The sequence below is a fragment of the Anabrus simplex genome, chromosome 1 (assembly GCF_040414725.1).
Source record: "Anabrus simplex isolate iqAnaSimp1 chromosome 1, ASM4041472v1, whole genome shotgun sequence".
Taxonomy (NCBI): Eukaryota; Metazoa; Arthropoda; class Insecta; order Orthoptera; family Tettigoniidae; genus Anabrus; species Anabrus simplex.
This window is the reverse complement of record NC_090265.1, coordinates 519,586,165-519,718,231: the sequence shown is the minus strand read 5'-3', so window position 1 is coordinate 519,718,231 and position 132,067 is coordinate 519,586,165. Positions and strand designations below refer to the sequence as shown.

Below are 132,067 nucleotides of genomic sequence, written 5' to 3'. Positions count from 1 at the left end.
CGGAGAAATTAAATAATAATAATAATAATAATAATAATAATAATAATAATAATAATAATAATAATAATAATAATAATAATAATAATAATAATAACCGGTGTGAGACGCTCTGACAGTTGTGACCCACAACGCGCCTTGGAATCGAACCTGGGAACCCTTGAACCATTGCCCACAACGCTGTCCATACATCATGGAGTCACCCAATAATAATAATAATAATAGTCGGGCGGTGTGTTACAGTCCCCCGGCACTTTGCATGACGAACTTTGTCCCTGGTATGTAAACGCGGTTAAACACAACTGTCTAGTATATAGAAGAACATCTGGAGGGCGGATGAGTTCCCTCACCTCGTCTTCTCCGAAAAAACGTCAAATGTAAGTGTATTGTGTAACAAAAAGCCATTAACACAGAATAATACAAATATATTGAAGATGTTGTTATGTGAGAAATATAATATTCTCTATATTTTTATCACATTTATCTGCTTTATTTTTTAAATATGTAATTGCATTATACAAAATCACAAATAGTGACCATATTTCATCAATTAGGTTTTTCTATTTTCATTCACATACTGAATATGTCACAATATGTTCTGCTTTATTTTTTTAAATATTGGTTATGTATGTAAAACATATTCAAAAAATGCAGCGTAGAGACACTTGCTACACTTTGGTCAGACGGGGCTACAACACTCGCAGTTGTGTTAATGGCAGTTTTTAAACCTCCTAACGTCCTGATTAGCTTACAAAACTTGAAAACTGATTGTCCATAATATTATACCATTTAAAAACTACGTTATACATAATAGATGCTTGTTTCTCTAAAACTTAATCTACATTGTGCGGTGCCCTTTACGTATGTGAGCTTCGGTCGGTCGATGTTGGAAACCTCTCCCACAGAGGGGCGTAGGGAAACTTGCTACACTTCGGTCAGACAGGGCTAAAACCCTCGCGGTGGTGTTAATGGCAGTGTTTCTACCTTCTAACGTTCTGATCGGCTTACAAACATATACCTTTAAAATGTTACTGTTACGATATAACAAATTAGAACTCATGTCAAATCACATTTTACGCAAAACTCGAGGAGCTTTACTCTGCTTGACGCCCCCACCATCTCGGAAATAAAGTGTCCTACAAGAGTTGGGCCAAGGGAGGAGAGATAGTCAACAGCTTAGCATAAATAGTGTGTCAGATGAGGAGGAGAGAAGGGTATACGACCGTAAAACTGGGGCAGACCAGAGTGGGAGGACGAGGGATGGGCATCTTTCCATACAACTTAGCCAAATGAGGAGGAGGGAAGGGCATATATCCGTAAAACTGGGCCAGACGATAAGGAGGAGGAGGGAAGGCATCTATCCGCAAAACTGGGACAGACGATGCGGATGCGGAGGAGGAGGAGGTAGAAGAAGAGGAGAGAAGGGTATCTATCCGTAAAACTGGGCCAGCTGATGATGATGATGATGATGATGAGGAGGAGGAGGAGGAGGAGGAGGAGGAGGGAAGGCAACTATCAGTAAAACTGAACAGACGATGAGGAGGAGGGAAGGGCATCTATCAGTAAAACTGGTGCCAGACTGTGAGGACATGAGCATCTATCGGTCGGATGGAGACGTAAAGCCTTGAGCAGACCTCCCGAGGACAAAGGTGCACAAGTAAGTACAAATGCATTTTACAGAGGGAAGTGGAGGAGTGTTCACAGTTATTTGTCCGTCGGATGGCGACATAAATCCTCCAAGATAGTGTCGTGAAGGGCATATGGCAAGATCTCACCGTAAAACTAGACTCATCTAAGATGGCGTCGGAAAGGGCGTCCTATAATATGGCGCCGAGAAGAGCATCTGGCCATAGAACTATGCGCTGTGATGTTAGGCCCCACAAAGATGGTGTCGGGAAGGCCATTTGGCAATATGGCGTCGGAAAGAGCATCAGGGAGTAAAACTATGCCCTTTGAGGTTAGGCCCCTCCAGGATGGCTTCGGGAAGGGCATCTGGCCGTTAAACTACACCCTTGGTGTCGCGAAGGTCATATGGCCATAAAAGTGAGGTTAGGCCCCTCAAACATGACAACTGTTGGCGTCAGGAAGGGCATCTGGCCGTAGAACTAAGCCCTGTAAAGACATGCCCCTCCAAGATGGCGTCGGGAAGGACATCTGGTCATAAAAGTTAGGTTCGGCCACTCCGAAATGGCGTCTGTGAGTTTCGGCTTGCTCTCTTATACAAAATCCCCATTCAACTACTACTATACTGGGGATCAATGACCTCGGGGTCAGAATCCCCATAGCTATACTACTAGGAGTCAATGACCTCGTGTGCTGACTCAGCATAAAGAATGCTGACGCAGTGATATAGAACACACATTGGCCTAATACTCGCGATTAATTCTCTAGGCCGCTATTTTTTTTTCAACGCCTGGGCTGCTCTTTCACCGTCAGATAGCTCCTCAAATGTTCTCATGTAGACTGAGTGCATCTCCAACGAACCTTCATATCCAGGTGACATGGCCGAGAATCGTATCAATGACCACCCAGTAAGAAGCATGTTTGCTACACCTAGACCAAAGGGCCACCATTTATAGGGTTAAATAATTTAAACGTATTTTGTTTCATTGTTGTCCACAATGGTAAATACCAAAGAAAATGAACCCCATGGAATTAACCACGTCTAGAATAAGACCAAACCAAACCGGCCAGAAGGCCTACAGGTCATGAGGTGTCGTGTGGTCAGCAAGACGAATCCTCTCGACCGTTATTCTTGGCTTTCTAGACCGGGGCCGCCATCTCACCGTCAGATAATCTCCTCAATCGTAATCACTCAGGCTTAGTGGATCTCGAACCAGCCCGCAGATCCTGGTAAAAATCCCTGACGTAGGCGGGAATCGTACCCTGGTAAGAGGCAGGTACCCTACACCTACACCGCGGGAACGGAACTAGAATATGACCACCTGCCTAAATTAATCAAACTTTTAAAAGGAAATGGGCTATTCTCAGTTCTGTATACATAATTTATTCTGTAAGTTGTCCACCTGTGTATCTCTTATCTACACAGAGGTTTGGTAGTTCATGAAGAAGTACACTCCGTCCCGGAAGAAGCGCTGGAAAACATAACGAGAGAACACAGCGATTTCTTTTTCACTTCTCGATGAAATTTAGTTATAATGTGTACATTGAGGAGAAAGTCCCTTGAAATAGCTTGTTTCGGAGCTCCTTCGATCTCAGGTAACTGAAAGGAAAACTTTCCCGTAATTAGGCAATATGAAAGGGCCTGTCATTAAAATATAAAACAGAAATCTTTTAGACGATATCTCAATTCATACTTTTACCGGAGCATGCATCCTGTTTGTACAAAATTAAAATATAATTATATCGGGAGGTACACCCGCACCGTTCATTCAAATGGAGCGCCTTGCGGAATGCCATCTGATATACGAATTTTGCAACAACATATGCAAGAAGTTTGGACTTATTTTCACAGATGTCTCTACCAAAAAAAGAACTCATAATATGCCCTCTGGCGTAAAGAGGAACTATTAAAATGGTTAAGTAATTTTATATTCTTAGGTTTCTTGAACTGAGTTGATTATTCTTTGTTTTTGGTGTATTACAGTTTGCTACACTTCGGTCTCTTCCCGTCAACTTGAAATGTTGGCCAATAGAAAATTTTGTGTATTTAATTTTCAACCAATGATCGTTTCCTTGTACATATTTAATTATGCAATGAAATTTGGAGGTGTGTTGGGCCTTAGCCCAGAGCTCTCTAGAACCCTCCTCTCGGGTTGCACTTTTTCGAGCCACCTAGTCTTCTTGATCGTGCAGTCTACTGAGTGTGTGTTAATAGAGGAGGCGGGGGCGTCTCGCCAATCATCGAGTACTCCATCAGTTTAAGGTAATGGCAGCCATTATATAACTATGTGACAGCGTATGAAAGCTAGCTCGAAGGGAATGTTTCCAATCCTTAATGATGTAACTTTAAATTTCCGAAAATGTAAATTCCTACTTCTAATGTAAATTTCAAGCAAGTCAATAGAACTTACTTGAAATCCGGGAATAGTGAGTGTGTTACCCTCTCGCGTTCCCTATCAACTTGATTTTGAGGTGACTATGGTTTCGTAACCTGTTTCAATTTGAAATCGTTGTAATTTAAATTTTCTCTCTAGCTAGTCGCCTGGGTATTTCAGGCTTAGATTCTGTAACTTCGGGCCATAAAGCCAAATAGGGTTTTAATCTTTGAATTGCAAATTTCAAGGACTGCAAATGTCCGCTTCCATCTCATTTTTAACTTTTTTTGCCATTTGCTTTACGTCACACCGATACAGATAGGTCTTATGGCGACGATGGGATAGGAATGGCCTAGGAATGGGAAGGAAGCGACCGTAGCCTTAAGTAAGGTACAACCCCAGCACTTGCCGGGTGTGAAAATGGGAAACCACGGAAAACCGTCTTCAGGGCTGACGACAGTGGGGCTCGAACCCACTATCTCCCGGATGCAAACTCACAGCTGCACGCCCCTAACAACACGGCCAACTCGCCCGGTGTATTTTTTTAAATTTTTGGGCCAGTAACTTTAAACTGTAGTTTTTCCACAAAGGCCCGGTAGAATGGGTACTCGATATCCCTAGAATACAGCTGATACGGTCTTGTTAAATGTAGGTTATTCCTGGAGAGGCTTGAAAGTGTAAATTTAATTGAGCAAAGATGCTCTGGTTATAAACGTAAAAGTTGAAGGTTACGTTGAGAAGGCTGTAAGGGTATAATTTTTGGAACGCAGTCTCCTTTATGAATTCGCAGAGCATAGTTGCTCTTTCTATTCATGTAGATGTGTTAGTGGAAATATTGAATGGTGCCTTTTGGAAGGCGGTAACGTTGTGGTTTCCTGGATAATTTTGTGGAGCAAAACGTGCACTTGGATGATTTTACATTGTGAAAACTCTGTAAATGAAATTGGTAGATCTGTCTCCTTGACTACTGAGTGGATGGAGCGATCCTGCTAAAGTAACATTCGTAAAATTGGGACCTTTAAGCTCAGATTGTTAATTGGCAATTTTGTTGATTTTTCTTATTTCTCCAACTTTATACCTAAGCTAACGAGCTAGTTCTCTACCTGAAATATTGTTCTGTCGCTGGGCGACTTATTTTGTTAAAATTTAGCATTGAACAAAACAAAAAAAAGTATAGTTCTGATTTCAATTTCCAGGTTGCCTCATATAGACCCATTCATGCCCGCACCTTCCTTCACCCCTGTCTTCCATGATATCCCCTTAAGAAGTGGTAGCAGAGCGTGGTTGAATGGATCTAGATAAAGCCACTTTTGACGGCTACTAATAGAAATCAACTCTAAAAGTTTTCTTGGTTGCTGGAAATGTTAAAAATCCGTTAGATTTTCTATCACTATATCTGGTCCTCGCGAAGTCCTCCAACCTAGGTACTTTCACAAGGAAGATTTGATTTATGAACTTCTAATTAGGAAGGTCCAATCTGGCGGCACGGTTGTGGCAGATATTGCCAAACTTAAGGAATCCTTGGAACTTCCTATTTGTATCCCGGTATTTGGGGAGAAGTACATCGAAGAGGCTTTGTCCACCGGGCGAGTTGGCCGTGCGCGTAGAGGCGCGCGGCTGTGAGCTTGCATCCGGGAGATAGTAGGTTCGAATCCCACTATCGGCAGCCCTGAAAATGGTTTTCCGTGGTTTCCCATTTTCACACCAGGCAAATGCTGGGGCTGTACCTTAATTAAGGCCACGGCCGCTTCCTTCCAACTCCTAGGCCTTTCCTATCCCATCGTCACCATAAGACCTATCTGTGTCGGTGCGACGTAAAGCCCCTAACAAAAAAAAAAGAGGCTTTGTCCACGATCACTGATAATACTACCAAGCTGACTTCTGTAGTTAGTTTGTTTCAAGTAAGTGACCCTTCTGCTAATCAACTTAAAAGAGTTCAGGCTAGAATATTTCATTTCTACATTAGGGCTAGGGACCTATTGTCTCTAAAAGTGAAGGATGATCATGCTAAGGAAGCGAGTAATCTATTGGAATACCTGTCTGAAATGTCGAATAGAGTTAGTCAATTGTTATCGGGGGCCGCTAGTGCTAAAGTTGAGCCTCTTCAAACTGTAAACTTAGCTGACGAAGAGGAGTCCAGAGCTACTGCTCTCATCTGTTTGTCATATTCATACCCTGGTCTACACCTTCCGTTCTGACCGCCTACAGTTCCCTCAAATACTAACTGAATAAGTCCACAGTGTCTTAAGGTGTGTCCTATCATTCTATCTCTCCCATAATTTGCTTTACGTCGCACCAACACAGTGGGGTAGGAGAGTGCTAGGAATGGTAAGGAAGCGACCGTGGCCTTAATTAAGGTACAGCCCCAGCATTTGCCTGGTGTGAAAATGTGAAACCACGGTAAACCACATTCAAGGGTGACAACAGGGGGGTTCGAACCCAATATCTCCAGAATGCAAGTTCACAACTGCGCGACCCTAACCACACGGCGAACTCAATCGGTTATTTTATCTCTTCTGGTCAAATTTCGCCAAATCCTTCTCCACCCATCAAGTCAGTTAAGTATCTCTTCATTCGTGATTCTATCTACCCATTTGACCTTCGGCACTCTTCTATATCCCACATATCAAAAGCTCCTGTTCTTTCTGATCTGGTTATTGTCCGTGTTTAACTTCCATACATTGCCACGCTACAGATGAAAATCTTCAAAAATATATCTAATTCTGATATCAAGGTTCAAAGTTGTGACGTACCCACTTTGCTCACAAATGTGTGACAAAACTGTGACGTGGCGGGACACCTCAATTTTAATATAAATAAATAATATCTCATTGTTTATCCATAAACAATATCCCATGGGTGCCAGCCTTCAAGCTTATGGCTTGAAAACGATAGTTGGTAATTAATAATGATAATAAAAATACGTAATAGGACTCTAAACACTCCCAGGTGTGGGGTGACGGAACACTAACCATTAAGTACACTAACTTGGAAGTTACGGATCATTAATAATAATTTCAGAAAATACAAATTAAAACAGCTATTTATTATGATGAAAAACGTGACGTAACGGCGTATTAATGGAATCTGAAATTACGGATGCAAAATAAAAATTAAATTAAATAAACTCTAAGAAAATGAACTGTTACGCGAAGACTTGCAGTAATTTATGCCATTAGCTCACCATTTGTAGACTCTGTTATCTGGATACAATCTATGTAGCAGCTGATGTTTGATGTACCTCTCGTACAGGCGGCGTCATCTCTTGTTGCGGATTCCAGTCCTACTTCTGCTTTGAGCATAGTACACTAGCTGTACTACGACACTCTTTCCTGTAACACTTCCTCCTGTACTCCTTACCTAAAGTCGTAATGAGTCCTAATTTTAATAGCAAAACCACCATGGGTTACATTCATGGAGAGAATACACTTGTATTCTTCCATATTACGGAACAGTAGCGTAACTAAATTCATAACAAAATCTCTCCTGCCTTATACCAGTCAAAACCGGTCTCCCGTTGACTTTAACTCTCGTCATTGAGATAACAGGTCTCAATGAGAATAAATTTTGAGTAGTACACTACTCAGATGCGAAAGGAACTTAGTTAAGACCTTCTCCGATGTCAAGACGCACAGCCCTACTCCAATGATAAATTAGAATCGTCCTTCTAAGTAGTTGTAAGTAAGAGTGTCCTTCCAAGTAAGAGTGTCCACTTAAGAGCCTGTCGTCGAAGTATATAGGTTCCAAAGTCTCCCTCCATCAACCATATCACGTGGTCCAGTAAGATCTCGTGTATTATGCCTTCTCCTGTCCATTGCTATGAATCCATCACGTTGCTTCATTACGTCCATTCAAATAGGTTGAACATTTCCGCGGAAACAAAGCGTCAGGTTGCGAACTTCGAAAAGTAGGCATTAACAAAGTTTAAACTGTCTCTTCAGAGTGTGGAGAGGGTAAGATCTCTCGTAAGCTTGATGACGTACATTTCCTGGTAACGCTGACTCCGGTCCCCTGACTTCAGCTATTGGGAAATTTACTGCAAGCTATTAATACGAATGATGTTGAAATATTTTCTCAAGAAGTCGTTCGTTCAGAATACGTTATAGCCGCGATACAAAGTAATCAAAATATGATGTGGAATGGATGATTAAACCCTATATATACATAATAATTTAAAATTGACCTGCCAGTGATTAAATCTATATATTCTATATATGTTTCGTGGTGGTAATTTTCCCAATACCTCAAAAAGTACTTATAAACCATGCCAATTATGTTAGTTTCATAACTTGGTGTCTTCAGTACCACACGAGAAGTACTTAGATCTGAACCAAGACGGTTTCTAACAGTTGATTTCACAACGTTCATTGTAGAAAACAGCTGCTCGCGTATGATGGCCCAAACAAAGTAACTAGCGCTATCGCAAGTTTCTTCATGGCCGAAAACATTATTGTGACATGCTGGCCCACTGTTGAAGAATTAAGTTCTGGAGAAAGTATTCAACGTCAACAGCACATTCCATTTTTACCAATGCTTCATCAAGTTGTACGAATTTGTTCACTCATGTACTGCTTTCTTGAAATCCAGTCAACTCCATTTGTAAACTGTCAATATCTAACCATTCAAAGAAAATTAACCATAATATCACTCATTTGTGCAATATGAGGTTTTGAAATAAAGTGCGGTAGTTTCTCCGAATCTCGAAATTGCGATAATCTCTTGGCAACTATTTGACTTACAGAATTCGAAGCAATAAGTAGTTACTCACTAAGAATGATTACGTAATGCTGACAACCACACACAAGCCGAAATTTACTAATTTATCTCACTTGAGTTCCGGACCTATCAGTGTTGCCATAATGCACATCCGAATGGAACTAGAATTTAGATTTTCGGTATATATTTCATAAACCTGGAACACTATGACTACACGAAGCACGAGACATGTATAGTCTATAGTAAAAGACGTACTTATAAACGTTAATATGTGCATGTGCTGTGCCACCGAAATCATGGCATTGGCTCGTAATCCTTTCCCCAGCAGTTTCTCCAGATGTTCTGCAGACTGAGACAAAATAACAACATTGTCGCCAACTTCATTTTTTTAATTTCCTTCCCTTGGATTGTGATTCACTTTCCAAATACGGCTTTGATTTCTTTGCCGCCTGTTAGATATAAACATATGGACAATAAATGTTCTAAAAACTGAAAATGCATTACGGGGAATTTATTTCTCCCTTTCTCTTATTTTCTCATTTTCCTTTACATTTCGTTTGTCATTTTAATTATCCCTCAGATCAATGATCACGTACTTTTGCGCAGTATAAAACAATCACTACAATAATTATTATCGCCAGTTAACTTTTCACCATGACGATTGAACAACACCTCTGTGTCAGTGATGTTGGGCGTTGATGAAATTATCACTAAAAGCCCAAATTCATCAAGATCTCTTCTATTGTTCGCTAGTGGTTTAACGTCGCACTAAGACATCGAAGGTTATTGGCGACGAAGGGGTGGGAAAGGGCTACGATCTTAATTAAGTTACAGCCCCGGTATTTGCCTGGAGTGACATTGAGAAACCACGGAAAACACTCTTCAGGACTGCCGACGGTAGGTCGCGTAGCTGTCAGCTTACATTCGGGAGATAGTGGGCTCGAACCCTTAATTAAGGCCACGGCCGCTTCCTTCCCATTCCCACGCCTTTTCTGCCCCATCGTCGCCATAAGCACTATCTGTGTCGGTGCGATGTAAAAGCAAATAGGAAAAATGTCTGAAATATAAATAATAAGAAATTGTAGTTACAGTAACTTCCGTTATTTACAGTTTTCAGACAGAACATATATTTCCTGAGATATCTGGACATTTCTGAAAAATGTAATAATATTGTAATTATCTCGCGTTATTAGGCTATACCTCGTAAGGTGAAAATGTATGAAACATAAAAGATCGGAAATAATATATTTTATAATTTGCTGGGTGTAAAGGTTACTAATACAGCTAATATTAACGGAGAAATCTCACACTTCCTGGTTTGTTCCCTTAATATTGCTACGCTACTGTACGCTAACCAAATAATATGTAGCCTAGTGCACATTCCAGCTCTTCCTGAATTTAATACCGAATTCTGTCGAGTAGTTTTCTCGTGATGTCGCCACAAACAAACAAACAAACAAACAAACAAACAAACAAACAAACAAACAAACAAACAAACAAACAAACAGACAGACAGACAGACAAACAATCAATCAATCAAATAAACAAACAAACGAACAGACAAACAAACAAACAAACAAACAAACATGAATTGAACTGTACTTACTTTTAAATTTTGTATTGTGTTGTTTTTTTATCTGAAATAATTTCAACGGTTTTTCTTCAAAAAATGTAAGTTTTGAGTTTGTCCTTTCTATTCGCAACGCCTTATATGTAAACGTGAGTACTGATTCGAACACAAACGTCAGTTTTCAGCCCATGGATTTTATCAGGCGTGGCTATAATCCTAGAACTATGCGGGAATCGAAACCGGTACATCTGAACAGACCGAGCAAGTTGTCCGTGCAGTTAGCGGCGTGCATTTGTAAGCTTGCATTCGGGGGACAGTGGGTTCGAACCCTTCTGTCGGCATCCCTGAATATGGTCTTCCGGAGTTTCCCATTTTCACACCAGGAAAATGCGAGGACTGTACATGAATTAAGGCTATGGTCGCTTCATTTTCACTCCTACCTTTTTCCTATTTCATCGTCAACAAATCATAGAAAGAGATCTGAACAAAAGGCCATGTTGTTGACCTTTCACACAAGGAGGTAGACAAATGGCTTTTTAAGACTGTCCTTGAACATATCACCATCTTGATTAAGCATTCCTTTCAAACTGTTTCTTACCTGCCTCTCTGACGTTAAGCAGGAGAACATTTCATCAGTTGTGTCTACGACGTTTTATCTCAAGAGATAGTCCAGTAACGCATTTTACCAATTGCTCTTGTCTCGTCGTATCTCCCCACTCCAATCTACAGTAGTTACATAAGTCTGGACGTCGCGCTACACACACTGTCAGAAGAACAGCATCAGTGTACAAGGTAAGCTGTGTTTATACCTATGAGTAGTAATTCAGGGCAGACTAATCATTGTCTTCTCCATTTCAAGACTCGTATGAGCAATGTTTAATTAATTTTATCTATTACTTTAATTAGATGCAAGCGGGGTTCAAATTATGATTTAAGATTGAAATTCTCAACCATCAGATGGAATTTCTCTTTCTGATGTTATTGAAGAAAGATGCCTTTGCTGGCGAGATGTATTGTTTATAGTGCACTATATCTTATGGTATGGGCTAGAATAAATTTGTTACTTTCATTGACCTGTCTCAGTCTCATCCTTGGCTTTGACAATATGAACGTGACTGAGGTATGAGCGATGCTAGTAATACCACTCTTATGCAGCCAGACCCTGTTATGAATGGTGTGAAAATATCGCTCATAGGGTCAGTTGATGCATGCATTTCAGTGGGCTTGGCAGACTGATATGTAATAGCAACTTCTGGCTCGGTGTGGAAAGCAACGGGAAACTACCTCACGCCTCATTTCCCTAGTATGCCTCTTCATTGACGCCTACGCTGTTTATGGCAGCTGTTGGCGGAGCTGTGGAGGATCAAATCAGCCTTCGGGCTGAATACCCAACATACAACACATTGAAAAAAGAAAATCCCACACATGGCATTTCAGGTCAGGAATACAAAGGGTCTAGCGATGATGATGTGCAGAATATTCTTTTTATTATAAGAAAGTGCAACGTCTCCCTAGGAATAGTCCCTCTAGCACCAGTCGCATGCTCAATGATTTCCCACGTTCTAATCCTATACTTCTTCCTGAGGTCGTCAGGGCACGGTTCATATAAAGAATTCTTCTGATCGCACACTAATAGAGGTCGCTGTCCATTTTCCTCAAATCTTATACTGGGAACAATCACCAGTCAATTACAACAACATCAGCTCGCCTTGTGGATCCATTTGAGGAAAGGCCATCTAACTTAGACCTCCAAGTTTTGCTGTTTAGGGAGGCTTCCAGCAATCGGTTAGCGAATTGTATTGTGCTGATTGTTTCACCTCATTTCTCCCTTACGACGGAATCGTAATACGTGAGGAGGGTATTGAACTCGTCTCACATTCTTCAGCAGGATATTCCTTAGCTCCATAGTCAGTTACCAAAATATTAATTAATCAGTTCATTCATATTTAACTTATAAACAGTATTTAAAGACTTAGGTGACGTCAATTCAAACCGGTTCCTACCTTTGTAGGTTTTTGATGTTACGCAGAAAAACATTGTATCAGATGCGTGTGCTAATTTCATAACATGGCGGCAGATCACGGGAACTGGCACAAATTACGTGCTTCACCAATTGAGCGTGTCTCCATTTTTCTCCCCACCATGTACGTGACGGTGAAGGTCGGGTCGCGCTGCAAGCTATTTACAAGAACAGCATCAGTCTACAAGGTTAGCAATGTTTGTATCTCTTATTGACAATCTCTGACTTAATGCTAGAATAGAACAGGTAGGTTATCTCAAGTATTCTGGAGGTGTATTCTCGTGAAATACAATATTACAATAAGAGCAAAGCATGTAGCCTACAGTTGCCATTAACGACATTCGGTATGAAATAAGTGAGCTCTCGGATGATAATCAATCAATGAGAATCAATCGGCACAATACAGACTTTGCTATACTTGAGTGACGTTCACAGTGGCGGCCGGACCATTAGGTCACACGGTCCCGTGCCCTCTCAATATTAATTAATATTTTACATTTTTACATCTCAATACATTATACACAGGACACAAGTTTTACACTCATAAGGACGGTGACTACTAATTCTAAACTGATAAATCTGGCTTGAGAATAGAGAGCAAAATCTTTTATATCAGCTCCAGGTCGCAAATCCCATATGACCGTAGCAAAGTACATGGTCTCTAAATGTTGTCGTTGGCTATGTTGAGTGGAGAAGAGGCCTGCTGTAATGAAGGAGCTTCGGTCACAAGCAAACTGTGACCGAGAAGGATAGCAGTTATTTCCCTGGAAGAAAGAAAGTTACACAGTTCACTGACTTATATTTTCCAGTGTGCGATGGTTGAAAATAACACTATAACCATACGACTGTTGTGGGCTCCGGTAAAGAAGTAGGGGACTGGAAATAATAATAATATTGCATTGAAAATTACTCACTTGTGTTCAGGACTCCATTTTGAATATTATTAGGTCCCGAAATGTGGCATTCTTAGTGATTTTGTCGGTAATATTGGTAATAATTGCACATACTAAGTATAAAGATGTGTTCATGATAGCCATCTTTGTTTGTTTCCAGAGATGTTATGGAATAGACTGGTTACTTTGACAATGGAAAGCATGGTAGCATGGTAGTTACAATGCAAAGCATGGATGTTACAATAGAAAGCATGGATGTTGCAACATAAAGCATGGAAGTTACAATGCAAATATGTTATTGTCATGACAGAGCTTGGCCTGGATTTTGCAAAGATAGGTTAGAGCCACTAAATTATACTTTTGTCTTGCCGTGCGGGCAGTATGCGCCGCGGCGATAGTTTAGAGCCTCTCGAAGGGAGTGTGGCCCCCGAAGGGGGCCACTGTTCTTCTGACAGAGCTTGGCCTGGATTTTGCAAAGATATGTTACAGCTACTAAATTATATTTTTTCTTGCCGTGCGGGCAGTATGCGCCGCGGCGATAGTCTAGAGCCTCTCGAAGGGAGTGTGGCCCCCGAAGGGGGCCACTGTTCTCATGACAGAGCTTGGCCTGGATTTTGCAAAGATATGTTAGAGCCACTAAATTATACTTTTGTCTTGACGTGCGGGCAGTATGCGCCGCGGCGATAGTTAAGAGCCTCTCGAAGGGAGTGTGGGGCCCACTGTTCTCATGACAGAGGTTGGCCTGAATTTGCAAAGATAAATTACAGCTATTAAATTAGAGGAGTTGTAACATCCATGCTTTATGTTGTAACATATATGGTTTGCATTGTAACTTCCATGCTTCTCCTCACCTATCTGAAATTATTTGCTTTGTTGTAAAGTCAAAGTAACCAGTCTATACTATAACATCTTTGGAAACAAAGATGGCTATCATAAATATATCCTCCTACTTCTTGTGTGCAATTATTACCAATATTACGCAGAAAATCACTAATAATGCTGCATTTCGGGACATAATAATATTCAAAATGGAGTCCTAAACACATGTGAGTAATTTTCAATGCAATATCATTATTATTTCCAGTCCCCTACTTCTTTACCGCTGCCCTGTTGTGGAAAGAGAAAGGTAGGAAGACATTCTTAAGAAGTCCAACGGCAACTGAGAAGTAAAAATGCGCTGGCTATGACAGAGATTTGCTACAGCTAAAGGAGGAAGTGTGGATCTCACATAAACAGTAATGATAAAGTAAGCTCAGGTGTGTTTTGACGTATTGTATTTTAATGTTTATAGTTGCATGTGTAAATATATAGTTGTGTGTTTTAAACTTGCATTATCCGAGTCTGAATTTATCAATCAATCAATCAATCAATCAATCAATCAATCAATCAATCAATCAATCAATCAATCAATCAATCAATCAATCAATCAATCAATCAAACAATACTGATCTGCATTTAGGGCAGTCGTCCAGGTGGCAGATTCCCTATCTGTTGCTTTCCTAGCCTTTTCCTAAATGATTTCAAAGAAATTGGAAATTTATTGAACATCTCCCTTGGTAAGTTATTCCAATCCCTAACTCCCCTTCCTTTAAATGAATATTTGCCCCAGTTTGTCCTCTTGAATTCCAACTTTATCTTCATATTGTAATCTTTACTACTTTTATAAACGCCATTCAAACTTATTCGTCTACTAATGTCATTCCACGCCATCTCTCCGCTGACAGCTCGGAACATACCACTTAGTCGAGCAGCTCGTCTTCTTTCTCTCAATTCTTCCCAACCCAAACATTGCAACATTTTTGTAACGCTACTCTTAGGTCGGAAATCATCCAGAACAAATCGAGCTGCTTTTCTTTGGACTTTTTCCAGTTCTTGAATCAGATAATCCTGGTGAGGGTCCCATACACTGGAACCATACTCTAGTTGGGGTCTTACAGGGACTTATATGTCCTCTCCTTTACATCCTTACTACAACCCCTAAACACCCTCATAACCATGTACAGAGATCTGTACCCTTTATTTACAATCCCATTTATGTGATTACTCCAGTGAAGATCTTTCCTTATATTAACACCTAGATACTTACAATGATCCCCAAAAGGAACTTTCACCCCATCAACGCAGTAATTCAAACTGAGAGGACTTTTTCTATTTGTGAAACTCACAACCTGACTTTTAACCCCGTTTATCAACATACCATTGCCTGCTGTCCATCTCACAACATTTTCGAGGTCACGTTGCAGTTGCTTACAATCTTGTAACTTATTTATCACTTTATAGAGAATAACATCATCCGCAAAAAGCCCTACCTCCGATTCCACTCCTTTACTCATATCGTTTATATATATAAGAAAACGTAAAGGTCCGATAATACTGCCTTGAGGAATTCCCCTCTTAATTATTACAGGGTCAGATAAAGCTTCACCTACTCTAATTCTCTGAGATCTATTTTCTAGAAATATAGCAACCCATACAGTCACTCTTTTGTCTAGTCCAATTGCACTCATTTTTTCCAGTAGTCTCCCATGATCCACCCTATCAAATGCTGTTGTGGAAAGAGAAAGGTAGAAACGTTTTCTCATATTAAACTTCACGAGCCGATACTGGACGTTCGGTAGACTTTGAATATCTTAAAGACATAGAAGTTGAAAGAATGAGTGGTAGGACAAACAGGAGGGAAAAATATGACGAGGGCACTCGCAATAAGGCTAAGTTAGAAATTAACTCGATTGTAGAAGCTGTGGGTAAAAGCCGGCTTCGGTAGTGGGGTCACATTATAGGAACCAAGCAATATTTCAATAACATGATGTATCTGAGAGCCAAGCAGTTTTACTGTAAGTTTCTGGATTGAACGTGTGAATATAATTTTGTTTTCTTTTTTTCTTAAATTTAAATATTAAATTTTCATTAATCGAACGTGTTGTAAAAGGCTTCTCAGAGACTCATTCTTTTTCAATCCGTTTACACTCCAGGGTTGGATTTTCCCTCGGACTCAACGAAGGATTTCACCTATACCGCCTCAAGGAGCGTGAGACATTTAGTCGCGGATACAACTGGGAAGGAGGAGTAGTACTCTATCCATGTCCCCGGCGAAATTCCTGTGTTGCTATTGATTTCACCTCTCTCCTTGTTTTGTTGACCCCAGATATCTCCCTGTCTATGGTTCTCTGTGCTATTCCTCGTGTTCGATGATTTATGTATTAACAATGGATGAGTCGAAAATAGGCTGCCTCTGTGGTGTAGTGGTTAGTCTGATTTGCTGCCACTTCCGGAGGCCCGGGTGGTTCGATTCCCGGCTCTGCCACGAAATTTGAAAAGTGGTACGAGGACTCCAACGGGGTCCACTCAGCCTGAGTCAACTGAGTTTGATTCCCATCACAGACATCCTTGAAGTAGTTTTTCGTGTTTTCCCACTTCTCCTCCCGACAAATGCCGGGATGGAACCTAACTTAAGGCCACGGTCGCTTCCATCCCCTCCATAAGGCCCCTGTTCGGCATACCAGGTGAGGCCGCCTGGGCGGTGGAATACACACGATCGTAGACCCTATTAACCACAGAACTGTGGTGTTCCTCACATAAAGGGACTACTCACTGGTAACGTAGATTCATGGTGTTCCTCACATGGTGGTACTAAATGCAAGTAACGTCCACCCATGTTGTTTCTCATGTAATGGTACTAAGCACAAATAGCGTCATGGTTCTAATGTCATCATCCCTTGGTCGCCCCTTTTAGTCGCCTCTTACGACAGGCAGGGGATATCGCGGTTGTATTCTTCGTCTGCGTGCCCCACCCACAGGGGTAATATTAAAAGTGATGAGAACTGAAAACATACGGGTAGTAGGCCTAATAAATTATAAATCTGACTCTAATATTTCGTAAATTGACGGACGATACCGTGCCCAGTCACGGCCATCTTGATATATAGAGGCCTGCTACCAATAGTTGTGATGATACGATACTTTTTCTCACAATGTGGCAAGGGAAATGCAATAATAAGCCTATAAACACATAACATCGAAAAAACACTATCAAAAGAATACATACGACAAATATATGCACTCAAGGTAGTATAGGGTCTGTTACATATCGTAAAATGTTCGACTGAAGGGTCCTCACCTGGACTGTACGCTAATGGTGACTAGGTGAATTATTTTCACTCAAAACTTTTATACTTGTTTGAGCACATGATTTTGTTAATTATTTATGAATAACTGTTAAAGAAAATATTTCCCAAAATATCACAGATCTTGGTCACAACACTCATTAACTCAGCAGCACATACCCACACTTGTCACAGGTTTTTCAACTTTCATTATCAAAACATTGAAAGAAATATCCCTACGATTTCCACTAAAAATGCACCTTTGAATCAGATATCAAGGTCTGAGTTAATGTGTAGATTTCCACAATTTGAAAAGTAGTATGACGGTCACTTGGCAAACTGTTGCTGTCTGTAAAATGTAATTATAGTACACTTATTTGAGCACATAGTGGTATAATTATTTATGAATAACTGTTAGAAAAAATATCTGCAGTGATATGATAGATATTGGCCACAGCACTTATTAACTCTACTGCACACACCCACACTTGTCACAGAAATGACCAGGTTCTTCAACTTTCATTATTAAAATATTGAAAGAAACATCCCTACGATTTCTACTGTTTAAAAATGCATCATTGAATCAGGTGCCTAGGTCTCAGTTAACGTGTAGCTCTCCACAACAAATTAAAAATAGTATAATGGTCACTAGACAAACTGTTGCTGTCTAAAATGACATTATATTACACTTATTTGAGCACATAGTCTTGAAGGTCATTTTGCAAATTACCCTCTCTCCTTTCTTCTGGCGGTTTTCATTTCGCAGATGTCGGTTGAGAAATGTAATGACGGTTACCCAGGAAATATAGCTGTCACAGCATCGTCAGTTAATTTTGGCTTTACCCTAGGCACAGTTAAAACTGAACAGTCTGATCTTTTTGCAGTGTCAACACGAATAATCTGATTTTTGGAAAAATGTTTGATACAGACACAGGCATATACTGGGATCAAAATTAGCTCGGTGTATAGCATGAATCCGTTTAGCTCGCTTCTCCTTATCCCCAGGAAACGAAAATGTTGAGGTAGCCACCTCCTTGTTTGAACGGTAATTGGATGTACATCCAGGCACACTACGCCTTCGTCCCGTTTTGCAAAAAGGAGTATACACTACACTAACACATAATAATAATAATAATAATAATAATAATAATAATAATAATAATAATAATAATAATAATAATAATAATAATAATAATAATAATAATAATTAAATAATAAGCGTTAGAGTACTTAAAATTCATAATAGCTCAGTGAATTCACCTATCCTATCACATAACCTAGGAATACTTCCTAACACTAGGCTGCTGAAATTATTAAGCTATAGTATTTAACACATACCATTGCTGAAAATACGTCTTTTACTGATGCGTTTTCATACAGTTGGCACATGGAAACACCTCTAATAACGTTGAAATAACAACAACGTGCTACCAAACCACCACGAGAACAAGACTCGTACCTCCATACAATGCACTAAAAGGTTGACGTCATCACTATGGAACTGTCATGTGCAGCAGGCCGGAATTTCGAGTTGGCCATGGCCCAGTACGTACCCATATTTGTCAACGTACCTGAAGAGAAATACAGCAACTGAAAGACAAGATCCAGAATCATGGAGTCAGAGTAATATCTGAAGAGGAAAGAGAGTACTGGATCTTCAGACACAAGATTTTATAAGAGATTTTGATACCTGTCTGCATAAGTTCTCTGAAAATTTTCTATTGACAGTACAAAATGAGTGATACATCAAACAGCAAGGAAAGAAAACTTCAGACGCTCTTATTTGTTATTACCTAATATGAGTATTTGTCTGTTATGTATTAACTGATGCATATATAGGGGAAGGGGGGGCAAGATGGGGACGCTAAGGAAAAAGTAGTTCAGGTGCGTTATATATGTTGATAATATGTTCATAAATAGTTCCATTTTGTTGCGTCACTACCTGTTTCTCATAGTGCACTAAAATAGTTTTTGAAAAGTTAAACACAAAAACTCCACACGCAAAAAATCGTGCATACTACCAATGCAGGTTTCTTTGTCTCCATGGTGCTGCCACTGGCCTGGAAACTTGCATTTTTCAGTAAAAATTATACTAAAATTTGAATCTATTCCCATAACATTGAATTGCTAATATCAACGTAAAGTATTACACCATAATAAACCATCATAAGGCTCGTAGATGGCATAATGAGCAAGAATATAATTTAAATTCATTTTTATGGTAAAAATGTATGGATTTTTAAATGACCGATTTTTTCGTGTGACCTCCTGAGAGGCCGTGTGCAGGTCTTTAAAATCGACTCCCGAGGGTGACCTGCACGTCGGAATGAGAGATGGAATGGATGAAGATGAATGAAACTGGGCAAGGGTGTCGAAGGAAGTGGCTGTGGACTGTCAGAAGGTACCGTCCCAGCATTTGACTGGTGTTGAAAATGGGAAAACATGGAAAACCATTTCAAGGACACCCGACGGTGAGAACCCACGCGTCTACCGAGTCAGCAGAGAGCTTGGCCCCATGACCTATCGCTGCGCTTTAGCCAGTCGGGCGAGGGGCTGGAAATTGTGTCATTTCACAACATTCGCAAGAAGAAAGTCCATCCAGAAAAGAAATATATTTCTAACACTCATACAACACCCGTCCGATGTAATCTTGACGTGAAAGATCAGAAGCTCTGATTTCGACAGCCCCTGTACATTTTCTTTTATTTATTTGATGAATAAAGTCTAGAAGGATCGTGTGTGTGTTAGCCATTGGCTTGCAGCAAGCCTACCAGTTAACAGGTGGGCAATATTACCACACGTAAGAGCACGGCTTGAGTTATGGTGGAAGTTAATTTAATGCATTTGCCGATAAAATGATTATTTTTGTTTTTAATAATGTTAGATCACAATACTAGATAGTCTGTATAAACTAACAGCCAAATTTGTTCCAGATTAAACTATGGACCTGCTGAGTCTAAGTCTCACAGAGTGGGCGCTGGGAGGTACCCTTCTCCTCTTCGTGCTCTACAAGTACGGGACATGGAGTTATAACCATTTCAAAAGCAAAGGCATCAAAAACCATAAACCTTTGCCCTTCTTGGGATCAATGGCAGCCATGGTGTTCAAATACAAGTCCATCGTCTACGTGATAGAGGATATCTGCAAAGAGTTTGAAGAGGAACCTTTTGTAGGAGTCTTTCAGTTCCGAGAGCCCATTGTGATGGTTAAGGATCCAGAACTAATCAAACGGATCGCTGTCAAAGACTTTGAGTTCTTCACTGACCATCAACAAACATTCAACGAAAAGGCCGACTCCTTATTTACCAAGAATTTGTTTGCCCTGAGAGGTAAGTGAACGTCAGTGAGATATTCAATTATTATTCTATCGATTTCCAAGATATATGTTATTTTAACGACCTGAAGAGGCTTATCCAAAGCGATACAATATGACTAAACAGGAAATATTAGAGTTCGTACCATTACAAGTTTAGTATATAACAGGTTGCCCAGAACAGGGGTTTTTGCGTTCGGAGGGCTTTGGCTACGTTCGGTTATGACGTCACCCAGTTACCCACCGCCAATGTTAGTAACCTTGACCGCCAGTCTCGCTAAAAGTCTGAGCAATAATACTGTATGTGAGTACTGTGTGAGTTTCTTTAATATGTGCACGTGAGTTGCAGTTTTAATTTTATAGTTTCGTGGTGCTTTCTATGACTGGTCCTTGTGGTTAATAGCTGCTTTTTATGCCAGTATTATGTTTGAACTGAACTGATTTGTCTCGGGTTGCATATGAACATGCCTGGTATGGAGTGTACGGTTGCTGTGTTCATTGACAGCTGGGTGAAAACCAGGGAAGACCCCTCCAAATATACCTATATAAATCAGTTTCCTTAAAAATGAGGAACTAATGAAGAAGTGTATCCAAAGATCTAGGCCTGATTGAAAGTGGAACGCAGATTCACGCCCGGTGTGATCCGAACATTTTTATGATAGCGATTTTTAAAGTGATCTAAAGGGCACATTGTTATGGCTTCCTCCGAAACGTGTGCTTAACGAAGATGCTGTTCCCTCTAGAAATTTGGGTATTTAGCGTAGCATAGAACAAGTGTCTCATGATAGATTAGGAAGGAAGCAAAGGAGGGTCATTAGGAAAATGGCTGACGAATTATTAAAAGATTCAGAACATAACACGACTATTGCAAGTTCACTATCTCCTCCAGCCACTCCACCTACCCAGGTCTGTGATAACACTATGGCCCTGATTGAAGGAATAGAAAGATAAAAACAGATGACGAAAGGAAAAATAACGACGTCCTTAAACTGGAATTAGAGACAGCGGAAAGCAAATTACATCAAAGCTGCGTATTTATAAGTAATTTGCGTAAGGATTTTATTAATTTAGGAGGTTAAACAATTCTGTTGCCATGTTTATCCGTGGTCCTGGAAGATTCCTTAAGTTATGGACATGAGTGTACTTACACGAAAATCACATATATTTCAGACGCAACTTTATTTCCAGTGGCTTAACATTCATGAGATAGGAATATAATAAGGAAATAAACCATAATAGAGGCCAGAAGAGGGGTTCGATTAAAAAATGTGCCGTGTATGACCCTTGAGCCTTGCGGCAAGCTGCGGCGTAGCTGGGCAGTCCGTCACAGACACCAATGTCGTGAAGATAGCAACACGTCACGAGTCAACCGGCTTTGAACGTGGAATGATCATGGCGCACGGCACATGGGTCATAGCATTGCGGAGATTACATGCGAATACGGGTTTTAGTGGTCAACAGTGTCGAGGGTGGATCTTCAGTAACTTATGGCAGAGAGAAAGTTACCACCCGCGTAAACCGCCGGACGGGAAGACCACAGGTGTTTAACGAACGGATATCACGTCACCTCCGCAGAACCATACTGGACGCTCGATAGGCTGCTGTGAGTCAGATCACCACCCAGTTGAATGTTGGGAGTCAGGAACCCATTTCTACCAGGACTTCAAGAAGGCAACTGCACGGCATGTCGTGGCCCTTTGCTGACACCTCGACACAGAGCTCAATGACGTGCATGGGCCCGCGAACATCAGCAATGGGCCATGGAGCAGTGGCGGCGTGTGATATAGTTCGATAAATCCCGGTTCCAGTTGTATCGAGTGATGGGCGCGTGAGAGTGTGGGATATGTCCCATGACGCTGTGGATCCTGCGTATTAACAGGGTTGTGTCCGGGTGGGAGGTGGCTCGGTTCTGGTCTGGGCGGTTTTCCCATGCTCGCAGTTAGGACCCAATGTCCGGCTACAGGGAGAGCTGACAGGTGCACCTTATGTGGACGTTCTTTTAGACCATCTGCATCGCTTTCTGGCCCTAGAGAACCCTGATGGAGATGCCGTATTTTAACAGGACAATGCGCCATTTCACCGCTCTCTGGTAGAACGCAGGTGGTTGGAGGAGCACTCCAGTAAAGTTAAGACCATGGATTGGTCCTCCAGAATGCTGGTGTACGCTCCATGAACCCCGCACGAACTACACAAGAGCAATTGTGGGTACCAGAGCAAGATGGGTGGATCCAGATCCCTCCAGCGCGATTCCAACACCTTGTAGAGTCGATGACTCATCGCATTACCGCCGTTTTTAGGTCTCGTGGAGGAGCAACTCGTTATCAACATCACATTCCATGTCTTTCCATGAATTTTGGCCACTCATTGTACATTTAAGAGAGTTGCTTAGCTTTTAGGTGTGCTGATAGGCCGTATCCTAATATTTATGCAGATTTCACTGCGGAACGAGTGTGTGGGGTGGAAGACATATGCTACCAACAAAGATAAGTTTACACTCTAACGCTTTACTGCTTAAAAATCCAGGCTCTAAACAAGATCCGCACGGATCTCCAGAGAGCTACAAATCCGCATCAAAACTGAACCACTGTCGTGATGTCTTAACGAAATCACCAGATTTTATTATATATTTATGGGCATCCGTTGTTCGGAAATGACTCTGTTATTATTGTTATTATTTAAATAGATTATATCTAATGTTGTATGACTGTCTTATGCTTCTGACTTGTACTGTACGGTATCAGAGTACGGTACGTCTCATTTTCGTCCAGTATAAATCACGTTTTTCTTCTAGGAGAAAAATGGCGAGACATGAGGGCAACACTAAGTCCAGCCTTCACATCCAGCAAAATGAAGAACATGTTTCACTTAATGAACCAGTGTGGGCAGCAGCTGGGAGATTACCTTCACAGGGAGATTAGCAAACAGGAACCAGGTAAGAAAATCTAATTTGTAACTTTATCCATCATCGTACTTGTTTGTCATCCAGTTATTCTGGTGGGTGATTTAAGGAACTCAACGTCAGGTCATACAACTGAATAAAGAAGAAAATTCAAATCCTCTCCTTGAGCTATTAAAAATAGTTTTGTGTGACTTCCCCACTTCATCTATAGAAGAATGCTTGCATGATATCTAAAATGATCATGGCCCATCTGTCCACCTGTGTTGAATTGGGACGTATGTAACTCGTCCATAGATAAGCGTTAGCTAGTTGTAAAAGAAGAGGGTTGACGTGCGGTGCGGGGACTGTGTTGAGTACATGCCTGTCTGAAAACACCGACCAGCACTACACAAATTATCGAACGTAGGCTGCTTGTAACATCTAGACCAGGGCCTCTCGAACGCCCAAAATCTCACGCGTGCAAATCGAGGCGCAAGAGCTCCGTGCACTGTGCATCGGTCCCGCTCGGCTGGCTCGGACCAATGCTTCGTCTCTGGGCTACTCGGCTAAGCTAGGCTAAGCTCGGCTCTACTCGGCTCAACTCAGCGCTACGGAGCAAGTGGTGAAGAGGGAGACAGGGGAGCGAGCGAGACAGGCGTGAGGAAAGAGAGAGTAAGCGCTATTGCTCCAAATCGAGGAATGGGGGGTCTGTACTCTGGTCAACCAAGCGAAGTCGTCTTTTGCACCGTGCACAGTGCATGCACCCTGAGAGGCTCTGATCTAGACGATAGCGAACCTATGACACGCGTACCACTAGACGACACGAGAACACCACTACTGTGGCACGTCAAACAACATACCAACATATTGTAATGTTTTAACATGTAAGAAATACGCCGTCCGCCTCTGTGGTCTAGTGGTTAGTGTGATTAGTCGCTAACCCCGGAGACCCGGGTTCGATTCCCGTCTCTACCACGAAATTTGAAAAGTGTTACGAGGGATAGAAGGGGGTCCACTCAGCCTCGGGAGGTCAACTGAGGAGAGATGGGTCCGATTCCCACCTCAGCCATCCTGGAAGTGGTTTTCCGTGGTTTCGCACTTCTCCTCCACGGCCGCTTCCTCCCCTCTTCCTTGTCTATCGCTTCCAATCTTCCCATCACCCCGCAATGCTCCTGTTCAGCATAGAAGGTGAGGCCGCCTGGGCGAGGTACTCGTCAACTTTCCCAGTTGTATCCCCCGACCTAGAGTCTGAAGCTCCAGGACAGTACCCTTGAGGTGGTAGAGGTGGGATCCCTCGCTGAGTCCGAGGGAAAAACCAACCGCGGAGGTTAAAGAGATAAAGAAGAAGAAGAAGAAGAAGAAGAATAAATACGCCGAAAATCTAGGATAATAGCGTGTTTTAACATTACAGTTTAATAAAGAAGTATGTCTTAATTAACTGTATGGCCGAATTTTTTTAAAAATTTTATTAGATTATAGAAAAAATATACCTTGTTCTTAAAAAGTACCTGTTTTTTAAAAATATTTTCAGTGATGTTTGCAAAATAAAATTTTGAAACATTCAGTCGAATGGATTAATAAGTAATGCAATATTTCTTTCTTTCTTTCTTTCTTTCTTTCTTAATCCGTTTATCCTCCAGGATTTTTTTTCTCTGACTCAGCGAGGGATCCTACCTCTACAGCCTCAAGGGCAGTGTCCTGGAGCATGAGACTTTTGGGTCGGGGGATACAAATGAGAAGGAGGACCATTACCTCCCCAGGGGCCTTCTGAGGGGAGGAGGGATGAGAAGATCGGAAGGGATGGATAAGGAAGAGGGAAGGAAGCAGCCGTGGCCGTAAGTTAGATGCCATCCCGGCATTTACCTGAAGGAGAAGTGGGAAACCACGGAAAACCACTTCGAGGATGGCTGAGGTGGGAATCGACACACCCTCTACTCAGCTGACCTCCCGGGGCTGAGTGGACTCGGTTCCAGTATTAAAATTTTGTGGCAGAGTCTGGAATCTTACCCGGGTTATCAGCAGTGGCATCTAATCACTCTACACCACAGAGACGGGCATTAATGTCTGTCTAATACCTAAACGAAGTCAAGTGAGGGGTTTGATGATGATTGTAAAGGAAAATAAACGATGACACAGTAGATAGTAAAAAGTGATAAACAAGATCTTAACTTACAACCTAGTCGATAAAAGTGGTAAACAAGACCTTAACTTACAACCTAGTTGGTAAAAGTGATAAACAAGATCTTAACTTACAACCTAGTCGGTAAATGTAATAAACAAGCAACCTAGTCGGTAAAAGTGATAAACAAGATCTTAACTTACAACCTAGTCGGTAAAAGTTTGCTATCCCTGGTCTAGAGGGCACATCCTCATTCCATAACATTACACCTTCGTTAGCTTATACATTTTAAATCAATACGGGAATCTTACATTCAGCGATCGTCTACCTCATCTTATCTTATTTGGCCAGTACTGTTCCTTAATCTATATATATAAAACTAGCTGATGTACCCGTGCTTCGCTACGGAATTCTACATTGTATACAGAATTCTAGGCTAGACAGTGTATACGTTATGAGCAAGATTGTATTAAATTGCATAACTCCTAACGTTACCTTAGAAACGCGACGGGGAAGTCACCAAACGTCTTTTCTCATATGAAGACTGTGTTAGGGAATTTTCATTGTAATGATAGGCCCGCTTGCCTACCATCAGTCATCACCAGGTTGGGGAGTTCTCATTATAATGGCAGACACTCACTCCCCACCAGCCATTTTACATCCTCAGAAATACTGTCTTAGTGGTTTTCCCAACTGAAATGAACATAGGTCATTGCAATGACGTCAGTAGGAATGGCGCGATTAAAAGCAATGCTTTCATATGAAATACTCCATCAAATGAAAGACCACACACTTTCTCACTTTTAAGGAACAGTACTATGCTGGAATTCCAGAGCTGGAATGACCAAGCCGCAGATAGCTGTGATCCGTGAACACTCTTCGTCTTTTTTCGGCGGTGCGGAGGGGTGGGGGGAGGCGAATAGTGGGGAGTCCCAGGGCAAAAACTATACCCTTTCACTAATCTGTTTCCTAGGAGCACCCGATAAGTCGGAAAATCTCAATTCACTACACTGGCAACGGAAAAATCTGACTTGGAGGCAATTTTTTCCTCTAAGCCGGAGGAGAAACCCCCTCTTCACTGGTAATTTGGAATTAAATGAATGTAGAATTTAATAAAACTGAAGAGGAAGAAGCTTTTCTTAAGAAACGGCTGTTTTCAGGGTTGACTTTTGAGTTATATAGTGAACTGTGGTGCTATAATTTGAAATAGACTTAAATTGTAATTCTAGACCAGGTCATACTGCTGCTACTACTACCACTACTACTACTAAGTGAGCCTCTACCGTAAGTGTGCACACAGCTCATTCAAAAGAGTGCGTCAGAGTAGGGATCGAATAGCTGGAATACTATGATGAACCAGTGTTTTACGTACCTGCAGTATCAGAAAATGTACGGAGCAGAGGAATGGCATGCTAAAGAAGAAAGTTTTCCAACTCCACAGCTATTTCCCGCCAATGTTCAGACGGGCTGTTATACTCGGTACGCAGAAGTAATCCCATCTATCGCAGTTGAGCGGCACCATAAGAAACGAAGAAATCACAACAAACAATGGTCAATGTAAAGTTATTGTTGATCAGTAACAAATAATGGTCAATGTAAAGTTATTGTTGATCAGTGTTATGTGCTTTCGATATTGTAGGCCTTCTGAAATACCACTCTTATCATGGTCAGTACAGTAAAACAGAATGAAACATAACTGATCGGAAATTGTGTTGTCTATAACATTTGTTATGTAGTACTTTTCGATAGCACCAATAATATAGGTACCGGTATTTAAAAATTAAATTTTAGGCGCCTTCTCCTAAACTACCATTTCATCTCGGGCGAATAAAATTATTTACAGCCTAGACTGTAGTTTGTTATTCCTTGACTCTATATAGCGGTTTTCATTAAATTCTGTTAACGCATTTTCTTGTAGCTCGGCGCTGATATGGACTTAGCAACAAAAATGCAAATTCATTAATATCTGTGTTATCAGAGCCGGTACGGTAAAAATGTATAAGACATAATTGATTGGAAATTTAATTCTATATAACTTTAGTTATACAGTATTTATCGATAGGACCGCTAATAATATAAATATTCGATAATAAAATTTAGGCCTTGCCCTAAATTACCATTTCACTCAGCGTGAATAAAATGATTTATAGCCTAGATTGTAGCGGCTCATCCCCCGACTTTACATACCGATTTTCATTAAATTCTCTTCAGCCGTTTTCTAGTGATGCGTGTACATACATACATACATACATACAGAAAGAAATTACGGAAAAGTAAAAAGTACATTTTCTTGTTACTATGGACATGACCGATTCAGAAATATAATGCTTTTCAAATTCTGAGCAATGTACAGACAAAACTCTTATTTTATATATATAAATGAACATAGGTCATTGCAATGACGTCAGTAGGAATGGCGCGATTAAAAGCAATGCTTTCATATGAAATACTCCATCAAATGAAAGACCACACACTTTCTCACTTTTAAGGAACAGTACTATGCTGGAATTCCAGAGCTGGAATGACCAAGCCGCAGATAGCTGTGATCCGTGAACACTCTTCGTCTTTTTTCGGCGGTGCGGAGGGGTGGGGGGAGGCGAATAGTGGGGAGTCCCAGGGCAAAAACTATACCCTTTCACTAATCTGTTTCCTATAAATAAATAAGAGTTTTGTCTGTACATTGCTCAGAATTTGAAAAAAAAAGTCATTTCTGTATCGGTTATGTCCACAGTAACAAGGAAATGCTCTTTTTACTTTACCGTAATTTCTGTCTGTCTGTCTGTCTGTCTGTCTGTCTGTCTGTCTGTCTGTCTGTCTGTCTGTCTGTCTGTCTGTCTGTCTGTCTGTCTGTCTGTCTGTCTGTCTGTCTGTCTGTCTGTCTGTCTGTATGTATGTACACGCATCACTAGAAAACGGCTAAAGAGAATTTAATGAAAATCGGTATGCAAAGTCGAGGAATACGTCGCTACAATCTAGGCTCTAAATAATTTTATTCATGCTGATAGAAATGGTAGTTTAGGGGAAGACCTAAACTTTAATTTTCAAATATTTATGTTATTAGTGGTCCTATCTCATTGAAAATTGGTATTCAAAGTCGGAGGGTGAGCCTCTACAATCTGGGCTATAAATAATTTCATTCACGCTGAGCGAAATGGTAGTTTAGTGGAAGGCCTAAAATTTAATTCTCAAATATTAATATTATTAGTGGTCGTATCGATAAATACTACATAACTAAAGTTATAGAGAATTAATTTATATAGAATTAAATTTCCGACATTTATGTCTTATACATTTTTACCGTAGCGGGTATGATAACACAGATACTCATAAATTTGTATTTTTGTTACTAAGTCCATATCAACTCCGAGCCACGAAAAAATGTGTCAACAGAATTTAATGAAAATCGGCATATAGAGTCGGGGAATAATATACTATAGTTTAAGATATAAACAATTTTATTCATCCTGGATAAAACTGTAGTTTAGGGGAAGGTGCCTAAAATGTAATTTTTAAATACCTATGTTATTGGTCCTATCGAAAAGTTATAGAGAATACAATTTCCGATCATTTATCTTTTATACAGTTTCGATTATGATGATGATGCTTGATGTTTTAAGGGGCCTAACATCGAAGGTCCCTTATGATACAGTTTTACCGTACCGACTGTGATAAGAGTGGTATTTCAGAGTCGGAAGAAAACTAAATGTGAAGGCCTACAGTATCGAAAGCGCATGACATTGATCAACATACATTCACCATTGGTTGTTGTCATGTTCTTTGTCTCTTACGCTGCATCTCAACTCCGATAGATGGGATTACTGCTGCGTACCGAGTATAATAGCCTGACTGAATATTGGCGGGAAATGGCTGGGGAGTTAAAAAACTTTCTTTTCTACCATGTCATTCCTCTGGTTCATACATTTTCTGATGCAGCTGGTTCGTAACACACGGGTTCATTATAGTATTCCAGCTATTCGATCTCTACTCTGATGCGCTGTTTTGAATGAGCAGTGTGCATACTTAAGGGAGAGGCTCACTTAGTAGTAGTATTAGTAGTAGTAGTAGTAATATGGTCTGGTCTAGATAGTAGGTTCGAATCCCACTATCGGCAGCCCTAAAGATGGTTTTTCGTGTTTTCCCATTTTCACACCAGGCAAATGCTGGGGCTATACCTTAATTAACGCCACGGCCGCTTCCTTCCAACTCCTAGGCTTTTCCCATCCCATCGTCGCCTTAAGACCTATCTGTGTCGGTGCGACGTAAAGCCCCTAGCATATACAAATCATACAGGCTGTAGTAAGCTCGTATTCAGTTCATATCCAGCTCAGGTCGATTATGTAATGCAATGATTGGATGTAATTGTGTTTGAGTATCCATCCGATACCAGATCATGAAAGGTCAGTTGAGACTATATGTATTTTTATGCTAATTTAGATAACAGTAATATAGCACGGAGCAGTAAACTCCCAAACTGAGGTGCGTTCTCAGAAAATTTCTGTCATTTATTGGAAGAGTTTCGATTCATACATTTCAGTGTAACTTTTATCATATGATTTTAATTTGGATAACCTTCAATCTAATAATAAAGATAAGTTTAACACTGCTCAGAGTTATCTTATGTAACGATTACTGTATTTGACATTTTAAAATGAAATATAACTAACGTTACGTCAATCATTTAATCTACATTGCACACCTTTGGTGTTACCAAATAATTTCAAATGAGTTAATCGTTTTAATTGATGGTGATCTGGTAAGAGTATTTAGTTAAGAGATATACGGAGAAGTGTTGATTATGGCGTAATCTAACTATTGGTTGTTGTTCTACAATTTGAGTAAATTTAATGATTTTGATGTCCACTTAAACTTTTGGGAATATAAATTAATTTCACCTTTATAATAAATGAATTAGAAATTTAATCTGGCCCATTCTCATTTAGTATCAATAGTACCCGTAGTATATTTTTTCTTCCCTTATGTATGAACTTACGAAGAAAAATCCCGGACTGATCGCGTCCCAAGCAGATGAGAGTCTCCGAGCGGTAAGTATATTTTATTACAGAGCGCCGCGGCAGAACCCTAGAACAGATTACCGCCGCTTCAACGTTTGCAAGGGTACTATATTTCATTTCACAAATTTTATTTCCATTTTAATTTATACCTAGACGTTATTTAAAGGGGTTTATGAAGAGCGATATCAATGGTATTTCCTGAAGCTATTAGTGCAACATATTTTGCATATTATCAGAGAAAACACCGCAAGCTTGAGGGAGAAAGCAAAGCCCCGCTCTCTGACTACGGTGTTCAATGAGACATGTTTTTTCTAGTAGTATGTGAGGTGAGTTCAATGGGTATTTGAACAACTAGTTGCACAATGCTCACAATATATCTGGTACCAATTTCTCACCCATTATCCACGCCATTTTCAAGTCACGTTTCTTATGCTTCCTTCATATGCAAAGAAGGTGAGTGTAATTTTTATCCCATTACGTTTGTCTTCTCCTGTTCCAGGTAAACCATACGTTCTGGAGATGAAGGACCTCTTCACGCGCTTCACCAATGATGTCATCGCTACGTCAGCTTTTGGAGTACAAGTGGACTCTTTGAAAGAGAAAAATAACCACTTCTATACCATGGGCAAGACGCTTACCAATTTTTCTGGAACAAAATTTTTCAAATTTATTGGACTTATGATGTTCCCCAAACTGATGGAGGTAAGAATTCATACACAAGGACTCCATGCTAGTTAAATGTCAATTTCTAAGGCGCGTTAACACTAGGCTAGTTCTGGGGAAATTACTACCATTCTAGTGATAAAAAGTAGCTGCTATTGTATGTAAAGCGTGGGACAACACTGGCTGCAATGCTAGCTCTTATGTTTGAGAACGGAAAGCAGATCTGAAGGCGGGCTATTTACTATCCCACTCAGCAATCCTCACCCCCAAACTTTTGCTGTGCTTCGCATAGTCTTGCGTACTATCTCAAAGGAAACATGAGGTAGAAAGCTAGTAGTACAGATAGGGAAGCTGCACTGCCTTGCTTTTCCTTGAGTGTTCAGTCTGTGTTTAGTTAGGAGTCTAGTTCATGGATGACAAGTTTCATTCCTCTCCTCGTTATGTCTCCTCTCGTATAAAGTAAATAAATGTAATGATGCTACTAATATTACAAGATATTCACAATAGCACATATTAATAATGATAATACTAATTAATTTTAGTATCTGAATGTGTTCTTGAAGGTTTGTTTGTCCATCCCTTCTCCCGTTTCTCTACGGGATCGAGTATGAGTTGAGATGAATCTGTCGTGGCGGGTTTTGATGACCGGATGCTTTTCCTGACGTCAATCTCATCAGAGGAGGCAATGAGATGAAATGAATATCGTGATATATGATAGTAGGGGAGGGTGAAATCCGGTCTTCTTCTTATCCGCACTTTCTCTCCTTTTAAATTATTCGCATTCCTTATCACAATGTTAGGAGCACGTACAAACTCCATGTGTTTCCTAGTGGTACCGTGACGAGAGCTGTCTGTAGGGATGTACGAGGAGCCGTTCCTTGTGCATCCTCTATTGCCATGCGATGCGTGCGAAGTCATCGCACACCTTATTAACGTTCGGTATGCCACCGTCGGAGGAACACCACACACGGCCAGTGCCACCCATTCTCCATGTTTGGTTTTCCTATATGCCTTGTATATATATTTGCTAGTTGCTTTACGTCGCACCGACACAGATAGGTCTTATGGCGACGATAGGACAGGGAAGGGCTAGGAGTGGGAAGGAAGCGGCCGTGGCCTTAATTAAGGTATAGGGTCAGCATTTGCCTGGTGTGAAAATGGGAAACCACCTTCAGGGCTGCCGAAAATGGGATTCGAACCTACTATCTCCCGAATACTGAATACTGACCGCACTTAAGCGACCGCAGCTATCGAGCTCGGTATGCCTTTTATCAGAAACACTGGGGTCACGAGTCAAATTGTTGCCAGGCCATGTTTTAGTGCACGTGTTATCACCGTGCCCCTTTTGTGTGGATCTGGAGGATCCCTTAACTTATGGACATTAGTGTACATTATGAAACTATGCGCTTGAACTGATTCCTCTGTGGAGTATTGTGTAAGCCGAATGGCGCAGGATGGGCCACCTAATAGAATAATGGACTCAGTTACGGAGTGTAAAAGAAGCAGTAGACCTAAGTGACACTCAGTTTTGACGGTAGAGTGCTGCCTTTCTGGGCTCAAGTAGGTGAGTTCGATTTGGTTTAATCTGGAGATAGTTGAAGGTGTTGAACTACACAAGCCTCGTGTCAATAGATTTACTGGCACGTAAACGTCTCTAAAGTCCTAAAATTAGTTAGTGGGACGTATTATTATTATTATTATTATTATTATTATTATTATTATTATTATTATTAGTTAATTTGAGATAATTTAGAGAGAAGAGGCGTATGAGAAGAATTCACTGTGGCAGTTGCAATTGAAGGATGGCCGAAGCACTTAGTTCAAACACTGAGAACTGCTGACCGAATACTGAGATATATAAAAGTCTTATTAAGAATATTTTTCGATGGTTTAACTATTCGGCGACTATTGGTACTGAGAAGGAAGGAAGGAAGGAAGGAAGGAAGGAAGGAAGGAAGGAAGGAAGGAAGGAAGGTACCGCCTGGTGTGAAGATTTAAAGCCACAGAAAATCAAAGAGGGGGTTCTAACCCACCTCCCGAATGCAAGCTCATAGCTACACAGCCTGTACGGCAAACTGAGTTGGTATAATGAAACTATACGTTTGTTTTTCCAGGATATTTGTATTAAATAAGGAAATACCAAGCCATTGATTTCATTTCAAAATGAACCTGTACTGTATCTCGCTTTTGTCACCCACTTTCGCTATCATATCTGTTAGACTTTCAGCTTAAAAGACAACAATGCACTCATTTCAAACTTTTAGAATCTTCTTCTTTTTCTGAAATATGTCAGAATTATATTTTAAAGAGAAGACGTTAACGCCTACACATTTGTCTCTGTCAATATTTCAGTTTTTCAGAATAGGCTTCTTCCAAAAGGAGGAGAAACAATTCTTCAGTGACCTGGTCCACCAGACGATCAGCACTCGAGAGAGGGAAGGTATTGTCCGCCCCGACATGATCCACTTGTTGATGCAGGCACGTAAGGGGGAGCTGAAGGCCGAACACGAAGAGAGTGATGTCTTCGTCAATGGAAGCGGCAAGGCCAAGAAAATAGGTAAGTAAATTCATGACGTACATTGGTAGAGTTTTAATATTTATACTGACATGCCAAAAGTCATACTATAACAGTGTTTAAAGGTAACAATCGGTGGTGACACCATACCGTGACGTCTTAGAAATGCCCAGACCGTTACCAGGTGTGATCTGACAGTGAGTGTGAACACCGCTTCTGCCGTTGCAAGGCGACTTCAATTATCGTCTTTCGAGCGGGGCATGGCAACTGGGTCCAGATGAACGGAACGCTCCATTGTTGTGTGGACGTCTTTAACATTCCTACATCGACGATGCCACGTGTGTATCTGAAATACCTCATGAAAGGCATTTACATCCCACAATAACAGCGCAGTGGCTGACCACGGATGCTTAGTGGTCACGATTTGCGGGGTCTGCTTAGATTTGTCCGTGGCAACAGACAAGCCATATTGGCTCAAATCATATCCACGAAATCAGGATGTCCCAGGCGCATATCCAGCTGGCCAGTGCACCGTTCTTTAACGTCAGTAGAATATGGGAACTTATGACCTACAAGAGTTCCCTTGTTAACACTACAACACCGTAAATACCGCCTCACCTGGGCGCGTGACGTTGCTGATTGGGTCCTGGAAGACTAGTAGCGTGTAGCTTGTCCGTTGAGTCACTGTTATGGTTATTTCGAGCTGATGATAGGACCAGGACCCCAGTTGTCAACAAGGCACCATACAAGCTGGTAGTATTGGTACGTTCGTATAGCATGGACTGGACCCGTTGATCCACCTGAACAGGTCATTGACCAGTGATTGCTGCAGTGAACTGCGTGGCGACCACTTTCAGCCCTCCTTGGACCTCACGTACCCCTATGACGATGAAATATTCCTGCGGGAAAATCCACCGTGTCATCGGGCCCAAATTCCCCAGTCTTCGTACGAAGCGCTTTTCGGAGAGTTTCAAACTGCTGAAGCCACCTCGTTTGCCTGATATGAACTCTGTCGTTCATTTATGTGACGTGGTGGTGAGACCCATTCACACCGAGACTCTGCACCTACAAATAACAGGATGCTGTGGGTTGCTATCGAAACGGCATGGGTCCGAATCTCTACACAGGGGTTTCTTCCACTTATAGAGTAGATGCCACGACGAGTTGCTTTACTTTGCGTAGCTAGAGAAGGACCTACACAATACTAGATTCCTGGTTTGATATTTCATTGGATTTCGTCCAATGGATTTAATATATAAAATATTTGAAGATTTCAAGATAATTTGTCTTTTTCTATAAACATAAAGTAATAATTTCGTATATTACTTCAAACCTTCGTCGCTGACAGGTTAATTTTTCATACAACTGCAGCAATGATGCCATCTACTGGACATGAGTGGCAGCCAAAGAGAGAGAGAGAGAGCTTCGCAAAGCTAAAAACCGTCAGTGTAATGTTATTGTTGATCACTATTATGGCGTTAGGTCACTGAAGGCTACCACATTTAGTTTTCTGCCAACACGGCGAGTTTAGGGCACCGGAGATGTAGAGGAGTCTTTCATTTCCACAGCCTTCATGACACCCTTTTCTCGTACTATTGTTCTCCGCGCTTTTCTTTCTCATTTCGAAGGTTATCTTAACTACCTTCCTGATCAATGTTGGCTCGTTACCTGATAATAACGCGGTTTTTTACCTTATATTTGCACGTCAGTGATGTTCGGTTTTGATTAAATTCGCACTATAAATCTATATTCTTTGTTAACATTGGCCGTGCGGTAATCATATATGAGACATAAATGATGAGAAATTGTAGTTTTTGTAGCTCTTGTTGTATACAGGTTTAAGATGGAACAAATATTTCTGAAGATCGTTTCGACTTTTATGAAACACGTAATAATCGTGACTATCTTCGTTTTGCTATTCGCAAATTGAAAGTGCATGAGGCATATAATATCGAAAATTACATACTTAACAACTTGTATAATGAATCACTTTCGATACAGCTAATTCTAAAGGAGGAATTTCAGATTTACTGTTTTGGTTCCCTTTGATCCGGTACTATGTACTAATCAAATATTACTCGGATCATTAAAAAATTTTCAAACTTTCGTGTTCACCGTAAGCATTTACTGAGCAAACGAATTACAGGCCTTTCCTGCCAATGTCTATGCACTTTTGCCATCGTTCTGGTAGACTCCGTATATGCGTAGCAAACGATTCTTTGGAGTTACTTCATTGGTGAAGAACTTCTTACCCCGCATGACCTCTTTCATTGCGTCAAAAAGGCGTAGTCTAGGAGACAGATCGGGAGAATATGGAGGATGTGGCAGCACTCACCTTCATCTTCGAATCCTCGCGGATGATGGAGCGGAGTGTTTCCCGTGATAGACCTGTTGCCTTCTCTAGTTCATCAAACGTGATTCGCTTGTGCCCAATTATCAAGTCATTGACACGCTGGACATTGTTCGGTTTGCGTGCAGTTGCTGGGCACCCAGTGTTTTTGCGTTTATAAGCACAGTCCCTTCCATTTCTGAAATCCGATACCCAACGAAACACGGATCTGCGGTTTAGTGCTGTTTCCCCACATGTGGCAACTAAACTATTGTGGATGTCTGAAGCAATCACTCCTTCCGTCCAGAGAAACCATACTGTCCACCGTTTCACATGCTTGTCTGCTTCCATGTTGTCTTATCGATGCCCATCAGCGTACTCGCAAGCCGAAACAAGTGCTGCTGCTATGTACCACTTACGGGAAGCAGCAACACCATTTGGTGGCGGTAGACAGTACTCTAGTCTATGTTCACGCATACATTGCCACCCGTTTCAAACTGCTTCTTTGCAGGAGTTATAGGGTGAGTTCCAATCAATATTGAAATTTCACAGCCTGTTTCCAGTCATTCGACCGGGTCAGGAATGGAATGAATGAAGCCCCCATCTAGTGGCGAGGATAGGTATTGTGCCGGCTGCCGAATTCTGTCGTACTCCTCTGGGGCAATGATAAATGACTGACAGATGAAATGTTAATGGAGAGTGTTGCTGGCATGAAGGATGACAGGGAAACCCAGAGTACCCGGAGAAAAAAAATGTCCTGCCTCCACTTTCTCCAGCACAAACCTCACATGGAGTGACCGGGATTTGAAACACGGTATCCAGCTGTGAGAGGCCGGCGCGCTGCCGCTTGAGCCACGGAGGCTCCAACCAATGTTGAACGTATTAAATATAAAAGCTTGGGTACTCTCCAGATATCCCTAACTTAAATACTGAGTTCCACGATATTCTGTGCAGCAGTTTTCTCGTGATTACCACACAAACAAACAAACAAACAAACAAACAAACAAAATGAACAGCACCCTCTTTTGTACACTGATGTCCATAAGTTAAGGGATGTTCGATATCCACGAGAAATCATTGCGTTATGGCGATGGTGTGCAGACTGAACTGTGGCTCTACAACAGGCAAATACATAACAAACCTCGCTGCTCAGTACGAGACCAAGTAGTGTCCCTAATACAGCCTGCATGGGCAGAGGTTTTGGTACAGGTGTTCTAATTACATGTCGTGTGCGTTTGACACATCGCATTCAAGTCGTAGGAAAGCATGATGACACAAAGAACACATCTGGCTACGCGTGGTCGGATCGTCGGCAGATCAGAGGTCGGCCACAGTCAGCGCCAGGTGAGCCGTAGTGGAATTTCACGGGTGTTGAAAATATTCCAAGAGGGAAGAAACGTTGAACGGCACTACGTGCTACAACCCAGCGTCAGGATAATTATTTTGCCTCAAATGCCCGAGGACGTCCAACTAGCACAGCACCTGCACTGACTAGAGACCTTCCCGTCAGACTGTCTATCGTCGGCTTCGAGAGGTTCTTCTGTATACTCGGCGATCTACCAGATTCATTCTTCTCACATAAAGGCACACGTGTCTGTCCGGCTCCATAGCTAAATGGATAGCGCGCTGGCATTTGGTCGCAGGGGTTCCGGGTTCGATTCCTGTCAGGGTCGGGAATTTTAACCATAATTGGTTAATTTCACTGGCACGGAGGCTGGGTGTAAGTGTCGTCTTCATCATCATTTCATCCTCATCACGACGCACAGGTCGCCTACGGGAGTCAAATCAAAAGCCCTGCATCTGCCGAGCCGAACTTGTCCTCGGACACTCCCGGCACTAAACGCCATACGCCATTTCGTTTCATTACCACGTATCTGGTCCAATATGGTGCCTTCCTCATAGTGATTGGTTCCAAGCTATGGGGTAGTGTCCTGTTCACGCATCAGTCGTGGTTCAGCCTGGAGTATGACTCTCGCCGTCTGTTGATTTGGCGCGCCCCTCGGACACGTTATGGCCCTATCAATATTGAGGAAACGGACCGATATAACGGCGTCAGTGTTCTCGTTTCGATTTACACCATTTTAGGAGCACGTACCCTATTGCATGTGTTTCCTAGTAGTACCCCTACGGATGCTCTCTACAGGGATGACCTACTGCCACTGTAGGTGCAGCTTCTCCGTGGTGCATATGGACCTGGGTTCCAATGATGGGTGATAATGCCCGTCCACACAGGGCTGTCCTCGTGGATGAGTACCTGCAACATGAGGTCACGACACGCCTAGAGTAACCGGCTCGCTCCCCGCTCCGATTGAACATGCATAGGCAGTTCTACGGCGAAGGACTGAAGCCCTAACACCGTCACCACGGACCATTTTTGACCACCAAAGGGCACTTGTCCAATAATGGGACGCATTACCTCCAGTGGAGGGACACCTGAGGTGGTCATTGACACCCACTATCCATGTACGGTTTTCCTCTGTACCTTGCATCAGTCTTAATGTCACGAGTCACATTGTAGGCAGGGCACACTATCGCCGTGCCCTATGTCTTTCCGCTGATATCGAATATCCCTTAACTTTTGGACATGATGGTATATTGTGCACCTTCTCTGAGAGAAAAGCCAAGTATGAGGCAACAATTTGATGTGTACCGTACAGACAAAACTGTAATTTTGTGAATATAGTCGAAAGTAAATTCAGTTCAGTTTTTGTTTGTCTGTTTGTTTACCTATCTGTCTGTTTGCGTTGCGTATTTATTGCGACATCACGAGAGGAAGTCTGAAGAGAATTTCTCGAAATTCTGTATTTAAATTCAGGGAAAATCTGGATGTACAATATGCTATATATTGATTATCTGATATATACATTTGCGTAGCAATATTAAGCAGAAACGGCCCAAGGTTCGTGAGAGTCTAGGGACTGCAAGGGGTGGGGAGGGGGGAGCGGAAAGATATCCTTCTCTCATTTAAATTAGACAATAAAGTTGGCACTATCTGGAAAATATATTCTGAGGGGTGAGACTCACCTAGCACCCCTACGCGTAGGTATGGGGAGAGGACTGACTCGTGAGAATAGTCAAAAATACCTCAACCAAAGTTGGCACACAAAAGACTTACTATCGGGAAAGAATACTGTGGGTCAAGACACCACTAGCACCCCTTGGGAACGGGTGACATGTAAAAATAATCGAAAACCACCAACACAAGTACAGTGTCGAATCCATAGTTTCCGGGGTCACTGAGACATACTGTATAGTTACACTCTGGATGCCGTTTAAGTTCAGGGGGATTGGTAAAAATATGTCCAAAATAACCGAGTAGTATTGAGTCAACAGTTTTGGAGTGGTTAAGTGGATTGGAGACATAGTCAGTGACAGTTGGAATTGTCTATATCATATCTGTAGCGCGAAGCGTAAATAAAACTATACCTCTTACCTTTACTATTTATTTGAAATGATCAACTACTTCCCAGGCAATGTAGGCTATCAAAAGGAGAAAGTTTAACATAAAACCAAATAATCTGAAACTTAAATTTCGACACAATAAAATGACTATAAAACTATGAAAGTCGTAAAATCTCAATCAACATCACAATAAAGAAATCTACGAATATTTACTCACATATATCACAGGTAATATGAATCGTAAAATTAAACATTTAAAGAATGTGAAGTTCTGTGATCACACTAAGAGTTTATTTATGGTTGATGGTTTACTATCGGTTCTTTCCGAAAATGTTCAATCTCTCAAAGAAAAAATAAGAAAACCGTAATGCAAACATGTTTCAACATAATGATTACTAGCAGAAGTACCCGTTCTTCGTACGGCTTATCAGAAACTGGCTTTAGTTACTCATACTATCGGTGTGACACTGACTTCATTAGATATTTATATCACTGGTGTATTTACTTAAGTACGTAGAAATTATTTGTCATGTTTGGAATTATAGTGTATCTTCTTCTTCATTTATACATGGGGGCCTCTAAATATTAGTTCCTAATTAGCGTCGACCTCTAAGATATTTTGCTACCATGTTTTTTCTTCACTTCCTCCTAGATATACCTGCTCCCTTCACAAAGCTGCAGGTTTAGTGTAAGTACACTTCCGCTAGATAGTACAACAAATATAAATATTATTGAATGTATTTGTTTGATCCGACATTTCGTAACTATTACAAATGATCAAGGAAATACGCGATGCATAAAAGAAACTACTATAATTATCGACAATTATAATTCACAGGGCTTGTAACCCATGTTACACATCATATAATGAATCTGAGTACAAATGCTGAGAAATTTTTCAAGTCATTTTCAAATCTTGACAATTTTGTATAGTATATAAGTTGTTTTCATGGTTACAATGATCGTAAAAGTGGATCAAAGTATCGGCACTAATAACATCAGTGATCCTACTACTCCATCATCTGATAGAAAATAGTTTAAACTATAGGTAACAGACTCCGCAAAATGATGAAACCTAAGCCAGTACGTAAAAACGGAGGCCCTTCGGCAACCGCTGGTCGCTGTACTACGGAGATCTCCGGGGATATTATTTTTATACTTCACTCCCTTTCCATCCCCGCCCAAAGGAGTGTTATGAGTGTCTTACACAACAGTTTATTTTTTCCAGACGGTAAGTCATAGGCCTATGTGTATCAATTTTGGTTTTCAGCTATGCCCAAACGTACATGTATAATCTAGAATCTAGAATAATGTAGAATCCTATAGCTGACGTTGACATGGTTACGGCCGTTCGTTTCTTTATCCGATTCCTAGAGCAAGGGTAGTGTGGTTCCAATATCTCCATAACGGTTGGTTTTAGGGCCTTAAAGCATGGTTTTCGGGCCCGAAGGGTTTACGGAGTTTTGCTCTTTGCGTCAACGGGCTTAAAATGAGCTTTGTCTCGTCCTTGTACGACAAATTCGATATTTTGCCTATATTACCCTATTATTTTTATATATTCCCCCCAGTGCCCCCACCTCGAACTGTTTTGAAAATAAAATACAGCCCATGTTACTCACTGGCAATGTAGCTTTCTATAGGTAAAGTAATTTTTAAAATCGGTTCAGTAGTTTTTGAGTCTTTTCGTTACAAACAAACATACACATTTTTCCTCTTTATAATATTAGTATAGATAGATATAGATGTATAGATTATATCCCTACACATACGGTTGTCGTCAGAAAGGGCATTCAGCCGTAAAACAGGGTCAAATCCACATGTGCTACACAATTCGCACCCGCAACCCCACAGCTGTGGATAAAGTGATAGAAGAAGATACCCATTTTAAAAATTCACCCGCTTTTTAAATTCTTTTCACCCCCTTAAGTGGATTTTCAAAAAAGAGTGTGCTCATGTTTTAAGGAGATTCCAAGTACCAATTTTAAAGTATGTAACATATTCATTTTTTGAGATATATGTATCCTCATATTTCACTCAGCCTACACCAAAGATTAGTACCAGGTTAATTCCTGGGGGCAAAGGCGGCCAGGCGTAGAGCTAACCACTCTACCCCATGACGTGCCGAGGTTAACAATGGTGGAAGCCTTTACCTTCCACTCCTCCAAGAGCCTTCATGGCCTGTACGGAGGTGACTTTGCTTTGTATCCTCATATAAAAATTTCAACTCCTTCCTCACTCCTTTTCTATTCGTTTTCTGAAACCGAATATTTGTGCTATTTTGTTTTTAAAGGAGATTCCAAATATCAATTGTCATGTCTGTAACATGTTAGGTTTTTGTGATATATTGTAAATAATTTCGCTGCTGTAGAATCCTGGAGCTGACGTTGCCATGGTTACGGCAGTTCATTACTTTATCCGATTCCTAGAGCAGTGGTAGTGTGGTGCCAATATCTCCGTAACGGTTGGTTTTAGGGTCTTAAAACATGGTTTTCGGGCCCATAGGGCTTACCGAGTTTTGTTCTTTGCGTCAAGGGGATTGAATTGAGCTTTGTATCGTCCTTATACGATAAATTCGATATTTTGCCTGTATTAGCCTATTATTTTTATATCTCCCCCGCCTGTGCCCCCACCTCGAATTGTTTTGAAAATAAAATATAGCCCATGTTACTCACTGGAAATGTAGCTGTCTATAGGTGAAGTAATTTTTAAAATCGGTTCAGTAGTTTTTGAGTCTATTCGTTACAAACATACACATTTTTCCTCTTTATAATATTAGTATAGAAGAAAAAACAATCAGCCCATTTTGATACAGTTTCTAGTGTTGATCATTTCTGTAAACCTCCACAGGACTTTTTCCACGCACGCAAAACAGCGACCGAAATCGAGTCTTCATGTAAAAGTTGTTTTCAAAGACGTCACAGACTGTCTTTCAACACTAACGAATATATTGTGTACAAAAGGTGTATGATATCCGAAATGAATATTCTACAACAAAATAGAATATAATTCTTTCACACAACAATTGTGAACGGCTTACTCTGTACATGTTGAAACGTGTTTTCAAGATGTTCTTCATTTGCTAATTCCTAACAGATAGCAGAACCAAAAAAGTCCAGTAATACATAGCAGTCTTTCAAAGTAACTTTGTGAGAGGTCGGACGAAAGTAACCGAGTAATAGGTGAGAATAATACATTATTATTATTATTATTATTATTATTATTATTATTATTATTATTATTATTATTATTATTATTTTTAATTTCTAACAGATATGACTGACGAGGACATCGAAGCCCAGGTCATGATATTCTTCTTTGCCGGCTTTGACACTGCCTCTACTCTTCTCTCATTCGCTTCAATCCTGCTCGCCACACACGAAGACGTACAGAGGAAGCTTCAACAAGAGGTGGACGAGATGCTGGGGGACGACCATCAACTGACGTATGAGAAAGTACAGAAAATGAAGTACCTGGACATGGTCATATCAGGTAAGCACTTGGTTCATCGAGCGAGTTTTAGCTGTGCGCTTAGGGGCGCGCAGCTGTGAGCTTGTATTGGGGGGATAGTGGGTTCGAATACCACTGTCGGCAGTCCTGTAGACGGTTGTCCGTGATTTCGCATATTCACACCGGACAAATGCTGGGGCTGCACCTTAATTAAAGTCGCGGCCGCTTTTCTCCCACTCCTAGCCCTTTCCTTTATCATCGCCATCATAAGACCTACCTGTGTCGGTGCGACGTAAAGCTAATTGGAAAAAAAAAAATTGGTTCGTCGTTACAAGTAGAGTCGAGAGAACGGAAGTGCTCCACTACATGTATTTTCCAAATGCATCTTCTAAACATCTGTTGGCCATTCCAACTCCCAGACGAACCAGTCGCTTATTCTTTTAATTTAAATTCCCATACACAACATTCATTTATGAATATAGGTCCGTTCTAGGTGAGAATTTAAAGAAGAGGGATAAAGATCCACAGTGGCTGGAAGGTACTGTTTTGTAAATTGTGTCTACGGCAGACCTGTGGAAGGGTACACCGAAGGCGTGAAAATGGATGCCTCCGAGTAGCTCGGAGACACACACCAGCAAGGTTGACAGTAACAGTGGCAAGTTCTATAGCCAAATTAAATACGTATATTATCTTTATGAAGGCTTTAATCATGATGATTTATTATGTTAGTTCTACTACCATCTCTTCCACAACAAACCGTTCTAACAAAGAGTCATAACTGCAATATAACTAAATTTAATTAAAATCATTTTTCCTGTATTTACAACCATAAAGGTATACAACTAGGTTGAAAATTATGTTAAATTTTATACTTTAATATTTGAGCGAATTCATCCCAATGAAGAGCGGACAATGTAATTTGAACTAATGGAACTGATTGTTATGTTTGCTTTCAACTCCGTTTCCACAAACCACTGGAGATATAATTAAATGAAGATATATAATTAATTCTGATTACTGGTTCAGGTTTCAGCCCATCAAATTATTATAAGTTGATCGCTTGAACTCGTCAGACTCCACCAACCAAGAGTAAAGAGCAGGCTGCCAATCAACACAAGGGAATTGACAGATCAAGAGGCGTGGTGGAATACTGCTCCCAACACGATCCCCTGTTTCTAAATTGGCAAGATTGCGTTTCCACGACTGCACCTAACATTAAAATATACAACAGGTGTGGTTAACTCGTCTCCATAATTCTCGGGTACTCGGGTATTTCACAGCTATTTTCTTGGAACTTGCATCTCATGAATTTCAGAATATTTCTCCCGTATTCAGCGCTCCTCGTGGACAGGAAAGTTTTCAGTTTTAATTAAGGGATAGTCATTTATGTGACGAGTGTTACAGTGTCAAAGAAATCCTGAATTCTATGGTACATCTTGCTAGTAACGGTTCTGTGCAATGAGTAGTTGTGTTCTGTGATTGCAGGAGCAACATTTTTGATATAAAAAATTGAAACAATTACTTTTTATTTACTATTCCAGGATCCAGCGGCTTTACAGAGACAGTATTTTCAATTAAAAACTAGAAGTAGTCTTATATAAGGAACAGAAGTGATAATGACCTGATTAAGCTGGTTTTTTCCTTTGTGCAGGTAGACGCAATTTAGTTTTCAATTTCGACTGATTTAGTATATAACTTTGCATTTTCTAGTTTGTTGAAGCTAATGTAGATTAACAAAACATAAAATGACCTGAAATGGGAAATATTTAATCGATAAAATAATGACAGTTTCGTTTTTTAAATAACACATTAAGGTACTACATATATAATCACACTTAATCACATGCTACATTAGTGTCGAAACCAAATGATAAATATCAACAAGGTAACTGAAATTAATTTTTCATTGAGTATTATTTCTGAAAATCGCCTTTCTTTTTTTAATTATTATTGTTATTATTATTATGATTCCGGAAATATCGTGGATTAAAGAGGTGTGAGAAGGTGCTGGGGTGAATGGGTGGACAAGGAACTGACCAAAGCATAAGTTAATGCACTCAATTTTGAAATCTTATCTCTTTCCCTTTTTTGACTTTAAGATTTGATAAATAGAAGATCTGAATAAACTATCACAATACAATAATGAGCTCGCTCCAATAACAATGGCTTAAAGTCCAACAATCAGGTACAAAAATAGAGAGAATTATCAACATGATAATATTCGAACGGATGAGCGTTATAGCTCTGAAACAGGTACATTATTTTATAAGAGCATGTTTCCTCCCTTTACTTACTTAGCCTAGGAGTCTGAGCTCCAAAATTAATAGTTCAGGCTCTCAAAAGTATCAATTTTTATAGCGTACCAGTTTATTCCTCACATTCTTCAAATAAGATGTTTACAGTCACTTAGCCCCCTTTTGGGCTTATCTTCTGCTCAACAGTTTTTCACTTTCTCTCACAGGAACATAAATAGGGGCAATAAGTACCGTACTTATAATAAATGGCCTTAATGTGAAAAGAAAAATGTGGAACATAATTGGCCATGAACAAAAGGGTAGCAGGCGATACACTTGCACTCCTTCTAGAAGTTATTAAAACCCTAAGTGGGCTTACGGCCCAAAGACAGGGAGGCTAAGCCGGGGTGTCTAAATGAAAAACATAAAATTCCAAGAGAGTGTTAAGAGTTTTAGAGGATTAGAAACATCAGTCACCCCATACCAACTTGAAGGAGAATCAGCAGAAGTTGATCACTCTTTGTTCGCTTTCATTAAATGTTTCCAAGCAGGGATTCGAACATAGTCCTCAGACTTGCCGAAAATCTACCTTTAAACCATGAAATTATAACTGTCCATGAATAAAATATTTTGAAACCTTACCCTAAAACTATCTGCCGGATCCATCACATCTTAAGAAAATGCTACCATTACCTTGAGTTCCTGGGCCTTCCAGACGCCGACCTGCAGTCCCTGCACGCTTAGTAAACGCCGCACACAATAATCTGGAGCGATGACAATGACATTACGGCCTTAAAGCGCCCAGCTTTTATCTTGTCTCGAGGGGAAGTTTCCAGAACTCTTTACAGATAGGCTGGATGCCCGTGCACACCACCAATTTTAATTGGCTAGAGAAAATATTCACAAAAATTCTAATTGGTTGATAGATACGGGAGATTGAGGGGGGTGGCGGAGAAGTGTTGACAAGCTTGACAGAAGAACAAAAAATCTTCAAAACTAAGGTTAGCCACCTCTGAAAATTAACTTACCCTCAAGAATTAATTGTTCTTAATCCCGGAGAGGGGTAACTTTGGTAGATGGTAGAGACATCTAATAGTTGGAAATCCAAGTATCATGCATAACATTAGTTCAAGTTCAATTACATAGATGGCCTTATAAAAGGCGCGCAGTTTAACTGGACGGAAAACCCCAGGTACAGATCTCCACCCCCTAAGGTTTTATCACGGTATGAACAGCTTTGAAATCTTGAATCTTGCCATACATTATTTTTCAGAAAACATATACTGTATAAGTTGGAGTATCATTTGATAGAGAGTCCTTTCTGGTTTATTTATTGAAGTAAAGTACTTTAGACAGTGTATGCGAAGTAGTAGAAGTTCAGGCTGTTGCGTCCAGATTTGACAGCAAGAGCGGCCACCGCTGCCGATGGCAGGGCGGGGTCGCCCGGACCCCCAAGGTACCCTGAAATACCATCCTCCCGTATATTGTAGGGAGGAGCCGAGACCGGAGTCTCGGCCGAAACGAGGCGGGCCATGCTCCGCGCCGGCATCTCTCGCTGGTTGACACAACGTGGCCTCAGGTGAAAGTGGAGCACTGTAACACTGAATTTTGGACAACGGCAACTGATTCACGGACAGTGTTACATGTGGTGCAGGTAAGGTTGGAGGCCTTGGAGGATGTGTGCACGGATTTTCTGGCTCAGGTTTGAAGGCAGGGACCGTAATGGCAGAATGGTAATGAAATTATTGAAGGAAAGGTTTTCACAAAAGGATTTAAACCAAAAATCAATGTTAACTTAGGATATAACTTAAATATAAGTACAACCTCTGACAACCAATCAGGGAAGAATGCCTCCTTATTCTCTCTTTGCTTACATAAAACTTAAACTAATAAGATGCTAAGGAAAGAAATGTAATTAATTCAGCAACATCATCACTTGATGGCATATAACATAAGAAGCAAAGGTATTCACACAGGTTTTACTTGAGACATGTGAACACAAAAAATACTTTCGTTTTCCGGGTTACTCGCCAAAAGGGTGACAGGAGTAAGGAAATCAAGTATGATGCAAGGTCCATGAAATCTGGAGACACATTTTTAAGCATAACCTGATCTCCAACTTTTAAATTGGTGGGTCTTCGTCCACGGTCATACCTCATTTTTACTCTCTGATATGAGGCCTTAAGTGCCCAACGAGAATGATCTTCGTGGTGGAAAGCAATAAGGGCAGATCGCAGATTACGATAAACCCGCTCCGCTCAGCTAGAGATGGCTGTGGGTAGCACGTGGACGTCGTGACATGTGAGATAGAAACATCGAAACAGAACTTAGAGGTGAACGCCTTAGCGTTATTAGAAACAATATATTTACAGCGTCCAAAAAGTGCAAAACTAGTATTGAGACAAGAAATAGTGGACTGAACTGTGACAAGCCCAGTCGGAAACAGCCATGAGAACCGTGCGAAACCAAACACACACACACAAGAATGAATTTATTCCCCTTCCCTTTAGATTGAAGGAAGTGCCCGACGTAATCGATGTGCGATCGCTCCATAGGGCGAGATGCCTGGTGTGAAAGCAATAGTCCTACCCAGTGTTGCCAACTTATATTTTCAAGAACCGCTAAATACTACTAAAAATCAGCTAAAATTCCGCCAAGAAATCCAATCTCAAATTATAGACAGTAATAATAATAATAACAATAATAATCTGAGGAAAATTCTCGGCCCCCGAAAAACAGAAGATGGATATAGACTGAGGTCACGCAAAGTGACAGAAGAACTTTCCAACATTGCAGCAGACATCCGCAAAAGACATCTGAAATTTTATGGGCACGTCCGCAGACTGCCGGCAAGCTTGACACAAGAACAAAAAATCTTCAAAACTAAGGTTAGCCACCTCTGAAAATTAACTTTTCCTCAAGAATTAATTGTTCATAATCCCGGAGAGGGGGCACTTAGGTAGATGGTAGAGACATCTAATAGTTAAAAATCCAAGTATCTTGCATCACACAAGATTCTCACCTACATAGAACATCTAAAAAATATCCCATGGGTACTGGCAGTGAAGAAAGATCTGGATAAAGCCCAGATGAACTCAAATGACACCGCCGACAGAAACCTCTATAGGAAAAAAAAATAATGGGTGGAAAGTGCAACCAGAGAACGAAGTGAAAAAGAAGACTGGAGCAAAGTGGACAGAAGAACGAAAAAGGATCCACGGAGAAAGGATGAGAGCTATTTGGCAACTCAGAAAACAGAACCGTTAGAGCTTTGCGTGATCCATTGGGTCCATACGCACATAATAATAATAATAATAATAATAATAATAATAATAATAATAATAATAATAATAATAAATGTCTGTACTCACCTGATCTGTGAGTTCCACTGGGATTAACCCCCTGCCTGCGAGACGGCGAGCTAAAATTTGTATGCGTTTTACTGCCGGGTGCAAGCTAGGTGAATCCCCTACCTCAAGGGCCACACACAGAACAGACCAGTTCATTAAACGGTCTTCCTTCATAGCATAAATATAAATGGTAGTCTCTCACAGTTTCATTATCTGTCGTCAACGTCAACTAAGAGAAGTACCCTTTCCCCACGCAATACAAATTTATGATACCACGATCTCATATAACATCAGATCAAAATAACATGTTTTCCTAATGTGACTGCTAGCTCCTGAAAAGGAATACGGAATAAAATGAATAAAACGCTAAATTCCGCTATAATAAATCTAGAATTCCGCCAAGAAATCCGCTGTCTGCTAAATGGTATATTTCTCCGCCGACAGTCTTCTAATTCCGCCAAATTTAGCGGAAAATCCGCTAAGTTGGCAACACTGGTCCTACCTTGGTATACAACATGGGCTTGCTAATCACACAACTCTTACATGGTTTAACCAGTTCCCTAATCTCGCCGTCCATAATCTTCCAGATATACGTCTTCCTTATCTTCTCTCTGGTATTGAAGATGCCCAGATGTCCCCCTAGTGGCGTCTCGAGGTAATACTTGAAAATCATAGGCACTGGGACAGCTGGAACCACAATTTTCATCTTCTGGTCGTGCTTCGAAGGGCAACATAGAACTCCTTCCCTCAAAACATAAGGGACAACATGTTCCCCAGAAGAAAGGGTCTCCATAACAGGAGCCAGCACTGGATCTCCACGTTGGTATTCGCTATATCATGAAATAACAGAGGGACATCAGTTAAAATAGCACTTTTAGTGGGAGGTGTGGAAATAGAAGGCAAGGGGATTTCCTTCGAGTCAAGATAAACAGAATCACCAGAAAACATTCGGCTTAATCCATTGGCGACAACATTCTCAGATCCCCGACTGTGTCACACGTCAAACTGAAACGCCGAAATCCGAATCGCCCAAAGGGCGATCCGCCCGATACGCCGGGGCCTGGCTGAAACCCAGCTCAGAGCCTGATTGTCGGTCTCTAATTCAAATTTAGCATGCTCAAGGTAAAGACGGAATTTTTAAGGCAAATATGACGGCCAGTCCTTCTCACTCGTATACAGAGTACTCGGCTTCTTGAAGTGACAATGTTCTAGACGCATAGGCAATTGGCCGCCTTCTGAGTTCAGATTCCTAAAGAAGAACCGCAATGACCGCAGACGAAGAGGCGTCTGCCTTTACAATGAACTTCTTGGAAAAAGACCGGAGCGTTATACAGAGCTAATTTCAGATCCTCAAACGCTGCTTGCTGCGATGGCCCCCATTCAAATTTCACATATTTCCTGCGGAGATGTTTCAGGGGTGCTGCCATATTAGCGAAGTTGGGAATGAATTTCCTAAAGAAATTCACCATGCCGATGAGTCTAGCAACGCCTTTTTTTTGCTATGGGCTTTACGTCGCACCGACACAGATAGGTCTTATGGCGACGATGGGATAGGAAAGGCCTAGGAGTTGGAAGGAAGCGGCCGTGGCCTTAATTAAGGTACAGCCCCAGCATTTGCCTGGTGTGAAAATGGGAAACCACGGAAAACCATTTTCAGGGCTGCCGATAGTGGGATTCGAACCTACTATCTCCCGGATGCAAGCTCACAGCCGCGCGCCTCTACGCGCACAGCAACGCCTTTAACATCCTTGGGAGGCTTGAATTTACGGACTGTATGCGTTCTGGAATTATCGAATGAAACTCCAACAGGTGACAAAATATGCCCCAAGAAGGACATAGGTGGTTTAGCAAAAGATGCCTTTGACAACTTGACCGTCAAACCTGCGTTACGAAGGTGTTTTAGAGCTACCTCTAGCCGACCCAAATGTTCTTCAGAGTTCTCTGCGAAAATGACATCATCTAGATAATGGTACAAATATTCAAATAAAATTTCGTAGAAGACCCCAACAAGCAGTCTAGTAGGAAACAGCCGCGCCCGTGGAGAGCACGAAAGGCACGCAGTTACGTTAAAACAGATGCCAGTCGGTAGCGAAAGTAATCAGATGTTTCGATTCTTCCACCATAGGTATCTGATCATAGCCTTGGTTAAGATTTAAGATGGTGAAGAACTTATCCTCACGAAACCAAGAGAAACATGAATGCAAGTTGGGAAGGGGTACTGATCATAGAACAATCTTACGATTTAACGCCCTGTAATCAATAACTGGCCTGAAGCCGCCTTGAGGTTTCGGCGCCAGAAAAATGGTTGAAGAATACGCCGACTTGGAATGTCGAATCGTACCATCCCTCAACACTTGGTCTATGATTTCCTTGAGGATCTTCTTTTCAGGCAGAGGTAACCTGTAAGGAGGAAATCTTACGGGGATCGAATCCGTAACCTCAATCTTGTATTCAATTACGTCAGTCACACCTAGATTTTCCGAAAACACGTCGGAGAATGACTGACATAATTTGCGAATTCAACTAGCCTGGTCGTCAGGAAGTGCTTAAGGTCTAACGACATCTCACTCTGGGGCGGCGAAATAATTAGAAGGTGGCACAGAATTACATTTCAAAAGAGGTATGTGGAAATTACTCCTAAATTTGAATGTGAAGGATTTAATTTGAAGATCGAGTACGATCCCGGAATGTGACATGAAATCTGCTCGTAATATTACAGAGATGACATATTTTTAGCAACAACTTACATTTCTACGTAAATTTTGTAATACGAATTTTGGCATGGATAAATCCTAAAATTTCTATGGGAGAAGAATTAGCCGAAACGCATTTTAAAAAAGAAGAAGATTATTCAGGAAATTTAAAACAGTACTTCAGCATGGAATACAATTCTACCGGAATTATGGACGCAATATTTCCGGAATCTAAAAGGGCCGTAACCGGTTCGTTATTTATCTCAATTTTTAAGAATTGGATCAAAACCTGGAGTATCGGAGGCAACATTAAGGCACTCTTTAGGACCTTCAAAGATGGTCTTAGACAGTCTTCCTTTCTGATTATGTGACACAGTACCCGCTGGTTTAATATGGGATGAGGCTGGATACACAGCTAGGGGAGAGGACTCGGCCGGGCACTTTAGTCAAATTGAGTTGCTGTTGGAACTAGAGGTAGAACACGAAGGATTACTACTCTGCACTTTACAGTTCTTAGCCAGGTACGTACATGTTCCACATTAGAAACATCCTTGAGAAGACGACGCTCCATTTTTAGATCCGTTGGTTTTTATTAGAGGAAACTTATTTCTCAGATGGTACCACGACCCACGTACATAACATTTGCGGGGAGAGGAAGTTCGGTGAGAAATATTAAAAGAAGGTGGTGGTTCTCGAGCGACTCGGAGGATATCTGCATATCTTACTCCTTCCTCGGACACAGAAATAGCCCCAAGTTACGTAAACGTTTTCGGACGGGAAGCAAAATATAAATATGATCTATAAGACGATGAAATCGCTTCAATGATGGTTTGTACAATTTTAAGTTCGGAATAACGCAAGGCAAAAACTCTGGTGTAAAACGTAATGTCTTTTATTAAGTCCGCTAGATTTTCATCCAGCCTTTGGACTCGGAAGTAATATATCTGAACCAGAGATTATAGAGCTCTCGCGGGAATAAAAGTTGCCAACAAATGAGCATGAAATGTTTCAGTTGAACTCCTTTCGAAATGTTTCATTTGAACTCCTTTCCGATATGGCCTTAACGATCCTATTTGAGAGGACGCCAACAGTGTAAGGATAGATTATTTGCAAGGTTTGGGAGTCCGACAGAGCGAACACCAAAGCATGGTCCTGGAATTCTACGAGAGATATGAGGAAGGTGATGACGTCATTTGTGGAATGTGCGGAAAATTTCGAAATCAAATTATGCAACATGGCTAATGGCTGTAATAAGCTGCTACAGCCCGGTGATATAACCGGAGAGGGCGCCGGAAGTTGAGAGGGATAGAAAGCGGCATTACTAATGAAAAATGGTGGAAGGTGTTGTGGATTGCCAACAGAATTAACGATACGTCCCGATGGGGCAGAAGCTTATTGTTGCTCGACTGATTCCCCACTATCTCACGACTTGTTCGGTTCTTCTTCCGTACTGACATTCAATGGAACAGCATAAGTCACTCTTCCCACTCGCAGACCCAGACAACAATTGATTAACTTTATTAGGTAGCTCAGAGATGTGTTCAGCAAGAGAGTTAGCCATTCTAGAATGTTCATCACTGATTTTAAGAGACAATAGATCCCTTACGCGATTATAAAAATGAAAGAGTCAAGCCTGAACACATTTAAGCTGGTTACCAGAGGGCTCACCTCCTTCAAAGAAAATAAAAACAGAAACAATGTTAGTGGTGGTCGTGGATAAAGCGTCACTAACTTCCTTCTCTCCATACACACGTATAATAATAAGTAAATCCAAAGAATCTTTGAGTCTCGATGCATCTGTCGTAACCGTGCCACTAGACTGAAGCTTTCTAATAGCTAGTTCGTAAATACGTTCTTCCTTGCGAAGGTACCAAGGAGCAAGAACCTCTCTAGGACCAGACATAATGAACAAAATATCACAAAATTTTGTAAAATCGGAAAACCGAAACATTTCTAGTTTTCAGTTTCATATTTTAAGGAAAGCCGTCAAAAAGGGCTTTGTCCAGGCCTATTCAACCACGCTTTGCTACCACTTGCTTCGGAAATATCGTGGATTTCAGTGGTGTAAGGAGGTGCTGGGGGAAATGGGCGAACAAGGAATTGACCAAAGCAAAAATTCATGCACTAAGTTTTCAAACTTTATTTCTTTCATTTTTTCTGACTTTAAAATTTGATAAATAGAAGATCCGAATGAACAAAAATAAATAATGAGCTCGTCTGCTCCAACAACAATGACCTAAAGTACAGGTAAAAAACTAGAGATAATTATCGACATGATAATATAAGGACGGATGAGCATTTTAACTCTTGAACCAGTACATTATTTTATAAGAGCATATTCGCTCCCATTATCTACATAGCCTAGGAGTCTTAGCTCAAACATTTACACAGTCCAGCCTCTCAGATACATACATTTCTTGTAGCTTACAAGGTTATACCTGACAATCTTCAAATAAGATATTTAAAGTCACTTAGCCCTGTTCTGGGTTTATCTACTGCTCAACAGTTTTTCACTTTCTTTGACAGGCAATAAGTGCCCATACTAAATGGCCTTAATGTAAAAAGAAAAAAGTTGAACATGATTGGCCATGAACAAAAGAGTAGGAGGCGATACCCTTGAGCTCCTTCTAGAAGTTTATAAAACCCTAAGTGGGCTTCTGACCCGAGGACAGAGAGGCTAAGCCTATTCTACGCCGGGGTGACTAAATGAAAAACATTAAATTTCAAGAGAGTGTAAAGAGTTCTAGAGGATTAGAAACATTAGCCACCCCATACCAAGTTGAATGTAAATCGACAGAACTTAATCACTCTTTGTTCCCTTACATTACAAGTTTCCCAGCAGGGATTTGAACAGAGCCTTCAGGCTTCCCGAAAATATATATTTTAACCATGAAATTAGAACTTTCCATGAATAAAATACGTTTGAAACCTTCCCCTCAAGCTATCTGCCGAAGCTATCACGTGTTTAGAAAATTCTGTCATTAGCTTGAGTTGCTGGGCCTTCCGAACACCAACCTGCGGCCCTTGCCCACTTATATACGCCGCACACAATAAATTGGAGCGATGACAATGATAATACGGCCATAAAGCGCCCAGATTTTACAGTGTCTCGAGAAGAAGTTTCCAGAACTCTTTACAGATAGGCTGGATGCCCGTACACACCACCAATTTTAATTGGCTAGAGAAAATATTCACAAAATATCTAATTGGTTGATAGATACAAGAGATTGGTTGGGGGCAGAAGTGTTAACAAGATTGTCACAAGAACAAAACAATCTTCAAAACTAAGATTAGCCACGTCTGAAAATTAAGTTTCCCTCAAGAATTGTCCTTAATCCCGCCAGAGGGGGCACTTAGGCCGTTGGTAGAGACATCTAATAGTTGAAAATTCAAGTATCTTGCAATAGTTCAAGTTCAATTAGATGCCCTTATAGAAGCCGCGCAGTTTAATTTGACGGAGATTATGTACCCCCAGTACAATTATTATTATTATTATTATTATTATTATTATTATTATTATTATTATTATTATTATTATTATTATTATTATTACACTTATTTTCATCATCATTACTACTACCATTAAAATTGCTAGGGGTTAAACGTCGCAAGAACTCAGAATGGTTTTCGACTTCATTGGAATATGAAAGGACGTGGACTAGGACGCAAACAGCCGTGACCTGAATTAACGTATGCACGTGGGAAACACGGGAAATCATCTTCAGAGCTGCTGATGACGGGATTCAAACCACCATCGCTTGGTATCATTATGATCAACATCATACCTTCCAAGCCATCCTAATTGCAACTCACACTTACTCATTGAAACTTTTCAGAATCACTGAGGCTTTTTCCTCCGGTGCCGTTCCTGGATCGTCTATGTGTTAAGAACTTCACTATACCAGCCACTGAAAAGCAGCCAGGATACACCATCAAAAAGGGAGAAGTAACATGGATACCAGCTTATGCCATTCATCATAACCCGAAGTACTATGCAGACCCGGAGAGGTTCGATCCCGAACGGTTCAGCGACGAGAACAAAAACAATATTCAGCCATACACGTATCTCCCGTTTGGAATGGGACCTCGACTATGTATTGGTAAGTACTTATTTTTAGAGAAAAACCTCTCTTTCACTTTTTTACATACTGCATTTGCACTTGATGGGACCAGATGACATGTCACTTGCAGTTGGAGAGTTATTGCCATGTTTAGCGATGTTGGCCAGTTCCAAAGCCTCGAATAAAGACTTGCCAACCAGAGCCCTTATCCGACCGACCCATCTTGCAGCTTCGCGCCCCTGATTTCTCCACCCTGGTACATTCCCTTTTAACACCATCTTTTCTATGGCTTCTTTCCTCCTTGAAACATGGCCAAAGTATCTCAAGAATGCTCAGTTGATCTTCTCCATGAGCCTCTCACTGACTCCGATCTCCTCAAGAACCGAAGCGTTGGTTCGGTGTTCCGTCACAAACATTCGCTGGACTCGCGGGTAGACCCAAATTTCCTGCGCTTCTATCCACTTCCTGCCAGATATTTTAACTGCCCTTGTCTCAGTGGCGAACGTGGCGATCAGAAATATCAGTACATTTACCAGCTTCAGTTTCGTATTCTTGGGAATGGCTCTCTCCCTCCACATCTTGCTGAGTTTGGCAGTCGCCACGCGATTCAGGGAAATGCGTCTTTTATATTATCCGAGGAGCCTGCGTTGTACGAGACGAGAGTTCCCAGGTAGATGAATCTCCTCCACCACCCCAAATCCAACTAATATATTCATGTGTAGCAGGTTGTTCCTTGCCCCGTCCACGATCATAATTTTCGTCTTGCTCTTGTTGATCTGAAGGCCATATTCCCTGTTCGTTATTATTATTCGATCCACGAGTACCTCCAGCTCCCCGCCACTTGTTATGGCGAGAGTGCCATCTGCGTACATCAAGGTGCTGACCGTTTTGCTCCCCCACTCTGAAGTCGCCTACCCATCCATCCAGGATGGTCCGGACACTTACTCATTATGTATTCATAGTGGATGTTGTTGATAAGCTTAACCATAATATGTGTTTATGGTGTGATCCTCTATGGACTTGCTTAAACCTATTTAAGAAACTATTTAAAATAGCTTATGTTGGGTCCACCTTGTAAATACACTTTTAATGATTGAAAATTATTTACTTTTTCGTACATGGTTTTGGGATAATGTGCATTCTCTTCATCAGTGAAGTCAAATCAAGGAATAAAAACAATGTATGTGTGTGTTGACAAGGTGAACCCAACATAAACTATTTTAAATAGATTCTTTAATATAAATAGTGATGCTGTACAGTATAGGTTACAAAATACATTCTTGCCTTACTCCTGGTCTTGAAAGTGCTGTAGAACGTTCCGTTGATCAATACTCTGGGTCTGTTGTTAATGTGAAGTGCGTTAATCAGACGTGTCGGATGATCTGTAACTCCCATGTTCTGAAGTATGTCCCACAAATGCTCCCAGAACGGAGTCAAACGCCTTCCTGTAGTCAACAAAGCACAAGATTGTTGGAATGTTGTACTCTCGCTTCTTCTCCACCATTTAACTAGCATTCAACATCTGTTACCTTGCCTGGCGTGAACTCACTCTGCTCTTCAGCTATTTGTATTATAAGAAAGGCTTTCACTCTCTCGTTAATGATATGTAGAAGAACCTTCCTAGCGTGAGGGATCAGTCCCACCCTACTACAATTGTTGCAATCTGTGGAGCATCTTCCTTGTAAATGGAGATGAATATCAACTCACACCACTCCTCTAGATATTTCCCTGGTTCCGATATCTTCTTACAAAGATTTAGCAATACAGCTAACATTTCTTTACCCATGGCTTTTATAATTTCAGCAGTGATTCCATCCACACCAGGGGATATATTTTTCCCCAGGTGTCTAATTGCCTTCTCAGTTTCTGATCTCAGGATTGAAGGTTCCTTGTATTCCAGTAGCTATTGTGCTTTCCTTTGTTCCTTGCTGGGTATCACTTGAACAGGGTTTCACAGAATCACTTCCACATTTCGATGATGCTTTCGGGATCAGTTTTCTTGTTCCAATTATGGTCACAGGTGATTTGCTGTTTAACTCTGAATTCTGTGATTAGAAATTCAATTTACTAAAGAGTTCACCAGATTCTTGATGATCTGTAAACTGTTACAATTCCTGGCAGAAGTCTTCGATTTGTATATGCTTGTCCTTTGTGCACGCAGTTTTGATCTTCCTGTTCAGCTCCCTCAGCCTCTCCTCAACGCCTTCATACCCCTCACATTCTCTCCAAAGAGCTTTCCTCTCCTAAACTATGATAGATGTGGTCTAGTAATCCAGTTTTGCTTCTTCACAATAAATATACAGCACTACAATATATTCTTATATTGATGTAACAGCATTCCCTAAAAGGCAGAGTTAGAAAAATGGAATCAAGATTCAGCGATGATGTGCATTGCATAGCTTCAAATAGGGCGCTCTAGATTCCAGCAATAACCTGAACAAGAATTCTATGGTGACCCAGAGAGGGGAACTACCTTACAGCACGTTTAAACTTGGATGTTAGGGTTCACAGTTAAATTTAGAAGGACGTTATGAAATGGAATCAAATGTTCAGCACGCATTTAAAACACGTCAGAAAATAGTTCGATAATATACAAGGTAAGAACCTCCGTAGCTCAGACGGCAGCGCGTCGGCCTCTCACCGCTGGATACCGTGGTTCAAATCCCGGTCACTCCATGTGAGATTTGTGCTGGATAAAGCGGAGGCGGGACAGGTTTTTCTCGGGATACTCCGAGTTTCCCTGTCATCTTTTATTTCAGAAACTCTCCATATCATTTCATATCATTTATCAGTCATTCATAAATCACCTTGGGAGTGGCAACCCCATATATGGTTCATTAATTACATCCCTGACCCGCTCAAAGACTGGAAAACACGTTGTAGGTTTTCATTCATTATACCAGGTAGCTTTTGAGAATGCTCTTAATGAGTTTCCTGTTTTTGTTTTTTGTATGGTCTTCCCTAAAGAAATTGAATCTTATTAATATGGATTTAGATGTCAACTACTCTATGAGTGAAAACTCAGCGAACATTTTGAAATGAACACCGGTATAGGAGAAGGCTGTTTGTATATCTAAATACTGTCAATTATCGTAAGAATAATGAGAAACCCCACTAGCAGAAAGAAGAGTGGAATCCCATTTGACATGTGGAAAAGACTTGAAGATCTAGGGTTTGTTGACGTTTGGCCTTTCGTCTCGAATATACACCGATAGAAACTTGAAATTGTTACAGGAAGGGGCAGACGTAATTGGGTTAATTAATGTTAATGTTGAGAAAACTAAGGATGTGAAAATACATGTGAATATTGTAGAAGAGTTAAACTTCATTGGAAACAAATTAGAAGAAGTGGACTCGTTCACGAACTTAGAGAAATTGGTGAACAGAAATAGTGGTTTAGATGATGAAATTAAAGTTCAGATTAAAAAGTTAAACAGAACCTTTGTTCCACTGCACCCTGATGGATGGATCAGATAAAATCTCAAGAAAACAATAAATATTTAACACTAGTTTAAAAACAATCGTATACTATGAAAGTTGCAAACTAAATTAGTAAATGAATTTAAGTCTTGGTGAACCGCTGCTTTTAGCTTTCTCTTAATGACCTGAAACCTCATTTTCCAAAGTCCGAGCTTGGTCTTATGGCCTCTCTTTTTGAGATCTTCAAAATCACTTTCCTTAAGTGCCAAAACAACTATTCTACCCGAGTTTTCAGGTGTTGTCACTTTCAACATCCTCCACTATTTCGCCAGAAGTTTGGAGTCGTGTTGATGCATTCTGACAAGTAAATCCTCTATTTTCATCTTGTCAAATGGAGGCTGAACTTTGTGATGATTTTCGCTGTGTTCAACACATTCTTCCCTTCGTCAACCTCCAAGTTTTCTACTTTCAAGGGTTACAATTTGCCACTGTGTGTTCCAGCCAACTTTTATTTTCTGGATTTGTACAGATCAGCAACATTGCACGAATTTCCACCCTTGAAGACTCGAGGAAGCCTGGAAGACACCCGTCTGAGACGGCTTCATTTGCGCAATCAGAACAGATGATAGTTCTGCGACATCCTCCTCCATTTTTCTTCCATGTGGATATGTCTCAGGTATGATAGCTAACTTCGACGAAGTTGTCTTTCCGAACAGAAGCTGACAGGTTATTCTTTCTGTCTCTTGTTTGACAGCCTAAGTGGATGGCCTGCTATTCTTCCGTCTTGGCTTTTAGGGCGTTATCAGAGGAATAGTCTCTTACCGATCCCTGTATTTTTTTTGCTTCTTCTCCGTCCATGTCTCAGCAGCTAACTTTACTCCTTTCTTCGCTCTTTTCCACTCCTTATACAATGCAGTTTTGCAAGGTGGTCTGTCTATGTGCATGCTGTTGATTTTTGGTCCAGAAATTTTCAGGTTTTTCTCTAAGGACTTTCCTGTTTTTCTTGATCCAGCAGCCTGCTCCTCTGGAGATTCTGTGGCTCTTTCCTCTCTGGTATTGGAGACAGCCTGTCCAACTGGGACTTCTGTTTCCATTTGCTAATCTTTGGATTGCTATCGGATCTGCTCTTCTGGAGCTACCGTAGCGTCCCATGATATTGTTGAACATGGTTCTTATGGTTTCCGTATTTCATTTGAATCAGGATTTTTCCCCTTCTAGGGTCCTGAACAACGTTCTCCCCATTTGTGTTGATAAGGTGCCAGCCAGACGCCAGTTCTCCTGCAACTCAGACTCTCCGTAGCAAGAACCACGCCCCTCAGGCACCCATCCAACAGTCCACCCCTGGCCCGAACCTAGCCTGGTTTGTTAAACATTTGACATTTTCATGCCTGTGTTCACAACCATGAGGTTCACCTTAGGTTTGGATCGCCCTGTTCCCAACCCACGGTTCTTCTAGGCTACGTAGGGCGAAGTGTTGTGCTGGTTCCGGCACCCCGCTGAGAGCTTTCATCTCACTTTACCTGAACCATCGTATCACCCATATGCCTCTCTAGCTTGTATGGGCGAGGCTTCCACTTCCAAGCCTTGGCCTCGGCTAGTAAAAAATAGTCAAACTATAGTCTGGAATATCCCATGTTATCTTTACGTAACTTTTTATTTTTTATTTTTTTTTTTTTTTTTGCTAGGGGCTTTACGTCGCACCGACACAGATAGGTCTTATGGCGACGATGGGATAGGAAAGGCCTAGGAGTTGGAAGGAAGCGGCCGTGGCCTTAATTAAGGTACAGCCCCAGCATTTGCCTGGTGTGAAAATGGGAAACCACGGAAAACCATCTTCAGGGCTGCCGATAGTGGGATTCGAACCTACTATCTCCCGGATGCAAGCTCACAGCCGCGCGCCTCTACGCGCACGGCCAACTCGCCCGGTCTTTACGTAACTGGGTACTGCGTAGTCATCTGTTGTGACTCGAAATCACACCTTTCAATTTTACAAAAGCTCAAATTACTTGTGTTACTATGTAATTGACAATGGGACAATGAAAACTAGTTTGACAAGGACAAGCAAACTAGGTCCCAACGTGAGTGACTGAAAACCTACCCGTTAGCCGAACGTTGAACAGCAAACAAAAACAGAAAATATGGTGTTCGGTACTGTTCACCAAGAAGCAACAATAAAAACATTAAAGGAGGCTGCTAATAATTTTTGTTCATCCCTTAAAACAACAGCTACCATTATACCAGACCACATTCCATCTGCAGCATTGATTGTAAAAATTGACTGTTTTGACAAAAAAATGTCCTTCTATAGAAAGAAAAATGTCAGGTGGTTCTCGGAAAATACTTTAATTTTTAACTCTCTATCTGTTCTAGGTCAACGTTTCGCACTGCTGGAAGCCAAAGTGGCATTGGTTCACATCTTGTCGCACTTCAACCTGACAGTGGTGGAGAAGACACCGTTGCCTCTACGGCTGACTCGCGATAGTTTTATAATGGGTATCGAAGGAGGATTCTGGATGGGAGCCACCCCCAGAAAACAAGCAGCAACGTAAAATCGTAGGAAACTTTATTTTTAATATATTAATTCAGCTGAACTCTACTCTCCGCTAAGGGTTCACAAGAAATAGATCGACAAAAATTGTTGCTGTCAATGAAAGTTTTGACTGATCTTTGCATTTCGACTCAAGAAATTTCCTTATTCATGAAGTAAATCCAAGTCATTGTTTATCAGAAAAGGATATTACTTTTGATCGTTTACTTTAGGTTGCTGATGACAACAAGGGAGGGAAACAAAGCAAGTACACTAATGACAGCAATAAAAAATATCAAAATAAAGACTGATGGTGTCAAAATTGATGTAAAACAGTTTTGCTATCTTGGGCGTATTAGCTGACAACTGGAGCATGGCGGAAGTGAAAAAGAGAGTTACTGTTTTGAAACGAAGGCAAAAGGAAAAGAAATTTAGTACTTTTATTATAACTTTAGCTGGTAAGTGTATCAGTATATATATAGGAATAGTTTTCATAACTGTTTCATAGGACTACAGTCTCCTATGTGAGTGAAACCTTGACATGGAAAAACTATAAAGTGCGTGTCGTGAAGCCAGGAGAACTGTAGACATAGTGGAGAATGGAAGGAACGAAATGGACATAAGTGAAGAGGGATTTGTTTCAGAGAGAGAGATTCCCCTTAGTATTGCTGCCATAATACTAGAGAAGCCGCAAGAGTTCAGCCTAATGATTATTCCGCAAAAACAATAAGGAAATACATTTAATTTATCTTCATTGGAATCTTTAAAATTTCCCAATATTTATTGCATTATACTTATTCAAATAACTTTTAAGTTTTGCCGAAATAAAACGTTTAAATTCACAGGACACAGAACACATATCATCTTCCTAAAGCCAAAGTATCATGAAAGAAATATAGAGGTCGATTTAGGAAGAACTACTTGGAATATAAAGAGAATTTGTCTTGAATGTTTCATAATAATGAGACGAACAACACAAAATATAGAAGAACGGGTGGGAGGACCAGGTAAGGAAATTGTTTAATAATCCAGTACACGTCCATTTTCATTGCATTTCTTTAACATTTACATAGGTACAGTTAGCAGCAACCATTGCAATTCTTAGATATATTTTTTTTTGTTAATATGAAATACTAACACTTTCTTAAAGAGAAGACATATATCTGGGCAAGATTAGTTTTCACTTTTATAAACAATATTTCACCTGAAATGATAGTTTCTAACAAAGATTCATTGTTCAATAAAACACAAAAAAGGTAGAACTACTGTGTATGATGAACGGCGCTAAAATAGTGTCAAGTACGCCGGTGAGCACCTAAATGTGTCATGAAAAATTGCTAGATACAGAATAAAATTCGGTCACCCCTCCTACACCCCTTTACCCTTCCACGCTAGTTCGTTTATTACATCCAGAGCGCGCATTGAATTCTTATTTCTCCTAACATTTCTTCACTGTTTCCTGACATTCTGTCAAATTTCCTCAAGTGTACAAAATTAGTAGAATTATGTTCTCTTGCCTCGTGGGACATACAATTAGTAACACCAGCAGAGAGATATGCTGATTTATTTTTAGGAATCCTGTTAAATAATGTGGTACCTGTAGCATTATTACCTCACTGTAATTGTATGTGTTGGATATCTAGTTTAACTCCAAATGACGTGACACTGATCCTCAAGATGTGAGATTATGAACATGTACGGTAAACTGTTAATATTAGTTTTCTCAGAGCTGCTATTGTGTTCGAAATTAAACAGTTCACGAGACCTATTGTTCACTGACTGTGTTCCTCTCGGTAAACTTACTGGATACAAAAGAGTTTATAATTTAAATTTCAAAGCCGTACATAGATATGAAATTCTACCTTAAACGTATACCTTTCAACTTATAAAAATTCTATTAACTTCTATACTAATAATGTTTACTTTAGCCCTGCGTGTAAACTCGGTGGCTGGCACGACTTTGGCCGGCCACATATCATATTACTAATTTTTTTGTAAATTGCGTGCTTTCCTCTCCCTTCAATAAAATGCCTGTTTTCCTCATTCTGTTTATATTGAATGCCATATACTACTAAACTGTTAGAAAAAGAAAAGTTCTTATAGAAATATGTGAGATATAGTATCAGGTCAGTCAGTTTAATATTTAAGACTTCATCTTTTCACAACCAATGCAACACGTTACACATTGGTGCACGTTTCAACGCATAAAATCCAGGTGCACATCGAGTGTAATGAACATAATGCCCAGCCCACATTAACATAGACTGCAATATAGCAAATGTACGTGTAGAGTACATAGATGCAATAATGTTCATATGTGTTAGAAATTAAATGAGAGCTGGTGGTTTATTGTTTGCATTGCAGTTGAAAAAATGGTTTACGTTGAATGTTTTTGGATTAGAAGAATAAAAATGTGTGATACACCTTTTTATAATTGTGTGCTTTTCTTTTCCTAGTATGTAATGTCCTTTTTCCTAAATCATTGATGTTAAACAAAGAAACTATCATTTGAATTATATGCACAATGAGATCAGGAATAGCAACCTGAGCGACAACTCTTAATTCAGGTGAGTGATGATTGTTTGATTGATCGATTAACATACTATTAAACAGTTAAGGAAAGAACAATGACTAAACCCCATGGCAATACAGCCTTAATGGGCCTTGGCCTACAAAACAAGCGCTGCTCAGCCTGAAGGTTTTCAGATTACGGGATGACACGTGGTCAGCGCAATGAAACCTCTAGGCCGTTATTTTTGTCTTTCCAGACCTGGGCTGCTATCTCACAGTCAGATAAGTTAGCTCCTCAAGTGTTTTCATATAGACTGAGTGGACCTCGAACGAACCTTCACATCCAGGTGACTTGGCCGAGAATCGAATCAATAGCCTCCCAGTAAGAAGCACGTTTGCTACACCAGAACACAAAGCCAACTTTTATAATGTTAAATAATCTAAACATATTTTGTTTCATTGTTGCCCAGAGTGGTCAATATGAAGCACAACTAACCCTGTGAAATTAACCACGTCTAGAATATGACAAAACCAAACCGGCCAGAAGGACTACAGATTATGAGGTGTCGTTTGGTCAGCAAGACGAATCCTCTCAGCTGTTAGTCTTGGCTTCCTAGACCGGGGCCGCCATCTCACCGTCAGATATCTCCTCAATCGTAATCACGTAGGCTTAGTGGATCTCGAACTAGCCCTCAGATCCTGGTAAAAATCCCTGACCTGGGCGGGAATAGAACCCGGGTAAGAGGCAGGCACCCTACTCCTACACCGCCAGACCGGCTCTAGAAAAAGACCACCTGTAAAATGAATCACCTTTTTATAAGGATAATTTACTCTGTAATTTGTCCAACCGACTAATTTGTCCCGAATGCAAGCTTACAGCTGCACGGCCCTAACCACACGGCCAACTCGCTTGGTAAATAAAAATAACTTACAACTATTAACTTAATGGGATACCAGTACAGGTAATGATATTAATGATGATGATGATGAGGAGGAGGAGTAGGAGGAGGAGGAGGAGGAGGAGGAGGAGGATGGTGATAACCGCAAAGCAGTAAAAATCTACAAAAAATTGACGTATACATTGAATCCTTACTACCTAGTAGCTACAAATAAACAAATAACTTTTTAGAATCACTACGGCTAACAATTTACAAGGAAGATCAGCTGTTATTGAGGATCTATCGCTGGCACTGTTTTCTGAATCTAACAGTAGTGACTGCTCTGATAGAAATAGATAGCTTATTCCAGTCGTGATGTAGAAACAACAAAAGAGTTCGTGTATCGCGTTATACGATGGGAACGTAGAGCATAGATACGTACGTACCTGGTTTTGATCGCCTTCCAGAATTGTGGTCGGAATACTACTAGTTAAATTGAGAACGAATGTAAGGTGGAGAGGATTATAGAGAGAATAGAGAGAGTAGGTGTGGGTGTAGTAAATCATCAACCCATAGAAAATATTTGAAAGTGGTCATATAAAACGCTAGTACTGGCGCTTCCACGTGGTAGGTCAGCACCACTAAAACTGAGGTCTCAGAACAACACTTGTGATAGAATTGAATGTTCACAACACTTGTGGTGCTAGAGTTATCTTAGGTACGGGGTAAGGCGTGCAAACTCCGGCGCAGAGTTCCTGTACACAGTGCATCGGTCCCACTCGGCTCGGCTCGGACCAACCCTTCGTCTCTGGGCTACTTGGCTAAGCTCGGCTCAACTCGGCTCCGATTTGGAGCGCTACGGAGCAAGTGTGGAAGAGGTAGACAGGCGGAGCGAGCGAGACAGGCGTGAGGAAAGAGAGAGACAGCGCTGTTGCTCCAAATCGAGGAGTGGGGGTCTGCAGTCTGGTCAATCAAGCGAAGTCGTCTTTTGCACCGTGCGCAGTGCATGCACTCTGAGAGGCCCTGCTCTAAAGTCTTGGTGAAGTAACCAACGGGAAAGACAAACCTGGCAGTTAGTGCGAATGCGGTTGTATTTGGTACTTTCTTACATACTGCCATCGTGTAGAATCCAAAACCATTCGAATTTAAGAGTCTCTCCTACAGTGGTACTATTCACAGGTAACATAGGCTCATATGGTACTAATCACAGGTAATGGAAACCCATGGTATGTCACCACTCGCAGGTAGCAAAGTGCCCATGGCGTTTTGCACATAAGGGTACCACCCACAAGCAACGCAGACCCATGGTGCTCCTCACCTACAGCTCATTCCACAGTATTGCTCTTATCGATCTACAAGGAGTGAACACACCCCCTCTGTGACATCCATAATTTGTCGTGATTAAGGGATATTATATTGTACTTTGTAATATAGGCTATTGTGAAAGATAAATAAAAAGAATGATTCATTTTGCCCGTGAGTTATTAAAATCAATCAATCAATCAATCAATCAATCAATCAATCAATCAATCAATCACTACTGATCTGCATTTAGGACAGTCGCCCAGGTGGCGGATTCCCTATCTGTTGTTTCCTTAGCCTTTTCTTAAATGATCGCAAAGAAATTGGAAATTTATTGAACATCTCCCTTGGCAAGTTATTCCAATCCCTAACTCCCCTTCCTATAAACGAATATTTGCCCCAATTTGTCCTCTTGAATTCCAACTTGATCTTCATATTGTGATCTTTCCTACTTTTAAAGACACCACCCAAACTTATTCGTCTACTGATGTCCTCCCACGCCATCTCTCCACTGTCAGCTCGGAACATACCACTTAATCGAGCCACTCGTGTCCTTTCTCCCAAGCCTTCCCAGCCCAAACTTTGCAACATTTTTGTAACGCTACTCTTTTGTCAGAAATCACCCAGAACAAATCGAGCAGCTTTTCTTTGGATTTTTTCCAGTTCTTGAATCAAGTAATCCTGGTGAGTGTCCCGTACACTGGAACCATACTCTAGTTGGGGTCTTACCAGAGACTTATATGCCCTCTCCTTTACATCCTTACTACAACCCCTAAATACCCTCATAACCATGTGCAGAGATCTGTACCCTTTACTAAATCATATTTATGTGATTACCCCAATGAAGGTTTTTTCTTATATTAACACCTACAGTAGGTACTTACAATGATCCCCAAAAGGAACTTTCACCCCATCAACACAGTAATTAAAACTGAGAGAACTTTTCCTATTTATGAAACTCACAACCTGACTTTTAACCCCGTTTATCATCATACCATTGCCCACCGTCCATCTCACAACACTATCGAAGTCACCCTGCAGCCGCTTACAATGTTGTTACTTATTTATTACTCTGTACAAATAACATCATCTGCAAACAGCCTTATCTCTGATTCCACTTCTTTACACATATCATTGATATATATAAGAAAACATAAAGGTCCAATAATACTGCCTTGAGGAATTCCCCTCTTAATTATTACAGGGTCAGATAAAGCTTTGCCTACTCTAATTCTCTGAGTTCTATTTTCTAGAAATATAGCCACCCATTCAGTCACTCTTTTGTCTAGTCCAATTGCACTCATTTTTGCCAGTAGTCTCCCATGATCCACCCTATCAAATGCTTTAGACAGGTCAATCGCAATACAGTCCATTTGGCCTCCTGAATCCAGGATATCTGCTATATCTTGCTGAAATCGTACAAGCTGAGCTTCAGTGGAATAACATTTCCTAAACCCAAACTGCCTTCTGTCAAACCAGTTATTAATTTCGCAAACATGTCTAATATAATCAGAAAGAATGCTTTCCCAAAGCTTACATAAAATGCATGTCAAACTGACTGGCCTGTAATTTTCAGCTTTATGTCTATCACCCTTTCTTTTATACACAGGGTTACTATAGCAACTCTCCATTCATTTGGTATAGCTCCTTCAACCAAACAATAATCAAATAAGTACTTCAGATATGGTACTATATCCCAACCCATTGCCTTTAGTATATCCCCAGAAATCTTTTCAATTACAGCTACTTTTCTAGTTTTCAACTTTTGTATCTTACTATAAATGTCATTTTTTTGTTTCTTTTTCATAAATAGGCTATATTCGTAGCGTGGAAGCTCAATAGCGGTAACATCCATCGCTTGGTTGCCTTCCTTCATTTCCCTTGTTCTGTGTTGCTCTGGCACAAGCCTCGTGTAGTCCCTCACTCGGAACCGCCGGCAGTTCACTTCTGTAGTGAAGTCATCTACAGTATTTATTTGTTGCGTGTGTGCTTTTAGGCTTTAAATCGGTGCGTAATTGTCTTGTGTTGAGTGAGAGTTATGCGATAAGCCTACGTGTGATTTCTTTCTTTAACATTAATACTGTGATCTTTTGTAGAGTCATTCACAATATTTATTTGTTGCATCGGCTTTCTAGCCTTTATAGCCTGGAGAAATTTATGAAATGCAATTAAATGTACCCCTGACTTGTCGAGCCCATAAAAATTATTTGTCTGTTTTCTCCCCAATTTGCTTACACTACAATGCTGAGGTCTTTTATGTACAGTAGTTTATCTCTGATTCTGTACAAAAAATAGCCCCTGTAAACACCCTTCCCCTTTAGTTCGTAAAAATGATCTGTAGCTTACTTTCTTTCGATTTTGGTCTTGAACTTAAGTACTGAATTTCACAAATGTATGTGCTGCCATTTTTCCCAGATGGTGTTGAACAGAGCCGTTCGGTATGGCAATCCTATTGTCATAAAATCAATACTGTTTTTTTAAACATGGAATAAGCTATAGGCCTAGGTGTACTAATCACGGGCGCCGGTATTCCGTGGTGTTCCTCACTTGGTGCAACCAATCACAGGTCACGTATACTCGTGGGGTCGCTCACATTGTGGTACTAATCATTATTCTTTTGCTCAAATGACGTATAAAACTTATATTAACAACATTCTTCAATCGAGCGGAGTGGCCTCGCTTTTTAACAAGCTACGGCTTTGGAGTTGAGCTCTGAATTCGGGATACGAGTGGTTTAAAATCGCAGTGTCGACGACTACCCTGAGAATGGTTTTCTATACCTTCTCATTCTTACGTCAATGCAAATTCAGGGACAGTTGCAATATATATGACACAGCCTATTCTTCCACCTCATTACTAATTTCATCTTCATTCTTCAATTAAGGTTGAGCGTATAAAGCATGACATAATTTCATCTCACTTCATTCCCGACCCCGTATCAATAAAAGGGACTAAGAGGGAGACATGAATTAACAACATACTTCAGAATAAATAACATCCTTCAGAGAACATTTTTGACGTGAAATGTCGAGTAAGTCGGTATGGTTTAATTTAGTCCCGCAGTTCTTTTACGTGCCAGTAAATCTACCGTCACGAGGCTGACGTATCTGACCACCTGCAAATACCACCGGACTGAGCCAGGGTCGATCCTGCAAAGTTGCGGTCAGAAGGCCAGCGCCTCAATCGTCTGAGCCACTCAGCCCGGCTCAGTAGGGTTTGTGGATACCTATCGCTAATGGCGATGAAAAAAAAAATGTGTATACCAACCATTTATTTACAGCTCGGAGAGTGTAAGGATTGTCCGAACGGGCCATGTGCTATTCGAAAGAGGAAGGTTGAAATAAGCGGTGTTCTAGGAATTGACGGCGTCACTATAAGAGTAAGATGACAGCCATATTTGGGTCTAAGCTCACATGTCCACCCCGGCGTACAAAGAGTGCAGCTTGATGTAATGTCGTAGAAGGCGTTCAAGAGTGGGTACATTTTAAAACGTTTGGAACGTTCTAACTGATCAAAACGGGAAACAAACTCAATGCGTAAAGATAAAAAAAATGGAGACATTTAAATTTTGAAATACGGAAAAGAAATGTGCATCCCAAATAGCAATGTGAATGCCTCCAGTACGAGGTTACAGGATTTTAAAAAAAGCACCGAAGTATGAACTTAAGGTGCTAAGAATGTCTTCCTGAAATATATCAGAAAAATTGGGAAGCAGCATGAACTCAAAGCAACGGCTAAGTCAGCGACTACTACACGTGTGCAAGCAATTTAAGTTGATAGAAATGGTGACCTCGCCTCTAACACTGAAGTACACACACCACAACATTTGCAAATGAACAATAAATATATTCATTTCGTTTTTTAACATCGTTACGGTCTCATTGGACCACGCTTATTTACTTTTCCAATCATGTTTACGTATCCCTGTCCACATGTCCTTAATTATCTCAATATGAGCATCTCTTCTGTCCTCTGACAGGGAATTCGTTTCGCTGGCTTGACCTTATCATCAGGTAACCTCCAATCCTGGATTTATTTTGTTTAAAGATGTGTCTATCTAGGACATCTTGCACCGTTATCCCGCTCAGCCTCAAATCATTAGCCACTGCTTGGTGCCATCTATCTTTGCCTTTGAGATTCCAAACTTGTGATAGGATCTGTTTCACCAGCTTGCTGTCAGACATACGGAACACGTGACCGAGGAAATTCAGCCTAATTTTCCTGCAGACGTCTGTTACTTTGCCCACCTTGATATGAACTTCTTTGTTTTCATGTTCCTCCATTTTTAATAGGTCCTGAGATCTGTCTCCCTACTCTTCGTTCTAGTTTCCTCATTTCTCGTTCTTAGGTTTTATCTCTCAAGCTCTGTGTTTCTGATGCACATAAACTCTCAGGTCTTACAACTGTTCATTTCTTTTATTTGAAAGAAGGCCGTGTTGATATACTGTAAATAATACAGTACAATACCATACAGAGCTGCCTCTGTGGATAAGTGGTAGAGTGTCGGTCTGCGAATCCCAAGATAGCGGGTTCAAACCCGGCAGAGGTAGTCGGATTTCTGATTGGCGGAAAAAGTTCATTCGACTCTCCATATCGTACGATGTCGGCATGTAAAAGATCTCTAGTGACACATTTGGTGTTTACCCGACAAAATTCATTAAATCTCAGCCATAGACGCCCAAGAGAGTTTCGATTTACTTGGTCTGCCATCTAATGGGCCTAGAGTAAAACGGAACGTCGAAATTGATGAACAGAGAGCCAGATGGCGTCAAATAGAAATGTCTGCATACGGTAGCTGAGGCCATAGGAGTATTATTATTATTATTATTATTATTATTACTATTATTGTTGTTATTATTATTATTACCATACAAAATGTCACGCGAATATCTCAAAAAATATTCTAAACACTTTCGCTGCGTTAGTGGACTTTTGTCGACTTAGTACTTTCGTTCTATAGTTTCCGTTTGCTTCTTTAATAAAGGCGCATTTAATAATACAAACATCGATAGTCATGTATCTATGTACTAAGCATTGTTTGAAAACCTTGCCTCCAATACTGGACCTATGTTTATTTGTTATCTTTCACCCGCCCGCCAGCCAACATTCCTGTCAGCTGTCTGGCCGATATCAGACTTCACTCAGCAGCTATGAGCTCGCGGAACAACATAATGACAGTGAAGAAATCTTCAATCTTTCAGTGGCCGATTCTGATTCAGACTGTTCAGTAAATTTGGACAATGAAACAAGTGATGATGTGCACAGTGATTGTTCAGAAGAAAGTGCCAACGAGGAAGATCTTCATATTGTATCGGACTGGCGGGATATTCGTGATGACATAAGAATTACAAAAATGAAATTATGTGACGGGGCTAATTTTGATATATAACAGTGAAAAGTTTCGAATTTTGATGACCTATAGAAAGCATTTCTTCAATTTATGCCGCGTTCAGTGTTTGAGCATACAGTAATGGAAGCAAATAGATATGCTGAGCAGTGTTTAGATAAAACATTTGTTTTTCCTCCGCGTTCGAAGTATAATGGAGAGACTGAATGCACAATAGAAGATATTCAGGCAATGTTGGCTATTGATATTGGGATGGGATTGTTAGTTGCAAATTACAATCATGAAATGAACGGGGATGTAAATTTCATTAACTGAAAACTAACTATGGATTTGTACACAAGAAACTCAAGTGGCATCAGGTCTTGTGGTGTTTTCTCATTGAAACTGCACTAATAAATGGAAGAATATTGTACTATAAGCTTCAGAAAAGAGCAATTAGTGCTCCTGACTTCAGCAATTCTGTCTTAATGGGATTTCTACGGGAGTATCAGCGCAGTCCGCCGGCGAAACTAGGAAGACCTCCCGATTACATACCCCAAGCACTCCTGACGGAGAGGCACTTTGTTGGGGAGCAGCAGGACAAGAGTCACAAACCTAATTGTGCTGTTTGTTCCATATTACCAGCAAAATGTTCAAATAAAGGAAAGGGAATGTGCAAGAGAAAAAGACAATATTTGTTTGTTTGTATGAATTGCCCAGGACAGCCTGCAACGTGTCCAGCTCCATATTATGAGATGTATCATAGTAATGTGTGTTTCAAGGTCAAATGTCACTGCTAGTTTTCCAAAGTTGAGTTAAAAATGGTGCAATGGCGTTGAATGTCACTAACCTTAAAAAACAAAATTTCAGTTCATTTGGAAAATACGAAAAAAAATACATTTTTCTGTAAGTGTTCTGTTTAAAAATAGCGCAACGAAAGAGTTAATAGAAACCATGTGTAAAAATGAAACATTTCAAATGTGATCACCAAACATGACAGAGATGGACGTAGTAAGTGACATATATGGATATTTACAAACATTTGTATGGAAGTACTGGAGATAATTCTTAACGTGCCGGGCTGAGTGGCTCTGACGGTTAAGGCGCTGGCCTTCTAACACCAACTTGGCAGGTTCGATCCTGGCTCAGTCCGGTAGTATTTGAAGGTGCTCAAATACGACAGCCCCGTGTCGGTAGATTTACTGGCACGTTAAAGAACTCCTGCGGGACTAAAATTCCGGCACCTCGGGGTCTCCGAAGACCTTAAAAAGTAGTTAGTGGCACGTAAAGCAAATAACATTATTTTATTAAAATTCTTAACGTACCGAGCAACTTAGCCGTGCGGTTAGGGACGCGCAGATCTGAACTTGCATTCGGGAGATAGTGAGTTCGAACCCCACTGTTGGCAGTCCTAAAGATGGTTTCCCGTTTTTCACACCTGGCAAATGCTGGGGCTGTACTTTTAATTAAGGCCACTTCCTTCCCCTGCTAGCATTTTCCTATCCCATAGTCGCCATAAGACCTATCTGTATCGGTGCGACGTAAAGCAAGTTATTAAAAAAAGGTAATCCTAACGTAGGCCTACATTCACAGTTTCAAAACTATACTAGGGCCTGCGAGTGTTACAAAACCACAGAAGTTTTAAATTCAAAATAAATTATAAACAATTCGTGCGGCGACATTGTAAGGAGGAAGGACCAATGTATCTAGCGTCAAATCAGACCACGGTGTGACATTATCGGATGATCTTGAGGTAGTTAAAACACCATGCCACGCAGTTAACAATTTGTGCACCTCTGGACTCCGTGGAGTCATTTGGTTCTTCTCAGTGGGTTCTATACGGAGGGGAAACGTGTAAGTGTAAATGGACGTGATTGACATTTCTCCCCCACTGACCCCGGGAAAAAAGAAGATAACAGCTTCAATGATTAAATCTTCATTTCTTGATATTTTTAAACTCCATTGAAATTTAAACTGTATTCCGGATCCAAATGTTCACCCTCATTGGAGGACGGACGATTTATTTCTTTAATAAATCTCTCTCTCTATACCGGTACGGCGAACACTAAATCAAACAGTGCATATTTCAGAATACTGTTGTGTAAAGAAGTTCGAAACGTTTTCTTCTTTCTTTCTTTCTTTCTTTCTTTCTTTCTTTCTTTCTTTCTTTCTTTCTTTCTTAATCTGCTTACCCTCCAGGGTTGGCTTTTCCCTCGGACCCAGCGAGGGATCCCACCTCTACCCCATCAAGGGCAGTATCCTGAAGTTTCAGACTCTGGGTCGGGGGATACACCTGGGGAGGATGACCAGTATCTCGCCCAGGCGGCCTCACCTGCTATGCGGGGGGATGGGAAGATTTGAAGGGATAGACAAGGAAGAGGGAAGGAAGCGGCCGTGGCCTTATGATAGGTACCATCCCGAAATTTTTCTGGAGGAGAAGTGGGAAACCACGGAAAACCACTTCCAGGATGGCTGAGGTGGGAATCGAACCCACCTCTACTCATTTGACCTCCCGAGGCTGAATGGACCCCGTTCCAGCCCTCGTACCACTTTTCAAATTTCATGGCAGAGCCGGGAATCGAACCCGGACCTCCAGGGGTGGCAGCTAATCATACTAACCACTACACCACAGAGGCGGACTCGAAACGTTTTCTACCTTCTGAAAATGTCATAACTTGATGTTGTTGTTTGGATCATAAGTCTATAGACTGGATTGATGCAGCTCTCCATGCCACTCCATTTTGTGCTAAACATTTCATTACCGAGCTGGATAGCTGCAGTCGCTTAAGTGCGGCCAGTATGCGGTATTCGGGAGATAGTAGGTTCGAACCCCACCATCGGCAGCCCTGAAAATGGTTTTCCGTGGTTTCCCATTTTCACACCAGGCAAATGCTGGGGCTGTACCTTAATTAAGGCCACGGCCGATTCCTTCCCACTCCCAGCCCTTCCTTGTCCCATCGTCGCCATAAGACCTATCTGTTTCGGTGCGACGTAAAGCAAATAGCAAAAAAAAAAAAGAAAAGAAAACTTTTCATTTCTACGTAACTTCTACAGCCTACATATATTCTAATTTGGACTACGCCAGCCGTTCTTCCCACCTACACTTCCCTCAAAAACTTACTCAATATGTCTAGAGTGTCTTAAGATGTGTCCTATCATTCTATCTCGCTCACAGATTGCCTTGCGTCGCACCGACACAGATTGGTTTTATGGTGACGACTGCATTAAAGAAAAGGGGCTAGGAGTGGGAAAAAATCGGCTTTAATGAAGGTAGTCTATAGGCACAGCACTTGCCTGGTGTGAAAATGGGAAACTACGGAAAACCATCTTCAGGGCTGCCGACAGTGGGATTCGAATCCAACATCTCCCGAATGCAAGCTCACTGCTACGCGACCCTAACCGCACGGCCGACTCGCTCGATCGTCAATATCTCTGTTATCATAGCCCGTACAGTAAAAATGTCTGAAATATAAATAATCAGAAATTGTAGTTTAAGTAACTTCGGTTATTTACACGTTTCAGACAGAACAAATATTTCCGGAGATATCCGGACATTTCTGAAAAATGTCATCATCATCTTCATTTCCCGTTTCCACATTCCCGGTTCGGATTGTGAATCAAGGACCTCCATCGCTGCCCGTTTCTCCACCACTCTTCTCCTTTTTTAAGTACATCTTATGGTTTTCCACCCCCCTTTCTCTATGCACTCCCACACTGAATCTGTCCACCACTTTCGGGGTCTTCCTCGTGGTCTCTTTCCTGCTAACTTCTCTGAAAAATCTTTTATGGCACTCTCTCTCTCTTCTCCCATTCTCACCATATGCCCATACCATTTTAGCTTTGTTGTTTTTGTCTTGTCTTGAAGTTTCAAGATTCCTGTTCTTTTCCTTATCTCTTCATTTCTAATTCTATCCTTTCTTGTCTTGCCCTCGATACCTCTTAGGAATTTCATATCCGCTGCCTGTCTTCTGCTCTCCTCTCGTTTTGTTGTAGTCCACGATCCAGCTGCATGTGTTCATAATAGGTTGAATATAATACTTTCTTACATTTCTTCGGGACATCTTGGTTCCACAAAATATCCCTTACACTCTTGTAAAAGCTGTTTGCTTGTTGTATTCTTTTCCCAATTTCCTCGGTTATCTTTCCATCTTCTGTAATCATACTTGAAACTTTTAACCACTTCCAGTTTTATCTTTCCGCTTCCTTCCTTCGCCTTGTCATCACTATTGTTTTACTTTTGTCTGTGCTTACTTTCATCCCAAATTTTTCTCTCTCCTGATTCCATACATCTACTTGCTCTTTCACTTCCGTTTCATCCTCACCCCATATCACTATATCATCTGCAAACAACATGACTTTTGTTGCCTGTCTTCCCAATCTCTGTTTAATGTTCTTATGAATTTCATCCATGACTATGATAAATAGTATGAGGGATAGTACACTTCCCTCTCGGAGACCAGTTTCAACTTTAAACCATTTTGTTTTTCCTATAATAGTCTTCACGCCACTAACACATTTTTTGTACATAGCTTTTATCATTTGCACTTCCACTCTGTTAACTTGTTTTTCCTTAATGTGTTCCATACCAACTGTCTGGACACCCTGCCATAATATTTCTCAATGTGTGATAAATGTCATCAATATGTCTTTTCCAAACTCCCTCTATACTTATTACATTCTTATCACCTTTTTAAAATATCGTGGTAATTAAACCATTTCCCCACTCTTCTAGGATCTCTTTCTTCCTCCAGATCATTCTAAATAATCTATAGAGCCACTGTAGCCCTATTGGTCCTGACGCTTTTATCATTGCCGTAGTTACTTCATCCACTCCTGCTGCTTTATCACTCTTCATCTTTTGTATGGCCTCCTCTATTTCTAACATCGATATCTCCTTTTCTTGTCCTTCTTCTTTCTCCATTGTTTCTTCTTGCTCCTTCTCATCTGCCAGTTCATTGTATTTAATATTTAGCAATTCTGAGAAGTATTCTTCCCATCCTTTTAGTATGGCATCTCTTTGCGTCAATATCTGTCCTGTTTCAGTTTTTACAAATTTTTTATCTTCCCTATTTCGTAAACTATTCTTCACCAAACTATATGTAACAAAAATGTAATAATTGTAATTATCTCCTGTTATTAATCCTCGTAAGGTGAAAACGCACGAAACGTAAAGGATCGGAACTTGCATGATGTAAAGGTTATCAATACAGCTAATATTAAGGGAGAAATCTGACATTTCCTGGTTTTGTTCCCTTAATATTGCTACGCCACTGTATGCTAACCAAACAGTATGTAGCCTAGTGCACATTCCAGCCTTCCTGAACTTAAATACCGAATTCTGTCGAGGAGTTTTCTCATGATGTCGCCACAAAAAAAGAAAAGAGAAAGGCAGACAAGAATTGAACTGAACTTACTTTCGAATTTTGTATAGTATTATACTGTTTAATCTGGAATAATTTCAACTGCTTTTTCTACAATACATGTCAGTCTTGAGTTTGTCCTTTGTATTCGCAAGGTCTTATCTGCAAACTTGAGTATTCATTGGAACACAAACATTAATCCGCGAGCCTGTGAATTTTATCAGGTTCGATGATAGTCTCAGAATGATGTGAAAATCGAAACAGGTACATCTGAACAGACCGAGCGATTTGGCCGTGCGTTTAGCGGCGCGCAACTGTAAGCTTGTATTCTGGAGATAGTGGGCTCGATCCCCACAGGCGGCAGCCCTGAAGATGGTTTTCCGCGGTTTTCCGTTTTCACACCAGGCAAATGCCTGGGACTGTAACCTTAATTAAGGCCACGGCCGTTTCCTTCCCACTCCTAGTCCTTTCCTATACCATCGTCGCCATAAGTCATACCTGTGTTGTTGCGACGTAAAGCAACTTGTAAAACAAATCCATCTGAACAGAAGGCCATGACCCTGACTTTTCACACAAGGAGGTAGACCAATGGCTTTCTGTGATTGTCCTTGAATATATCACTTTCTTGATTAAGCAATCCTTTTAAACTGTTTCTTACCTGCCTTTTTGACGTTATGCAGAAGAATATTTCATCAGATACGTTTGTTATCTTCAAAACAATGTGTCTATGACATTTTATCTGAAGAGATGGCCCAGTGACGTAGTTTACCTGTTGCTCTCGTCTCGTCGTATCTCCCCACTCCAACCCACAGTAGTTGCATAAGTCTGAAGGTTGCGCTACACACACTGTCAGAAGAACAGCATCAGTGTACAAGGTAAGCTGTGTTTATACCTATGAGTAGTAATTCAGGGCAGACTAATCATTGTCGTCTCACTTCCAAGAAGTCTTATGAGCAATATTCATTTACCTTTATCTATTACCGTACTTTAATTAGATGCAAACGGGGTTTGAATTATGATTTAAAATTGAAATTCTCAACCATCAGATGGAATTCCTCTTTCTGATTTTATTCAGGTCAGGGAGTATAAATAGTATCCCAGCGATGATGATGTCCGGAATATTCTTTTTACTATAAGAAAATCCAGCGTCTCCTTAGGAATAGTCCCTCTAGCGCCAGTCGCATGCTCAATGAATTCCCACGTTCTAATCCCGTACTTCTTCCTGAGGTCGTCAGGGCACGGTTCATTCTCCTCGTACACTAATCGAGGTCGCTGTTCATTTTCTTTAAATCTTATTCTGGGATAAGTTACCAGTCAATTACAACAATATCAGCTCGCCTTGTGGATCTATTTGAGGAAAGACTATCTAAGACCTCTAAGTTTTGTTGTTTACGGAGGCTTCCAGCAATCAGTGAGGGAACTGTGTAGTGCCGATTAATTCTCATCCTTTTCCTCTTACGACACGACCGTAATACATGAGGAAGGTATTGAACTCGTCCCAATTTCTGCAGCTGGATATTCCAGTTTTCTTAGCTCCATAGTCAGTTACCAGAATATTAATTAATCAATTCATTCATATTTAATGTATAAACGGTATTTCGAAGACTTAGGTGATGTCATTTCAAACCGGTTCATACCATTGTAGGTTTTTGATGTTACGCAGAAAAACGTTGTATCAGATGCGTGTCCTAATTTCATAACATGGCGGTAGATCCCGAGAACTGGCGCAAATGACGTGCTTCACCAATTGAGCGTGTCTTCATTTGTGTCCACACCCTGTTCCACAATAATAATAATAATAATAATAATAATAATAATAATAATAATAATAATAATAATAATAATAATAATAATAATAATAATAATAATAATAATAATAATAATAATCGTATGGCCTCAGCTACCGTGTGCAGACATTTCAATTTGACGCCATCTGGCTGTCTGCTCGTCAATTTCGACGTTCCGTTTTACTCTAGGCCCCCACTAGATGGCAGACCGAGTAAACGGAAACTCTCTTGGGCGTCTATGGTTGAGATTTAATGAATTTTGTCGGGTAAACACCAAATGTGTCACCAGAGATCTTTTACATGCCGACATCGTACGACATGGAGTGTCGAATGGACTTTTTTTTCCGCCCTTCAAAATTCCGACTACCTCTGCCGGGTTTGAACCCGCTATCTTGGGATCCGGAGGCCGACACTCTACCGCTGATCCACAATAATTAGTACTTACGTGACGGTGAAGGCCGGGTCGCGCTACAAGCTGTTAGAAGACCAGTATCAGTCTACAAAGTTAGCAATGCATGTATCCCTTATTGACAATCTCTGACTTAATGCGGGACAGGGAATACGAAACTAGAACAGGTGGGTTATCTCAAGTAATCTAGAGATGTATACTCGTGAAATAAAATCAAGGTGGTGCAAAGGTTGTAGCCCGCAGTTGCGATCAACGAAATTTGGTAAGAAATAAGTGAACTCTCGGATGATAACCAATCAGTTTTATAAGTTAAACCTAATACAGGTTATTTTATTACTAGCTGAGCTCCCATCATTGATAAGAAGAGACAGGTTCCCACACGAAACATCTGACGTGAGGAAACAGTGGGATAATTGAAGACCTCTTGATGGATGGATTCCTAACGCTGGTCAGAACACTATCCATCGCCCCCATGAGTGTTTCGTTGATCAAAAGTCATGAGTACCGTTTTGAACATCCATGGCGAGCTTCACTTCAGAGAACCCGACGACCCATGTGTTGTGTGACTTAACGAATCTGGAAACAATATGTCAGTAACTTTTTCTTACAGTTCAACACTAATGATCTCTTATCAATGTTTGCACATATTTATTTTTATCTTATTTTTATAATAATAATAATAATAATAATAATAATAATAATAATAATAATAATATATTCAAATGTCCCGCTCTCCGCGACCTCGTAGAGGTCACGACTCACACAAATTATTGCTAGTGCCGGGAATTTTACCTGAGTATGGTTAATTACTCTGGCTCACTTTCGGGGACTGAGTGCTTGTGATCGCCTTCATACACTTCTCTTCATCCATAAACACCACAGTGAATACATACATTAACATATGGTTTGTATCAGGAAGTCATTGCGCAGTAAAACTACGTCAAACTCGGACGAAGAGCCGAACCCAAGAAATTGAGCAGAAGTCCATTAAGAAGAAGAAGAAGAAGAAGAACTGAATATAGAACTCTGGCCTGGTCTACAAGTTGTGTTAACGGGCTAGTGATCAGAAGAGCATTTTTTCACTCTCTTCAGTGAACACAAGGGTGAACTTCGTGAGAGTTTTCATTTTCCGCATTCTCCATGTCGTCTCACGACATGACAAAAGCGCAGCATTATTTTCATATAAATTCTAGCAGATAAGCGTTTGGAGATCTAAGAATGAAACAATGGAGCGTTTTTCCGTCCAAGGTAAGCGCAGGATCCTCCATCAGTACCAAATTTCAAAGGAGTCGAAATTCTTTTTTATCCTTTACCTTGATAGTACATGTCTCGCAAAGATACAAGAAGACAGAGGAAATGAGAGTCCCTATAAAACGGATCTTCATGCTACTTATGATGGCTCTAATTTGCCATCTTTCGTACACCCCGCGCATGGCGACTTCTGTTATCTCACTCTCCGAATTGCCTGAAGCTTTGGTCATTCATCCGAAGTAAACAAAGTTACCAACCACTTGTAATCCACTCGGCCGCCCTGTGAAATGAACCTCTTTTCCTCGATCAGTTACCATGAGCTTAGATACAGGAACGAAAAGAAAACTTGCGTTCCTCTCACAGATAAACACCAGCATACGAGGTTCATAGTCAATCATGGTCATGGAGCAAATACAAGTCGTATAGGATTTTAGTTAAGTCATCCTTGACGTGAAACATTCCAAGGTAAGCTAGTGTAACCTTAGACTATTATGAAAACGTAACCAACAGCGGTCTAAAGGACATATTTCTTACATCGACCAAGAATATAGGTGCAGAAATGTATCAGTCACTGATACGAGCTAAAAATTCATTTCGATGATAGTAAATACACTCGAGACAATACAAGAATCGTTCTAATTTGGTTGTACTCAAACTGGGAGACAATTAGAAAGTGGCACCCGTAGGGTGAGAACCAAGATAGCTGCCGCCAAATTAAAATTATACGTCTACTTCAGAATTTTAGGCCTGCTTCTAGGTTTATGAAGGGGCTGCCTGGCCGAGGCGGTAAAGGCGTGCTCGGTTCGCCCGTCAGGAAGTCGTAAAATTTAAGAAACGAGATTTCCACTTCCGGAGGTGCATATGGTCCTGAGGTTCACTCAGCCTACACCAAAAATGAGTACCAGGTTAATTCCTGGGGGCAAAGGCGGCCGGGCATAGAGCTAACCACTCTACCCCATCACGTACCGAAGTTAACAATGGTGGAAGCATTTACCTTCCACTCCTCCAAGGGCCTTCATCACCTGTACGGAGGTGACTTTGCTTTGCTTTGCTTTCTAGGTTTATGAAAGATGAAGAAAAATGTCATGCATCTGGAATATGATCAATTAATCACTACTAATCGGTATTTAGGGTTTTCTCCCAGGTGGCAGGATCCCTATCTGTACTTTACCCGGTCTGTCCTTGATTTCAAAGAAGATGGAAATTTATCACACATCTCCCTTGATACATTATTCCAATCTCTAATTCCTCTTCCTATAAACGAATATTTTCCCCAACTATTTGTCCTCTTGAATTCAACTTTACCTTCATTTTATGATCTTTTATATATTTAAGAACTCAACTTAAGTTTACTCGTCCACTAATGCCATTCCAAACCATCTCCCCACTGACAGCTCGAAACATTCCGCTTAGTCCAGCAGCTCGTCTCCTTACCTCCAAGTCTTCTCAGCCCAGAGTTTGCAACATTTTCATAACATTACTCTTTTGTCGGAAATCACGCAGAAAAGTTCGTGCTGCTTTGCTTTGGATCTTTTCCATTTTTCGTATCAAGTAATCCTGGTGAGGGTCTCATATCGTAGAACCATACTCTAACTGGGATCTCACTACAACCCCTAAAACCCCTAAATACCCTTATAACCTTATGAAGAAATCTGTAACACCCATATTTACAATCCAATTTATATGATCACTCCTAAATTTTGTTGTTGTAAAATGTTCTTATTTTTGATACAGGTAGTTTATAAAAGTTCGTATTCTATAGCATAATTATCTTTCCTTATACAATGACTGAGCAAATGTCATGGGATAGCGGAGCACTGGTGCGCAGATGTGTTGTCTGCGCACCACACGCCCCCTGTACCAGCGGCAGTTGTATAGGAGACCTTGTGAGCGGTGGCTGTGCATGTGACAGGTGTAACATGGAACGTCGTCATAAGCTGACACCGTTCGAACGGGGTATGGTGGTCGGTGCCCGACGGATGGGAGGTGCGATTTCGGAAGTGGTGCGGGAATTCGATTTCACACGATCAACCATGTCCAGGGTGTATCGTGAATGGTTGAATGCGGGTGTCACCCGTCCACAACAGAAGAACGACCGGCCGTCCAGCCACCCTCGATGAGCGTGACCGGCGACATCTGAGACGGATTATCAATAGTGACAGACGGGCAACCGTGCAACAAATCACGGCTCAATTCAACACAGGCCGTGCTAGACACGTCTCCTAGTGGTCAATCCGTAGAAACATGAATTCTATGGGGTATGGGAGCCGGCGCCGCACACGGGTGCCACTGTTAATCCAACGTCATCGGGCACAACGACGCGCATTTGTCGCCAGTCACCAGGGATGGACACTGGAAAAATGGCGTAGCGTGATATGGTCGGACGAATCACGATTTCAACTGCACCATGCCGATGGAAGGCACCGTGTATGGCGCAGCCCACATGAAGCAATGGATCCCGCCTGCCTCGAAAGTGTGGTCCAGGGCGCTGATGTCTCTGTTATGGTCTGGGGTGCATTTTCCTGGTATGGAATGGGCCCCCTAGTTGTTCTTGAAGAGACTTTGAATGGTACGTGGTATGTTGAGCTGCTCGGAGACCATCTTCACCCATTGTTGGCCTTCCAGCCCCCAGACGGTTCTGCGGTGTTTCAAGATGATAGCGCGCCACCACCTCGCTCCCACGTCGCCCGGGAATGGTTCCAGGAACATGCAGCGGAGGTCCAACGACTGCCATGGCCACCCAGGAGCCCCGATATGAACTCTATCGAGCATATCTGGGATGTCCTGGAACGCAGGCTCCGTGTCATGGATCCTGCACCCACGAACAGACCAGCATTGGCGGCCGCTCTGTAAACGATTTGGTGTCAGCTGCGTCCAGAGGGCTACCAGGGACTTGTCGACTCACTTCAACGGCGTCTCACTGAAGTTCGTAGGGCCAAAGGAGGCCCCACACACTATTAGGTGACTATCCCATAACATTTGCTAAGTCAGTGTACATTAACGCCTAGGTACTTAAGTGATCCCTATGAGTTACTACCATCCCATCAATATAGTAATGAAAAGTGAGACGACTTCTGTTTGTGAAACATACAACCTGACTTTTCAGCCCATTAACATTCATACTATTGTCCCACGCCCCGACAAGGTGTGGGAAAGGCGGTGGAAGTAGAAGAAGAAGAACCTTCATACTATTGTCTATTGACCATTTTAAAAAGTCGAGGTCTATTTACAGTTGCTAAGAATCCTGTAACTTATATATTATTATTTATTTATTTATTTATTTATTTATTTATTTATTTATTTATTTATTTATTATCCATGAAAAAAGCCCTAATTTGTCTAGCATAATAGGGCTGTAGGTTATAACTGTTACCTTAAATATTACAAACATATAATACAAAATGTTTGAAGTGAGTGATTACACACACAATTAATTAAACTGGGAGAAAAGTAAAACTATCCTTAAAATTTTTCTAAAATAAACTGCATAAACTTAAAAAATTATTTCAAACAATCGATCTTATGAAATATCCTAAAAATAGGTTTGACTAACATTACTGTACAACAATTTAAGTGTTGTTCCAAAATATATCTAGCTTTGCTGAAGAATGAAAATCAAAAATAAGATGAGTTGCAGTTTCTTCATCTCCTCAAACACAACTGTTATTACTACTAATTTTGAATTTATGTAAATAAAATTTAAATTTTCCGTGACCCGAAAGAAATACAGTATAACATTAGTCTTGAGAATTGTTTTCTGTGGTTTCCAATTTTAATTTCCGGTGAATGCACGGGCAATTGCTATTCACAAGCCACAGCCGATTTCATCCATTTCATTCACCACCATTCATTATCTCCTCAACTTAGGATGGCGAAAGGAAGTGCTTCCGGCCGTAAAAACATGCCATATAATTTTATCTCACCTCATCCCCGGCTCTATATGAAAACGTGATTAAGTGGTAGACATAGGCCTACATATTAACTACGTCGAAAATGAAAATAAGTGGCGTTTCACTTTAACAACAACAATGAAAGATGCACGTAATTTTCTCCGCTACACGGAAAAGCATAGAATCATGGGTATATTTTGGCTTAGAGACGAGAGAACGAGTACAGATTCTTTGGTTGTTCCCTCTTAGTAGCCTTTTACGACCTACATGGGAGTACAGATGGTGCATCCTTTCACTCCGCCCACAGGGGAGATACAGAGTTGCGATAAATCGAAAGAAATATGTACTGTAGTATCATGATCTACGTCCAACAATATGGCAGCTGATCCAGGACACAACATTCCCGTGTCGTGTTAATGGCCATACATTTTCGCAAGATACGTATTATGAGAACAATTCTGCTGCCCTCGGTGACGTTAACGGCTTTGCTGTGGCCTAGACTAAGCGTCAACCAAAGACAGTGGCAACTCGTTTAAAACACGGCGCCATTCGTACCTGCTGTGTATGGAAGGCAGAGTTCGGGTTCGCGGTGATAACGTGAGGAGAAAGATGACGAACATTGGTTATCACGGTGTCTGTCCACGCAAAATTGTCTGCGCTAAATTAATTAATTAATTAATTAATTAATTAATTGCAGACAGACTCCAGTACAAAAACCTACCATGGTTAAAAATAACTTCGCTGGCATTAAATTATGTTCAACCGAGCTCGATAGCTGCAGTCGCTAAGTACGGCCAGTATCCAGTATTCGGGAGATAGCAGGTTCGAACCCCACTGTCGGCAGCCCTGGAAGATGGTTTTCCGTGGTTTCCCATTTCACACCCGGCAAATACTAGGGCTGTACCTTAATTAAGGCCACGGCCGTTTCCTTCCCACTCCTAGCCCTTTCCTGTCCCATCGTCGCCATAAGACCTATCTGTGTCGGTGCGACGTAAAGCAACTAGCAAAAAAGAAAAAAAAATATGTTCAGTTGTCACAGTAATAAGTTAACTTGAGGAATGAGGGGGAATGAATGGTATCCACCCGCCCAAGCAATGCGATGACGTGGCAGTAAGGTTCCGTGTCAGTAACGTTTTGAGCCCGGATGTCATGATATTTAACGAAAGTTTTCTAAAAAGAACAAAACAAAAAAACACAGTTCAAAGATCACACGTTCTACCGCTCCGACCGTCTCGATAGGGACCACGAAGGGGTGGCCATTAGTGTTCATAAATCAATTCCATCTAAAATTCACAGCCACTCCCTTCCAATTTATCAGCATGAAAATTTAGTTATTGGAAATCAGACCATAGCACTTGCCACTATTTACACTCCCCCTGGGTCATCCCCACAAAAACAATATGTTGAATATATAGATAGTGAATATACTACCTATACGTATATCTTAATCGCCAATTTTAACGTCATATGATGTTCAACACACTCATGATCAACTCTTACATGACATCCGGGGTGTCGACTTTTTTCTCCCCTCTCCTACCCGCCCTATATCTAATACCACTCCTGACATTCTCTCACCTACTTTTTCAACTAATTGTGACACCGAGCTCGATAGCTGCAGTCGCTTAAGTGCGGCCAGTATCCAGTAATCGGGAGATAGTGGGTTCGAGCCCCACTGTCGACAGCCCTGAAGATGGTTTTCCGTGGTTTCCCATTTTCACGGCCACGGCCGTTTCCTTCCAATTCCTAGACCTTTCCTCTCCCATCGTCGCCATAAGACCTATCTGTGTCGGTGCGACGTAAAGCAAATAGCAAAAAAAAAACTAATTGTGACATTACTATGCTACCATCCACCGGAAGTGATCACGGCCTACCGCTGCTAACCATTTCCTGTTCGACAGTACAACAAAACCGATTGGGTGGCATACGGACAAACCATAACAGACTTATTACGAAACACTACGCCAGACGAACTACACGACGTAATTAAAAAACTTGAATCTACTTTGACCACAGCAGATCAAATTCGCATCCCTCGTCACTCTTCCCATCCCTCTACCCTCCCCCCATCCCATCCCGAGCACTTCAATTCCTAAAATACTCTCATGAAATCTATAAAACATATATTCGAACTCATGACCCCAACACCCTTCGGGAAAATAGTACCACACTTCGACATGCCCGTTCATTTATTAAAGCTATCAAAAGAAAAGCCTGGACTGACACTTGTACTGAATTGTCTAAAATAACTGACACCCCCCCCCCCGTAAATACTGGACTAAATTAAAACAACTAACAATAAAACATCCCACCCTCCCTACCCAACAATACATAATAAATCTGCTCCTGGTGATCCGTAAACAAAAGCTGACATTTTTGTTGATTATTTTAAAGAAATTTTCTCCCCTTCCACTGATACAAATTTCTATCACCCTGACCATGACGTAACATCGGAATACTCGGATATAACACAACCACCCCTTAGTCCTACCTTCAATCCTCCTCCTGTTCACGAATTACAACACCCACTAAATAAACCTAATAAAGTGCAAGACATACAAGATGTACTTAAGACCAAAAAGAACACTGCGCCTTGACAAGACCAGATTACTTACGGACATATCAAAGAAGCTCCCCATTCCCTCTTACAACACCTCAGTGCTACATATACAACCATTCTACAAACAGGCTTTTTCCTTCCCACTGGGATATGCTATCATTCTTCTATTCTTAAAACCTAATAAATTACCCTCACAAATAAGCTCCTATCGGCCTATAAGTCTCTTACCCGTGTTATCCAAAATCCTAGAACTATCATAGCCTGACGTATATACGCTTACCTAAACTCCCTCCACTTAATACCAGAATCCCAAACAGGTTTCAGACCACAGTATTTCACACATGATCATGTGTTTCATATTTCGGCATCTAAAACAACCTACTTAAAAGAAAACGTGCAGCCTTGATTAGCCTAGATGTTGAAAAAGAATTTGATGAGGTCTGGATATCGGGCCTTATTTACAAGCTTCGTCATTTACCTCGTCCTATTACAATAATCCGTTTCCTTGCCAATTTCCTTCATTCCCAGTCCGCTCAAATTGTGATTCATAATGCTCTATCGTATTCCTTTTCTCCCACAGAGGGAGTAGCACAAGGGAGTCCTCTATCCTCCATGTTGTATGTCCTTTACTGTATAGATATCCCTCAACCATCCCCTCCCCTTCGACTATATCAATTTCCCGATGATACTTTAATACTTGCCTTCGGAACTACTCTTCAATCCATACTGTCCCGCCTTCAATCCTATCTAGACAAGCTTGAAGAATGGCTTAATCTATAGCAAATAAAAATTAATGTAAATAAAACACAATTCCAAAACCGTAAACGTAGATACAGAGCTACTAATCAAATTTACCTCACATTAAACAATCAGCCTTTCACGGAAACCTCTATGCTTACTTATCTTGGTGTCACATTTCAAAATAACCTAAAATGGAATGTACATTTGAACGTAATTTACGATGGTTGGTCGGTCGAACCCGGAGTTTAAAAGCACCGCAAATTATCAACACATATAAAGCTTTTCTTCGATCTGTAGTAACCTATGCCTCCCTTTCCTGGATGGCAGCCTATCTCGTCCAATACCTCGAACTCCTTAAACTATACAGACATGCTATACGACTAGCTTACCGACAACGACCAGAAACAAGAATCCAGATAATAAATGACCTCTACAAGTTCCCAACGATCTTTACCCACCTCAATTCTCTTCGACTTCATTACCTTGAAAGATGTGTATTCCGTAATATTCCCCAGCCATTTGAAAGCACTTAGATTATCTCCGCTTGCCAACACTACTCTTCACAATCAGCCAACTTCCATGACCAAACACTTATTTCCTCCGCCAACATCTGTCCACCCATAAATATTGTTTTATTAACAACCAATATGACAAGTCACTGCCGATGGCACATGCCTGGGTATGATTCTCATCTCGGTTTGCTGGCTGTTCGTGTCGATAAACCGTACGGTTATACCAGCGCCATCTCGTATAGCGATTGCCAACTATGTACTACACACTAATTCTCAAACACTATGTCGGCATGGCTATGTTTATGGACATGATTCCTTGACTTTTTTTACCATTGTTCATGATTACAACAGCTACAGAATAATAAGTAATACAATATTCTGTTTTGTTAGATATAAGCCAGAAAAATATTATTATTATTATTATTATTATTATTATTATTATTATTACTGTTATTTTAGTATATATACTTTGTATATGAAACAGTGCATTCTCCTAGACAATTTAATTACCAACATAGAAACTTTCATCCACATAATGCTAAACAACAAGAAAAACGATTTATTTATGTATTATTACATTTTTGCAAGTTAGAAAATATGTGATATAACACACAGCACCTAAAAAAATATAACAAATATAAATAAAACCATGTATCAATGGCCTAAGCGTTCCTCGTAGAGCTGACGTAAAGCTGATGTAAAGGGAGAATGAAATAACAATAAATTGATTAATTGCGTCTTGAGGGTCGGTAGATGCAGAGTGGGTCTCGGCCCACAAGTGGCCACGGCTGGTCCGTGCTCCACAGCTCTGCACTCTGACCGGCCAACCGAGCAGAGGAGAGGTGGCCACGGCTCTATCGTGGCTCTACGCCTCTGCATTCGGGAGACGAGACACTGCCCCAACCGTCGGCTGTCCTGAGAATGGTTTTCCATTCTCCTGCACTAAGGCGAATGCCGGGACAGTTCCTAGTAAAAGCCACCGCCCTTGCCTCCCTCACCTTCTCCGAACATAACCTTCACCGTAACACATCTCCCGGCCTGAGATACGGCGTCACCGTCTAAGAGGCCCGCCTCCCCCTTCAGGGGAGGAATGAAAACATTTTGGTAGCAGTAGTAGCGTCTTGAGTGCTACTGTAGAGTGGCAGTCCCTTCAAAAATTAGGGCAGGCAGGTATGAGGAAGCTTTCGTAGAGATCGTATTTTCTAATGGCCAGGCCCTATCAGAGAATATCGTATTGGCCGTTTGAATTCCATTACGCACAGAGTTTCGCCACACATCTCGGTCATCAGCAAAACTCTCCCGGTAGCCAGGACCACTGTGGGTCTGGAATTAGTCTCTTGTATGCGTCTTCGAAGCGAAGTAGTGGTCTTCCGATAGACCTCGCGCTCTGCTATAATTCACCATACAGTAATGCCTTTGGTATTCGCTCACAGTTCATACACCTGACGTCGCCCAGCCATTTGAGTCTCCTATGGCTGAGTGGGCCATATCCATATACGAACGTTGGAACTTAAATAGTGGCAAATATTTATTTTCAACAGATACAAAAGAGTTACATGCTAGTAACCTGTACTGTCCTTCAATGTAGTCACCAGCGTTGTGTATAACCCGTTGCCTGCGATGTGAAAGTCGTAGTAAATCTTTAGCAGAGCCTGTTCTGTTGATGGTGCGAATGGAGCGGTCTACTACCTGTCAAATCTCTGCAACAGTTCTGAAGCGAATGCTCACAAATCATCTGGTTTCGATCACTGTCCAGTAACGCGGCAAGAGCGTGCACTTCTTCGTCACTCGTAGGACGACCTGCCCGATGAATGACCGCCACAGTTTGCGGACCATCGTTGAAGGCTTTTACCCAACGTACCACTGTTCTGTAAGGCAATGCAGATTCCCCGCAAGCCTCTTGAAGACCTTGATGACACTGTCGTGCTGTACGACCTCTGGCACATTCAATCTTTATCCAACTCCGTTGTTCCTGTTTGGAAAACATAGTGACAACGTTACGTTAGACCGCTAGCTCACAAGTGACTATGTTTCTCTCGCTTGTGCGCACGCAGGTGATGTGGGAACGGCGAGTCCATTTGCTCTGAGGAAAGGTAGGTATGTAACCAACGTGTGCTATCAGCGACAATATTAGATTCCGTTGCATAGCGTCTCCACAACAGTGTTGCCACTATTTAAGCTCCAACCCTCGTATACTGGAGAAGTCGTCGCGCTGTAGTATTTCGGTGCTGTGCACCCCGATTCTCCACGAGATCTAGGGTATTCCTTGATATGAAACCCATGAAGCCACTTATCGTGCCTAGTGAGGGTTGTTCAGACTTTACAGGTGTTGCAGACCTGCATTTTCATATTTACTCTCAGTAGTCTACAGTTCCATGCTGTTATTCAGCCTCGGCTTAACAGATGCTGCCTTCACAATCCCATTAGTGATCTCGCTATCCAGTGGAAAGTCTTTGGATATTATGGACCGTAGGTAACTGATGCAGTCAACTACATTTAGGGTGTGTCTATCATTGACAATGGACGGAAGACTGGCGGTGCGCCATTACATTAATTTTTTTGCAGACTGACAGTAAGTCCGAACTCTTAACAGGACTGTGATGCCTAGCAGCTGATCTTTTGTGAGGACTATCAAAGCAGCAACATCAGCATATAGCAGCTCGCTCATGAATACCGTACTCGCTCCGTTCTTCGCTTTAAGGTGAGCGGTATTGAAAAGATTGTTATCAGCTCTAGTGTGTAGGAATATGCCCACGGTGCAGTTTCTAAATACATATCTCAGCAGCCGAGAAAACAAGATACCAAAGCGAGTAGGAGCCGGTTCACAGTCTTGCTTTACATCGTTATTCTTAGGGAAGGATTCTGAACTCCTTCCACTGAAATGGGCAGTTCCTTGTATGTTCTCGTGGAAAGAAACGATCCTGACAAGTAGATAGAGAGGACAGCAGATCTTCTGAAAAGAAGAGCCTGCTCTTACTCTATAGGCCAAAGGCTTTCAACGAACGCGATGAAGAGTAGTTTCTGCTGTTCACGGCAATTTTTTTTAGAGCTGATGTAATGAAAATTTTAAGTCCACTGTGATTGGCCAACTCTAACGCCACATTGTAGACGGAAGACAAGCGTTTATAGATGCGTTTAAATGATTCGTACATAAGCTTCCCCAACTATACTTAAATGAGATTCGCCAAAGTAGTTCCTACAAATGTTTCGATCACCCTATTGCTTATACAACGTAACAATCTTGGCGTCACGCAGGTTCTGTGGAACATAATGATTTTGCTAAGACAGGCAATGGAGCACGTGGAAATGTAGGAACACTGAGACTTACTACGCTTCAGATTTCAGGCGGGAATCCATAACCACCAGGGGCTTTCCCACTCGCTAGTGAACCAATAGCGTTACTTAGCTCGTCCATAGTGGCCGGTGTAACCTGATTCACCAGAATTGGCATCCGTTGGATGGCATCAAGGGCAGTATTGGTTACTTAATTCTTACTGGCATATAGCTCGCGACAAAGTTCAACCCAGCGGTCCATATGCTTGTCTTGATTGGTGATAACTTCACCTACCTTGGACTTTAGAGGAGTGACCTATCTTTTTTTCCTTTTTGCTAGTTGTTTAACGTCGCACCGACACAGATAGGTCTTATGGCGACGAGGGTACGGGGAAGGCGTAGGAATGGGAAGGAAGCGGCCGTGGCCTTAATTAAGGTACAACCCCAGCATTTGCCTGGTGTGGAAATGGGAAATCATGGAAAACCATCTTCAGGGCTGCCGACAGTGGGGTTCGAACCCACTATTTCCCGGATGCGAGCTCACAGCTGCGCGCTCCTAACCGCACGGTCAACTCGTCCGGTGTGACCTGTCTTGCTGTTGCAATTACCTGCACGATTTGTATGTATGTTCAGTCCGTCAGCGATGCCGCTGGTGAGATCCTTAACAGCTCTTCCATCAGCTGTCATAGATGGCCTAGGCATCACTGAAGAGGCGTACTAGGGAAATGAGGAGTGAGGTAGTTCCGTTGCTTTCCTCACCGAGCCAGAGTTGCTATTACATATCAGTCTGCCAAGCCCACTGAAATGCATACACCAACCGACCCTATGAGCATCATTTTCACACTATTCATAGCACGGACTGGCTGCATAAGGATTAGCATTACTAGCATCACTCGCACCTCAGTCACTTTCATATTGTCAAAGCCAAGGATAAGACTGAGACAGAATCCTGTAGTTGTTCGTGAATCGACGGGGACCTGTTGTTCTATATTCTTTGCTGCATTTAGGGCAAGAATGATTAGGCTGGATGAAGGAACTTGAAAATAAGACGTGAATCACCCATCACATATTGCGCGGAGCATGTGTCTGAATTTCGTTGTCGTCTTAACGTCAAGAACACACACACGTTTATGTATCTTCAGGATACCTTTCACGTCTTATTACGAAACGATAGTGCCAGGTCTTGACTGTGCCATTATGCAAGTTTCCTAGTATGTTGCCACGCTGAGGCGGTGTGTATTAGAACACGCAATGAATAATACAGGTCGGTACCGCATTTGCTACGTGATGGTCGGTGAACGTCATACTTTTGATGTAATGAATCCAGTCTGGACATCCCTGACTTATGGCATCAAGTGTGCTGGTATTTGAAATTCACTGGTATGCTGTAGGGCTTTTCGTTTGGCTTCAACAACTAGCTACACCTTTTCCATGTTGGTCTCGTACCAGTCATTGTTTCTGTACTCCATCATCCCTAAAGCTTAGGCTGCCGAGTTGTGTATGAAATCGAGTACGATCAAGTTGGGTCCCCCTGTCATCTATGCTCCTTTCAGTTTGCATAGGAACTGCCAGAGCACCTACAACGATGATGACACTCTTTCTGGATAAAACCCAGAGAAAGTGTTGATCCATATGTGTTTGTGATACACAACTCATGATAGCAGCACAGTTAGAGAAGTTTCTGTCATTTCTCGTTCACTTTTTTCTATTCCACGATGACTTAGGCATGTTAGCCAGACGCTGTTGTTGGAATCTACTCGAGCGGTCGAGTCACCCAGTTTGTACAGTGCACCATGAAATGAAAAAAACTTTCTGGTCTGGGATGGATACCAGAGTAGGGGAAAACGCGAGGAACACAAAGATACAGTGAGGATCCCGCCGGAAGTGCTGATGGTAGTGGCGGACCTGTTCTTCACTGTGAATCTTAGGGCATACTGTTTCGGCTCATCCAGCCACTTCAACTGTAAACAGAACGTGTAATGATGTAGTCTTGCGAATGAGTGTCTATGTTGTATCCAGGATACATGGTCCTAAATTTTCACGTTGCAGTGCGAAATTGTCTTCTAATGTTTATCATTTTCTTTTTGACTGATGTATGATATCGCCCTGCTTATCGACAACTCATCCAAGCTTCACCTGCCCAGTCAAGTATGAAGGTAACGGCGGGAAAGCGCCTTAGTGGCCGAGTGCTGACCAGGTTACGCTTCGGGAAGATGAGCTCCTTTACGTGGGGAGATGGTCCTCTCCATGGAGGAGAAGTCACTAGAATTCATCTCGCAGCATCTGGTTCCTTTCTCCTCCTTATCAGCGGCAAGGCCGAGAGGTAGATCCTCAAACAGCGGAAACCCATGTCCTCCACATTTCCTCTCCTTACGATAGTTTCCAAAGGAAAGGCTGAACCAATACGTTTGTTACCAGCGAAGCTTCAGGAGCAGCGGGGAGGACGCTTGGCACTCCATCCAGCCGCCTTAAGAGCTCCAGTAGGGATTTTCTGTCTGGGCTTACTTCCTTAGCCTACATCCTACCCGAAATTTATCACAAGGTACTAATGGAATCATTGGCCGCTGCTAACGAGCAGAAAGGAACCATATGGTGCGAGATGAATTCCAGTGGCTGTCCCTCCATCGAGAGGACCATCACCGCACACAAAGGAGCTCATCTTTCGAAGCGTAACCTGGTCAGCACTCGGTCAGTAAGGTGCTGTCCCGCCATTACCTTCATTCTTCACTGGGAATGTGAAGCTTCGAGGACTTCTCGACAAGCAGGATGATATCACACATCAGTCAAAAATAAAATGATAAACATGACAAGACAATTTCGCACTGCAACGTGAAAAGTTAGGACCATGTATCCTGGATACACCAAAGATTCCCATTCGCAACACTGCATCATTACACGTAAAAAAATATCGTTTAATTGAATTTCATCTCACCTAAAATAAAGTTCGACTCTTTATTACGACCCTCATGGAATTCCTCGCGTTTCATTAAGACTTACTGAAATGTATTAGTACATATAGGCTACTTACGCGAAATGATGCATTTTGGAATAACAAATTTCTCATAAAACATGTTATTAATCATATTCAGGTGTGTTGAGCTGTAAGTCGAATTATGATAGCAGTGTGGGGTTAGTGGAACTGTTTCCAAGTTTTCGTTCCCTGGATAATAGGCAGAAAATAGAAATTTATTTTTTGCCATTATTGGTATCTAATAGCCTACCAATATCAGTCTTTTAAGAGAAGAAGAATTGGGAACAATCAATAAAACTGAACATTTCCTGGACTGATTGAAAATGCAGAGCCCTTTATGTTCCAACATTTGTATTCATACCTGAGGAGTAGTACACCAGTTGAAAAACAAGATCCTGAACATAAAAAAGCGACGAAATTTGAAAATGTGAGAAGTACTGAATATCCCAAAACAAACATTTATAAGTGATTTTGATGTGCAAGTTAGTGCATAATTCGTGTGAATCTTTCCCACTAGTTGTATCAGATCGATGATGTATCAAACAGCAAGGAAAGAAAAATAGAATCATTGGTTTATAATTAGGCCTACGATACATTACTATTTATGCGATATATATTGACTGATACATATATATGGATATTTATTATTCGTCACTCATTTGCGGGAAATTTAATGAATCAAAGGAATGTACGAGGGCTTGCAGTAAGTCCACGGTACGGGAGGTGGGTAATGATGTCACATATAAACACGACTTGAGTTAGAGGATTTTTCTGTAATACGTTTTGCTATATAATGATGTATTTTTGATTTAATAATGTTACATCGCAATGCTAGACAGTTTGGTTAAACTAAGAACCATGTTTGTTCCAGATTGAACTATGGACCTGCTGAGTCTAACCTTCACGGACTGGGCGCTGGGTGGTATCATCCTTCTCTTCGTGCTCTACAAGTGTGGGACATGGAACCACGATTATTTCAAAAGCAAAGGCATCAAGAATCCTAAACCTCTGCCTTTCTTGGGATCAATGGCAAACATAGCGTTCAAAAGGAAGCCCATTGCCTACTTGGTAGAGGATATCTGCAGGGAGTTTAAAGAAGAACGTTTTGTAGGAATCTTCCAGTTCTTAGAACCCCTTGTGATAGTGAAGGATCCAGAACTAATCAAGCGGATTGCTGTTAAAGATTTTGAGTTCTTCACAGACCATCAAGAGACAATCCCCGAAAATGCTGATTCCTTATTTTCCAAAAACTTGATTTCCCTGAAAGGTATGTGAATTGTCACTAAGATGTTCAATTAATATTATATCTAATTCCTATAATACGAATGGCTTGTAAAAATACTGTAATGCTAAAAATCATGGTTCCCAGGTACTTGAAGGAAATTGCTGTCGGGGTTTACGAACACCTTATAGACGTTGAAACGTTCTTGGTTTCAGTTTCTGACAGACGATTTTCTGCAGAATCAACCGCATCAAGACAAATTACAGTAAATTGATTTGTATATTGAATTTATCATGATGAAGGTAACTCCGTAACTTCATAACGGCAAGTCTTCAAGACACAGGTCGCAGTAAATGTATGCTGCCATCTTACAGTAACTGCATACTAATAGGCCTACGCTACTGCTTGAAACAGCCGATTCTCCTGCCACAGCGCTGGTAGCGATTATACACGCTGCTGCACGGTAGGCCTACGCAGTGGAAGGCCTTGGAACTAGGTCAGCTTCCACATGGCGCCTAGCGCAGGGCCTTGAAACTACTTCAAGAAAATAATGAAAGAAAATCAGCAGCACTCTAGAAACCATTATTCACTCATGAACCTTTAAATTGTGAGCCTTAAAGTGGGATGTTGCTTACTGAAATCTGTTCAGCCGTTTTCTCACAATTTCAATTCCCGGAGACAGCTCTTCAAATATTTACATACATATATTATCAAATTGTCCGTTATTCGCACTGGGGATTTTGGTATTAAAAAAAAGCTTCCTATTTCTTTGTTATATAGTATATAATTTAAAGATACGATTTTCTCGGTTCTGAGAATGTCCATTGAAACACCACGAGATAACTAACGCCTCCCCTGATAGCCATGATGTGATGAGGAACATTTACCCCTTCAGTATGTGTGTTCTTCAAAAGACATCAGTTCACAAACCGTGAATGACCAAAAGGACCCACATGCATATTTAAATAAGGAATGATCGTAGCCGTAAGACCTATGTGTGTCGGTGCGACGTAAAACAAATTGTTAAAGAATAAGTAATTGTCACAGTTTTGAGATATCAAACACCTAGAGTTATTTTCGTTCAACCAATAGTACAAAACCAGATGCAGTTGCCAACTACTCTTTCTCAAAATGTGTTATAGCATACTTTAGGATATTGAAGAGCACGGTACTATATAATACAGTGAGCGACACAAGGAAGGAATGTGAAGACGTAACACAGTTCCTGACCACAGCATTGTAATCATACAAAACATCTTTGGCCGAAGTCTCGCTAAGTATACCACACATCCATATACAATAACTGTCTAAATTTCACCAGACGCTAATTATTTCTTCTTCTAGTATACAGATACTTGAGATATGCCTGGCTTTCATGCTATCCCTCTTTAAAGAAAAGCATTGTTTTTTAGTAGGACAGATTGTTAGGGAATGGTCAGTCGACTTGGGCATCTCAGTGGACAAGCAAGTATGTACCGTCTGAAGAGATAATAAACATGTTACGTATGAGAAGACGTGCAACATGAAACGAAGATTCACTAGTTTCCAAAATCGCCTGGAATAATAACAGATTAAAGTTATAGTGCTACAATCATTCTGACAGTTTTAAAATGTGCATAGAAAGAAATAAAGCTAAAAAGTGAAAATGCTAAATTAGTGCCTTAAAAATCAAGAAAAGTGAAAGAGCTAAATCGAGTAATAATATGATCGGGTACTGTAAAAGTGTGAGTGCACGAGATAATGACTGGAAAGTAAATCAGGAAGAATGTCATTCTTGCCGTTGACCTAATAGCACTTAAATTGTTAATGAGAACATTGATTTTTTTGCTAGTGGTTTAACGTCGTACTAATACGGAAAAGGTTTCTGGCGACGAGAGGATGGGAAAGAGCTAGGACTGGGAAGGCAGTGGACGTGACCTTAATTAAGGTACAACTCCATTATTTGCCTAGTGTGAAAATGAGAAACTCCGGGGAAAGCCATCTTCAAGGCTGCCGATACTGGGATTCGAACCCTCAGGATATTGAGATGCCATTAAAATTCATCGTTATTTTAATGTACTCGATGCGTATCAAATCACAAATGTATTTCTTAGTCTTTATATTTTATTTCCTTTGTTCATAACCACCGTACACTACTAATTCAACCAACTAGAGGCAAGAATATGCTAAACTTGGTGTTCATAAAACCAGATGAACTCTACGAAGAAACTGAAGTAATAAGTGGTAGCCTTATACGTGATCACGTAGTTAAAAATAAATCTGATGGAAAGATAGATTGTAAAATTAAGAATATTACTCGGTACCGAATGGTTGATAAAAGAGGCATGGTAGGACTTTTTAAAGGGTAACTATGATCAGTGGAAAATATTAAACAGAAATATTAACAGCCTATGCCGCAGGGATGGCACGCGAAGACGACTTGTGCGGCACGTCAAGCAACATACTAACATGTTTTAATGTTTTTAACATGTAATAAGGACGTCGGAAATCTAGCAACATGACATATTTTAACATTATTCTTTGATAAATAAGTATATCTCAATTAATTATATCCAGAGAGGACCTTCTAGGAATTATAAATAAGCAATTGGAGTGTATATGTAAGGTTGGGAAGAAATAAAGTTAGAAAAGTTTGCAGAAGTAGCGAGATGTCTTAAAATTTACCTGTTTTAAAATGTAATTTTCAGTGCTGTTTGCAAAACGAAATTATGGAATATTCAGTCGAATGGATTTATATTCTATTCAATCTAATGCCTGAATGAGGTCAAATGAGGGGTTTCATGATGATTTTAAAGCAAACTAACCGGTGGCACACTAGACAGTAAAAATTAAAAAAACAAGACCTTAATTGACACGCAAGTCGGTAAAGGTTCGCCATTCTTGGCCTATGGGATGGATATAAAACACTTGTTAAGGAGTGCAGAAACAGATATATATACCTTTAAAAGTGGTAAGGAATAGCAAAGATCCATTGTATTATGGCAGTAAAATTACAATATTAAGGAGGAGGTGCCCGCTGGGAAAAAATAGAGTTAGAAAAGGTTGTGGAAGTAGCGAAATGTTGGAAGAACTTACCAGTAAATTCAATTTAGCGAACAAGTCACCACAATTGGCAGTCATATCAATAAGGTAAAAAAATAAAATGGGATGTATTGGTACCTTAAGGCAGGAACAGGTTCCAGGGAGGACATTCTAGGAATTATTAATGAGCAAGGGGAGTGAATATGTAAGGATTGATAGTAGGCAGAAGTATTCAGTCAGCAGTACGCTAGGAGACCCAAATTCGATTCCCGGTACTGTAGAGAGAATGACAGGAGTGCTGATATGTAGTTAAAATATATAAGAAGATCACCTCAATTTAGGATATGTCTGAAAGGGACTATATCACATCAGGATGAGGGTACGAATTTATATTACATCTGCGACGTGATGTACTACAACCTACGTCAAACCCGAAATTGTGAAATCAATCAATATTAATCTGCATTTAGAGCAGTCGCTCAGGTGGCAGATTCCCTATCTGTTGTTTTCGTAGCCTTTTCTTAAATGAATTCAAATGAATTGGAAATTCATTGAACATCTCCATTGGTAAGTTATTCCAATCCCTAACTCCCCTTCCTATAAATGAATATTTGCCCCAGTTTGTTACCTTGAATTCCAACTTTATCTACATATTGTGATCTTTCCTACTTTTAAAGACACCACTCAAAGTTATTCGTCTACTAGTGTCATTCCACGCCATCTCTTCGCTGGCAGATCGGAACATACCACTTAGTCAAGCATCTCGTCTTCTTTCTCTCAGTTCTTCCCTGCCCAAACTTTGCAACATTTTTGTAACGCTACTCTTTTGTAGGAAATCATCCAGAACAAATCGAGCTGCTTTTCTTTGGACTTGTTGTAGTTCTTGAATCAAGTTATCTTGGCATGGGTCCCATACACGGGAACCATACTCTGGTTGAGTTATTACCAGAGACTTATTTGCCCTCTCCTTTACATCCTTACTGCAACCTCTAAACACCCTCATAACCATGTGCAGAGGTCTGTACCCTTTATTTACAATCCAATTTATGTGATTACCCCTTATATTAACACTTACAGTGATTCCCATAAGGAACTTTCACCCCATCAACGCAGTAATTAAAACCGAGAGGAATTTTCCTATTTTTGTGAAACTCAGAACCTGACTTTTAACCCCGTTTACGGAACACAGTTAGCCACATAACACGACGTAGTTCAGAGTAATTGGGTGCAGTGGCAGAATAGATTTCTCAGACGAATACTAATTAGGTTGTATATGTACTTTAGACGAAAGTAAATAAATTATAAGTAACATCAATTTTCTTTCAATTTCATTTCCTTTACATTGAAATTATTTGCTTTTCTTTTCAGTTTGAACTAAGTTAATATACAAATTTGAAGGTTTGCATTCTGTGGAAACTAACGCAAGATTAATACAATAAGAAAATAACTAAAAATAATACATTCTGTTTTAATATATTCATTTTGCATTAGCTTCGACTGAATGAAGAACGTCACAGTTACATAATTAATTTCACTAAAATCTGGGTTTATTCTATTTCAAGCTATGTTTCACTGCGTCAATTGCGGTATATAGTTTGATTTGTCGTGATTCATTTGTGAAAACAGTTGTTCATATAAATAAGTAGAAGCAAATATAGCAAAACTTATAGCTGCAAAAATCTGATTTTCATGTGTTTAGCAACTGAAAAGGGTTTGAATATCGTACACCTAATTTAATGCGGCATAGAAGTTTTAAAGAGGTATAATTTTGCTCTAATTTATTTGGCTTTAATGCACCGGCATGACAACTTTCCAACTAGATCTCATCCGCTGCTGGCCGCTGACAGTTATTCAGGTTTTCGATACTAAAGAGTGGTGGTCGAACGGACACTGACCGTCCAGTGCCCAATCTCTTGTAGTCTGCACGAAAGGTCAAGAAACATTTGCGGTTCGTGAAGCAGCAAAGATTCAAGATTCGTCTGGCCTTCATTGATTATAAAAAAGCTTTTGACTCAGTGGAGATTTGGGCAATCATGAAGGCACTTCAAAATGCCATGATAAACTCAAGGTATATAAAGCTTCTGGAAAACATTTATGATCAAGCAACAATGGTAGTCAGAGTGGACGAAGACCTCATCACCAATAAAATCTCAGTTGGCAAAGGAGTTCGACAAGGTGACACAATTTCTCCAAAGCTGTTTACCCTTGCCTTGGAAGATGTATTCAAAACCCTTCATTGGGATAATAAAGGAATAAAAATCAACGGAGTATATTTGAACCACCTGCGTTTTGCCGATGACATTGTGCTCATAAGTGAAAATATAGATGAGCTAGAAAGCATGATCCAAGAATTAAAGACTGGTTCTGCTGAGATTGGTTTGGAAATGAACATTAATAAAACAAAAATACTAAGCCCAGAGAGTCGACCACTTAAAATGGGAAACCAATATATAGAAGCTGTCGATGAGTACATCTATCTTGGACACAAGATAAAACTTGGAAAAGACAACCAACGTGCAGAAATTCCTCGCAGAATAGGTATGAGTTGGACAGCATTCCGAAAACTAAGATTCATCCTCACCGACAAGGATGTTCCAATTAACCTGAAAACCAAGGTTTATAATACGTGCGTGCTGCCAGGTACAACTTACGGTCTGGAAACGATGACTCTGACGAAGGAAAGCGCTCGCAAGCTTCAGCGAACACAACGAGCCATGGAGCGACAGATGCTAGGGATCAGCCTTAGGGATAAGATCCGTTCGGAGGACATCAGGAGAAGAACTAATGTAACAGAATTCCTAGAGAGAGTGGAAAGACTAAAATGGCAATGGGTAGCACACGTAGCTCGACAAGACTACAACAGGTGGACCTCTAGGATTGTTCACTGGAGACCATGGGAACACAAGAAAGGCATTGGAAGACCCCTGAAGAAATGGCTCGACGACATAAAGCTGTTCCAAGTGGCTCAAGACCGAAGACGATGGAAACATATGGAAGAGGCCTATATCCAGCAGTGGATTGAAATAGGCTAGAAAAGAAGAAGAAGAAGAAGAACCAGTAAATGGCCATGCATGCCTTACGTGAATATCACCATCGATATTCTGTGTTATAGGGGAAGATACTATATAACAATATCTCCGTAATTGTGAACCGACTGAGCAGTATGAATTGCTTTTTAAAGACTTGCGTAAATATTAGTGGAAAGTTTTTAAAAACTCTATTACTTATTCAACTCTTCAATGTTAGAAAATTTAATTCGCACTGCAGCTTTAACCATGATGACATCCATAACCTCAGATAGCTTTCTAGACACACTCACTTGGTGGTTGCTAAGTCCCCTATGGTAAACTGAACTCCAGGTTCAACTACTGATCATAAAAGCCGCTTTTAATTTCATTTTTTTCTAATAGCACCTCCTATTATTTCCAGTTTCCCTGGTCTAAATACATGCTATTTTGAAAAATGATATAGACTCTTAACGTTCTCAAAATTCACATGTTCACGTGCCCCACGGTGTTCGACGAAGCACCACATTAGTAAAGACCTCTGCCATTTATTTTGAATCTCCCTCTCTCTTAAGAGTAATGAATTAGTAGGTGTTCATGCATGTAAAAACTATCAGACGTACTAAAAATAAAGTGAGCATGTAGTAATCTGTCTTAGAAGGTACTTATTCATACCACAAATGAGAATCTACTTACAGACTACTAAAAATCTGAGTTAAAATCTGCCGCCTTCATAACATGAGCATGTGTTCATCCGGAAGGACATGGGTTCGATTCCCCGTCAGGAAATAGTAAAATTAGAGAAACGATATTTCCAATTCCATGGCCCTGAGTTTCACTCAGCGTACACCAAAAATGAGTACCAAGTTAATTCCTGGGGGGCAAAGGCGGCCGGGCGTAGAGCTAACCACTCTACCCCACCAAGTGCCGAGGTTACGGATAGTCGAAGCGTTTACCTTCCACCCCTCCAAGGGCCTTCATGGCCTGTACAGTGATGACTTTTCTATGTGTTCAGCTTAAGAGTACAATCTTGAGAAGTTTATTCTTATGAATTTGCTCAGACATGTCAAGTATATACTAAATATTCATGTTTATTCAAAACATCCAGTTGCACTCTCAGATTTATTACCGATAGTATTGTCACACTTGCGGGAAATGCAGGGTAATTTTATGGTGGACTGTTAAGGACGAGGGTGACTTCTATATAAACATTTAGGAATTTTCGAACATTCCGGACACAGAGATGATATTTAATAAGACACCAACTATTTTTCCCCACCAAGTAGTGAGTTACATGAGATGAGAAGAATTGCTTGGTGAAGATAAAAATTGTTTGTGTAGAATGCAATATCGCAGTCCATCTCATATTCATCCAGTTTAAATCATGTCTTTCTTCTAGGAGAAAAATGGAGAGACATGAGAGCTACTCTAAGTCCAGCCTTCACATCCAGCAAAATGAAGAACATGTTCCACTTTATGAACCAATGTGGACTTCAGCTGGGAGATTATCTTCACAACGAGATTAGTAAACAACAACCAGGTAATAAAATTCTTTCAGCTACGTGTATAAATTATTAATTTATGTATTAAGATACCAGTTTATCATTCAATTAATCGGGTTCTATTTCTGAGTCTGCCACTGTGATTTGAGGAACATAGCTTCAGGTAACACAAATTAGAAGGCAAGAGAAGAGATTTCAAATCATATACTCGACCTAACTTCAAGTGATTTTCCGTGGTCCCTCCAGGTGAAAAAGTGCGCTGGGATGGTCACTAAAATACAGGCCATATTGTTCCAACTCTGTGGAAAGTTTCCATTCCGTCTCTGTAGAACTGGGTTGATTGTAAGCCATGTACAATATAACTGGTAGCATTTTTTTGTCCATGATCAAAGTAGTTTTTCTATTCACACCTTTCACGCTTCCTTCCCATACAAAGAAGTTTTGTATAATTTTAATTTCATTACGTTTGTCTTCTGCTTCTCCAGGTAAACCATACGTTCTGGAGATGAAGGACCTCTTCACACGCTTCACCAATGATGTCATCGCTACGTCAGCTTTTGGGGTGCAAGTGGACTCTTTGAAAGAGAAAAATAACCACTTTTATACCATGGGAAAGTCTGTTACCAACTTCACTGGAATAAGATATTTCACACTTTTGGGATTCCTATTCGTTCCGAAACTTATGGAGGTAAGAATTCCTATTGAAAAGCTTGGTGCTATTAACATCCAGATTTCTAAAACGGGGCTTGTGCAAGGCTTCGTGGCCATTAGTCTTTCTTTTCCTTCCAGCTTCAGTACTTATGAGGATGACGGAGTCCTTCAAAACCTAAGAGGGAACGTACACCTTTATCTGTCAAAATTATATCTTAAAATATATTAGCAGAAGAATATGGTTAATTCGCAACTAAAGGTCCAGAAAAGAATTCGAACTAAACATTATCAATGATCAATTTTGAAATCATGTTTTTTTTTAGGTGAGTGGATAATGTATTTGGAAGAATGCCAAAATCTTTGCGATCAGTGCCCTTGCCATCAAACCCTTTTCCAATTCATTTATGACTTCTACTTCCTGACTTGGAGTTGGTGGTTTGTACTCACCTAGTCTCTCTTTCTCTCTTTTTTTGCATTTTTAGAACAAGGACCTAATGAACATATTGCCGAAAATTCTGAACATAACGCAATACACTTCACAACTTAAGTTAACCAGGCTGGGCCGTAAATGCTCTACTATAGCACCCTGGCCTGGCACACTATACTGCATGTACTTTCCTGTAAACGTTAGCAGTGTGCATTCCCTTATTAATTTCAGTTCGGTAGCAAAGCCTAATCCAGTTGCAATTAATGATCGATATTTTACCAACTGTTCCCACGCTCCACCTTCCAAGCGATCAGTAGATGGGGAATGTTTCATTTAATCTGCTAACAGGTATCAGTCTACTCCACATTAACATTACGTTGTCAAGAGACTGAGGGAATCGTTCGAATTAACCAAGTTCTATGGTATTAATTTAAATATATTTTCCTCTTAACGCCTTTTAGAACGTACATGTGTGCGAAGAGAATGCCTAGGCTTACTGAGTGGTGCGGTGGAATAGACCAGGACGTATTTTGAAGTTCTCATTTCATCAATCCATAGCGTTTAGTCCTAAATCTATTGTAATGAAACTCCGTAAGACGATCAAATAAGACATTAACTCAATATGAATATTCAATCTGACGTAAAATAATATTTAAATACTTAAAACGAGTAATTTACTGCAGGTTTGAATGTAACGTGGTCTATTGATGACTACTTCCGATGGAACTTGGTAGGATGATCAATTAAGACATCACAATATCGTTGCATGCAGAAAAGTGTGCGCCTCCCTTCACTCACTAAAATAGCATCGAAATATGCTGCCACTGAACATGAGAATTAGGCTTATAAATACTCTTACCTCCCTATATTTTCCTACTGTGACGTAGTGAGCCGTATCCTGCCGGCCCATAAGAAATATTCAGAGTATTATTTGACATAATATATAAATTTTATTCATATAAATTACAGTCATAAATGGTAGAGTATTGAATCCCAAGATAGCTGAGACAGGAAGTCGATGGAGACATCAAGTCGCTGGATATTGCCCAACACTTCCTCGGGACCGTGAGAATAGCTTAGCGTTGGTAAAGATCGGCACGTGTACAAGGTGCTGACCAAGCTATATATTCCGCCATTGAGAACGTGAGGATACGGCAACCATGGAGTCTACATCGCGCCAAGTGATAATCCCAGGTTGACCAACGTGTACAGTTGCTTGAGTTTAATTCTGTCATTTGTCGGTTTTCCACAGGTCTATAAGTGAAATATGATCAGAAATACGATCTAAAAATTATAGGAAGTGATTTGCCATTGTTTGAATTGTGTTTTATAAATGTATTAAAATTAATATTGTGACATTATACATGGCAAGCTTTCTGATTGGTGGTTTGTTTAGACAAGCGGGAACCCCATAGTTGAAACGGCGTTACCGAAGCTTCCTCAGCACCCCAAGTGCAGGAGAGCGATATTCTGATCGGGTAGTTTGGAGAGAGTAGAAGTGTCATTGTGATCGCGGATACTGAAGTGTTATATCAGTAACAGTATATGATTTTAAACAAGTGTTTCAGTTGTGCAATTGGATAAAATAACTGTTCCAGAATTAATTGCAGATTATATTATTGCAAAGTTTACTATCAACATATAGAGACGGTGATAATTGACCGCAGTGTAGCAAGTGCAGGAGAGACGTGCCATTGTCTCACATTTTCGTGTCGGTCGCGTTTCGCGAGGAACTCTCGATCCGTACCGCGTGTCGCTCTCCAAAACTGTGTATATATACCCTTAAATATAAAGTTTGCATTATTAATGTGTCAGTGTGCTTGACTGAATTTATAACCAAGGGTCGTTCGGCACTTATAGAAGTGAGCGGTGAAGAGATATTCATCCAAAGCTTTCTGTGTTCCAGTGTTAAACAACTTTTCAGCAAGAAGATGGCTTCGCCTATGGAAGAAGGAAGTGCATTTCCACGTGTTAAAGCTGTGATCGACATGGAGTAAATCCCTAATATAGCAGAGATGTGAGCTGCTACCATGTATCCAGAGAGTCGCCGCAAATTAAGATAAGACGCATGTGTTAATTATGGAATGTTATATGGGTTATGTTAAAATACTAGTGCAGTTTAGAATAGAGATTTTATTTAATGTAAAGTAAGCCTGATGGCATGTGTTTGATTCACATTGATATTGCTGTATATACGGAGAAGAGAGTAATGCATGTTCTTTTTATTTTTATTTTTATTTATGACTATATAATTGGGATAATGAGGGATTTGTTAGGATTAGATTGTTGTTCATTTATGCATGTTTATTTAGTGTAGAATATTCCGATTTTTCCTTATAAAATAGTGCTAGGAGGATTAGATTGACAAGTTCATCCAAGTTCAAAGTTAAATACTTACTACGTCATTTCATTTTGATCACTTAGAGAGACAGTTATAGCTAACTGCATGACGCATGGTATTTCAGAAGCTGTACGTAAGGAGCTGTATAACGACGTTGAAAGAATAGGATCTTCGAATTTAGGTTGGAATCTGTTTTTGCCCAATGATTTGCACAGGAAACGAACCGGGTCTCATAATGTAGAAGGCTAATGTGATTCATAAGAGATGTGAGAAATAAGATTGCATGCGGAATGATAAAGTGATTATGCAGGCCGATTGCATGCCTGATATGTAAAAGAATAATGTGCAGTGGACATGTACCTGCCAATTGTCTTCTGAGAGTATATTGTTATCAGAATTGACGGAATTGATTCCAGACCAAGGAGTCTGATGTGTGCTAATTTGTAAAAGTATGCTAGGAAGGAATGATTATACGTGAGTTTCCGTATAGCCGACGAAAGATGTTATCTTATTGCAAGCTGATATATTGGTCGTGTTTTTATTAGACGGCGCGAATGAGATGATATTTCCGTGTCACAATCTTGGGAGACAGAAACCAAGCCTTAGTACAGTGTTGAGTTCAACATTTCCTTTCAGCTCACAGCCCACCCGGAAATATATGACGGATGACCGCGCCGTTGAGCGCTCAAATGTAGCAGAAGGAGGCAATGTTGCCCATTGCTTTGTACATACTATTGATGGTTTTTTATATGTTTTTCCCTTACAGGATGATGTTTTATATTGTTACATGTTGTTTGAATACCTTGTCTCGTTGTTTTAATGGGGAACAGCCCGAGTGCTGAGTTTTATTGATGGTCAATCTAGTTCTCACTAGATCCTTTGTGGTGAACCGCGATTCACGTAGAATCTGTGTATTATGTAAGACTTTTTCTCTTTATCCGATGTAAATAGATGTGTTTAGTGTTGCTTATTTGATTTGTTGTAAATATAGCGTAGGAAATGCCACTAGTATTTTACATAATTCAGTTCATATCCCATTGCATCTTAGTTTTTCTTTTTCATCGTAACTTTTCTTTATATTGTAATTTTCTTTAACGATAAAATTTTGGCGACTCTCGATTTAAATTAAATTCGTAACCCGTATCGTTGCGATATTTTCTAGTGTTACTCCATGCGAAATAACTACCTATCAGTGTATGCGTATACTTATTACCATATCACATGAACTATGGACAAAAATGGAGAAGATCATTTCTGAAAGTATGCAAGTATTCAGTGTTGTGCCTGATACTTTATTCACTTTGTTTCTTTGTATAATTAACGTTGTCAATGTCCAGCTATTTCTGTTATTTTGAGATTTTATAATGCTATTTTATTATTTGATTTAATTGATTTCAAGTAGAATGATTCGGGGATATTTATCAATAAATTCATCCTACCCCATATGATTGTTTCTCATTCGAGTTATACCTCCATTTTCCTGTCATTTACTTATATTTAGGTGTAGAAATTCGACTTTTATCCTGGCCGGGAGTGTCCGAGGACAAGTGCGGCTCGCCATATGCAGGTCTTTTTATTTGACACCCGTAGGCAACCTGCGCGTCGTTGTGAGGATGAAATGATGATGAAGACGGCACATACACCCAGCCCCCGTGGCAGCGAAATTAACCAATTATGGTTAAAATTCCCGACCCTGCCGGGAATCGAACCCGGGACCCCTGTGACCAAAGTCCAGCACGCTAACCACTTAGCCATGGAGCCGGACAACTAAACAGATTACAACGTGCTTTGAACTTATTTATTAGATTTATCTTTTCCTTACGCTAGGATGATCATGTTACCCCATGTTATTGTCAACTTTTCCTTTAAAATTTGAAGAATATAGAAACCTCCACGTGTCAGTATTAATCCTTTGAGTATTAAACGAGAAAAACCCACGCTACTTATCTTCACAACTGAATTTCCTAGCCCCTTTCCACCAGCACAGTACGCTTGCTACCCCTCTCAACAGGTCAGCAACACATAGCCGTTCCTTTGTTGCGAATAGAGATATAATGTGGAATTCTCTCCCCCATAACATTAGAGCCACGAAAAGCTCAAATTCCTTTAAATCGTCTTGCCGTGAGCATCTCCTCGATGTTTATATTATTATGCTCATATTATTATTATTATTATTATTATTATTATTATTATTATTATTATTATTATTATTATTATTATTATTATTATTATTATTATTATTGTGTACAAGTTGTTTTACGTCGCACCGACACAGATAAGTCTTATGGCGACGATGGGACAGGAAAGGGCTAGGAGTGGGAAGGAAGCGGGCGTTGCCTTAATTAAGGCACAGCCCCAGCATTTGCCTGGTGTGGAAGTGGGAACTACGGAAAGCCCTCTTCAGGGCTGCCGACAGTGAGGTTCGAACCCACTATCTCCGGAATACTGGATACTGACCGCACTTAAGCGAATGCAGCTATCGAGCTCGGTATTATTATTAGTAGTAGTATTTTTTTAACCATACATTCTCTTTTTGACCCATTGCAGTCTGGCTTCAGAAAGGGACACAGTACTACGACTGCACTTCTTCGGGTAACAGATGACATAAGAATAGCTATGGACAAACGGCAGGTGACGATACTGACACTCCTTGTCTTTAGTAGTGTGTTCGACACGGTAAATATAGACATACTACTATCCAAGATACGCTCTCTGCATATCGGCCCGATAGCCCTAATTTTTTTAAAGTCGTACCTTACAAGTCGTCGCCAGTGCGTTGTGGTAAACAATCAAAGATCCCAATGGGCTGTAAAATCATCCGGTGTCCCTCAAGGGTCTGTTCTAGGACCCTTACTGCTCGTCTTGCTTATTAATGACATATCTTCCACACTTCAGTATTGCAACTACCACTTATATGCTGATGATCTGCAGATATACAAACACACCACTACAGACAATTTACATGAAACAGTTCAGCATATTAATTCGGACATTGAAAGGCTTACCGCCTATGCTAAAAACAACCACTTTCTCCTAAATCCTTGTAAAACACAAAGTATTATCGTAGGTAACTCTAAATTATTACATTTAATAAGCAATATCAATCCTCCTTCAATCCTCCGTACCTTAAAAATGTAACTAATCTTGGAATATCCATCAATGAGAATCTGACCTGGAATGAACACGTAACAAATGTATGTGGAAAGGTTCATGCAGCTCTATATCCCCGGAAACGTCACAAGAATTCTTTTCCTCAAAAACTTACATTAAAATTAATCCAAGCACTACTGTTCCCAATTCTAGACTACTGTGATACGGTACTAGTCAATCTAAACGCTGAACAAGCTTTGAGACTTCAGCGAGCACAAAACTCATGCATACGATATGCCTTCCAACAGTGACATGACGCTCATGTCACACCATATTTCAAAACATTGGGATGGCTACGCATAAATGAACGAAGGAATTTTCACCTAATGACATTTGTTTACAATTGCTCTCGACGAACACTCCTAATTACCTCTCTTCTAATTTTCGTTTCCTTTCCTCATACCACGAAATTATTACCCGTTCTGGTTCCCTACTTGAAATTCCACTAAGTCGAACGAATTCCTACAATCATTCCTTTTTAATTACTGCATAGAGACTCTGAAATACACTCTCAATGGACATTCGGCACCTTACTCCCTCTCATAAATTCAAGTCTGCCTGCCGAAAGTTTTTCCTGGGAACATAAAACTGAGTTGTCTGAATCATTGGGTGTTTGTTGTGTGAGTGGGTTTTCTTCATTTTTATTAGTATTAGTATTAGTATTAGTATTAGTATTAGTATTGTCACACTAATTGCCGTACTGAAATATAGGCCTAACTTAGTCTTAGAATTATCTGTCCGTAGTATTATGTGCTTTTAGAATTTCTATGTCTTACTTTTACGTTTACATTTTAAAATTTTATTGTTTGTAGTGGTTAAGTGTAAGAGAGGGCCGTGAGTCCCAACTTCGCCACAAATGTAAGTCAGGAATAAATACATAAATAAATAAATAAATAAATAAATAAATAAATAAATAAATAAATAAATAAATAAATAAATAAATAAATAAATAAATAAATAAATATTATTATCATCATCATCTACGAAATATCGCCATCTTGTCCTTTCTTTACTTTGTGCAGCCTTTGGCGAAGTCAAAAAATGTAACGAACAAGATTTCCACTTCTGGAAGTGTGCATGGCCCTGAGGTTCACTCAGCCAAAACGAGTACTATGTTAATTCTTGGGGACAAAGGTGTCCGCGCGAAGAGCTAAGTGCCGAGGTTATGGATAGTGGAAGCCTGTCCTTCCACTCCTCCAAGAGCCTATGTGACCTGTTCGGAAATGACTTTGCTTTTGTAGCCTGTAGCCTTATATCGTCAAGTGGTTCCAAAAGGACTGATCTTTTAATTATCTCCACATTTCAAAGTTTATGTTTTCAAATGTACATGTACAGTATGTCTCTTGCTTCCTCCCTCTGCGTCAAGTAATTTTTGCTCATATTCTGTAAAGTTCATCCTTACAAGCAGTTTTCATCGCAATTATACCTTTCTCTATGGGTCATTGGTAGATTGTCGGCCTGCGGATCCAAAAATCGTGCCTTCAAACCCCGGAAGTTGTAGTCAGATTTTGAAGGGCAGATAAAGGTCTTTTCGACACTCCATGTCGGCATCTAAGAGAACTCTTTTGACATATTTGGTGTCCACACAATATTATTATTTTTTTTTTGCTACTTGCTTTACGTCGCACCGACACAGATAGGTCTTATGGCGACGATGGGATGGGAAAGGCCTAGGAGTTGGAAGGAAGCGGCCGTGGCCTTAACTAAGGTACAGCCCCAGCATTTGCCTGGTGTGAAAATGGGAAACCACGGAAAACCATTTTCAGGGCTGCCGATAGTGGGGCTCGAACCCACGATCTCCCGGATGCAAGCTCACAGCCGCGCGCCTCTACGCGCACGGCCAACTCGCCCGGTACAATATTATTAATTAAAAACTCAGCTATATATCCGTTTTATTCTGTCATCTAGTATATACAAATGCCTGCATTCGGTAGCTTTGGATATATGATTATAATATTAATAATAATAATCATTATTATCATCATCATCACACTTCTAAAAGTATCGGATATACTTGCAATAGACATGATCTAAGCTTTATCAATGACACAAATAATTTAACTTCTTTAAATAATTAGAAGTGTAAATATTAAAAAAATCGTATATGAAAGATTACGATTAAGAAACAAATATCTTCTGGAGGAATATCTCAAAGATCCTAGAGTACATTGTTGATATGAGTCATGAAATTATTTCAACTAGGGAATTATGTAAATATTACATGAAATGTAGTGATTTTACTACAAGAAACTCTGGACTTCTGTAAGTACCTAGGTGTTAATATGGGGATTATTATTTATTTTTTTTTTTTATAAGTTGCTTAACGCTGCAGTGACACAGATGGGTCTTATGGCGACGGGGAATTATTTAATTGGGTATTCACCTTACCGAGGTTGTGAAGAAAGGGTTACAGATCTCTTCATATGGTTATGAAGGCATTTAGGGATTCTAGTAAAGATGTAATGGAGAGGCGTATAGTCACTGGTAAGACCCCAATTAGAGTGTGATTCCACTGTATGGGACCCACACCAGGATTACTTGTTTTGAGAATTGGATCAGATCCAAAAGAGAGCAGCGCGATGAATGAACATGACGAGAGTGAAGCTATAGATATGAATCGAATCGATGGCGGTGTCATGTGAGCCGGAAGATGATAGACAGGCTACCGAAGAAAATAGCGGACTCAGTTACAGAGTGTAACACAGGCATGCATAGACATTGGTGACGATGGCTACACTCAACTTTTACGGTAGAGTTTGAAATTATTATTATTATTATTATTATTATTATTATTATTATTATTATTATTATTATTATTATTATTATTATTATTATTATTATTATTATCACCTCACCACTAGGTTCCGTGGTTCAAATCCCGGTAACTACATGTGAGATTTTTGCTGGACAAAGCGGAGGCGGGACAGCTTTTTCTTCGGCTACTCCGGTTTTCCCTGTCATCTTTCATTCCAGCAACACTCTCCAATACCATTTCATTTCATCTATCAGCCATTAATCATTGCCGCAGAGGAGTGCGACAGGCTTCGGTAGCCGTAACAGTTCCTATCCTCGCCGCTAAATGGGGGCTTCACTCATTCCATTCCCGACCCAGTCAAATGACTGGAAACAGGCTGTGGATTTTCATTTATTATTATTATTATTATTATTATTATTATTATTATGTTATCGTTTCAGCTTAATATAAATCAATGCACTATTTTAGAATGTTTAGAGTCTACTTCTATGTCTGACGTAAGTAGAAAGATATTTTAGAATCAAGACGTTAACGCCTACATTTTTGTCTCTGTCAATATTTCAGTTTTTCCGAATAGGCCTCTTTGGGAAGAAGGAGAAACAGTTCTTCAGTGACCTGGTCCACCAGACGATCAGCACTCGAGAGAGGGAAGGTATTGTCCGCCCCGACATGATCCACTTGTTGATGCAGGCACGTAAGGGGGAGCTGAAGGCCGAACACGAAGAGAGTGATGTCTTCGTCAATGGAAGCGGCAAGGCCAAGAAAATAGGTAAATTCATGACGTAGTATTCTGACAGATATTCGACCCAATGGTCTACCGAAGGGTAGGGGAACGGGGAATATACATTTACGTTTGTTTTCTTTATGTGAACGAATAAAAAAGTAATTTTGGCTCCTCGCTTCGTTTACGTCACATTAGGTATACAAAACTAGAAATAAGGTTCAGTTAAATTTTGTTTGTTTGCTTGTGGCAAAATCATAGGAAAACGACTGAATAGAATTTCTAGAAACTCGGTCTTTAAGTTCAGGGAGAGTCGGAGTGTGCACTTGCCTAAACAGCATTTGATTATTACACAGTTGAGTACACAGAAGCAAGAAATGTCAAGTTTCTTGGTTATTTATTTATTTATTTATTTATTTATTTATTTATTTATTTATTTATTTATTTTCAAGTGAATTGACCCCTTACGATCACGAAACAAATTTCTTTCTTTCTTCCTTCGTGTGGAGTTCCCTCTGAGTCCAATACTCCTTCATGATTTCACTGCCCTGCCTCCTGACCAGGCTCTTCCAGTCTTCTTCGTTGCTCTTCCGGCTTGAAACCCTTCCAGATTTGTACCGGCTTCCTATATTCATTTATGTGTAATGTTGAACCTTTCCATATCTTTTCGCGTTTGCTTAATCCATGCTGTAGTGGTCTTATTTTTCCAGAAATAATCAAATATCCCCATTTCGGGGTAGTCCAAGCAGTATATTTCGGCTAATTCTGTACAACTGTCCTAGAAACGCCAGCTTCCTGCTCTTCATGGTCTCTGAGATACTCTCCACCTTCTGGTGAACTTCTTTGTTGCTCATAAGTTTCCATCTGCCTTCAGTCTGGACAGAGGCCATAATTTTCCTTTCTAAGACCTCTAGGTTTTACAACTTGTAGTTCATGGACACACATTCACTGGCATGCAGGCATTCTGTTTGGAACACTGTGATGTAGTGTTTTATTTTGGCCTTTATGAACATGTACTTCTTATTGCAGATTTTTTTGTCAATCTGTATGCTCTCTCCATTTTGAGATCCGATCTTTCACTGCGGTTTTTTTCTCGTCTATTCTGCTGTATGGCCTCAGTAAGGTACTTGAACTTCTTAAACATTTCAGTCCGTTCTACCTCTGCTTCCAGGATATTAGTTCCATGTTTAATGCTCATCATTAATTCGGTCTTTTATTTTGAGATCTTCAAGTCCTGTTTGACTGGCGTTCTTTCCGCAAGGTTAGTTTGGATGGTGGCGGCCTATGTGCTTTCTGATAGTATAGTAAAGTCGTCCGAAAAAACAGGAAGTTGACTTTAATCCTTCCTGTTTTTCTTCCAAGGCAGGCGTTCAAGTTCTGAGTTCCAACTTCTCACAATATTTTCTAGGACGCATTTGAATAGGAGCGAGGATAGTCCATTGCCTCGCCACAACCCTATTTTGATTTCAAGCGGTTGCGGCAGATGACTTATGAACTTTGCCCTGGAGATCCTGCCTGTTAGAATACCTTTGATTTGTCAATTTGATTTTCACTCCGAATTCCCTAATTATCTTCTTCAAGGTCTCGCGGTCCATCGAGTCACAGGCTATTTTTAAGTCTATGAAACACACCCTGTTGTTTCCCCAGAGTCGCCTCTATTCTGTTCAGAAGCACCTCGAGAGGATTTTTGGGCGATTGGGAGGAGAGGCACGCCTCTATAGTTTTTGACATGTTTGGCCCCCTTTATTATGTATCGAACGATTCAGTGCTGATATCCATTATTTAGATATTTTCTCCGTTTACCAGATTCCCTGATGAATTGGTGAATATCGTCTAATATTTCCGGATCTGTCAATTTCAACATATCCACCGTTTTATAGTCTTCTGCGCTTGCCTTGTTGATTTTAAAGCCTTCTTTGATTTGTTCATTTGTTGACGGATCGTCAACTTCTGGGTTCTGTGGCCTATTCGAAATTTCCAGTTTTTAGGTTGGGGAGGACAGTTCAACAGAGTGTGGAAATATTTGGCTAATATCTCACAGTTTTCTTGACTGTTCAGTCCGACTTTACCCTGTTCATTTCTAAAATTCAAGCTTGGCACTTGGTATCCTTTACCCTTTGAGTTTGTTTTAGAATGTCTGATGGAAATATCTGGAATTGCTCTTGATGAAGTAATTCTGGTGAATTTCCAGCTGAGCTTTCTGGATTTGGTTTTTGTCCGAAAGCCTTTGTAGTTCTTTTTATCCGATTCTGGTAGGTGAGCTGAAGTTTATTGTCTCAATGAAACAGTTCTTCTTAAATTTGAGTTTGGAAGTTGTTTCAAGACGCTCCGACACGTCTTCCTCGCATATATTGGGACCCTCCTGAACCCTAAGTCTCAATGCATTGCCTGGAACAATGGTGGATTTCTCTTGCGGGCGTTCTTCCCACGGCTATTCCATTCTCCGAATGAAGTTGTGAGTTTAAGGACTTCCGAAGTAAGTCAGAAATGTTTATTTCTTCGTGGTTTTTTCACTAGGTCCATTCCGTTCTCTCTGTCGTTGGGACTCAAGATTCCCCTTCTGCCTTTGAGGCCGTAAACAGGGTTTCACCTGTTACTCTATTTAGGGGCCCACTCTGGTTGCTACCATCCGGAGCCAGATGGAACCAATTTATCCCATACTAAACCATATTGTTCAAAGTAAAATAGGGCCTATCATACATAAGCGGTCTATTGATGAGCGAACGGCAATATATGCGTCTAGTTAACATCTATTAACATAGCATTTGTTCTCTATGGTAATTCAGCGGCCATATTGCTGGACCTAACGTATTATTTACAGTGTGCAGTGAAGTTGTATTCATTAAATATACACTTGTTACTATTTAAAAGTCCGACTCGTTGGCCGAATGGTCAGCGTACTGGCCTTCGGTTCACAGGGTCCCGGGTTCGATTCCCGGCCGGGTCGGGGATTTTAACCTTAATTGGTTAATTCCAATGGTCCCGGGGCTGGGTGTTTGTGCTGTCCCCAACATCCCTGCAACTCACACACCACACATAACACTATCCTCCACTACAATAACACGCAGTTACCTACACATGGCAGATGCCGCCCACCCTCATCGGAGGGTCTGCCTTACAAGGGCTGCACTCGGCTAGAAATAGCCACACGAAATTAATTAATTATTAATTAATTAATTAATTAATTAAAAAACTATTTAAAAGAAGGCAAAAGTCCTCATTCCTCCAAATTTTCCCATTTGCACTACAAAAACACCTACTGTAAAATCTGCAGCGTAAGTTAGTGATCTCGCTCTAAACATGGTACATTTTTATTTACACAACGTAACATAATGTACGGGTTGTCAAGCAAATATAAACAAACATGGATGGTATACGAAAGACAATGATTTCACACTCCATCACTCAATAATCTTCACAATACATACATAACCTCAAAAACCACCAAAAACAGTGTTACAAAAATCACAAAACAATGTATATACACTGACTGACAGAGCAAATGCAACACCAAGAAGGAGTGGTCAGAACTTTATGCCAATTGCAGGGTAGACTGACGTCACTGAAATATACTCATGATGTGAAATGCGCCGCTGTGCTGCGCACGTAGCGAACGATAAATGGGACACGGCGTTGGCGAATGGCCCACTTCGTACCGTGATTTCTCAGCCGACAGTCATTGTAGAACGTGTTGTCGTGTGCCGCAGGACACGTGAATACCTAAGAATGCCAGGCCGCCGTCAACGGAGGCATTTCCAGCAGACAGACGACTTTACGAGCGGTATGGTGATCGGGCTGAGAAGGACAGGTTGATCGCTTCGTCAAATCGCAGCCGATACCCATAGGGATGTGTCCACGGTGCAGCGCCTGTGGCAAAGATGGTTGGCGCAGGGACATGTGGCACGTGCGAGGGGTCCAGGCGCAGCCCGAGTGACGTCAGCACGCGAGGATCGACGCATCCGCCGCCAAGCGGTGGCAGCCCCGCACGCCACGTCAACCGCCATTCTTCAGCATGTGCAAGACACCCTGGCTGTTCCAATATCGACCAGAACAATTTCCCGTCGATTGGTTGAAGGAGGCCTGCACTCCCGGCGTCCGCTCAGAAGACTACCATTGACTCCACAGCATAGACGTGCACGCCTGGCATGGTGCCGGGCTAGAGCGACTTGGATGAGGGAATGGCGGAACGTCGTGTTCTCCGATGAGTCACGCTTCTGTTCTGTCAGTGATAGTCACCGCAGACGAGTGTGGCGTCGGCGTGGAGAAAGGTCAAATCCGGCAGTAACTGTGGAGCGCCCTACCGCTAGACAACGCGGCATCATGGTTTGGGGCGCTATTGCGTATGATTCCACGTCACCTCTAGTGCGTATTCAAGGCACGTTAAATGCCCACCGCTACGTGCAGCATGTGCTGCGGCCGGTGGCATTCCCGTACCTTCAGGGGCTGCCCAATGCTCTGTTTCGGCAGGATAATGCCCGCCCACACTGCTCGCATCTCCCAACAGGCTCTACGAGGTGTACAGATGCTTCCGTGGCCAGCATACTCTCCGGATCTCTCACCAATCGAACACGTGTGGGATCCCATTGGACGCCGTTTGCAAACTCTGCCCCAGCCTCGTACGGACGACCAACTGTGGCAAATGGTTGACAGAGAATGGAGAACCATCCCTCAGGACACCATCCGCACTCTTATTGACTCTGTACCTCGACGTGTTTCTGCGTGCATCGCCGCTCGCGGTGGTCCTACATCCTACTGAGTCGATGCCGTGCGCATTGTGTAACCTGCATATCGGTTTGAAATAAACATCAATTATTCGTCCGTGCCGTCTCTGTTTTTTCCCCAACTTTCATCCCTTTCGAACCACTCCTTCTTGGTGCTGCATTTGCTCTGGCATTCAGTGTAAGTAATAAACAAGTCAAAATAACTATTGAAAAACAATGAGTCCAACATCACATGAAGCGACTAAGTCACCGTGCCTTTATTATTATTATTATTATTATTATTATTATTATTATTATTATTATTATTATTATTATTATTATTTCAAACAGATCTGACGGACGAGGACATCGAAGCCCAGGCTATGATATTCTTCCTTGCCGGCTTTGACACTGCCTCTACTCTTCTGTCATTCACCTCAGTCCTGCTCGCCACACACGAGAATGTACAGAGGAAGCTACAACAGGAGGTGGACGAAATGCTGGGAGATGACCACAAACTGACGTATGAGAAAGTGCAGAAGATGAAGTACCTGGACATGGTCATATCAGGTAAACACTTGGTTCGTCATTACTTAAATATAAAACACGTAGAGAAGTGGTCGTACCTTTATACGAGGGTAATCCCAAAAATAAGGTCTCCTATTTTTTTATAAGTACAGAACTCTGTTCGTGTGGCTGTTGGTCATAATAATGTGAATAGTGTTTCCCGCGCTCAGATGTAAACATGCGCACGCCGCGCTGAGGCACTCAGTCTTGGCTTCACAGCCGTTGAGAATGGAGCTCCCGTTGGATGGTATCGCCAAGTGCATGGATGTCAACAATGTTCGTAAGTGGTGTAGAGAGTTTGCAGCCGGTCAGACTGAAATTCACGACAAACAAAGGAGCGGGAGACCGTCAATCTCCGTCGAGACAGTCGTGAAGGTTGAGCAAATCATGCGTGAAGATCGGTGGAGCACCCTGGATGATCTCTGAACTTTGGCTCCTGAAGATTCCCGAAGCACCGCTCACAGAATTTTAACGCAAAAGTTGAAATACCAGGAGGTGTGCGCAAGATGAGTGCCAGATGAGAGATGAGGTGAAAGATTAGGTTCACAACTTGCTGAACAGCATGGCGGCGAACTGGTATGATATGGACATACAAAAACTGCCACAGCGTCTACAAAAATGCATCGACCGAAATGGTGATTATGTAGAAAAATAGCTAAATATTCAAGCTGTAAAATGATGTAAACCATTGTAGAAATAAACAGGTCTATGTATTCATAAAAAATAGGAGACCTTATTTTAGGGATTACCTTCGTACATGCCAGGCTGAGTAACTCAGACGGTAGAGCCCTGGCCTTCTGAGCCAATGTTGGTGAGCTCTATCCCGACTGGCACAGTAAGTGTTATCGTGGAATTGCAATAATACCTGTTAAGAAGGTCACTGAAGACATCATAAAATTATTAATAATAATAAGCCTAGTCATTCTGCCGTAAAATAATATTACATGCGTAAATAAATATTAAATTATTTCTGCAGTTTTAAGTGGAAAGCGGTGTAATAAAGACATGGATTGCCGTGCAACTTGATAAGATTATCAGTTAAGATAACAGTGCATCGGTTCATGTCCGCTGTCAACAGCTTGACAAATGAGTAATTGTGAACAGGTATCCGTCAGTCCTTGTTTTTGCCAACGAACTATTATATTAACAGCAAGCAAGTTTATACGCGGGCTGCAAATAAAGCATTTGCAACGTAGTCCAGACACTAGCAGGAGATGGCGCATGCGCAAATAGGATATGGGGGCGGTCAGGTGGCGCTGTTGTCGATGTGCAAGTTGCATTTGACGGTATCCAGTTGAGATTGTTGTTAATGTGTGGCGCTGAAGTAAAGAGTGGCCATTTCACCGCTCTAAAACATGTTTTCAAAAGGTGATCAGCGTTCGTGGATTAAAATCGAGGTTGGCCTTGCCAAAATGCACTAGAATATTAATAATGTTAGATAATTGCATGGATACCGTACATATGGTTGTACGTATATGCATTCGTCGATACAGTATATAGGTCCTACGCTTAGTCAAGGGCTTCACTCACTTTTACATTTCCCTAATCACTGGATTCTAATGCTGGGAAGACGTCCGATGAAGTGGAGAACTCGCTCCTGGAAACTTCCTCATAATGTGGCAAGTATTGAGGAGAACAGCTTTTTGAAGTTAGACTCGTATATCTGTGGATAGATATAGATTAAAGATCTGTGCAAGTCTTGGGACTAACACCAGTACATCATAAAACTAAATAGAAGGGTGGTGACAGTGTGAAGTTTTCGTAGGCATTGCATTTCTTTTAAGGATTCGATATACTGTACTTTCATTATTTCTTGCAACTGTGAGCATATTGCAAGTGTTTTTGCAAGCATTGTCTATGAGAAATGCAGTCTTTCTAGCCTTGTCAACAAAAATGTCATGTGGAATGGTGACATTCACTGCCACATTTATGTCCCAAAGGAGCGTGTAGCTCGAGTTTCCAAGAACTCCTTCTGGTGTGTGCTTCCAATAGCTAGACAATGACAATTTTTAACTGAAGGAGATATTTCTGGTATATTTACTTTGCAATTTGATCGTGGCGACGTTTGTAACCTGAGCCTTTTGTAATATGATATTACTATTATCAGCAACATCATCATTATTTCATATCATTCAAGTAATCCTTATAGCAACTCATACTCATGTGTTGAACTTTTTTCCAGAATCATTGAGGATCTATCCTCCGGCGCCGATAATAGATCGTATGTGTGTTAAGAACTACACTATACCAGCCACTGATAAACATCCAGAATACACCATCAAAAAGAGAGAAGGGATATGGATACCTGTCTACGCCATTCACCACAACCCGGAATATTATCCAGACCCGGAGAAGTTCGACCCCGAGCGGTTCAGTGATGAGAACAAAAACAGTATTCAGCCATACACGTATCTTCCCTTCGGAATAGGACCTCGACTGTGTATTGGTGAGTACCGGTACCTATTTTTATTAACAAATATTTAACAAAAATTCTGTTCGTAAATAAATGTTCTCTAAAACAGTGGTTCCCACCTTTTTTGTTTTGATTCCAGGAACCTTAGAAATATTTAACTAAACCTTGGGAAACCGAGCCTGCAGGGCAAAATATAAAATAGTGTTGTGCAGTAAGCGAGGCAAGCTGCAATTAGTTTTATTTTCAATAACATTTTACAACAGTATTTACTTAATTCTCTTCATCCAAAGGCATTCACTTCAATTTTACAAAAAAAAAAAAAAAAAAAAAAAAAAAAAAAAAAAAAAAAAAAAAAAAAAACCTAACACGAGCAGTATTTTGCATTTATGCGAAAGTATTTTTAAATAAATAGTTTTACTGTCCTTGCAAAGCATTTTTAAATATTCACTCTTATTCTTCTTCTTCTTCTTCTTCTATTTTGCATTTATGCGAAAGTATTTTTAAATAAATAGTTTTACTGTCCTTGCAAAGCATTTTTAAATATTCACTCTCATTCTTCTTCTTAATCTGTTTACCCTCCAGGGTCGGTTTTTCCCTCGGACTCAGCGAGGGATTCCACCTCTACCGCCTCAAGGGCAGTGTCCTGGAGCTTCAGACTTTGGGTCGGGGGATACAACTGGGGAGAATGACCAGTACCTCGCCCAGGCGGCCTCACCTGCTATGCTGAACAGGGGCCTAGTGGAGGGATGGGAAGATTTTATGGGACAGGCAAGGAAGAGGGAAGGAAGCGGCCGTGGCCTGAAGTTAGGTACCATCCCGGCATTTGCCTGGAGGAGAAGTAGGAAACCACGGAAAACCACTTCCAGAATGGCTGAGGTGGGAATCGAACCCACCCCTACTCAGTTGACCTCCCGAGGCTGAGTGGACCCCGTTCCAGCCCTCGTACCACTTTTCAAATTTCGTGGCAGAGCCGGGAATCGAACCCGGACCTCCGGGGGTGGCAGCTAATCACGCTAACCACTACACCACAGAGGCGGATTTCACTCTCATTTAAAAATGTAAACAGTTCTTTATATGCATAATTCTGTTGACACTAAGAGTCTGGCCCTTTCTATTCGAGCACAATAATTTTATTAGTGACCGCAACTTTGACAAGCAAACACGAAGAATGGCTGCTCTATTAGCAGGGTTCTTCTTCTTAAGACGTCGTCTCCAAACGGATGTTGGCAGTCCACCTAGCCAGGTCTCATCTTAACATGCAGCATGAAAAGCTTCTTGTGAAGTACATCTGTGCCTTCTTTGAATGTCATTGTGACATGAATTTTCTCCGTCTGCAACGGATCTTTTCCCTTGTATCTTTCCTTTAATGATTAACTGTAATAATCGAATTGATACCGCTCATTACATGTCCTAGGTACTGCCTTTTCCTTTGTATTATTATAAATAAGTTTGCTTTTTCATCCGATGAAGGACCTCGACGTTTGAAATTTTCAATATCCAAGGTATGCGCAAGAGAAGATGATACAGATACATTTATTTCAAAGGCATCGATACGTTATTCAATGCTTGAATCCAAGGTACAGCTTTCACATCCATACCGGAGAATATTAGCAAGTTAGAATTTCTTATCTGCTAACACGGCGGCACAGTGCAATCAGTCTACCGTCTTGGAAAGGCGAGCCAGTCCAACTGATGAGCCTTATTGGCACGTCTTGGGCGAAACGCTGCGACGTAAACGGCCTAATCACACAAAAGCTGGTCCTTTGGGTGCGATTTTTCTATCTACGACTGTAAAAATCTTCATTGGCAAACACGATGTTATTTGTTTTGTTTCTATGTTCGTTAAACATTCTGCGTGATTGCAGGAAACCCTTCTTTCACCGATAACAGAAAGATATCACAAGATTATTGATTTAATTTTCACTTCATCCAATTGCTGTTCTTCTTGTAGGCTTAATAAAATAACGCATGATTACTCTATGAAAAGGCTCGTGATCCAGTCGTACATGTCAGATGAGGAGAAAGGGAAGTACTGGCTATAGATCATCTTGCAAACAAACATTCTCAGACATGAACCTGAATAAGATTAAAGCTAGATAATGTTTATCCCCTATTGCGTTAGAAGCAGGGTTACACACACTCATTCTGTTCAAACAATTTTCCCTGTCACCACTAATTGGTGGAATCAAAGAAGTACCAGGTGTCGTCCTAAAAGCAGAAATACGGACAGTTTTATCTTGTTGTATTTATTTTAAAGTCTCACTTTTGTCATTCTTGATTTCTTTCAACGTCTCATAAAATGTGCCGTCCATACACCTCGTTCCCCACCGTTCTTTCTACTTACTAGCTGCCTCTCTCCTTCGGAGCTCGCTCACATCCCTGACAGCCCGGGGATCTCCACATGGAATGACCTGCTCTAAGGCATATTTCGGGGAAATGGAGTCGCGAATCAGCGATGGTGTACATCGTGCAGAGTCAAATAGAACCCGCCAAAGTTATTATTTACCTTCCCACACCTTCCACCATTGTAATTTTAACTTCTGAAATGTCTCATTCCGTGGCTAACTCATTAGCATGATGGCCTTGGTCCAAAGGGTCCTGGGCTCGATTCCTACATGAGTCGGGGATTTTGACCTTAGCTGGTTATTTTCTTTGGCGTAGGGAATAGGCCTTTGTGCTGTCTTCAATATTAGGTATCATCAAGGTAGGGTTCAATCCTCACAGATGCGCAGGTCACCCACATGTGTCAACTCGAAAGACTTGCACGAGGTCTTTCTGGACGCCACATATTATTATTATAATGATTATTATTATTATTATTATTATCTTTCTTTTCTTTTTCTTTTGTTCTTTCTTTTATAATCCAGTTACCCTCCAGGGTTGGTCTTTCACACGGTCTCAGTGAGGGTTCCCACCTCTACCGCCAAAAGGGCAGTCTCCTGGAGCGTGAGACACTGGGACGGGGATTGGGAAGGAGGACCAGTACCTCCACCCGGCGGCCTCACCTGCTATGCTGAACAGGGGTTTTATGGGGGAATGGAATGGTCGGAAGGGATAGACAAGGAAGAGCGAAGGAAGCGTCCATGGCCTTAAGTTAGGCACCCTTCCGGCATTTGCCTGGAACTCCGATGTAAGACAAGGTTGTATTTTATCTCCGTGTCAGGCTATTTCGGTAAACGCTTATGGTTTTCGTTCGTGGTACCGGAGCATTTAGATCAATGAATATGAATTCTGACGACTGCTGGTCTTACGGTACTTTTCCTCTGGCAATATCATGATGTCTTCCTCCTCTGTGACCTGTAATAGAGCATGAAGAACAAATATATTTTGTCCAGGATTAGTAGCTCAGGCGGTAAACCATAGTCCTTCTGAGCTAAAGTTTTTGAGTTCGATTTCGGCTCAGTAGGGTAATATTTTCAGGTATCCAAATACGTCAGCCTAATGTCGATAGATTTACTGGTACCTACTTTAAAGAACTCTTGCGAGATAAAAATTCCGGCACCTCAGCATCTGCGAAAACCGCAAAAATAGTTAGTGGGAAGTAAAACCAATAACATTATTATTATTATTATTATTATTATTATTATTATTATTGGAAACTTCCATGGCTCAGGCGGCAGAGTGCCGGCCTCTCATCGCTGGTTCCATGGTTCAAATCCAGGTCACTCCATGTGAGATCTGTGCTTGACAAGGTGGAGGCGAGACAGGTATTTCTCCGGGTACTGCGGTTTTCCCTGTCATCATTCATTCCAGCAACACTCTCCAATATCATTTCATTTCATCTACCATATGCCCCAGAGGAGTGCGACAGGCTTCGGCAGCCGGCACAATTCCTATCCTCGCCGCTAGATGGGGCTTCATTCATTCCATTCCTGACCCGGTCGAATGACTGGAAACAGGCTGTGAGTTTTTTCATTATTATTATTATTATTATTATTATTATTATTATTATTATTATTATTATTATTGAGAACAGTTTCGCTTGGAGATTCATTTATTTAGTCGGCGGCACACCGTTTTATATCTTTGCGTACGCTACGCACATCGAATTTCACGCCGAGTGTGGTAAATAGGTCCTTTTATAGAGAGAATCATTCCCGATAGCCCATGAAAGGTATGTTAATTCAATTCACTATTTCTGTTATTCTCTGTTCTAGGTCAACGTTTCGCGCTGCTGGAAGCCAAAGTGGCGCTGATTCACATCTTGTCGCGCTTCAACCTGACTGTGGTGGAGAAGACTCCTTTGCCTCTACGGCTGGCTCATGAAGGTTTTGTGATGACTATCGGAGGAGGCTTCTGGATTGGAGCCACCCTTAGAGAGCAAGTAGCAACGTAAACTCATAAGGGAGTTGCGTGTTAATATAATAAAGGTGAATATTGAGCTGAAGCGCATCTACACTCCACCATAGCGTTCCAGGAAGTAGATAGAATGTTTTTTTCTATTAAGGGAAGTTTTGATTAATCGTTGGATTTTGAATCAAGAAATTATTTTATTCATTAACAAAATCTAATCGATCATTTATCATAAAGTGCTATTACTTTAAACACACGCGGGTTGTTTATTTGTTGATGGCCAAAACAAAACTGAGACAAGAGCACTAATTGCATCAATACCTAAAGACTGGTGGCGTTAAAATTGATTAAGTACAGTTTTGCTCTCTTAGAAGTGTGCATTACAGCTATTATAAACAACATGTGTTAGGTAGAAATGAAGAACAGAGTGGTTTTGTAAAACAAATATTCGTGGCGAAATAAAAGAACATTTAAGAACAGTATACAAATCTATGAAGGCAGCAGAACTGTAAATATGGTGGATAACAGTACGAACGAGCTGCACAGAAAGATAAACGAATCCAAAAGTACAAAAGAAAGTGAAAAAGTCGAGGAAATTGTTACAAGAATTGGAAAGAAGTTTTAAATTTATTAGGAACAATATTCTCACCACCAACATATCTGAAGTCAAAGTAATAGGCACGAAAGGAGAAAATGTATATAATTTACATTCTGAATAAATCAGCGACGCAAGGTAAAGAATTTCTTTTTGCATGTGTAAGGCGTACTCATTACGCAACGAATGACTGGTGGCCAGACAAGAAAATTATTTAAAGATACAGCGCACCCACTTTTTGTTGCATTTCTCCAATTCTTATCTAGGTACAGGTATGCAGATCGTTGTAATTCTTACAAAAATATGTTGTAAATTCTTGTAGATATGAAATATCTACAAATATTTTCTCTTAGATTTGAAATTAACAGTATTTTAGTATCAAATTTTTAAGAGTTAAATACGAAAGTTTAAAAATATTAACCTCTTAACATATGCATTGTTTACAGAATTATGCTCATTTTCTATCTGATCTTTTAATTGCTAAAAATATAATATTAATTCAAGTACAGTGGCAAAGTATACAATGAAACTAAGTTTTACAAACTTAGCAATTAAATACAAGATCTTGAAAACTCCCTATTTTTACCGAGTATGCTCGTGATATTGTTTAAATGTTATATTTTTAAGCTCGCATGTAAAAGAAAAAAATCTTAGCATTAAATAGTATAAATGTTAGACATTTTGACATTAAACATTTAACAAGGAACGCGTTATTTATACTGTATGTTTTTGACTGTATGAAATGCGCTGAAACACCTGAACTATACTCATAAACATCTTCAGACCTATCAAATTCAGAACATTTAATATCAAACTTTTCTTCACTCTCCATTTAAAATGCATGAAGCTCACTTCGAAAGTAATAAATACAAGCCACTAGGGCGACTGAATTCAGTCGCAGACATTATCTGGCGGTTGAGTGAGAGACTTCTATTGTTGAAAATAAGAACCTAAAGAAAATATATCATTCAACATCTGCTGGAAATAACAAACGACAAGAAACGAGTAATTTCGTTTTCGTAATCCCGAGTATTCTCTGGATTTTATGTAATTGCATGAACTAAAATCCAGTGTACACTCAGAATTTAAAAAGGTCGTATTTATTAAACCAGATTTTTCCTGTGGTTTATTTTCCTCAAATGAAATAATGTAACACAATTCCACAATAAAACACGAAAAACTGCTAGAATTATACGGCCAAAAGCGACAACATAGGCCTACTCTAGACTATGTCAGTAAGGACCCAAATGTGGCATAAACATTTATTATAGGTAGAATAAAAATATAACGTTGCAGGATTCGTTCACCCTTACCCACGTCTTTTTTCGGGTACGTACTATTTATTTTACACTTGAAGGGTACACAGGAAAAACGAACATTGTCCAAAAATTCAAAAAATGAGTTATTAGTCCCGTTCGTTAGCTTAGTAGTGAAGCTATCAACTCGAGAAATATCAAAAAGAAAGAATGAACGATGTCCGAGATATTCAGTAAGAAAGAAATGGTACACAGAGGAAGAACGAACAATGTATGCGTGGAACTACATTAAAACGAACAGAGTCCACCAATAGCTCGAATGCGCATGCGCGTGTTGCTGCCATTGCGGTTTAAGGCAAGGTGACTGATGGCTGTATCAGATGATTTGTTCTGTCTCTGTATTGTATAGGTTTGTTACACTAATATTGTATGTAGTACGATGGATGCTGTGATGGACACTCATGTCCACAATTCAAGTGATGAGGAGACTCAAGTAGCGAGCAAGGGGAATTCTACAAAGAAGAAACGTAAATTCGGTAGTGTGAAAAGTGTTATGAAGAGGTTACGAGATACTACATGAATCTGGTGAAGACTGTCACTGCAAATGATTACGATCTTTTAAGCGGGTCACTGCAAGTGAACGGAATAAGCTAATACATTACTTTAATAAGTTAGGTGATACAAATGCCCAGAACTCGTACTTGGCGGAATTAATTACCTTAATTCCTGTTTACCAAAGGTGACCACGGTAGCCATAGCCAGTGTGATTTTTCTTATGTGTATAAAGTTCGTGTCGTGTGTGAAGGGACACTCGCTGAAATTAATGTTCGTTTTAAAGCAATCTTATCCTTTTTAGGTGTAACTGCCCGCCGTTTACACACAATTAAATTGTCCCTGGCTACAACATGACACTCCCCAATTGACAAAAGGGGAAAACATGAGACAAGAGGCAAAAGTAAACTTCCTGAGGAAACATGAAGCAAAGGTTATGATAGTTTACAAGATACAGGAAAAGTTTACCTACCTGAAGAACTGAATGTGTAAAAGCTACTTTTCATGTTCCTGGAAAGTTATCCGCATGTTCAAATTTCTTATGAGACATTCAGAGTAACACAAAATTTAACACTTCTTTTGGGTATCTCCGAACTGACACATGCAGCACATGTGATGATCAGAAAGCATCAGGTAGTAACTTAGAAAAGGCTAAAGGAACATAATCTAATCTGGAGGAAATAAAGAAGATGGAAGAAGATTTGAAGAAACTGCATAACGAAATTAAACTGCACAAAGTTAGAGCTGTCTGGTTCTACAAAAGGAAGAGAAACGCAAGAAGGGAAGCTAGAAGAGATGCAACATACGAGGCGGTAACTGTAGATTTTGGAAGAAATCTCCCGTTACCAAACATATCGACCAGTGAGGCTTATTATCGCAGACTACTTTCATTTCATGTGTTCAATATACATGTTTTAGCAACTGGTATGTCGGTGATTTACACTTACGATCAGACAGTGAGAAGAAAGGGAGCCGACGACGTAGTTTCAATGCTACATTATTTAATAACAACCTACCTAGATCATTCTGTCCGTAAACTCCACAATTTCTGTGATTCATGCAGTGGACAAAACAAAAACTTCACCATGATTAGATTTCTCCACTATGTAGCAATAACATTGAAATGCTTTGACCAAGTAGTTGTCACATTCCCAATAAGAGGACATTCGTACATGGAGTGTGACAAAAACATGGGCCATTCCCAAAAAAATCTCCAGCAGAAACTCCAGATGACTGGCGGGAAGTAATTAGAAGTGCTCGAGGGAAACCTTTTCCTTTTGAAGTAGTCGATTGTAAAACTGATATGTTCAAGTACTGGGGTAACTTTCTAACACCGATGTATAAGAAAACATTTCCTACCGCAACCCGGCCCATCTTGGAACTTCGAATTACACCCAGATATCCACAGACAGTTGAACACCGTGAAACATACAATGGTCTCTTCAATTTCACCACTGTCATTGCAACCGGGCGTAAGAACGCGTTACACGGCCAACATGAAGTTGCGCAAGCATATTCAGGACCAAATCCTTTGCCTGAAAAGAAGTATAAGGACCTTCAAATACTGAAGAATTTTTGCCGAGATGACCCACAGGAGTTCTTTAGTCGTCTACCTGTCGTAAAAGTCGACTAAGAACAACCGAACGACGAAGATAGTGATGTTTGATAAAGTACTTTGGTAAGAGGCTTAAATTAAATTGATCATTACATAACAGGACAGAGAAATACTAAAATGTATATTACGTTTTGTATGTGTGCGGCCAAATTTAGTTATAAAAATGTTCAAATTATCGTTCGTACTGTTTATCAATTATTTTAATTTTTGAAATCGAAAGCCAGACTTTTACAAATTGAATTATTTTCAGCAAGTCTTTGATAGAGACATTTGAATGTGAGGTATAATATGCATATTTGAAGTAATATAACACATAAAATTCATAATTGACTATAATGCTTTTATTTCAATTTGTGTTAATTTCAGTATATTAGTTTTTCTAAAACATTGTAACATACTCTCAAAACTATTTTTTTTAATATATTGAAGTATTGTTAATGCTATATTGGAGGAATAATCAGTGTAATATCATGCATGTCCCCATTCTTTCAGGAGACTCCAGAGGAAAAACGCACATAGTCCTTGCACTAATGAACTAAAAAATTTATTACTAGAGTACTTGTTAACTTATAAACATCATATTGATGGATGAGATGCACATATATGTGACAATAATTTAGACATCTACTTACAAAAAATTATCTCCTTAGTATTTTGTGTAGAAGTGTTCAAACTTTAAAATGTCTCTCCTATAAAATTTGATTTTTGTGACAATGTTCGTTTTTGCTGTGTGCCCTTCACTTGTTTATCCTTGGCTCGGCTGGGTAGGTCAGGTGGTAGAGCGCTGGCCTTCTGAGCTAAAGTTAGCGGGTTCGATCTCCGCTCACTCCGGTGGTATTTGAAGGTGCTTAAATACGTCATCTTCGTGTCAGTAGATTCATTGGCACGTTAAAGGACAACTTCGGGACAAATTTCCGGCATCTCGGCGTCTCCGAAAACCGTAAAAGTAATTAGTGGGAAATATAAACCAATAACATTATTATGATACGTTTATCCTTGTTTACTAGTTCTGTTACAATGTCCAGAATGCACGTTGCATTCGAATTTCTTCAAACTCATCTTCACTGTTTTCTCGATACTCATTCGCATTTCTACCAAATGCAAAAAAAAAAAAAAACAGATAACGTTTGTCAAGCAAATTATCTTCTAGTAAGTCATACAATCGGTATCAATACTAGGAGAAGGAACTCCTTTACATAAATATTATATCTGTTCTAGTTATATATCGTTGTTATTTGCTAGGTAGGATATGCAGCCTTGCTCCAGACATGACACTGATACTTAAATGTTTGTGATTATGTACATTGTTAACATTATTTTTTCAGATATTCTATAATATTCACTATGTGTTAGAAATTAAGCAGTTGACGAAAGTTGCATGTCCATTTCCTGTCTTCCTGCTGACAAATTGTTTTCCTTTTCCTGGAATAAAAAGGCTTTGTTCAGTTTAATTAGTGTTAAACACAGTAAACTACCGATTATTTACAAGATATTATAAACAATGACAACAGACATGCCTACACATGCCATTAATTTGTACCCGGTATGTTTATGTGGTCACATAGTTTAACATTAGAGACTTAATTTTATCACAAAGAAAACAAAGTCAAACAAGATCAGTTGATACAGTATTTGAAGACGTGAAAATTCAGAGCACACGTAGACGATTATTCAGAAAACTTCTGCCGGAACATAATTTCACATGCATCACAGTGTTCGGTTTTGCTGTTACGAATACTAGCTTCAGAGAAGAAAACAGTTTTTGAAAACAGAACGTTGAAATTGACACGGAATTCATTCAGATTCTATAAATTCAACACGCTTAAGTTTCGAAACTGGGGAGTAACATTATTATCATCATTGTCATCATCATCTTTAGTTAGCCGCTGTTAGCGGTGACAGAAGGTTGTCTACTCCGCATTCTCCTGCTAGTCGCGCGTGTCACAAAAAGTGTACTTGTTAAGTAAACAGCGAATTTGTTTCGAGTTATACTTGTGTGAATTCTTTTAATTATTTTCAGAAGTAATTTCATGGCAACAAAATTTGCATCATTAAACGTGAGAACAGGCCATCGGCGTGGGATTACATAAAAGGATCCAGTCACTGCTGAAACTGTCAGACAAAATCAACATGATTCAGCTGGACAATCTGGAAACCATAGCATACATTAAGATCTCTTCGACTTCTTCCTTTATTCATCGAGTCTCTTTAAAAGTTCCTTTTTGTGTCGACTTCAAATATCTTTTGTTACCATGTGTTTTCCTTCATCCCCACCTAGTTATACCTACTCCCTTCAAAAAGTTGCAGGTTGTCCTTATTGGGTCTTCTCGGATGTTTCTTCTCTCTTCTCTCTTCTTTTGTAACTATTTACCTATGCAAAGGCGGGCTTGTCTGTAGGAGGTCCCACATACTGGTTCTGGGCCCACTAAAGGTGTTTTTGACCCTTTTCTTGCCAGTTTATCTGCTTTTTTCATTACCTTCTATGCCTGCATGCACAGGTACCCATATTATTTTAACAACATTGTACTTTGAGAGCTTCAGGAGAAGTGTATGAAAATACCAAACAATTTTGGATGTAACCCGGACAGCTTCAAGTGCCTCAATGGCCCGCCTTTGCATAGGTAAATAGTTACAAAAGAAGAGAGAAGAGAGAAGAAACATCCGAGAAGACCCAATAAGGACAACCTGCAACTTTTTGAAGGGAGTAGGTATAACTAGGTGGGGATGAAGGAAAACACATGGTAACAAAAGATATTTGAAGTCGACACAAAAAGGAACTTTTAAAGAGACTCGATGAATAAAGGAAGAAGTCGAAGAGATCTTAAGAGATCATTTGGATTGATCTCTTAGGTCTTTCCCCGTTGATCCCTTCTCCTGTTCCCTCCTCAGTCTTTGAGCCATTTGCCCACCACACAATACCTTCTCTGTCAGTTTTCCATCTGGTAATGCCCCAGTCTTCCTTTTTCGTTATATGGATCTCAAATGGTTTCTCAAAGATATACTTAGGAGTCATATAATCAGCTGGCATATGTAAAACTTCCCCTGTTATTACTCTGTTAATTTTACCGTGGCCACGATTGGACCTTTGAGCATTCCAGTGTCCATTTTGCTCCAATAGATATGAGCTCATTCTAGCCTGTCTCTCTATAAAAGTACTTAATGGAGGGAGATCTGGTAGAGTGTTCAAGGCTTCTGTTAGCGTAGTTTTCATTGCCCCAGTTATGGCTGTGCATGCCACTCTCTTAAGGCT

General features: G+C 40.6%; 2 protein-coding genes across 2 annotated transcripts; both read left to right on the top strand.

The window, feature by feature from the left end:
* The first annotated feature begins 10,992 nt into the window (after positions 1–10,992).
* On the top strand, positions 10,993–63,694 carry LOC136857063 (cytochrome P450 9e2-like). The gene is made up of 8 exons (XM_067135433.2): positions 10,993–11,073; positions 20,231–20,626; positions 23,402–23,542; positions 31,119–31,321; positions 33,635–33,839; positions 42,799–43,017; positions 55,089–55,352; positions 61,104–63,694. Exons 2-8 carry the CDS (start codon positions 20,239–20,241, stop codon positions 61,280–61,282), a joined length of 1,599 nt encoding a protein of 532 aa, XP_066991534.2. The 5' UTR covers positions 10,993–11,073; positions 20,231–20,238; the 3' UTR covers positions 61,283–63,694.
* Positions 63,695–77,425: 13,731 nt separating this feature from the next.
* On the top strand, positions 77,426–126,050 carry LOC136857062 (cytochrome P450 9e2). Its single transcript, XM_067135432.2, has 8 exons — positions 77,426–77,512; positions 94,903–95,298; positions 102,679–102,819; positions 103,267–103,469; positions 112,670–112,874; positions 117,878–118,096; positions 120,276–120,539; positions 124,664–126,050. Exons 2-8 carry the CDS (start codon positions 94,911–94,913, stop codon positions 124,840–124,842), a joined length of 1,599 nt encoding a protein of 532 aa, XP_066991533.2. The 5' UTR covers positions 77,426–77,512; positions 94,903–94,910; the 3' UTR covers positions 124,843–126,050.
* The last annotated feature ends 6,017 nt before the right edge of the window (positions 126,051–132,067 follow it).

Coding starts and splice junctions, on each gene's coding strand:
- LOC136857063 (XM_067135433.2), top strand. CDS start 20,239: ATGGACCTGCTGAGTCTAAGTCTCACAGAGTGGGCGCTGGGAGGTACC. Junction 31,322..33,634: donor TGTTCCCCAAACTGATGGAG/GTAAGAATTCAT, acceptor TCAATATTTCAG/TTTTTCAGAATAGGCTTCTT. Junction 33,840..42,798: donor CGGCAAGGCCAAGAAAATAG/GTAAGTAAATTC, acceptor AATTTCTAACAG/ATATGACTGACGAGGACATC.
- LOC136857062 (XM_067135432.2), top strand. CDS start 94,911: ATGGACCTGCTGAGTCTAACCTTCACGGACTGGGCGCTGGGTGGTATC. Junction 95,299..102,678: donor AAACTTGATTTCCCTGAAAG/GTATGTGAATTG, acceptor TCTTTCTTCTAG/GAGAAAAATGGAGAGACATG. Junction 103,470..112,669: donor TCGTTCCGAAACTTATGGAG/GTAAGAATTCCT, acceptor TCAATATTTCAG/TTTTTCCGAATAGGCCTCTT.